Raw genomic sequence first — 144,179 nt, forward strand, 5'->3', positions numbered from 1 at the left:
AGAAGCAGAATGTTAGTACAAACCATAATGGTTGGATTCTAGAAGCAGAACGTTAGTACAAAACATAATGGTTGGATTCTAGGAACAGAACATTAGTACAAAGCATAATGCTTGGATTCTAGAAGCAGAACATTAGTACAAACCCTCTTTTCCTCTCCCCCTGGATCAAAGGGGCAGACAGGCCTCCATCCTCACTCACAGGCAACGATGTAAAACACATTCTTTTCTGATGAAGCCTTTGCTTGTTACACTCCTTGAGATCTATTTATACTGCCTTGGTCTACTCCAAAAAGCACTCTGTATGTCGGCCAGGCCCTTTAAATAGCACGTGTGTTTAGGTTGGGAACCGAGTAAGTCTGCAAATATGTCTGTATGTTTTCAACCGTCAGGGTTTTTATTTCTTCTTAAGTCAACTTATTGACATGGGAAACTGTGTGAATGTCCCTGCATGTGTACAGAATATGCATGTGAAACATTTAGTCAAGAATCAGAGAAGTTGTTAATAGTAGCAGTGCAGTTTCTTTCAGCAGGAAATCCAGACCGTTCAGAGACCACTGGATTGATAAATGTACATGACGGATTCATTGACCTGCTTTACAAGCTAGATACTTTTACCCTGAGTGTGTGTGCATGCGTGTGTGTGTGCGTGTGTGTGTGTCTGTCTTGCGTGGGCTCAGAATGTACTACACTAAATAAACAAGTTTGAGTCTACAGGTCCCAATTACACTATAATAAAAGTGCACACATAGACACAACACAACACACACACCTCATGTCCACAGAACTCACATTTCACGGGCACGTGCACGCCCTGAGTCCTCTGAAAGACCACGTGCATGCTCACTAATGACTGATTGCTTGTGCTTGTCCCTGAACAGATATGGGCATGTGAGTACAAGTCTCTGTGCTGCTTTCTAAGAAATGACATCATGCCAAATGAAGCTCATGTTTAGGATTAAAAAAGCCTGGCAAACCCAGTGATTTAGCTTAGTAATCTACCTTCCACAGTTTATCCACCATAATACCCCTTGGGTTTATCAGGCCTAGAACAAGCATATACAGTACATCTGGATTCTTTTCAAAATATTTGAATCTATGAATCGCTACAAAAGACATGAGAATTGATTTCAGTTACCGCACAGATTAGCAATGTATGTGACTGTTGATGTAAAGTCATATGTACATTGAGTGGCATGCACGTATCATGTAAACTGGCCTTGACATGGATAGTATGTGTAGTGTAAACTGGCCTCTGCATTGTATAGGCCTATAATAAGTGGCGTCAGCGATGATGTGTACAGTAGAGCATTAGTGGTGGTGGTGGTGTTGTGTGTGTGTGTGTGTGTGTGTGTGTGTGTGTGTGTGTGTGTGTGTGTGTGTGTGTGTGTGTGTGTGTGTGTGTGTGTGTGTGTGTGTGTGTGTGTGTGTGTGTGTGTGTGTGTGTGTGTGTGTGTAACACTAAAGGTGAACCATACTTTCCAGTTTTTGTAAATAACTTTGGTGCTTTTGGGGAATTTTTGTGGGGATTTTATGTGGGGAATTTTTTAACTCTTGCTACAAAACTCCAAACAGGTAACACCTGTAAAACATTACATTAATACGTAATACGTTCATAATACGTTCAAAACCTTTTATTCTGAATTCATTTGTTTGGAGACATCTTTCACTGCACAACCAAAAGACAAAGGTCCAGTCAAAGGTTAGGACACACCTACTCATTCAAGGGTTTTTCTTTATTGGCACTATTTTCTACATTGTATAATAATAGTGAAGACATCAAAACTATGAAATAACTCATATGGAATCATGTAGTAGTTAAACAAATCAAAATATATTTTATATTTGAGATTCTTCAAAGTAGCCACCCTTTGCCTTGATGACAGCTTTGCACACTTTTGGCATTCTCTCAACCAGCTTCATGAAGTAGTTACCTGGAATGCATTTCAATTAACAGGTGTGCCTTGTTAAAAGTTCATTTGTGGAATTTCTTTCCTTCTTAATGCGTTTAAGCGAATCAGTTGTGTTATCACAAGGTATGGGTGGTATACAGAAGATAGCCCTATTTGGTAAAATACCAAGTCCATATTATGACAAGAACAGCTCAAATAAGCAAAGAGAAACAACAGTCCATCATTACTTTAAGACATGAAGATCAATCAATCCGGAATATTTCAATGCTTCTTCAAGTGCAGTCACAAAAACTGCGCTATGATGAAACTGGCTCTCATGAGGACCGCCACTGGAAAGGAAGACCCAGAGTTAACTCTGCTGCAGAGGATAAGTTAGAGTTAACTGCACCTTAGATTGCAGCCCAAATAAATGCTTCACAGAGTTCAAGTAACATACACATCTCAACATCAACTGTTCAGAGAAGACTGCGTGAATCAGGCCTTCATGGTCGAATTGCAGTAATGAAACCACTACTAAAGGATACCAATAAGAAGAAGAGACTTGCTTGGGCCAAGAAACACGAGCAATGGACATTAGACCAGTGGAAATCTGTCCAAATGTGAGATTTTTGGTTCCAACCGCCGTATCTTTGTGAGACGCAGAGTAGGTGAACAGATGATCTCCGCATGTGTGGTTCCCACCATGAAGCATGGAGGAGGAGGTGTGATGGTGCTTTGCTAGTGACACTGTCTGTGATTTATTTAGAATTTAAGGCACACTTAACCAGCATGGCTACCACAGCATTCTGCAGCAATACACCATCCCATCTGGATTGCGCTTAGTGGGACTATCATTTGTTTTTCAACAGGACAATGACCCAAAACACACCTCCAGGCTGTGTAAGCGCTATTTGACCAAGAAGGAGAGTGATGAAGGAGATTCCTCATGAAGCTGGTTGAGAGAATGCCAAGGGTGTGCAAAGCTGTCATCAAGGTGGCTACTTTGAAGAATATAAAATATATTTTGATTTGTTTAACTACTACATGATTCCACACCTACTCATTCAATAAAAACCCTTGAATGAATAGGTGCGTCCAAACGTCTGACTGGTATTGTACGTTTACTGTGAAATACCATGAGAACATTGATTTAAGCACCAAAATCTTCTCTATGTAGTTGTTTTAACATTTAGTTCATCCAATAGAAGGAAAAAAAACTTTCAATGTAGCTACAGTACTGTAAATTACAGGACATGACTGTTTTCACATTAGGCAATACACTTGCACTATCCATGAAAATATACTGAACATCAAATTTTCTTAATTTCTATCCCATGTGATCAAGGCTGTGATCATTGAAGTCTTCTTTCATGACCACCGATGCAAAGAAATACATGTATTGTTCAGATATAACTACAACAGAATGTTACACATAACGTTTAGCAGGCACTATTTTGCGTCAAGCCTGTCTTGAGCAGTTGGCCATAGATTCTCATTGAAATCCCAGTCAATGTCCTCATTGTTCATGCACCTGGGGGAAAGCCTTTTGGCATGGTGAATCCAAGCCTGACACTCGTAGAAAAAAGGCTTCCAAAAGAGTTCTTCGGCTGTACCTATAGGATACCAGTTTTTGGTTCCAGGTAGAACCCTTTGCAGTTCCATGTAGAATTCTTTCCACAGAGGGTTCTACCTGGAACTTAAAGGGTTCTACCAAAAATTATTCTACCTGGAACCAAAAATATTTTCTGAAAGGGCTCTCCTATGGGACAGCCAAAGAACCCTTTTAGATAGAAAAAAATATGTTATCTAGAACCTAAGTGTATGTCTGGAGCTATGGATTGATGTCATTGCCTTTACCCATGGCTGGAGGAGGCGGCACACTTGTGGGGGTGATCATCATAAACCATCCACCTATATTGTAAATGTATTTGCAGTATTGTACTTACCGGTATGTATTGAAGTGATCCTGGGAGGCTCAGTTAGTAAGAGAATGAATCCAGCAATTTCCTTTTGGATACATGTTTACAGTATAGGAAATGTATTTGTTACACGATTCAGTACATATCTGATCTTGTCAATATCAGATTGTTTTACATTTACTGTGAAGTAAATTCATAATAGTCATCATTATATTACATGACAGTATATATATATATATATATATATATCATACTTGATATGTTTATGCGTTACAAACATACATTTTCATTATGTAGTTAATTAAAATCTGGAGGTTTACTAAATGGGTAGGTGATTATCAATTAAGAGCAGTCAGATTAAGTAATAGTAAAATTAATTGTATCAAATGAGAAGATAAATTATATGAAAAATGTGAGGATTGCAATGTAAAAGGAAATTACTTTATATGAACATGTATTTCAATGTGAAATATGTATTTCTAGATGAAAAGCTGATTTCGTTTGGTGAAAAAGCGACCGTATGATTTTGTGTGTTGTACTTAGTCAATTGAAAATGTGCTAATAGTTTTGAAACAACTGCCGTTTTGATGATCTGTTATGAGTTTTGTACTAAGTGTTGTGAACATGTATAATCTCTCCCATTCTCCCTTATTTATATAGCCTCTCCGGGTGATGATGGGCTCTGACCTGTTTGACCAGTCTTTATACACTACATAGCCAAAAGTATGTGGACTCCTGCTCGTCAAACATCTTATTCCAAAATCATGGCCATTCATATGGAGTTGGTCCCCCCTTGCTGCAATAACAGCCTCCACTCTTCTGGGAAGAGTTTCAAGCTCCTTGGTGTCCACATCACCAACAAACTATGATGAAATTAACACACCAAGACAGTTGTGAAGAGGGCAACATGTGGTCATATTACGGCAGTGCAGCCTCTCCACACTGGCTCCCTGTTAAGGCTGATTTCAAGGTTTTACTGCTAACCTACAAAGCATTACATTGGCTTGCTCCAACCTCTCTCTCCCATTTGGTCCTGCCGTACATACCTACACGTACGCTACGGTCACAAGACACAGGCCTCCTTACTGTCCCTAGAATTTTTAAGCAAACAGCTGGAGGCAGGGCTTTCTCCTATGGAGCTCAATTTGTATGGAATGGTCTGCCCGTCCATGTGAGAGACGCAGACTCGGTCTCAACCCTTAAGTCTTTATTGAAGACACATCTCTTCAGTAGGTCCTATGACTGAGTGTAGTCTGGCCCAGGGGTGTAAAGGTGAACGGAAAGGCAATGGAGCGACGAACCACCCTTGCTGTCTCTGCCTGGCCGTTTCCCTTCTCTCCACTAGGATTCTCTGCCTCTAACCCTTTTACAGGGGCTGAGTCACTGGCTTACTGGTGCTCTTCCATGCCGCCCCTAGGAGGGGTGCGTTACTTGAGTGGGTTGAGTCTCTGACGTGATCTTCCTGTCCAGGTTTGGCACCACCCTTGAGTTCGTGTCGTGGGGGAAATCTTCGTGGGCTATACTCAGCCTTGTCTCAGGGTAGTAAGTTGGTGGTTGAAGATATCCTTCTAGTGGTGTGGGGGCTGTGCTTTGACAACCACTGTGATTATTATTATTTGACCCTGCTGGTCATCTATGAACGTTTGAACATCTTGGCCATGTACTGTTATAATCTCCATCCGGCACAGCCAGAAGAGGACTGGCCACCCCTCAGAGCCTGGTTCCTCTCTAGGTTTCTTCCAAGGTTCCTGCCTTTCTAGGGAGTTTTTCCTAGCCACCGTGCTTCTACACATGTATTGCTTGCTGTTTGGGGTTTTAGGCTGGGTTTCTGTATGGCACTTTGTGACATCGGCTGGTGTAAAAAGGGTTTTATAAATCCATTTGATTGATTGAGAGTGCGTATGGTCCAGTACATCACTGGGGCCAAGCTTCTCGCCATCCAGGACCTATATACTAGGTGGTGTCAAAGGAAGGCCCCAAAATTTGTCAAAGACTCCAGTCACCCTAGTCATAGACTGTTCTCTCTGCTACCGCACGTCAAGCAGTACCGGAGCACCAAGTCTAGGTCCAAAAGGCTCCTTAACAGCTTCTACCTTCAAGCTAATAGGCTGCTGAACAATTAATCAGATGGCATCCCGGACTATTACATTGACTGACCACCCCCCTTTGTTTTTACACTGCTGCTACTCGCTGTTTATTATCTATGCATAGTCACTTTACCCATACCTACATGAACAAATTACCTCGACTAACCTGTAACCCTGCACACTGACTCAGTACAGGTAACCCCTGTACATAGCCTTGTTGTTATTTTACTGTGTTTTATAGATTATTTTTTTTCAGTTTATTTAGTAAACATTGGTTAAGGGCTTGTAAGGAAGCATTTCACTGTAAGGTCTACCTGATGTATTTGGTGCATGTGACAAATAACATTTGATTTGATTTCTCCACTAGATGTTGGAACATTGCTGCGGGGACTTGCTTCCATTCAGCCACAAGAGCATTAGTGAGGTGATGGTTTGATGTTGAGTGATTAGACCTGGCTCGCAGTCGGCATTCCAATTCATCCCAAAGGTGTTCGATGGAGTTGAGGTCAGGGCTTTGTGCAAGCCAGTCAAGTTCTTCCACATCAATCTTGACAAACAATTTCTTTATGGACCTTGTTTTTTGCACGGGGGCATTGTCATGCTGAAACAGGAAAGGGCCTTCCCCAAACTGTTGCCACAAAGTTGGAAGCACAAAATCATCTAGAATGTCATTGTATGCTGTATAGTTAAGATTTCCCTTTACTGGGACTAAGGGGCCCAAATCATGAAAAACAGCCCCAGACCATCATTCCTCCTCCACCAAACTTTACAGTTGGCACTGTGCATTCGGGCAGGTAGCATTCTCCTATCATCTGCCAAATCCAGATTAGTCCATCAGACTGCAAGATGGGGAAGAGTGATTCATCACTCCAGAGAATGCATTTCCACTGCTCCAGAGTCCAATGGTGGTGAGATTTACACCACTCCAGCCGACGCTTTTCATTGCGCAGTTCTTGTGCTGACGTGGCTTCCAGAGGCAGTTTGGAACTCAATAGTTGTAGGAGGACAGATGATTTTTACTTACTACCTGCTTCAGCACTCGGTGGTCTCGTTCTGTGAGTTTGTGTGGCCTACCACTTCACGGCTGAGTCATTGTTGCTCCGAGACATTTCCACTTCTCAATAACATCACTTACAGTTGACTGGGTCAGCTCTAGAGGGTAAAAATTTGACAAACTGACTTGTTGGAAAGGTGACATCCTATGACGGTGCCACGTTGAAAGTCACTGAGCTCTTCAGTAAGGCCATTCTGTCCACATACTTTCGTATATATAGTGTATAACCATGTTATGATGGCTCTGTTCTGTTTGACAACAGTCACTATACAACCATGTGATGATGGCTCTGTTCTGTTTGACAACAGTCACTATACAACCATGTTCTGATGGCTCTGTTCTGTTTGACAACAGTCACTATACAACCATGTGATGATTGCTCTGTTCTGTTTGACAACAGTCACTATACAACCATGTTATGATTGCTCTGTTCTGTTTGACAACAGTCACTATACAACCATGTTATGATGGCTCTGTTCTGTTTGACAACAGTCACTATACAACCATGTTATGATGGCTCTGTTCTGTTTGACAACAGTCACTATACAACCATGTTATGATGGCTCTGTTCTGTTTGACAACAGTCACTATACAACCATGTGATGATGGCTCTGTTCTGTTTGACAACAGTCACTATACAACCATGTGATGATGGCTCTGTTCTGTTTGACAACAGTCACTATACAACCATGTGATGATTGCTCTGTTCTGTTTGACAACAGTCACTATACAACCATGTTATGATGGCTCTGTTCTGTTTGACAACAGTCACTATACAACCATGTTATGATGGCTCTGTTCTGTTTGACAACAGTCACTATACAACCATGTGATGATGGCTCTGTTCTGTTTGACAACAGTCACTATACAACCATGTGATGATGGCTCTGTTCTGTTTGACAACAGTCACTATACAACCATGTGATGATGGCTCTGTTCTGTTTGACAACAGTAACTACTCCTCTTATGATGCCCCGCCCACTTGACCCAGTTCCTGATGGAAGGTGATTGTTTTCCTCCATTCACAAGGGAGGTGTGTGTGTGTGTGTGTGTGTGTGTGTGTGTGTGTGTGTGTGTGTGTGTGTGTGTGTGTGTGTGTGTGTGTGTGTGTGTGTGTGTGTGAGACAACTCTTTGTATGTCAGTCACTGGAGCAGATCCTCCAGGGTGACAGTCCAGGAGTCCCACGCATTTCCCATGCTCACTCACACCAAACAGTGACTACTCACCACCACTACTCTTTTTATTTCCCTCTCACTCTCTCCCTCTCGTACTCTCTCTCTCTCTCTCTCGTACTCTTACCTTCCACTCAGTCACCATCACACTATGAGTACATGTGCTTCCAGGCCCCTCCCCCTGACCTCATCCTCGTATGAGGACAATTATCAAATGAGGACATCATGTTTTGACAGGTTTTTTGGGGGTCACTGGCTTCGCCACGTTTGTCTGTGTTTTAATTTGCAGTGTCGACCTCCCACATGCACAAACACACACACCCCTCCGTACAAACATGCCACAGAAACCGGCGTTGCTTTAAGTCACTTCGGACAGTCGGCAAGCCCCTCGCCATGCACTGCTTCTTGGGACATCATGTCCCACGGTGGTCAAAGCCGTCACAGCAGGCCCAACGTGAGGGAGCTGAGAACGCTTGTATAGAACGCCTTATAAACAGGCTTCATTTACTCAACTCATGTGTTCCATGTTCCGGTGTGTTTACAATTATAAGACCTTATTCTCACAAAAGAGACACACACACACACAATGAATCTCAGTCATGTGATGAGTAACCGTGCCTGAGACCGACACTTGCTCTAGCTCCCTGACATCGATCCTGATTGAACTTTCGTAGAGGGTTTCTTCGGGTTATAAGAAGTTGAATTCACGTTTTGTGTGATTACACAATTACAACCGAAATTGTATGGTTGATCTGACCTCTTTGACCCAAAGGAGTGTACAGAGAAACCCTTATAAACTCCCAACAGCCCGGGCTGCATCCCAAATGACACTCTATGGGTCCTGGTCAAAAGTAGTGCACTATATAGGGAATAGGGTGCGGTTTGGGATGCACTTCTAGTTATGAAATGGTCAGAGGTGTAGCTTATAAAATCCTTTTGCTGCTGTGTGCCAGGGAAGCCAGCTCTGTGTTGACAGATGGGCAGCAATGCATTCCTCTGGCTGGGGCCCCTCTCAGCCCCTCTCTGCCCCTCCCCTAGCCAGCCTGAGCAGCTCAGGTTTGGGGAAGGTCTGGAGGTTAGGAGGTGGGTGGTGGTGGTGTGTTTGCATATAAATGTCGAATGTGTGCACTGGCCACAAGGCACGTACGTACCAGAAGCTTTCTGTGATCAGAGTTAGAACCTGTGACAATACTGTTAGAGTGTTGAGCTGAAGTCTTGGCATTTAGGTCAAATTAGTGGATTCGGCTATTTCAGCTACACCCGTTGCTAACAGGTGTATAAAATAAAGCACACAGCCATGCAATCTCCATAGACAAATATTGGCAGTAGAATGGCCCAACTGAAGAGCTCAGTGACTTTCAACATGGCACCGTCATAGGATGCCATCTTTCCAACAAGTCTGTTGATCAAATGTCTGCCCTGCTAGACCCGCTCCGATCAACTTTAAGTGATGTTATTGAGAAGTGTGAAACGTCTAGCAGCAACAACGGCGTTGCTGTGAAGTGGGAGGCCACACAAACTCACAGAACGTGACCACCGAGTGCTGAAGCACATAAAAATCGTCTGTCCTTGGATGCAACACTATCTACCAAGAGCCAAACTAACTTCGGAAACCACGTCAGCCCAATAACTGTTCGTCGGGAGCTTTACGAAATGGCTGAGCAGCCGCACACAAGCCTGAGAACACCATGCGCAATACCAAGTGTCGGTGTAAAGCTCACAGCATTTGGAATCTGGAGCAGTGGAAACATGTTCTCTTGAGTGAGGAATCACTCTTCACCACCTGGCAGTCCAACGGACAAATCTGGGTTTGGTGGATGCCAGGAGAATTCTACCTGCCTGAAAAAAAAATGGGAAAAGCGAGGAACCTTCCCATTTGCCATGATTAGTTGAGATAATAGATGGGCTGGACATGCCGGGAGATGTGTTTGGATAGGTCTGCCATGTAGCATGCATCTGTCTGTAACGTGAGCTGTTCAGTATGTGTTGATTGTCCTTTCTACCATGCCGTTTTTGAAAGATATAACGTTAGCCATCGAGAACTACAAAGGTTGTGCTACTTTTCTCCACAACATTGATGCCCTGAATTTAGCAGGCACTATCGACAGATCAGTTGGAAAAAGTGATGGTCTAATTTCTGCACACGCCACGGTCAGTGTGAACCTGGAGTGACACAACGCTGGCCAAACAAGATTTATTTAACCTTTATTTAACCAGATAGGCAAGTTGAGAACAAGTTCTCATTTGCAACTGTGACCAGATAAAGCATAGCAGTTTGACACATACAACAACACAGAGTTACACATGGAGTAAAACAAACATACAGTCGATAATACAGTAGAGAAACCTATATACAGCATGTACAAATGAGGTAGGATAAGAGAGGTAAAGGCAATAAATAGGCCATGGTGGCGAAGTAATTACAATATTAAACACTGGAATGGTAGGGTGTGCAGAAGATGAACGTGTGAGTATGTGCAATATGAAGCTACAAACAAAACAGAGTAAAATGGTTCCAGTCTGCCGTGAAGCATTCATCCATGTATGAGTTAGAGTCTGGCTACATTTTCAGATATTTTTCCAATTTTGTCAGAAAGTGATTTTTATTGCAAGTTAGAGCGTACTGTTAGTTAGCTATCGATTGTTAGCTTGCTGGCTCGCTAGCTAACATTACGTGTATGATCTGTGTAGAATTATTATTTGAATCAGAAATCCATTTGCATTGCTAGTTATAGCTTAATGTTAGCTAGCTTACATTTGTTTGAATACCCATACTAGCATACTGTATACTACATACTTAATGAGTATATACTATATACTATTAGTTCATTTTAGTATACTGTAAACGAACGGTATACTTTCAGTTGAGCGTACTAGAGCTTTGCCTGTCTACCGGAAGTTGATGTTGTTGCTATGCAACCTCTTGCTAGCTTGTTAGTATAACAAATGACTAGCTAAACATTTTACGATTTCGGTTGTGTTCGTAAATTCAATCTGGAGTGTCAGAGTGCGCTCTGGGCGTTCGTAAATCCAGAGCGTTGTCATATTGTCCGTTCATACATTTGGAGCGTTCAGACACTGGATGCTCTGGCCGAGCAGCAGGGTTGATCCGAGCATTTTTTATTTATTTCACCTTTATTTAACCAGGTAGGCTAGTTGAGAACAAGTTCTCATTTGCAACTGCGACCTGGCCAAGATAAAGCATAGCAATTTGACACATACAACAACACAGAGTTACACATGGAAAAAACAAAACATAGTCAATAATATAGTAGAGCAAAAGAAGATAAAAAGTATATTTAAAGTGAGTGCAAATGAGCTAAGATAAGGGAGTTAAGCCAATAAATAGGCCATGGTGGCGAAGTAATTACAATATAGCAATTAAACACTGGAATGGTAGATGTGCAGAAGATGAATGTGCAAGTAGAAATACTGGGGTGCAAAGGAGCATATAAATAAATAAATACTCTATGGGGATGAGGTAGGTAGATAGATGGGCTGTTTACAGATGGGCTATGTACAGTTGCAGTGATCTGTTCAATGGCAGTCAAGCACCCAAGCTAACTGGCTAACGTTGGCTAGCTACTTGAACTTCCAGACACAAATGAGACAGAGAACACCTCACTCTTAACATTTTACTCATCCTAGCAGAGCTGGTTAGGCTGTTTTCATGTGAATCCAGAGCGTTGGTGACTGTAACTGTGCTGCTGCTGTTCATTCATCAGTTATTCTGCATGAGAATGCGCTGAAACCGGGGTAGATAGCCAGAATGAACAATGTCCATTGAAATGCACAACGACTATACCACTTAGCTAAGAATGATGTGAATAATCAAGTCAATAAAACTTTGGGTAGTTAGTTAGATAGCAGAAAGTTAATACCGCCTGGAAAGTTTGATGTATTAGTTGCCAACTAATGTTAGGTAGCTAGCTAACATACCGGTACCCACTGCTGTAATGCTATGCGATTCGTAAGGTTAGCGCAGCTAACAAATTTTCAGCTAACATAACATGTAACGTAACTTATTTGAAAAGTCATTACTTTATTACATTGCTCAACATTTCCATAATTAGTTAAAGCAATGAATTTGTATCCGCTTTTGTCGGACTTCGGCTGCATATTTTCTGCCATTTTCTTCAAATCTGATAACGTTGTGAAGCCACACCCATTTTCAGAAGAATTGCATTATGGGCCCTAAAAGCCCTAAAAGCAAGGAAATAGTTTCCACTGCATGTATACTTTGCATTTTGGAGAATTTAGTATGATATCCGGGAACTTTTGGCATACTAACTATAGCCATACTATACTGCGTTTGACCTCTGTCATTGCCAATAAAGGGTATATAACAAAGTATTGAGATAAACTTTTGTTATTGACCAAATACTTATTTTCCACCATAATTTGCAAATAAATTCATTAAAAATCCTACAATGTAATTTTCTGGATTTTTTTTCTCATTTTGTCTGTCATAGTTGAAGTGTATCTATGATGGAAATTACAGGCCTCTCTCATCTTTTTAAGTGGGAGAACTTGCACAATTGGTGGCCGACTAAATACTTCTTTGCCCCACTGTAGCCTTGCTATTGTTATTTTACTGCTGCTGTTTAATTATGTTACTTTTCATTTTCAATTTTTTTACTAAACACTTTTTTATTTTATTAAAACTTCTTCAAGGATTGTTAGTTAAGGGCTTTGTAGTAAGTAAGCGTTTCACTGTATGGTCTACACCTGTTGTATTCAGCACATGTGACAAATACAATTTGATTTGATTTGTTCACCACATGGCCTCACGTAAATCCTGAAATAGATGGGTGGGGCTAAGGCTTAAGAGGGTGTGAACAATGCTGATTGGTTGTAGACAAAGACGAGCTCTCCAGTATGTGTACCAAAACATACAAGGGCCATTTTCTCAAAAGTGGGGTTACAAGTTTATCAACTTTCAAAGAAGAATTACTTTCCCATTGTTCTTCAACTGCAGTGTATGATCTACCATTTTCTAGCTTTGAGTCCAACCTTTATCCAATGTAAAAAACACTATTTCAAATTTTGCTACATAAGACTGGATCGAGGTGGTCGGTCACATATGTCAACTTACCCTCGTTCTCTCTCTTGCGGTTTTCCAGCAAAGGTTTTTGAAAAACATCCATCAGCTATAATAACCTTAAAGGGATAATTCTAAATTGTAATTATTTCGCCTTTATGGCCTATTTATTGCCTTACCTCCCTACTCTTCTACATTTGCACACACTGTACATAGATTTTTCTATGGTGTTATTGACTGTACGTTTATGTGTAACTCTGTGTTGTTGTTTTTTTCCCACTGCTTTGCTTTATCTTGGCCAAGTCTCAAGTGGAAATGAGAACTTGTTCTCAACTGGCCTACCTGGTTAAATAAAGGTGAAGTAAATAAAACACACTTTTTAAATGATCCACCCCAAACCACAAATTATTATAATTAACAGTGATAAACAGTGTTAAATAACACTAACATGTGAAAACAATATTTTTTTGTGAACAAATGTTTCATTCTGTACAGCACTTTGAGATATCAGCTGATGTACGAAGGGCTATATAAATACATTTGATTTGATGCTTCTGTTGTAATAACAAGATTGGTAGAAACGTGAAAATCTGTTGCAGCTCAAGTCTACTTCAAAACCCACAATGCAATGTTCTCTCTCTCCCTGGGCTGGCTGGCAAGCTAGCTAGAAAACATAGATACACACAATAATATCAAAGTGAATGTCAACACATGAAGAAGCTAGCTAGCTGTAAAAAGAGTCTCTCACCAAGTTGCAGTTCCTCTCTGCCCAGAGCGAGAGCAGCGTTAATTTGCATTCCCACAGAGATCATTTTAAGGAGATGGGAAACCCAATTAGAATCAGATTGTGTGACGATTTGCATAACAACGGCGTGACACAACATGCTAACGTGAATGCGATTGGTCAACTGTCAAGTTGGTCGGTGTTTTTCAATTTATTGTCCAATTGGATTCCTATCTCCTTTCTTTAATATCTCTGTTTCCCACAGACGGCGTATTGCGACATGGTACTTGAAGGAGAAATGGAGGTGAATCATTTGGTACAGTTTTACATCTAAACGATCCTTTCTCCCAGCAGGGGTGTTTCAGCAGCCCCTCATAGGACTACCTGCCATCACATCATCTGGCTCAGAGGATCTTCCTTTGGACATGAGGCCATTTCCCCGAACAATTTCATAAAATGTTATATTACATTCCGTCTTTATTGTTCATACAGTTAAGCCTATACTCGATTGAACTAGCCATGTTCATGCAACATGATGACATTGATAAAGTATGTTGTTGTCGTAGCTTTTTGCCAGGATGGATGGACTGCATATAAATCTTCACAACATCTCCAGAGTTAGATGGATGAAGTGAAAGGATGTTCATTCAGTCCAGTCAGTTGCAAATAACTGACAAGGGTATTTGGCACACCATCTCCCCTCATCTCCTCTCCCCTCATCACCTCTCCTTATCTCCTCACCTCTCCTCTCCCCTCATCACCTCTCCTTATCTCTTCACCTCTCCGCTCCCCTCATCTCCTCACCTCTCCACTCCCCTCATCCCCTCCTCACCTCTCCACTCTCCTCATCTCCTCCCTCATTACCTCTCCACATCTCTTCACCTCATCTCTTCACATCTCCATTCCCCTCATCTCCTCATCTCTTCACCTCTCATCTCTTCACCTCCCCTCATCTCTTCACCTCATCTCTTCTCCACTCCCCTCATCTCCTCACCTCTCCTCCCCTCATCACCTCTCCTCATCTCCTTCCCTCACATCTCCTCCACTCATCTTCTCACTTACCCACTTACCTCTCTACCCCTCCTTTCCTTTCATCTCTTTACTTACCTCTTCTCCTCTCCTCTCCTCTCCTCTCCTCTCCTCTCCTCTCCTCTCCTCTCCTCTCCTCTCCTCTCCTCTCCTCTCCTCTCCTCTCCTCTCCTCTCCTCTCCTCTCCTCTCCTCTCCTCTCCTCTCCTCTCCTCCTCAGTCTGATATTAATGAATGGTGTTCACTATGTGGGGCCTGGATATGTGAAGCCCAGAAAGCAACACTTGAGTGATGATTCTGTCTGTGCCAGTATCCTGCGCACATACACACACACACAAACGCCTGACCTGCTGTGAACACAGGGGCTTGCTGTATCAGATCAGGCCACTGTCACAGGAGCAATTAAACAGAGCACAGGCCCTCCTCTCATACTGTCACTGTCTATTAGATAGAGACAGGCCCTCCTCTCATACTGTCACTGTCTATTAGATAGAGACAGGCCCTCCTCTCATACTGTCTGTCTGTTAGATAGAGACAGGCCCTCCTCTCATACTGTCTGTCTGTTAGATAGAGACAGGCCCTCCTCTCATACTGTCTGTCTGTTAGATAGAGACAGGCCCTCCTCTCACACTGTCACTGTCTATTAGATAGAGACTGGCCCTCCTCTCATACTGTCACTGTCTATTAGATAGAGACAGGCCCTCCTCTCATACTGTCACTGTCTATTAGATAGAGACAGGCCCTCCTCTCATACTGTCACTGTCTATTAGATAGAGACAGGCCCTCCTCATACTGTCACTGTCTGTTAGATAGAGACAGGCCCTCCTCTCATACTGTCACTGTCTGTTAGATAGAGACATGGTAGGAGAGGAGGGAGGGAGGAGGGGAGGGGAGGGGAGGAAAGGACAGGTCGAAGAGATTAGACAGGAAGATGCATAGAGACAGAGAGACATGTACAGTGCCTTCGGAAAGTATTCACACCCCCTGACTTTAACAACATTTTGTTATGTTACAGCCTGACTCTAAAACAGATTTTTAAAAATCTACACACAATACCCCAAAATGATGAAGCAAAACCGGTTATTCAATTTTTTTTGCTAATTTATAAAAAATAAAAACGGAAATATCACATTTAGTATTAGGACCCTTTACTCAGTACTTTGTTGAAGCACGTTTGGCAACGATTACAGCATTGAGTCATCTTGGGTATGATGCTACAAGCTTGGCACATCTGTATATGGGGAGTTTCTCACATTCTTCTCTGCAGATCCTCTTAAGCTCAGTCAGGTTGGATGGGGAGCGTTGCTGCACAGCTATTTTCAGGTCTCTCAAGAGATGTTCGATCGGGTTCAAGTCCGGGCTCTGGCTGGGCCACTCAAGGACATTCAGAGACTTGTCCTGAAGTTACTCCTGCATTGTCTTGTCTGTGTGCTTAGAGTCTTTGTCCTGTTGGAAAGTGAACCTTCGCCCAGTCTGAGGTCCTGAGAGCTCTGGAGCAGGTTTCGATCAAGGATCTCCCTGTACTTTGCTCTGCTCTGCTCATCTTTGCCTCAATCCTGACTAGACCCCCATTCCCTGCCGCTGAAAAACTTCCCCACAGCATAATGCTGCCACCCCCATGCTTCACTATAGGGATGGTGTCAGGTTCCCTCCAGATGTGGCACTTGACATTCAGTTCAAAGAGTTCAATCTTGGTTTCATCAGACCAGATAATATTGTTTCTCATGGTCTGAGAGTCTTTAGGTGGCTTTTGGCAAACTACATGCAGGCTGTCATGTGCCTTTTACTGAGGAGTGGCTACCATCTGGCCACTCAACCATAAAGGGCTGATTGATGGAGTGCTGTAGAGATGGTTGTCCTTCTGGAAGGTTCTCCCATTTCCACAGAGGAACTCTAGAGCTCTGTCAGAGTGACCATCGGGATCTTGACCACTTCCCTGACCAAGGCCCTTCTCCCCCGATTGCTCAGTTTGGCCGGGCAGCCAGCTCTAGGAAGAGTCTCGGTGGTATCAAACTTCTTCCATTTAAGAATGATGGAGGCCACTGTGTTCTTGGGGACCTTCAATGCTGCAGAAACGCTTTTCTACCCTTCTACAGATCTGGCCCTCAACACAATGCTGTCTCGGAGATCTACGAACAATTCATTCGACCTCACGGCTTGGTTTTTACTCTGACATGGACAGTCAACGGTGGGACCTTATATAGACAGTTGTGTACCTTTCCAAATCATGCCCAATCAATTGAATTTACCACAGGTGGACTCAAGGATGATCAATGGAAACAGGATGCACCTGAGCTCAATTTCGAGTCTCATAACAAAGGGTCTGAATACTTATGTAAATAAGGTATTTCTGTTTTTATTTTAAAAACATTTACAAACATTTCAAAAAGACTTCGCTTTGTCATTATGGGGTATTGTGTTTAGATTGATACTTTTTTTTAGAAATCCATTTTAGGACAAAGCTGTATCGTAACAAAATGTGGAAAAAGTCAAGGGGTCTGAATACTTTCTAAAGGCATTGTATATAGAGAAACATATAGAGTTGGAGTGTCAGAGAGAGAACATTTCCCTGTGACCCTCCTCAGCCACCCCCCATAATACAATAGCCTTATGAAACCCTGCGATGTCAAAGGTGACTGCAGAGAAACACACACACACACACACACACACACACACACACACACACACACACACACACACACACACACACACACACACACACACACACACACACACACACACACTGTGTGGCAGGTACTGTACAGGAGCCTTCAATGATCCTGGGCAGGGCCCGGTTGAGTTGAGACCACAGAGGACAGAGAGGTGTTTACAGCTCTCAGGTTTATTAGTAGACCTTTTTATTTACCACTCTTAGCCATGGTTGACTGGTCACTGGCCCACAGGCCAGATTACACCACTGGGGTCAACTAGTCTATCTGAGAGTCTGAGAAAAACCCTTGAATGAGTAGGTGTGTCCAAACGTTTGACTGGTACTGTATATCTACTGCATATATATATATATACAGTGGGGAGAACAAGTATTTGATACACTGCCGATTTTGCAGGTTTTCCTACTTACAAAGCATGTAGAGGTCTGTAATTTTTATCATAGGTACACTTCAGCTGTGAGAGACGGAATCTGAAACAAAAATCCAGAAAATCACATTGTATGATTTTTAAGTATTTAATTTGCATTTTATTGCATGACATAAGTATTCTCTACAGGGAGAGCTTGAAATTGTAAGCCCCTTTGGTGCTGCCGTAGAGTTACATTAGAAGTGGCCTTCGATGAAGGCTTTATGTCACTGGCCACAGATAAAATTACGTCAAACTCTGACAGTGCCTTGCAAAAGTATTCACCCCCCTGGGCATTTTTCTATTTTTGTGCTTTGCAACCTGTAATTTAAATCAATTTTAATTTGGATTCCATGTAAATGGACACTAAATAGTCCAAATTGGTAAGTGAAATGAAATAAATAACTTGTTTACATTTTTTGGGACAAATTTTAAACGGAAAAGTGGTGTATTCACCCCCTTTGCTATGAAGCCCCTAAATAAGATTTGGTGCAACCAATTAAAGTCCACCTGTGTGCAATGTGTCACATGATCTGTCACATGATCTCAGTATATATACACCTCTTCTGAAAGGCCCCATAGTCTGTACCACTACTAAGCAAGGGGCACCACCACTAAGCAAGGGGCACCACCACTAAGCAAGGGGCACCACCACTAAGCAAGGGGAACCACCACTAAGCAAAAGGCACCACCACTAAGCAAGGGGAACCACCACTAAGCAAGGGGCACCACCACTAAGCAAGGGGCACCACCACTAAGCAAAGGGCACCACCACTAAGCAAAAGGCACCACCACTAAGCAAGTGGCACCACCACTAAGCAAAGGGCACCACCACTAAGCAAAAGGCACCACCACTAAGCAAGTGGCACCACCAATAAGCAAAGGGCACCACCACTAAGCAAGGGGCACCACCACTATGCAAGGGGCACCACCACTATGCAAGGGGCACCACCAAGCAAGCGGTACCATGAAGACCAAGGAGCTCTCTCAGTTCAGGGACAAAGTTGTGGAGTACAGATCAGGGTTAGATTATGAAAAATATCCGAAACTTTGAACATCCCACGGAGCACCATTAAATCCATTATTAAAAAATGGAAAGAATATGGCACCACAACAAACCTGCCAGGAGAGGGCCACCCACCAAAACGGGGGAACAGGCAAGGAGGGCATTAATCAGAGAGGCAATAAAGAGACCAAAGATGACCCTGAAGGAGCTGCAAAGCTCCACAGCGGAGATTTGAGTATCTGTCCATAGGACCACTTTAAGCCGTACACGCCACAAAGCTGGGCTTTAAGGAAGAGTGGTCAGAAAAAAGCCATTGCTTAAAGCAAAAAAATAAGCAAACAAGTTTGGTGTTCGCCAAAAGGCATGTGGGAGACTCCCCGAACATATGGAAGAAGGTACTCTGGTTAGATGAAACTAAAATGTAGGTTTTTGACCATCAAGGTAATCGCTATGTCTGGTGCAAACCCAACACCTCTCATCACCTCGAGAGCACCATCCCCACAGTGAAGCATGGTGGTGGCAGCATCATGCTGTGGGTATGTTTTTCATCGACAGGGACTGGGAAACTGGTAAGAATCCCTGGCCAGGGAGATTTGTATACTGTAGCTAAGAAAGTAATACTAAGTGTATGAATCCCTGAAGATCACTGACGTCATAATTCAACCATGATTCAACCAAGTTCCCAGTTGTCTTGAAAGTACCATTAATCCAGAGAATGCCAGACTTTGATGACAAAGTTTGATGACAACATTTTCCAAGAAGGACCGCCGCTCCACCTTCCTGTTCAAGTGAGCACAGCACAACAAGTCAAGTCCAAAAAGGTCTTGTATGTTACTGCATAAATTATGTAATATGCCAGGGAGATATGTATACTATAGCTAAGAATGTAATACTAAGTGTATGTTGTGTAGTAAGCTGTTAGTAGCCCATGTGCCTAAACCTAATAATTTGTTCCCTTTTCCACTCATAACTTAGCCTTCTGTTTCAGGCTAAGACTTAGCCTACTGTTTAGCCTGTTTTAGAAAACTGTCATCATTGAATATTGTAAGACCTGTCATTGTCTGCTTATATGCCCCCTTTATTTATCATACGGTTCTGACTTGGTGTACAGGGAGAATACAGTAAGAACGGCCCCAGTTCTGAATTCTGTCTCTGTACATTTCAAAGTGCTGAACAAATAGTTATATTGACTACGTCCGTCCTTGCTCTCTCATTAATGTCTTAATCTAAATTATGTATTGCCGCTCAACATCCCTTTATGCCATAGTTTTTACATGTCAATTGTCAGTAGAAACAACATTTACTATGCGTAAATTGTGCATTTCTAGGTTTTGCAGTAAAATCAATAGAGGAAGACAAGTGTTTCCAATGACATCGTCGGTGTGCATCGTGTGATTTCAACCAATTATGAGGAGGCATTGTCTATTAATTATGTACTTATTGATTGAAGATGTCATTGGAAACACTTATCTTCCTCTATCGTTTTTACTGCAAAACCTAGAAACGCGTAATTTTCTTATATGTTGATGTTGGGGTGGTGCTGGATGGATATGAAGTTGAAACATGTGGAAATGTCCCTTTAAGCCAAACTAAGCTAGCAGTGTTATTAAAAGTCTAACTGAAACATTCATTGAAAGTTGAGGAAGTTATTCAAAAACCTCCATGCAACCTAAAAATGAATGTTTCCAGAATAGGAAAAATTGTTCACATCCATTCTTAGAACGTTTAAAAAATGTTCCGTTTTACTGGTTTGGAAATGTACAGTAGCTTCGTTTCCAGAATCAATTAGAAACTAAAAACGTACATTCCCACAACTTCCAAGGAACCAAATGTGCTAGCTGGGTGCTCTCTTATAATTTAAAAAGTCCACAAAAAGTCCCACTGTAACTAACATCATTATTAACCTTTAGACGTATGTTACCATACCAATCGAGGGACTCTGGAAATTCCTTTCGTTTCTTTGCACCTTACTTGTGGAATAATCTTCAAAATTCGAAATGTATTTATTTTGGTGCCTCTAGGGCAATTCAGACTGCTGATTGAGGACCTTCTTACTGAAGAATGTGTTTCTTTTCTATGATCAGGTTTTGTATTTCTGCTTTGCATTTCATATCTGTATTTGATGCGTGTATCTTTGTAATTACAGGGATCATATGTAAAATAGACCTTTGGTCTCAACATGACTGCCTTTCAAAATAAACATTAAAATAAGACGTCAATTCAACGTCAACCAGTGTGGTGCCCAGTGGGATGAAATGCTTCCAAGGAAGTCGTCAGCGTCCCACAGGAACTCCAACGGCTGTGCCAGGGACCCGCTTCCCTCCTGGATGGTGCAAGTTGTTGACAATAGCTAGTGTGTGTGTGTGCATATGTGCGTGTACACACACGCTCAGAAACGTAGGTACACACAAGCACACACACACACACTTCTAGCCTATTTGCAAGTCTATTACCTCATCCCTTCATTGACTCTAGTTGAATCAAATCTAAATTAAATCAAATCAAATTTTATTTGTCACATACACATGGTTAGCAGATGTTAATGTGAGTGTAGCGAAATGCTTGTGCTTCTAGTTCCGACAATGCAGTAATAACCAACGAGTAATCTAACCTAACAATTCCACAACTAATACCTTATACACACAAGTGTAAAGGGATAAAGAATATGTACATAAAGATATATGAAGGAGTGATGGTAAAGAACGGCATAGGCAAGATGCAATAGATGGTATCGAGTACAGTATGAATATACATATGAGATGAGTAATGTAGGGTATGTGAACATTATATTAAGTGGCATTGTTTAAAGTGGCTAGTGATACATTTTTTACACCTATTTCCATTATTAAAGTGGCTGGAGTTTAGTCAGTATGTTGGCAGCAGCCACTCAATGTTAGTGGTGGCTGTTTAACAGTCTGATGGCCTTGAGATAGAAGCTGTTTTTCAGTCTCTCTGTCCCTGCTTTGATGCACCTGTACTGACCTCGCCTTCTGGATGATAGCGGGGTGAACAGGCAGTGGCTTGGGTAGTTGTTGTCCTTGATGATCTTTATGGCCTTCCTGTGACATCGGGTGGTGTAGGTGTCCTGGAGGGCAGGTAGTTTGCCCCCGGTGATGCGTTGTGCAGACCTCACTACCCCCTGGAGAGCCTTACGGTTGTGGGCGGAGCAGTTGCCGTACCAGGCGGTGATACAGCCCGCCAGGATGCTCTCGATTGTGCATCTGTAGAAGTTTGTGAGTGCTTTTGGTGACAAGCCAAATTTCTTCAGCCTCCTGAGGTTGAAGAGGCGCTGCTGCGCCTTCTTCACCACGCTGTCTGTGTGGGTGGACCAATTCAGTTTGTCCGTGATGTGTACGCAGAGGAACTTAAAACTTACTACCCTCTCCACTACTGTCCTGGTGATGTGGATAGCTCCCTTTCTGTTGTTTCCTGAAGTCCACAATCATCTCCTAGTTTTGTTGACGTTGAGTGTGAGGTTATTTTCCTGACACCACACTCCGAGGGCCCTCACCTCCTCCCTGTAGGCCGTCACGACGTTGTTGGTAATCAAGCCTACCACTGTAGTGTCGTCTGCAAACTTGATGATTGAGTTGGAGGCGTGCATTTGCACGCAGTCATGGGTGAACAGGGAGTACAGGAGAGGGCTCAGAACGCACCCTTGTGGGCCCCAGTGTTGAGGATCAGCGTGGTGGAGATGTTGTTACCTACCCTCACCACCTGGGGGCGGTCCGTTAGGAAGTCCAATACCCAGTTGCACAGGGCGGGGTCGAGACCCAGGGTCTCGAGCTTGATGACGAGTTTGGAGGGTACTATGGTGTTAAATGCTGAGCTGTAGTCGATGAACAGCATTCTCACATAGGTATTCCTCTTGTCCAGATGGGTTAGGGCAGTGTGCAGTGTGGTTGCGATTGCATCGTCTGTGGACCTATTGGGATGGTGAGCAAATTGGAGTGGGTCTAGGGTGTCAGGTAGGGTGGAGGGGATATGGTCCTTGACTAGTCTCTCAAAGCACTTCATGATGACGGAAGTGAGTGCTACGGGGCGGTAGTCGTTTAGCTCAGTTACCTTCACTTTCTTGGGAACAGGAACAATGGTGGCCCTCTTGAAGCATGTGGGGACAGCAGACTGGGATAAGGATTGATTGAATATGTCCGTAAACACACCAGCCAGCTGGTCTGCGCATGCTCTGAGGACACGGCTGGGGATGCCGTCTGGGCCTGCAGCCTTGCGAGGGTTAACACGTTTAAATATTTTACTCACATCGGCTGCAGTGAAGGAGAGTCCGCAGGTTTTGGTAGCAGGCTGTGTCAGTGGCACTGTATTGTCCTCAAAGCGAGCAAAGAAGTTATTTAGTTCGTCTGGGAGCAAGACATCCTGGTCCGCGACGGGGCTGGTTTTCATTTTGTAATCCGTGATTGACTGTAGTCCCTTTCACATACCTCTTGTGTCTGAGCCGTTGAATTATGTCTCTACTTTGTCTCTATACTGACGCTTATCTTGTTTGATTGCCTTGCGGAGGGAATAGATACACTGTTTGTATTCGGTCATGTGTCCGGTCACCTTGCCCTGGTTAAAAGCAGTGGTTCGCGATTTCAATTTCGAGCGAATGCTGCCATCAATCCACAGTTTCTGGTTTGGGAATGTTTTAATAGTTGCTGTAGGTACGACATTGCCGATGCACTTTCTAATGTACTAGCTCACCAAATCAGCGTATTCGTCAATGCTGTTGTTGGCTGCAGTGCGGAACATATCCCAATCCACGTGATAGAAGCAGTCTTGAAGTGTGGAATCAGATTGGTCGGACCAGCGTTGAACAGACCTGAGCGCGGGAGCTTCCTGTTTTAGTTTTTGTCTGTAGGCTGGAAGCAACAAAATGGAGTCGTGTTGAGCTTTTCCGAAAGGAGGGCGGGGGAAGGCCTTATATGCATCGCGGAAGTTAGAATAACAATGATCCAGGGTTTTACCAGTCCTGGTTGCACAATCGATATGCTGATAGAATTTAGGGAGTCTTGTTTTCAGATTAGCCTTGTTAAAATCCCCAGCTACAATGAATGCAGCCTCAGGATATGTGGTTTCCAGTTTACATTGAGTCAAATAAAGTTCGTTCAGGGCCATCGATGTGTCTGTTTGGGGGGGAATATATGCGGCTGTGATTATAATCGAAGAGAATTCTCTTGGTAGATAATGCGGTCAACATTTGATTGTGAGGAATTCCAAGTCAGGTGAACAGAAGGACTTGAGCATATCCGTAAACACACCAGCCATAAACACACCAGTATGTTGTTATGATCACACCACGTCTCGTTAATCATAAGGCATATGCCCCCGCCCCTCTTCTTACCAGAAAGATGCTTGTTTCTGACGGCGCGATGCGTGAAGAAACCAGCTGGCTGCACCGACTCCGTTAGCGTCTCTCGAGTGAGCCATGTTTCCGTGAAGCAAAGAACGTTACAGTCTATGATGTCTCTCTGGAAGGATACCCTTGCTCGCATTTCATCAACCTTGTTGTCAAGAGACTGGACATTGGCGAGTAGTATGCTAGGGAGTGGTGCGCGATGTGCCCGTCTCCGGAGCCTGACCAGAAGACCGCTTCATTTGCCCCTTTTACGGAGATGTTGTTTAGGTTCGCCGGCTGGGATCCGATCCATTGTCCTGGGTGGTGAGCAAAATACAGGATCCGCTTTGGGAAAGTCGTATTCCTGGTTGTAATGATATTGAGGTGACATTGCTCTTATATTCAGTAGTTCCTCCCGACTGTATGTAATGAAACCTAAGATTACCTGGTGTACCAATTTAAGAACTCACACCTACAAAAACAAAAACGCGAAGCAAAAAAAACAAAAAAACAAAACGCGAAGCGGGGCGGCCATCTCTGTCGGCGCAAGAGGCAAGGTAAATGGTCTGTTCCAGTCAGGCTGACAGCTGGCAGGCAGGCTGCAGGCAGAATTAGGCACTTACAGCTCTTGTGAAGCAGGGGACAACGAGCGGATAAGAGGCAATCCATAATTTTGATTAAGACATTAATGAGCGAGCTCAGACGGACGTAGTCAGTATAACTATTTGTTCAGCACTTTTAAAATGTACAGAGACAGAATTCAGAACATGGGCCGTTCTTACAGTATTCTCCCTGTACACCAAGTCAAAACCATAGAATGAATGAAGGGGACATATAAGCAGAAAATGAAATCTCTTACAATATTCGATGATGACATTTCTCTAAAACAGGGTATAGGCTACATATGCACTACCACTAAATCAGAACAGTAGGCTAAGTTGAAAGTGGAAAAGGGACCAAATGATTAGGTTGAGGTACATGGGCTACTAACAGTTTACTACACAACATACACTAAGTATTACTTTCTTAGCTATAGTATACATTCAATCCAAGATGGCATAGCAGTTCAGACGTCTTTTGTCCTCGTCTTGTCGTGTCCCGTATATATATATATATATATTTACAACTTATTTTACAACAAAAAATTTTTTTTTAATTTTCCATAAACTCATCTTCAAAACATCAAAACACTCTCCTGCAAACAATAGCATGGTATTCTACTACTCACCAATTTATATTTATAAAAAAGTATTATTTACCTCAAATCTGTAATCGTCCAAGAAGCTAGCAAGAAACTCCAAGAAGCTAGCCAGAAACTATTCAGGAGTTAGCCAGGAGCTAGCCAGAAGCTAATCCAGAAGCTAATCAGAAGCTAGGTCAGAAGCTAGTTAGCTTCTTTACTGGCAAATCGTTAGTATTCAGCTAACCACGGTTTGTGGTCATCAGCTATCCTTTAGCTCGAAAATCTATCGCCAGTTTTGTACGGCTCAGCGCGGCTCAGAACGGAACATACCGGACCAATTTTTCTCTCCATGTCCCTGGATTTCTACCGCTAACTCTGGATATTCATACCTGGATCTCACAGCAAGCTAGCTGCTATCCGTGTGACTATCGTCTTTCGTCGATTCCGGAGCAAACATCAATTATTCCGGAGCTAGCCAGCTGAAGAATTCCATCAATCACTCCTGGGCTGCAGTCACCTATCCGGACCCGTTTTACTGCCTACGCGGAGCCCCACCGGGCCTTCATAACTGGACATTATCTACCCGAAGGAGTTATCCGGCTGGCTCCTCTGTCGCGACGTTACCTGAACGCCCATCTGCGGCCTGTTAACCGTTAGCTGTCTTTTCAGCTGCTATCTGAATAGACAATCGGACAATTTATTTATTTATTTTTATTATTTATTTTTTTCTTCTTGGGCCTCTAACTATATCTATTGTTTTTATTTTTGTTGTTGTTGTGTGATTTGGATTAATCCCCTCTACCACACGGAACCCAACTAATCTACTGACGGAACGCAAGAGGTGGCTAATAACAGACATCCATCCTATGCTAGCTTGCTAACGATGGCCTGGCTAGCTGTCTAAATCGCCGTGTCCCCCAAACAACCTCTCCACTCACTGGACCCTTTTGATCACTCGACGAAGCATGCCTCTCCTTCATGTCAATATGCCTTGTCCATTGCTGCTCTGGTTAGTGTTTATTGGCTTATTTCACTGTAGAGCCTCTAGTCCTGCTCACTATACCTTATCCAACCTATTAGTTCCACCACCCACACATGCAATGACATCTCCTGGTTTCAATGATGTTTCTAGAGACAATATCTCTCTCTTCATCACTCAATACCTAGGTTTACCTCCACTGTATTCACATCCTACCATACCTTTGTCTGTACATTATACCGTGATGCTATTTTATCGCCCCCAGAAACCTCCTTTTACTCTCTGTTCCAGACGTTCTAGACGACCAATTCTTATTGCTTTTAGCCGCACCCTTATTCTACTCCTCCTCTGTTCCTCTGGTGATGTAGAGGTGAATCCAGGCACAGCAGTGCCTAGCTCCACTCCTATTCCTCAGGCGCTCTCTTTTGATGATTTCTGTAACCGTAATAGCCTTGGTTTCATGCATGTTAAAATTAGAAGCCTCCTCCCTAAGTTTGTTCTATTCACTGCTTTAGCACACTCTGCCAACCCGGATGTTCTAGATGTGTCTGAATCCTGGCTTAGGAAGACTACCAAGAATTCTGAAATTTTAATTCCAAACTACAACATTTTCAGACAAGATAGAACTGCCAAAGGGGGCGGTGTTGCAATCTACTGCAAAGATAGCCTGCCGAGTTCTGTCCGACTAACCAGGTCTGTACCCAAACAATTTGAACTTCTACTTTTAAAAATCCACCTCTCTAAAAATAAGTCTCTCACCGTTGCCGCCTGCTATAGACCACCCTCTGTCCCCAGCTGTGCTCTGGACAACATATGTGAACTGATTGCCCCCCATCTATCTTCAGAGCTCGTGCTGCTAGGCGACCTAAACTGGAACATGCTTAACACCCCAGCCATCCTACAATCTAAACTTGATGCCCTCAATCTCACACAAATGATCAATGAACCTACCAGGTACCTCCCCAAAGCCTTAAACACGGGCACCCTCATAGATATCATCCTAACCAACTTGCCCTCTAAATACACCTCTGCTGTCTTCAACCAAGATCTCAGCGATCACTGCCTCATTGCCTGCATCCGTAATGGGTCAGCGGTCCAACGACCTCCACTCATCACTGTAAAACGCTCCCTGAAACACTTCAGCAAGCAGGCCTTTCTAATCGACCTGGCCGGGGTATCCTGGAAGGATATTGATCTCATCCCGTCAGTAGAGGATGTCTGGATATTTAAAAAAATGCCTTCCTAACCATCTTAAATAAACATGCCCCATTCAAGAAATGTAGTACCAGGAACAGATATAGCCCTTGGTTCTCCCCAGACCTGACTGCCCTTAACCAACACAAAAACATCCTATGGCGTTCTGCATTAGCATCGAACAGCCCCCGTGATATGCAGCTGTTCAGGGAAGCTAGAAACCATTATACACAGGCAGTTAGAAAAGCCAAGGCTAGCTTTTTCAAGCAGAAATTTGCTTCCTGCAACGCTAACTCAAAAATGTTCTGGGACACTGTAAACTCCATGGAGAATAAGAACACCTCCTCCCAGCTGCCCACTGCACTGAAGATAGTGTGGAGTGTGGTGTCAGGAAAATAACCTCACACTCAACGTCAACAAAACTAAGGAGATGATTGTGGACTTCAGGAAACAGCAGAGGGAACACCCCCCTATCCACATCGATGGAACAGTAGTGGAGAGGGTAGCAAGTTTTAAGTTCCTCGGCATACACATCACAGACAAACTGAATTGGCCCACTCACACAGACAGCATCGTGAAGAAGGCGCAGCAGCGCCTCTTCAACCTCAGGAGGCTGAAGAAATTTGGCTTGTCACCAAAAGCACTCACAAACTTCTACAGATGCACAATCGAGAGCATCCTGGTGGGCTGTATCACCGCCTGGTACGGCAACTGCTCTGCCCTCAACTGTAAGGCTCTCCAGAGGGTAGTGAGGTCTGCACAACGCATCACCGGGGGCAAACTACCTGCCCTCCAGGACACCTACACCACCCGATGTTACAGGAAGGCCATAAAGATCATCAAGGACATCAACCACCCGAGCCACTGCCTGTTCACCCCGCTATCATCCAGAAGGCGAGGTCAGTACAGGTGCATCAAAGCTGGGACCGAGAGACTGAAAAACAGCTTCTATCTCAAGGCCATCAGACTGTTAAACAGCCACCACTAACATTGAGTGGCTGCTGCCAACACACTGACACTGACTCAACTCCAGCCACTTTAATAATGGGAATTGATGGGAAATGATGTAAATATATCACTAGCCACTTTAAACAATGCTACCTTATATAATGTTACTTACCCTACATTATTCATCTCATATGCATACGTATATACTGTACTCTATATCATCGACTGCATCCTTATGTAATACATGTATCACTAGCCACTTTAACTATGCCACTTTGTTTACATACTCATCTCATATGTATATACTGTACTCGATACCATCTACTGTATCTTGCCTATGCTGCTCTGTACCATCACTCATTCATATATCCTTATGTACATATTCTTTATCCCCTTACACTGTGTATGAGACAGTAGTTTAGGAATTGTTAGTTAGATTACTTGTTGGTTATTACTGCATTGTCGGAACTAGAAGCACAAGCATTTCACTACACTCGCATTAACATCTGCTAACCATGTGTATGTGACAAATAAAATTTGATTTGATTTGATTTGAGATAGGAAACACTGTCACCACTGATAAATCCACCATAATTGAGAATTTCAATAAGCATTTTTCTACGGCTGGCCATGCTTTCCACCTGGCTACTCCTACCCCGGTCAACAGCACTGCACCCCCCACAGCAACTCGCCCAAGCCTTCCCCATTTCTCCTTCTCCCAAATCCGTTCAGCTGATGTTCTGAAAGAGCTGCAAAATCTGGACCCCTACAAATCAGCCGGGCTAGACAATCTGGACCCTTTCTTTCTAAAATTATCTGCCGAAATTGTTGCCACCCCTATTAATAGCCTGTTCAACCTCTCTTGCGTGTCGTCTGGGATTCCCAAAGATTGGAAAGCAGCTACGGGGGACACTCTTGACCCAAACTGCTACAGACCTATATCTATCCTCCCATGCCTTTCTAAGGTCTTCGAAAGCCAAGTCAACAAACAGATTACCGACCATTTCGAATCTCACCATACCTTCTCTGCTATGCAATCTGGTTTCAGAGCTGGTCATGGGTGCACCTCAGCCACGCTCAAGGTCCTAAACAATATCTTAACCGCCATCGATAAGAAACATTACTGTGCAGCCATGTTCATTGATCTGGCCAAGGCTTTCGACTCTGTCAATCACCACATCCTCATCGGCTGACTCGACAGCCTTGGTTTCTCAAATGATTGCCTTGCCTGGTTCACCAACTACTTCTCTGATAGAGTTCAGTGTGTCAAATCGGAGGGTCTGCTGTCCGGACCTCTGGCAGTCTCTATGGGGGTGCCACAGGGTTCAATTCTTGGAACCGACTCTCTTCTCTGTATACATCAATGAGGTCGCTCTTGCTGCTGGTGAGTCTCTGATCCACCTCTACGCAGACGACACCATTCTGTATACTTCTGGCCCTTCTTTGGACACTGTGTTAACAACACTCCAGGCAAGCTTCAATGCCATACAACTCTCCTTCCGTGGCCTCCAATTGCTCTTAAATTCAAGTAAAACTAAATGCATGCTCTTCAACCGATCGCTACCCGCACCTGCCCGCCTGTCCAACATCACTACTTTGGACGGCTCTAACTTAGAATACGTGGACAACTACAAATACTTAGGTGTCTGGTTAGACTGTAAACTCTCCTTCCAGACCCATATCAAACATCTCCAATCCAAAGTTAAATCTAGAATCGGCTTCCTATTTCGCAACAAAGCATCCTTCACTCATGCTGCCAAACATACCCTTGTAAAACTGACCACAGATTACTGCACCTGTACATAGCCCACCTATATTTTAGCCCAAACAACTACCTCTTTCCCTACTGTATTTAATTTCATTTATTTATTTTACTCCTTTGCACCCCGTTATTTTTATTTCTACTTTGCACATTCTTCCATTGCAAATCTACCATTCCAGTGTTTTACGTGCTATATTGTATTTACTTTGCCACCATGGCCTTTTTTTGCCTTTACCTCCCTTATCTCACCTCATTTGCTCACATCGTATATAGACTTGTTGTTACTGTATTATTGACTGTATGTTTCTTTTACTCCATGTGTAACTCTGTGTCGTTGTATGTGTCGAACTGCTTTGCTTTATCTTGGCCAGGTCGCAATTGTAAATGAGAACTTGTTCTCAACTTGTCTACCTGGTTAAATAAAGGTGAAATAAAAAAATTAATTAAAAATACATATCTCCCTGGCATATTACATCATTCATGCAGCAGCATACAAGACCTTTTTGGACTCATCCTGTTGTGCTGTGCTCACTTGAACAGGAAGGTGGAGCGGCGGGCCTTCTTGGCAAATTTTGTCATCAAACTTTGTAATCAAAGTCTGGCATTCTCTGGATTAATGGTACTTTCAAGACAACTGGGAACTTGGTTGGTTGAATCATGGTTGAATTATGACGTCAGTGATCTTCACGTTGGAGCTCTAGAAAGAGGCCTGAGTTCCCGTCTTGGAATTGCGAGTTGGATGACCATTCAAAGTGTATTTTCTTAGTCTGAGCTAGAACATTGGTTCATATTCTTTGCTAGTTAGTGAGTTATTAGCCCAGTTATACAGCTAATTACAACTAGCTAATTTCTAGTCAACAATGGGGAAGTGGTCATTTCCAACAAGAGCACAAAATGTGTGCATTTCTATCCATCTTTGAAAAGCAAGTCAGGTAAAGAGCTTTTTATGTCTTCATTTTGTATGTATTATTTTCAATGTTCACCTAAAATGAGGACCTGAAGCAAGGATATGAATATTCATGATACCATTTGTGTCAATTGTGGGTGTAGCTGGTGCATGGAAGTCAGGCACAGGAAAGCAGAGATGAGTGGACAAAGCACTTTACTTAGGCAATCATAATACAGAATGCAACCGTGTCACAAAACAAATGCCCAAGGAACAAGTGAGGCAGCACAAAGTACAAAACCCAAGTACAAAGTACCGGCTGCCACAAAGCACGGACATAAAACAAAACCTGGCACAAACCAACTGGAAGTGTGCCAACCTTGACAAATAAACAATACCCCACACAGACACAGACATGGAGGGAACAGAGGGCAAAATACACATAGTAATGATGATGAGTTGTAAACCAGGTGTGCAGGAAAACAAAACAAATGGAAAATGAAAAGTGGAGCAGCGATGGCTAGAAGACCGGTGACGTCAACCGCCGAACGCCGCCCAAACAAGGAGAGGGACCAACTTCGGCAGAATTCATGACAATTTGAAAGGAAACACTTTGAAGTTTGTGAAAATGTGAAATGAATGTAGGAGAATATAACACATTAGACCTGGTAAAAGATAATAACATTTTTTTTTGTACCATCATCTTTGAAATGCAAGAGAAAAGCGAAAATGTATTATTCCAGCCCAGGCGCAATTTAGATGTTGGCCACTAGATGGCAGCAGTGTGTGTACAAAGTTTTAGACTGATCCAATGAACCATTGCATTTCTGTTCGAAATTTGGTACCAAGACTGCCCAAATGTGCCTAATTGGTTTATTAATAACTTTTCAAGTTCATAACAGTTATATTAAGAAGAATTTAAGCTTTCTGCCAATATCAGATATGTCTATGTCCTGGGAAATTTTCTTGTTACTTACAACCTCATGCTAATCACATTAGCCTACGTTAGCTCAACCGTCCCGCGGGGACCAACCGATCCTGTAGAGGTTAAAGGGGAAGTTTTGTATTTTGAGACAGTCTTGAATAAGCTAAGTAGCCAATAGGCAGAGCATAGCATAATTTGTCTGATTCTCAGTGATGATGGTATGGGAATAATAATGCATTTTATTTTGATTCTTGCATCAAACAGAACATTTTCAGCCACCCCCTTGTCTGAAGGACAAGTGGATAAACAGGTTAACTTCAAGCCCTGCATGTTTTTTAACAGAAGTCTCATGGAATGTGGCTATTGAACACCACACATTGGCTTCTACTGTAAGCTGAATAATAGAACAGCTATTTCCATGTTAAAATGTTATGGGACTCTTTTTGTCTCTATTGTTTTTGATGGTAGTCCACTCTGGTAGGCCTACATTATGATCAAATAGCTATCGTAGCCAGCTTGGCCACTGTTAAAACTGTAACTTAAAGCGGGTACAGCCTCAGTGTTTACAGTAAACGCGTGCGTGAAGTTGCACAGAACGCAAACTGTAATGTCGGATGTCGGATAAGACAAACCCAAACATACAAAGTTGGCAGTCATCTAATTATATACATAGACAGACAAAGTGTTTAGTATTAGGTATGAGGCAATCGGGAGAGGAGAGGGGAAGAGGGGAGAGGACTGGGGAAGAGGGGAGAGGAATGTAGAGGGGAAGAGAGGAGAGGAATGTAGAGGGAAAGAGAGGAGAGGAGGGGAAAGGAAAGGGAAGGAGAGGAAGGGGAGGAAAGGAAATGAGAGGAAAGGAAAGTAAAAGAAAGGAGAGGGAAGAGGAGAGGGGAGTAAAAGACAGGAAATGAGAGGAATGGAAAGGAAACGTTAGGGGAGAGGAGAGGAGTTGGGATGAAAGGAGAGGATAGGGGAGGAAAGAACAGGAGAGGAGAGGAGAGGAGAGGATATGTGAGGAGAGGAGAGGAGAAGAGAGGAGAGGAGAGGAGAGGAGAGGAGAGGAGAGGAGAGGAGAGGAGAGGAGAGGAGAGGAGAGGAGAGGAGAGGAGAGGAGAGGAGAGGCAGAATTGTATCATTGTAAACTCTCAGAGATCCAGCAGGTCAAAAGTTGTTCCCTGTGTCTTCTCCACTTCTCCTCTTCTCCCAAGACCTGATGCTTCTGGATAGGTATAAACCACATCTCCACCTAGAGGCCACTATATTTATTTCACCTATCAGCTCTGTGAAGAGCAGCAAGAAGTAACTTGTCTGAAATTAAACACGACCATTGTTCTCATCTGATGTGGCGTCTCTTTTCCGTCTGACGTTGTAATACGAGCTGTGTTTCAAGTTTCAACAACTGGAAAGATCCAAACAGCTCTTCTATTCAGACACGTAACTGCAGACGTCAGCCGGTCAGCGGGTTTCTATTGAGCTCTTCCTTCATCTGGTTTTTTAACAGTGTCAGTTTTTATGTGTTGTCTCCACTAAACACACAGGACATACCTTGTCTCACTAAACATTAGGACTGTGATAGGGGTTTGAGAGATGTATACTTTGTTACATTTCCAACCATACTAGAGTGCTTTTACCAAACACACTCAGCTCATGTTCAGTTCAGTTCTGATGGTTTATAATGGTGTGTGTATGTTGTACTTATGGAGAAATTCAAACAGCTCACAAGTAGTTCATCCCATGTTTTAAATTAGGCCTTGGAAAGCGTTGTCCTTCCACATGTCTATTGACATCTCGGTCTGTCCTCTTTCTCTGCTCTCTCTTTCTGGAGAGTGACACCAGACATCAGTGTAGACGTGTGTTGTAATGTACAACGACCACCAGATGGCGGAATCTCACCAATGACCAGAGCTATCCAACCATTTTCCAAGAGAACTTCTGTGCATTATAAATGGCAGCCAATTCCCTATCGTTCACTACATTTGATCAGAGCTCTATGGGCCCTGCTCAAAAGTAGTACACTATATAGGGAATAGTGTGTCATTTGGGACTCATACACAGGGTTGGCCTCGTCCTAGAGAGCTACTTGGTGTGTTAGAGAAGGTTTGGAGCAAAACCCTGCACATCCACAAATCAGCTGTGAGAGAGGTGAGTAGTGGAGAGGTGAGTAGTGGAGAGGTGAGTAGTGACTGGGATAGTGTAACTGCCAGGGGACAAGGATGACAGTGGACAGGGATGACAGGGGACATGGACAGTGTAACTGCCAGGGGACAGTGGACAGGAACAACACCAAGGAAACTGTACCAGCCTACACATAGTAGGGCTCAGGTCGGCATGGTAACTGAAACCTTATAGTACCAGTAGCAGAGCCATGGCTAGTAGATAAACCAGATAGCATCAGCCCATGCTCCTACACACGCACGCACACACGCACACACGCACACACACACACACACACACACACACACACACACACACACACACACACACACACACACACACACACACACACACACACACACACACACACACACACACACACACACACACACACACACACCTATGTTTCTACAGTTGGGTGGAACTGGAGTCAACCCTGCCACTGTCCTAGTCCCTGTGAACTAATGAATTAATTAAATCAATGAATGACTGAGCTGACTATATTAATCGCGAGCAGCATATCACCTTGCATACCACCACTGGCTTGCCTCTGAAGATAAGCAGGTTTGGTCCTGATCAGTCCCTGGAAGGAGCAGGGTTGGTCCTGTTCTGTCCCTGAATGGGAGCAGGGTTGGTCCTGATCAGTCCCTGGAAGGAGCAGGGTCGGTCCTGTTCTGTCCCTGGATGGGAGCAGGGTCGGTCCTGTTCATGTTCCTGGATGGGAGCAGGGTCGGTCCTGGTCGTCCCTGGATGGGAGCAGGGTCGGTCCTGGTCGTCCCTGGATGGGAGCAGGGTCGGTCCTGGTCGTCCCTGGATGGGAGCAGGGTCGGTCTTGTTCTGTCCCTGGATGGGAACAGGGCTGGTCCTGGTCGGTCCCTGGATGGGAGCAGTGTCAGTGTTGGTTGGTCCCAGGATGGGAACAGGGTTGGTCCTGGTCGGTTCCTGGATGGGAGCAGGGTCGGTCTTGTTCTGTCCCTGGATGGGAACAGGGCTGGTCCTGGTCGGTCCCTGGATGGGAGCAATGTCAGTGTTGGTTGGTCCCAGGATGGGAACAGGGTTGGTCCTGGTCAGTTCCTGGATGGGAGAACAGATGCTGCTGGAAGTGGTGTAGGGGGGCCAGTAGGAGGCACTCTTCCCACTGGTCTAAGGAGGTCTCAGGGCAGTAAAGGGGATATTGCCCTGTATAGGGTGCTGTCTTTGGGATGGGACATTAAACGGGTGTACTGACTCTCTGTTGTCATTAAAAATCCCATGGCACTTATTAAAAGTGGTATTTAAATCCAATATATTATTATTATTAATGAATAATGAAAGGTGAATGAGGCTTATCTGTAGACCTCAGTTATGACTCTGTGTGAGCCTAAGGGAGGGAGTCGGTCACTGTGCGCTTTTACATGATGAGTAATGTTGCTTGATACCTGAAGACTTGGTCCTGAAGATACCTGCTAGGCGTTTAGCTCAGTGGGCTAACACAGTCTTGTGGAGGGCTGGGGCAGACATTGTCATGTAAACACAATAAACACCCAATATGAACAACTTCTCACAAGAACAGAAACCAGGTGGAAGTGTAGAGGGCAGCACTGCAGAGAGAGAGGAAAAGAGAGAACGAGAGCGAGAGAGATCTCGAAGTAACAGTGAGGTTCAGATCTGATCAAGGCGAGATTAATCAAGCCGTAAAGCTCGATTACCAGCTGAAAATAGCAGCAGCTTATTTTAAAGAGATTGCTATGCAGCAGTGTGAACTGTGCAGCTTGGTGCTACCGAAGACACACACACAATCTCTCTCTGATGCTTTCTGATTAATCTTAAAGGGATAAATAACTGATTCAATCATTTGATTATCACATCTTGACCAATAAAGTATGTTCCAGAGTCAAGGCTTATGAAAGAAGATTCCCAGCTAGCACATAACGTTCTGAGAACCATATGTTTCTTAGAGCTTGGTGAGAGAGTGGTTGTTCTATGGTTATTTTGCCTTCAACCTTCCCACAACTCTCTGGTGCAGGATAGTTGTTTGGCTTTGGAACATTCTCAGCACATTTAAGGAACTTGACAAAAGACTGTTATTTTCCTGGTATTTCATTACTTTAACAGAACGTTTCCTAAAAGTTCAAACACGGTTACATTTCATTTACATTTTGGTAATGTTCTAGGAATGTTCTAAAACTGGTTTGACATTGGGAATGTTCACACGTTGTTCTGAGAACGTTAAGAAACAACCTTCTTCTTTGTGAATTTCAGTAATTCAGTATAACGTTTCCTACAGGTTTCCTCATTGTTCTACTTAGAGTCATGTTCTCAAATTGTTCCGAGAACGTTTAGAAAACGTTCTATAAAAAACACAAGAAAACTGGTGTCCTTTGACAGCTCTTTGGTCTTGGCCATAGTGGAGTTTGGTGTGTGACTGTTTGAGGTTGTGGACAGGTGTCTTTTATACTGATAACAAGTTCAAACAGGTGCCATTAATACAGGTAATGAGTGGAGGACAGAGGAGCCTCTTAAAAAAGAAGTTACAGGTCTGTGAGAGCCAGAAATCTTTCTTGTTTGTAGGTGACCAAATACTTATTTTCCACCTTAATTTGCAAATAAATTCATTAAAAATCCTACAATGTGATTTTCTGGATTTTTCTTCTCATTTTGTCTGTCATAGTTGAAGTGTACCTATGATGAACATTACAGGCCTCTCTCATCTATTTAAGTGGGAGAACTTGCACATTTGGTGGCTGACTAACTAGTTTTTTGCCCCACTGTATATAGGGCAGCAGGCTCTAATGTGCTAGTGATGGCTATTTAACAGTCTGACGGCCTTGAGATAGAAGCTGTTTTTCAGTCTCTCTGTCCCAGATTTGATGCACCTGTACTGACCTCACCCTCTGGATGATAGCTGGGTGAACAGGCAGTGGCTCGGGTGGTTGTTGTCCTTGATTATCTTTTTGGCCTTCCTGTGACATCGGGTGCTGTAGGTGTCCTGGAGGGCAGGTAGTTTGCTCCCGGTGATACGGTGGGCAGACTGCACCACCCTCTCGAGAACCCTGCCGTTGCGGGCTGTGCAGTTGCTGTTCCAGGCGGTGATACAGCCCAACAGGATGCTCTTAGTTGTGCATCTGTAAAAGTTTGTGAGGGTTTTAGTTGCATAAACAGTTAACCTATGCTAGCTGTCTTGTTGAAACATGTCCTCAGAACATTATTTTGTTACCTTCTAATAACCTAGAATTTCCGTTCTCAGAACATTAATGAAAACATTCAGGGAACCATAGTAAAACGTTCTCAGAACCTCCTCGCAACCTAAAACTGAACGTTCCCAGAACAGGCAAAATGTTCACTTCAGTTCTCAGAATGTTTAAAAAACGTTAAGTTTTACTTCAGGAAACGCATGACTTCGTTCCCACAACCAATAGGTAACTTCAAAGGAACCAAATGTGCTAGTTGAGTCAAGATTAGCCTCTTATCTTGCCTTTTTCTTGTGTTTAAATGTGTTTAATAAGCTTGTTTAATCATAGATGAATATCACACAGAAGCCTTGACTGACTAGATTTTTAAATGCAGGGAGTACTGAATGTATACAACACATCTAGTTTGAATTTTGTGCATTATTTACCTGCATGTGTAACTCCACCCATGAATTTCTCAACATCCTTATTTGGGCTGAGAACGTCTTGAACGCAGTGCCATTTCATCGAAAAGGCGTGAGATGGGTGTGGTTTACCCACACATATCCAATTAAACAACCAGTCATCTGTGGAAAGGGGCGAGGCCGCAGAGGGAAACCCTTGCAGTCTGTGGGTGGGAGTTGGAGGAGGGGGCGGGGTTATGAGTCGGAAGTGTCTCCCTACTGGCCCAGCTGTCATCGACAAGAAGAGACCATTCGTACCGGTTGACTTGGAAATGCAGAAAATTGAAAAAAGCTGTAATATGGCAACATCTAGGAACCATAAGGACATGACGACAATTTAGAGGTACATAATGCACGATATAGAATCAGTTTCAGAAATGTAATGTCGTACCAGAGAAATGCACTCAGGTTTATACCCGTGGTTTAGAATTGCACAAAAATTATGACGACAACGATTGGTGCTAAGCTATGACATTGAACACACAGGACACGAAACCGACGAGGTCGTTTAAAGATACACACACCATTTAATACCAATATCACCGCATATCCAGCCCGTGTATCGCTGTCGGTGGAATTTTCGGATACATTGTTTAATTTGTCATCGACATTGTTGCCTATCTGCTTCGATTGCTCGTTAGAACGGCTACAATGTATCTACTGTATTAGCTTGTCGGCTATTACCCTAGCCAAGCCGCTTGTATACGGGGAACTAGGCTACCCTAGATTCAGCATAGACAAGAAACGTCACCAGCATTTTCTTCTTTAACTGGTCGCGACGGAGGAGGTCATTGCAGAGAAAAATCTAGATATTCGGTAGGTGTTGGTGTATTTACCTTCATTATAACGCACGGGCATAGACACACACTACACTGCATATAGACCAACACTGATAATCGTAATGTGTTTGATTGACAGGGCACATGGAGCCCAATGCAGCAGCTGTTAGCTTGCTAGCCACCAAACGACCTTTGGGAAGAGAAACGTCAACTAATAGCGTAGCCAGTCTGCCTGGTGCTATGTGCTTATACCGCAGCTAACCTACGCAGGTTCACTCAGGTGTTTTCTGTTGTGGCCTGCTAGTGCTACTGCTATGCTAAGTCTGTTATTTTATCATGTAGCCTTGGCCTACTGTGGCTGAGCGAGTCAATGATTTAATCTCATTGTTACATCACTAGCAGTCTGCAGTTGCAGCAAAGTCACTGCAGTTGGCAAGGCTGGTGTTGTTTTGGATGGCCTGTAGGATCAAATTGTAGAATGATAGCCTTTGTATTTATGTCCCCCCATGTCTCCCCCCCCCTCCCTTGCCCCTTTCTCTCCCCCTCCCTTGCCCCGGTCCCTCCCCCTCCCTTGCCCCGGTCCCTCCCCCTCCCTTGCCCCGGTCCCTCCCCCTCCCTTGCCCCGGTCCCTCCCCCTCCCTTGCCCCTGTTTCCCCCCCCTCCCATGCCCTTGTTTCTCCCCCTCCCTTGCCCCTGTTTCTCCCCCCTCCCATGCCCCTGTTTCTCCCCCTCCCATGCCCCTGTTTCTCCCCCCCCCATGCCCCTGTTTCTCCCCCCCATGCCCCCGTTTCTCCCCCCATGCCCCTGTTTCTCCCCCCCATTCCCCTGCCCCTGTCCCCCCCCCCCTCCCATGCCCCTGCCCCCCCCCCCATGCCCCTGCCCCCCCCCTCCCATGCCCCTGTCCCCCCCCCCCCTCCCATGCCCCTGCCCCCCCTCCCATGCCCCTGTCCCCCCTCCCATGCCCCTGTTTCTCCCCCGTCCCATGCCCCTGTTTCTCCCGCCCTCCCTCTCGACCCTCGACCCTCTCTCTCCCTCCCTCGACCCTCTCTCTCCCTCGACCCTCCACCCCCCTCCCTCGACCCTCTCTCTCTCTCCCCCCTCCCTCGACCCTGTCTAGTCCGCTTCTCACCCGTCTCCCCCTTTTTACCTCACCCACTGTTTTCCCTACATCACCTTTCCCTCTCCTTTCTTCTCGCGCATGCCTTCACTCTTGTCCTCTCCCTCACCCCCTTTCTCCCTTCAATTCCTCCCTCTCTCCCGCACTCCTCTCCTTCCCTCCCCATGTTATACAGTAGGAAATAGGCCTAGAAGACATTGAGATAAGAAGAACAAAGTTGAGGAGGAAATATTGTCTTTACCCCGGGATTCATAAATGGACGACTACGGCTTCGGAGTCCTGGTGAAGAATAACGGCAGTGGCAACAAGTCTGCTTTCCCTGTGAGGATCCCCCCTCACCTCCAACCCCAGCCCCCCCACCTCAATCACCCTGCCAACCCCCCCAGCCCCCCTTCATTCGTCAACAGCACCTCGGCCACCAATGGAGGAGGTAGCGCATGGCTGTTCCCCTCCGTAACACCCCACAGTAACATGCAAGATGAGATCCTTGACTCCGACAAGTCCAAAGCCCTGGACCTCCAGGACCTGCAGGAGAAGGCCCAGCCGCAGGCCCTCTCCCCTGGGCAACAAGAGGCTGGAGGTGGCCTAGGGGAGCTGGATGGAATCCTACCTGAGGACGGCTCCCTGGAGAAGGGCTCGTTGGAGACCGGTGGGAAGGAGAAGCTTAGGGGTGGGATGGACTCTCCTCCGGTGTTGGGGGGGTTTGACTACCAGGATAGCCTGGGGATGGGGACATCCGGAGCCCAATCTACCACCACCTCCTCCTTGACCTCCTTCAACAACTGGTCCCCGACCATACCTTCCAACCCCTCCCCCGTTATCGGCGAGGACGTCGGGGGTGGGTTCTTTGGCCCGGCTGGTTCCAACGCTAACGGACCCCAGATGCTGTTCCAGAACTTCTCCCACCACGCGGGGCCCGGCTTCGGAGGGGCGGGGGGCAGCTTCTCCCCCCAAATCGGCCCGGTCTCCCAGCACCACCCTCCTCCCCACCACTACCACCCCCACAACCAGGGGGTCCCCCCTCAGCACCGTCGCTCTCCAGCCTCCCCCCACCCTCCCCAGCCCTCCTTCCCTCCTCACCCCCACCGCTCTGGAGCTTTCACCCAGCTGCCCCACCTGGCCCCGGCCCAGTCCAAGCCCCCCTCCCCTTGGGGCAGCTACCAGAGCCCTGCCCCCCCCACTTCCACCTCCTGGAGTCCCGGGGGAGGTGGGTACGGTGGCTGGGGAGGGTCACAGGGGGTTCGTGAGTACCGCAGGGGCCTCAATGGAGGGGTGACGGCCCTCAACTCCATCTCACCACTTAAGAAGTCTTTCCCCAACAATCAGGTACTGAACTAGCTAGATATACTGCACACTCCCATCTAACAACCTGCTACTGTTAGATATATATACTGCACACTCCCATCTAACAACCTGGTACTGAACTAGCTAGATATACTGCACACTCCCATCTAACAACCTGCTACTGTTAGATATATATACTGCACACTCCCATCTAATAACCTGGTACTGAACTAGCTAGATATACTGCACACTCCCATCTAACAACCTGCTACTGTTAGATATATATACTGCACACTCCCATCTAACAACCTGGTACTGAACTAGCTAGATATACTGCACACTCCCATCTAACAACCTGCTACTGTTAGATATATATACTGCACACTCCCATCTAATAACCTGGTACTGAACTAGCTAGATATACTGCACACTCCCATCTAACAACCTGCTACTGTTAGATATATATACTGCACACTCCCATCTAACAACCTGGTACTGAACTAGCTAGATATACTGCACACTCCCATCTAACAACCTGCTACTGTTAGATATATATACTGCACACTCCCATCTAATAACCTGGTACTGAACTAGCTAGATATACTGCACACTCCCATCTAACAACCTGCTACTGTTAGATATATATACTGCACACTCCCATCTAACAACCTGGTACTGAACTAGCTAGGTATACTGCACACTCCCCTCTAACAACCTGGTACTGAACTAGCTAGGTATACTGCACACTCCCATCTAATAACCTGGTACTGAACTAGCTAGATATACTGCACACTCCCATCTAACAACCTGCTACTGTTAGATATATATACTGCACACTCCCATCTAATAACCTGGTACTGAACTAGCTAGGTATACTGCACACTCCCATCTAACAACCTGGTACTGAACTAGCTAGGTATACTGCACACTCCCCTCTAACAACCTGGTACTGAACTAGCTAGGTATACTGCACACTCCCATCTAACAACCTGCTACTGTTAGATATATATACTGCACACTCCCATCTAACAACCTGGTACTGAACTAGCTAGGTATACTGCACACTCCCATCTAACAACCTGCTACTGTTAGATATATATACTGCACACTCCCATCTAACAACCTGGTACTGAACTAGCTAGATATACTGCACACTCCCATCTAATAACCTGGTACTGAACTAGCTAGGCATACTGCACACTCCCCTCTAACAACCTGGTACTGAACTAGCTAGGTATACTGCACACTCCCCTCTAACAACCTGGTACTGAACTAGCTAGATATACTGCACACTCCCATCTAACAACCTGCTACTGTTAGATATATATACTGCACACTCCCATCTAATAACCTGGTACTGAACTAGCTAGGTATACTGCACACTCCCATCTAACAACCTGGTACTGTTAGATATATATACTGCACACTCCCATCTAACAACCTGGTACTGAACTAGCTAGGTATACTGCACACTCCCCTCTAACAACCTGGTACTGAACTAGCTAGGTATACTGCACACTCCCATCTAATAACCTGGTACTGAACTAGCTAGGTATACTGCACACTCCCCTCTAACAACCTGGTACTGAACTAGCTAGGTATACTGCACACTCTCCTCTAACAACCTGGTACTGTTAGATATATATACTGCACACTCCCATCTAACAACCTGGTACTGAACTAGTTAGGTATACTGCACACTCCCATCTAACAACCTGCTACTGTTAGATATATATACTGCACACTCCCATCTAACAACCTGGTACTGAACTAGTTAGGTATACTGCACACTCCCATCTAACAACCTGGTACTGAACTAGTTAGGTATACTGCACACTCCCATCTAACAACCTGGTACTAAACTAGTTAGGTATACTGCACACTCCCATCTAACAACCTGGTACTAAACTAGTTAGGTATACTGCACACTCCCATCTAACAACCTGGTACTGAACTAGCTAGATATACTGCACACTCCCCTCTAACAACCTGGTACTGTTAGATGCACAGTTGAAGTCGGAAGTTTACATACTTAGGTTGGAGTCTTTAAAACTCGTTTTTTAACCACTCCACAAAACTATAGTTTTGACAAGTTGGTTAGGGCATCTACTTTGTGCATGACACAAGGATTTTTTCCAACAAATGTTTAGACCAATTTAATTCACTGTATCACAATTCCAGTGGGTCAGCAGTTTACATTAAGTTGACTGTACCTTTAAACAGCTTGGAAAATTCTAGAAAATTATGTCATGGCTTTAGAAGCTTCTGATAGGCTAATTGACATCATTTGAGTCAATTGGAGGTGTACCTGTGGATGTAGTTCAAGGCCTACTTTCAAACTCAGTGCCTCTTTGCTTGACCTCATGGGGAAATCAGCCAAGACCTCAGAAAGAGAATTGTAGACCTCCACAGGTCTGGTTCATCCTTGGGAGCAATTTCCAAATGACTGAAGTTACCACGTTAATCTGTACAAACAATAGTACGCAAGTATAAACACCGTGGGACCACGCAGCCGCCATACCGCTCAGGAAGGAGACGTGTTCTCCTAGAGATGAACATACTTTGGTGTGAAAAGTGCAAATCAATCCCAGAAGAACAGCAAAGGACCTTGTGAAGATTATGGAGGAAACTGGTAAAAAAGTATCTATATCCACAGTAAAACGAGTCCTATATCGGCATAACCTGAAAGGCTGCCCCACAAGGAAGAAGCCACTGCTCCAAATCCGCCATTAAAAAAATCAGACTATGGTTTGTAACTGGGGACATGGGGACAAAGATCATACTTTTTGGAGAAATGTCCTCTGTTCTGATGAAATAAAAATAGAACTGTTTAACCATAATGACCATCGTTATGTTTGGAGGAAAAATGGGGAGGCTTGCAAGCCGACGGTCACTATCCCAACCATGAAGCACGGGGGTGGCAGCAGCATGTAGTGGGGCTGCTTTGCTGCAGGAGGGACTGGTGCACTTCTCAAAATAGATGGCTACATGAGAAAGGAAAATAATGTGGATATACTGGAACAACATCTCAAGACATCAGTCAGGAAGTTAAAGCTTGGTCGCAAATGGGTCTTCCAAATGGACAATGACCTCAAGCATACTTCCAAAGTTGTGGCAAAATGGCTTAAGGACAACAAAGTCGAGGTATTGGTGTGGCCATCACAAAGCCCTGACCTCAATCCTATAGAAAATTTGTGGGCAGAACTGAAAAAGTGAGTGGGAGCAAGAAAGCTTACAAGCCTGACTCAGTTACACCAGCTCTGTTTGGAGGAATGGGCCAAAATTCACCCAACTTATTGTGGGAAGCTTGTCGAAGGCTACCTGAAACATTTGACCCAAGTTAAACAATTTAAAGGCAATGCTACCAGATACTAACTTGGTGTCTGTAAACTTCTGACCCACTGGGAATGTGATGACATAAATAAAGGCTGAAATAAAGAATTCTCTCTTACTAATTTTCAGACATTACACATTCTTAAAATAAAGTGGTGATCCTAACTGGCCTTAGACAGTGAATTTTTATTTTATTGTCAGGAATTGTGAGAAATTGATTTTAAATGTATTTGGGTAAGGTGATTAGTAACCTTCAGACTACAACTGTATATGACACACCTCATACCTGTTAAGACCGGATGTCCCAAAGGCCGCAGACTGATGAGTAGATTAACCATATTCATATAACAGCCTACAATGAACTCGTCAATGATTTTTCTTTCATTTCAATGTTTTGCCCAACTCCAGTGGTGCTTGGTTTAGTTGCTTATGATATATTTTATTCACGGCTGCAGTCCATAAAATTAACTCTCATGTGCTTCAATGGTAAAATCACATGGTACTGTACTACATAGGACAATATTATATAATATTGTCCTATCTTCCAGGTGCCCTCTCAGAAGTATCCTCGTAATAACTCTGGGTTCAACCAAAAGGCCTGGATGGAAGACAGCATGAGTCGCACTGACAACTTCCCTTTCCAGGTGAGAGAAGTGCTGAGAAAACTGTAGAGAGAATGTATTTATCCACCCTTATAGGACAATGAAAATGGACTTCAAACATGTTTCTATATTGTTAAAACCAACACTTGCAGCTTTGTAAAGGCATTTTTGATACAAGTGTCAGAGGCAAATTATATGTTCTGATATGCGCAATACAGTACACAAAGTAAATGAGAAGAGCAAATATGATCTAGTTACTAGTAAGTAGAGCATCTGATAACATCAATGACAATTAGGCCAACAACTTTTTTTCATGATGAAATTCACAGTAACTATGTATTGTTGTATATGTAGTCTTCTAGATCTGTGAATGTGGTGGTAAGCGTATGGCATGAGGAGGCCTAATCCGGTAATCAGTGTTCACCCAAAATAGCACCATACTCCCTGTTTTAGTGCACTACTTTAAACCAGAGCCTGGTCAAAGGTAGTGCACTATACAGGGAATTGGGTGCCATTTGGTACGGAAACTTCAGCCTTCTTCTTTTGTTTAGAGATGCAGCACGTTAAATACGTAAACCCCAGCCTCCTCCTGTTGTTAGAGATGCCACAACGCTTGTATGACAAATATTGACATACTGTCATCTCACTTCTGCAGGCGTTGGCCCTGTTTGAATACATAAAGAATGCCCTGTTTGAATACATAAAGAATGCCCTGTTTGAATACATAAAGAATGCCCTGTTTGAATACATAAAGAATGCCCTGTTTGAATACATAAAGAAGGCATACATCCTTTCTTCTTTGAGGTAAACACAGGTCTGACATGACCTGGATTGGCTAAAGCAGTAGGGTGTAAGTCTAGCTTTTCCAGTCACACACAGATTGGTGATTACTTCAAGGAAGGGATTATTTGAAAATCAGTCAGTGTCTGTCTACAGAGACTGGCATGTGACACAAAAGCTGTAGATGGCCTACATCTGGAGAGATCTCTGTAGAATCACAGAAATACATTTTGGTGGTAGTTTGTTCGATAAGCGTCACCACAGAACGTCTCCGTGAATGTTTAGGTCTAAAGTACCAGGACAACATAGTTCGCATCTATTAACAAAGCAAAACTGTGTCAAGGGTCTAGATTAGAACCTACCACGGGTTCTAGCGTCAGAATGGTTCTGTGTTCCTGTTCTTAGAAAACTGCAGGCTAATCATCGTGTTCCCTGTCTCTGTGTCTCTCAGCAGGAGAGAACCCGTTCCTTTGATGGCTTCAGCATGCACTCCCTGGAGAACAGTCTGATTGATATTATGAGGGCTGAACAGGATTCATTGAAAGGTGGGTTTCTCTGTTTCTCGCAGTATGAAAAAACACCCTGGGTCTGTATTCACAAAGCGTCTCAGAATGAGTGCTGTTCTTGAATGAGTTATTTTCTTTTAGGAAAATAATGAATATGATTATATGTACAAGGGGGACCTGATCCTAGTTGCTTTGAATATAGGTCCTGGTATTCTGTAATACTCCACGAACAATGAGGAAGTATGAGCTGAACATACAGTAATGGCATATTTTCAATTTAGAGACAGAAGATTGATTTCATGTAATTCTGACCGGTTGGTAAAATGTCTAGCTGCGCTAGTGCAGGATAGAGTTGAAACGGCTATACTCTGTCTAAACCTGCTCAATCACACACGCTTACCTGTTTAAGTACTGCTATGCTGACACTTTGATCCATGCTCCACTCTCCGTTCTCTCCACCACCATGAATTAAACATGTGGGTTACGTTTTGTCGCATACCATCTCTGAAGACATGTTTTATAAGCCAAGACCCAGACTGCTCTTCAGAAGGAGTTTGTCACTATGTTAATTTAGGCCAGTCCATCACTTATTTCCCCCCTCTGATCATGTATCGCTATCTGTTGGCTGTTAAGTCAGAGTTCTCTGGACGCTTTGATGGTTCTGCTGCTCATCTCAATTCTCATTCTCTTCAGTACATCACAGAACAGCTACAGTTGTTGAAATGTGGTGGCTATATGGAGTGAGAAGGCAAAATAATGTGCATATTCTAACTGACTTCGGTCTCTTCCTCTCCAGGTCGCTATGGTTTCTCTCACCAGGGCGGAGATGGGTCTTTGCCCATGAATGGTATGGAAATGTTATATTTTGCCTCAAGTACAATAAAGTTTATAGCTTAGTTCAGCCATACACAATACAGGTAGTCAATTGGATGCAAGTTGTTCATGGAGTGTACATTATTTTAGAACCCTGTGCTGCTAAGAGTTGGTATAAAGGTTGTTGTCTCTTGTTTTACATGCAGCTAGGAGCTATGGCAGACGACGAGGTAAAGCCAAACCCAAAATGTCTTCATGTTTTAGCCTAAGTCATGTCATTATTTGCAAAGCGGCCATTAAACAGTACATGCTGCCTGTCTGGTTTGGCCTCTCTGTGTCTAAAATGGGGGAAAAGGGTGCCATTTCAGATGCAACTTGTCCATGTTTACCTCTTAAATGCTGACTGTTCACTAGTCCCCGACTGAACCTGCAGAGGAAGACTTCAAGATCCCAGGGAGGATTTGAAATTAATATAATAATAAAAAAATCAAAATAAAATTGATTAATTCTATAAATACTATAAAGCATTTAAAAACGTCCATGTAGATTATGTGGCCTACTCCTCTGTGTTGCTTTATATACTTAACATGAAGTGTTGAAATGGATTTCCAGGTTGTCTTTATTGCAGTTGTGCTGACTGACCATCTCACACATTGCTTTATTAATAATGTTCAACACGTGTTTGTTGTTAAATCTGATCATATGTACAGCGCAACAGCAAAAAAGATGAGCTGACATGATTGTCGGGTGCCTGTTTCCTGCTGGGTTTTTATGACTTGGCTGTGGTGGCTTGTCACTAGACTTTACCAAAGCGCTTGCTGAAATCATGATTGGTTTCATGATCATGGTTCTCTTTTGTCTTCATCACAACGAAAAATTGCTTTATTTGAGTTCATTTGATTTCCATCAATGTACTGCAATTTTATTGCAGGTGTGTTTATTTGGGTACAATCTTACCCTTTTTTGACAACTGAGTCAAACAGAGCTGAGCCAAGCTCTACACAGCTGGCCTGGTTAAATCCAAGCTCTACAGAGCTGGCCTGGTTAAATCCAGGCTCTACAGAGCTGGCCTGGGTTAAATCCAGGCTCTACAGAGCTGGCCTGGGTTAAATCCAGGCTCTACAGAGCTGGCCTGGGTTAAATCCAAGCTCTACAGAGCTGGCCTGGGTTAAATCCAAGCTCTACAGAGCTGGCCTGGGTTAAATCCAAGCTCTACAGAGCTGGCCTGGGTTAAATCCAAGCTCTACAGAGCTGGCCTGGGTTAAATCCAAGCTCTACTGAGCTGGCCAAGCTCTACTGCGCTTACGTCTTCATCAGGGTGTCGGGGTTAGTACGGTTTGAGTTGGCAACATGGTGTGAAATAAGTCCAGGGTGTCGGGGTTACTACGGTTTGGGTTGGCAACATGGTGTGAAATAAGTCCAGGGTGTCGGGGTTAGTACGGTTTGGGTTGGCAACATGGTGTGAAATAAGTCCAGGGTGTCGGGGTTAGTACGGTTTGGGTTGGCAACATGGTGTGAAATAAGTCCAGGGTGTCGGGGTTACTACGGTTTGGGTTGGCAACATGGTGTGAAATAAGTCCAGGGTGTCGGGGTTACTACGGTTTGGGTTGGCAACATGGGGTGAAATAAGTCCAGGGTGTCGGGGTTAGTACGGTTTGGGTTGGCAACATGGTGTGAAATAAGTCCAGGGTGTCGGGGTTAGTACGGTTTGGGTTGGCAACATGGTGTGAAATAAGTCCAGGGTGTCGGGGTTAGTACGGTTTGGGTTGGCAACATGGTGTGAAATAAGTCCAGGGTGTCGGGGTTAGTACGGTTTGGGTTGGCAACATGGTGTGAAATAAGTCCAGGGTGTCGGGGTTAGTACGGTTTGGGTTGGCAACATGGTGTAAAATAAGTATCTCATCTCTTCCGATCTATCTCTCTGCCCTCCAGGTCACTCTAACCTGTTTCCCATGGAGGACGAGCGGTCCTTCGGAGAGGACGAGTCAGGTGACCAGGGACTTCCTGGTTTAGGATCCGCCCACTGTTTCCCGCACCTCAACGGAGAGCGAGTGGAGAGATACTCACGCAAGGTGTTTGTGGGAGGACTGCCCCCCGATATAGACGAAGGTATTGATCAATGAACAGAATAATACACCTTTTACAATGTAGTTCTGAGTTAAAGACGATGAGAGGTGTCTCTTCTATGTTAATGGGTCCCAGTGTGATGTCAGAGGCATGAAGGCTATGTGCTACAACTACAGGGTCCTGAAGAGCCTGTGTAGCTGACTATCTTTGACTCTTTCATTCTTAGATGAGATCACCGCCAGTTTCCGCCGGTTCGGTCACCTGTTTGTTGATTGGCCCCACAAGGCTGAGAGCAAGTCCTATTTCCCACCCAAAGGTGAGTCTGATATGGTCACATTGGCCAGGAAATACTCGGGGCCCTAGGAATGACGGGGAACACTTGGGGCCCTAGGAATGACGGGGACTAGATGGTCATGAGTATTGAGCTCTTTCTTTCCCTCTAGGTTATGCATTCTTACTGTTCCAAGACGAGAGCTCTGTCCAGGCTCTGATCGATGCCTGTATCGAGGAGGATGGCAAGCTCTACCTCTGTGTCTCCAGCCCCACCATCAAGGACAAGCCTGTGAGTGGAGCTTGACGTGTGTGTCTGTGTGACACATGAGCCAGTCTGTCTTGGTGGGAGTTGTCTGTCCTCCTTGTCAGTCTAGCACTGCTGGTAAATAGTTGTGAGATCTCCCCAGTCCAGTCACCCAGTTCAGCCCTGCCCTGTCCAGTCCACTCACCTAGTTCAGCCCTGCCCTGTCCAGTCCACTCACCTAGGTTAGCCCTGTCCAGTCCACTCACCTAGGTCAGCCCTGTCCAGTCCACTCACCTAGGTCAGCCCTGCCCAGTCCAGTCCACTCACCTAGTTCACATCTAGTTGTAGGGACATTGAAAGAGTTACAAACGTTATGAAATTTGTTATCATTTCCTAGATGTTATATGGGTGTTATCTGAATGTTGTCTGGCCGTTCCTCTAGGTCCAGATCCGTCCCTGGAACCTGAATGACAGTGACTTTGTGATGGACGGCTCTCAGCCTCTGGACCCCAGGAAGACCATCTTCGTAGGGGGGGTGCCACGTCCTCTGCGTGCAGGTACTGGACTGTGATTCTGTGTGTGTGTGTGAGAGAGACTCTGAGCTACAGTAATGCTTAGGCTTTAGCTCAGTAGGCTAACACTGTCTGGCAGACCCAGTCAGCCACATCATCAGCCTATATGTTAATGTTCCAGTGGAGCTGGCCATGATAATGGATCGTCTGTATGGAGGAGTGTGTTACGCTGGCATCGACACAGACCCTGAGCTGAAGTACCCTAAAGGAGCGGGCCGTGTGGCATTCTCCAATCAGCAGAGCTACATCGCTGCTATCAGCGCTCGATTCGTTCAGCTGCAGCACGGCGAGATCGACAAACGGGTGAGTCAGTCTGGTCTGTGGTAGTTTAGCGGAGCCACATACGCTGTGCATTTTGTCCAGGAGACAAACCATAGAGACCTCACATGAACAATAGCTTAGCTACAAAATGGAGCTGGGTCTGAGCTTTTCCCCTCTGGTTTCTCTCTTGTCCCATTCCATCTGGGTACGTTTCATCTCCTCTTTCCCCCTCTCCCCCAGGTGGAAGTGAAGCCATATGTGCTGGATGACCAGCTGTGTGATGAGTGCCAGGGGACACGCTGTGGGGGGAAGTTCGCTCCCTTCTTCTGCGCTAACGTCACCTGTCTCCAGTACTACTGCGAGTACTGCTGGGCCGCCATCCACTCCCGGGCCGGACGAGAGTTCCACAAGCCACTGGTCAAGGAGGGGGGAGACCGGCCCCGACACATATCCTTCAGGTGGAATTAGGGAGGGAGGGAGGGAGACGGGTTATGTTGTAGAAAATAAATGCACTTTTCTTTTTGCTGGTTCCTATTTAGTTTCAAAATGAAAAAAGAAACTTAAAAGCTTAATTTAATCTTTATTTTTTTTAATCAGACTTTCTTCTAAGACAAGTAAATGCTAAGAAGTAAAACGAAGTGAAAGAAATCCCGTTTTGAATTTAAGTTAAGGTGTGCATGAGTACTTGGATGCATTATTAGATATGAGAAGAAGTGTTTCTTCTGACTTGACTGTACTTTTTTTTCTCATTAGCTGGCGAAGCTGCTTACATTTGTTGTCAAGAGTAACATATATAAAATTTGAGTGAGCTATGTGCTGCACCTCAATCAGTATATTAACTAGGACAGTTGCGTTTTTAAAGGGTGCACTTATTTTGTTACTTTACGCATGCAGGATTAGATTTATAATTGTATCGTTAACCAAAGGTTGAGAGCAACTGGTCAGGTTAAAGTTCAATAGTCAAAGAAATCCGCTGCAGGAGGGCAGACAGACCGACAATTCCCTTCATCATAAATAAACTGTTCAGATTACAAACAGGATTATTTCAGAAAGATTATCCCCTCGGTATCGGGCCTGACATCGATAACTGGTGTTTCTAGATCATGGTTTCAATTGACTCTTTGTAGCCAAAATGGGCAAACCAAAGATTGGCCTAAAAAACAAGTGATCAAAGCCAGTTGATTATCTGAGGGGTTTAAGGACTATAAGACTTCAGGTTCAGGAGGACAGTAAGGCTAGTGCCGTTTTAAGTTGTGAAATTGAGGAGAGGGGAGAAACAGTCTTTGGAAAGACACTTTCAGCTCATAAAGACTACAGCCCTAGCTGTCTAGGCAGGGCTCCGGTATTGGCAGTAGTATTAGCTCACTTTATATTGTCAGGGATATTAGCACTGGACGCTAACATGCTAATGTTGTAGTACTAGTAGGAATGCACAGTACAGTGGTAGCTAGCTACAGTGTTCCCTGAGTGACATAGTATGCAGCCTGGTACTATGTGCTTTAGTGTTAACCATCTCCTCTGGCTATCATTGTCCAGCCAATTAACACAGAGAGGAGTTGGCTTAAGCACAGACAGACAGGACTACCAGGCTAGTCTCATGGTGATCTGGCACACTCTCTACCATGACTGAAGTGTAGAGGAAGTAGATCTGAGCTGTGGCGAATGGATTCGCTAGTGGATCTTAGCTGCGGAGGATGAATACGTTAGTAGTTGGACACTCTGAAGAACTTACTGTCACAGAGATAAAGATATTATTTTATACATGGCCTGCTGATTTTTGTACAGTGTTTTCTAGCTGATTATTTTGTCATGAACATATATAAATTTATTATGCACTACTTTTCTAAATATTTTTTTCAATAGTCATTTTAGGCACATTTTTCACAAGATGGGATAACTCCTTTTGCAATACCTCATTTTTTTCACTTGGTGAAAAATAATTTTGTACCTTTGTTACTAAGAGATCTGCATTTATGGTAAAACTTAATTTAAAAAATAAAAAATGAATGATATTAATATAATTTTCAATTTAGCTTTTTATATATTTAAGTGCTGGTAAATGTTAAATTGTCTGGTGTGATTGTGTAGAGAAAAGAAAAAGAGTTAGCCAATCATGTACAGACTTCTCTTTCATAATAATAAACCATAAGTACTGGATCTTAAGGCATGACAAGACCTTTCTAAACTTATTTTGATAGTCTTGAAACATATATATTCAGCTTGTAGTGGGTAAGGAAAATCTTGGGGAAATGTTTTGGCTTGGGTGGATGAGTGAACCCTTGTTCCCTTGTATCATCAGTGAATGATGACAGGTGTTCTAAAAACTATTTAGATTCTCATTCTGGAACTACCTGAAGGTTCTAGAACGTTCCAGTTATTCTAGGCATGCATGACGTAATACAGAATAACATGACTATTGACTAGTGTTAATGCAGAAAACTATTGTAATGCACTAGATCTCTCTCTGTTTTATTTTTGTATGAGTTAAGTTCTCTTTCAGATCACCTAATATCTATCCTCTCTTTCTCACCTAAAGTCTGCCTCCCTCACAGACAGACCTGCTGTACATGCAGGAGACCACATGAGTTTAGCCATGTAGAAGACACTTGTTCCTCAAGAGACTTGTTCACTCCACCCCTGTGATGTGGCATGCTTTGGGACATAGACTTGAATGTGATTCATGTTGCAAGTTAACTTTGAGCCCTTATGTGCAATACTTCTTCTTTCGTAAAACAGTTTCCCTCTTTCTGCAATGTAAATCATTTAAACCCATTTAAACCATGTTCAAACAGGATTGTTTTCTCAGTCTACTATTGTTCCTGCTGGTGTCTGCAAAGTCAAACAAAACAAGAGACTTTCTACTAATATATAACTGAATTTATTTTTAAACATTATTTTGTGCTTATTCAATTATTTTGCTACTACCATGCTACTGTGATTAAGAAAACATTGTATATACTAAGTTGATAATGTATTTAGCATTTGTTATATTTTCAATTGAAATGTAAAATTATCATTTGGATCAGATTTTTCTATTTTTTGGGGTTGATGTGTTGAACTTGTTGATGTCTAGGTTTTCTAATTGCTGTTTGTGTACCACATTCAGAGGAATAATGTCTGTTAGTATTACTTGATTGCGAAACATGTCAATAGTTTTTAATGGTATGTTGGGAAGGTTGTATTTATTGATATACCTTTTTTACTTGAGACATCATCTTGATTTTTATTATGGTCATTTCGCATTTATAAGTTCCAATTTGTATATTTCTCTTTCCCCCCCCCCGGTTATGTTATGTGGTAACAGATGTCAGTTTTTATAGTTGGTTTGTTAAACTGAAGTAAAAATCAAGATCTAAAGTCATATAATCATCTGCAGCCAACTATAACTGCATACAACATTTGAAGTATTTGTAATGTGAGATGTTGAAAGAATAAAACTCAGCTGTGAGGAGAAACAGTGGTTGAAGTCCATTTCTTGAGGAAAGCAAGGCATGTGTACTGCTAGGTTTGTACATGGAAGGGGAAAACACACAGGTTCTTTTTTCAGTACATTCCTTTTGAACCCTGCACCCAAATAAACTGACTCAAACACTCCAATTTCTCATTATGTTGCTAAAAGTAGACACAACTCCCCTCCGTGGAATTAAACCCATTTGGATTGGTATAAATATTGTTACAGCAATGATGGGCAGTGAGTAAGTGCACACTTCATGGAGAAGATTGTCCCTCCTCACAAGACCAGGCTTTCTACATTGTTTTGTTCCTCGTATTTGTGTGAACAGTGTTGTGACCCTTGTTAAATGCATTTGACTTGACTAGAAGGGTAGAGTATTGGACCATAACCGTTGAGTGCAGCTGTGTGTGACAGAGACCACGGGGGAGGTTTCTGACACATCTGGCCTGGTGAGCTGAACCAGGTCAGAACGGGCAAATTATAGACGTAGGCAGATTCAATCATCCAGCCCGGACCTTTGGCTCCTGATACCAACAACGACGGATACCCAGAGGGTTAAAAGTGGACTCAACATGCCACTGCAGTATGTACTATTACGTTTGTCAGAAAAAGAAAGCAACGCCATCTGCTGGCGAAGAGAAGCCATTGTAATGCAGCATGACATATCTTATTTACATAAATCAATTTGGCTGACAGTGGCAAATTGTACTGCTCTTCTTGTCAGTGAGTGACAGCACTAATGTTCACCAAATAAGTGATTAGCAGTTTAATTGAGAATTAAATAGTGCGTTGTTGCATCTCTAACTAGATCAATAGATTAATGTTTACAGACTGGGCACGTGCAGCTAATCCTAACTGCTCGAGGTAAGTAGGGCTCGAGACTGTCCGTTAACTAGTCAGCAGCATTTTTTTGAGAGACTAACTTTTGCTAGCTAACTTCAAATTATTGTTGATCAAATAAAATGCCAGGTGCTCAGTTCAAGGCTGTTTACGTGCCAAGTTTTGGATCTCAATCCTCACGATGTAGTCAAAAAGATGGACAGCAAACGAATGAGTACTTGATCGAGTTGTCCAGCTCACGGAGAAGACAAGATACATTGTCAACAAAAAAGATCAAATTAACGAAGTGTAACAGCAAGCCTGCACTGTCCAAGAAGAAACGAAAGGATGAGAGAAGGTCGATGCCTCCACCACGACCCGTGATAGAGAGAATGACAGCTGCCCGATGTCAAGGTGAAGGAGAGAGATCACAGAGACGGAGAAGTCCTCGCGTTGGCCAAATATGTAACTGCACTAAAATAACGTTATCCAGAATATTGTCAGAATAAGTAGTTAGCTATCAGCAGAATGTTGTCATGTGATGGTCTAGCTAGCTAACGTTAAGTTGGGTGCTATGTCACGGGTAGACTACCCAACTCAACCCTGTTAGAATTCTTTAAAAATCCATTAATCCATCGTAACTTCCTGGAAGTATTAACTGATTAGAATGAAAAAATATGAATATATGTGGGTCGTTCAGTTTACCTGTCCAATCATGTCTAACCAGTGCTAATTTCAAGGAAGCTACAAAGGAAGGAATCACTTTGAAATATTTTCAACGGGGCCGCAGTCTCGTTCCTTCCTTGTTCCTCTATGTCCGGTACAGGCACTCCTCAGAGCATGATGAATGAAGACCTCTTCTCCTTCTACCAGAGAGACGAGCACACGTCAACCAACCAACCTGTAAATCTGATGCTGTATTATAAATATGTCTGATTTATTTGTGTGGTTTGTGTCTGTTGCCTCCATTTCCTGGCAGTCTGGCAGCTGTTGAATTGCGTTACCTGTCACAGACCTACCCTTATTAAACTACTGTACTGTCTCTAACCTACAACGTTTTTATATGATGTTGATGTAGGCTTTGCCATAACTCTGTTACTTCCCTCTCCTCCCCAGCAGTGGGCAGCCAGACAGGCTGTGTTAAGGACCATCGGCAGGATGCTGCAGGAGAACAGAAGCATCAGAGAGAGACTGGTCTCCCTCAGCCATAGCAGTCAGGCTATACATTGAACTCAGTCTGAAGACTAGATTACAATCTGGGAATGATACATAGATTATGGAACTTCTCTTTCCCTCTCAAACTCAGGAATGGAATAGTTTGATTTGTTTCCCTTAAATGTTATGATTTTGTTTTAACCAAGTTTATGGACTACCTGGCAAATGTGCTGATTTGAGATGGAATGAAGATGAGGTTATTTATGTTACCTGAAGCTAAACCTGTACTGTACATCTTGAACAATCTGTTCCTATAGTTTCCTCTGGTTGAAGAAATAGACTATAAGTTGGTTTTGATGGGAAACACAGATTTTTACTGTTGTCAACTATTTTGACTGTTGTCATGGGGAACAAAGAGATCTGAATTAAAACAACTTCTTGAGGAGAAAGTGTTGTTAACTTCTGTTATGTCTGGTGAGCTATAACAGGTCAACCAACCCTCCTGGAGTGCTACTACTGGGTATGAAGGCTGTTGCACCAGCCCTTCTTCCTCATGGAGAACCTCACCTCTTTTTCCACTAGAGGGAAGTGTCTCTATTTGTGTGTGTGTGGGTGTGTTAGATACTGTACACTCAGCCACCTAAAGGTAGAATACACAGGTCAGCCACAGCTCAACTTTCTCAGTCAGAGGTTCTCAGTAGAGCCTGGGAGTGTCCAAAATGGCACCTTATTCTCTTTATAGTGCACTACTTATGAACAGAACCCGATGTGTTTCTGTTCCCTGCTCATTATTAGTGAATTAACAACCCACAGCCAACATGTGGTTCTGTTTCCTGCTCCTTAATAGTGAATTAACAACCCACAGCCAACATGTGGTTCTGCTTATCCTAACATCATTAGCTGTAGTATTTACAGGCCAGTTGTGTTGCCCTGTGTATCACAACACACTAAAGTCTGGCCTTGTACAGTATACACATGGAACACAACATACACACAGAAAAACATCCCTTAAAGGATCAGCTACATTGATCAACTGACACAGACATCTATCTAATCTAGAGTATTTGAAATGAGGTACAGTAAGTGTCTGATGAGACAGACAACATCTCCCTGATTCTACCTGTGATCAGACACGTTTCAACTGAGCGTACATCGTTTAACACAGGCTGAATGACATGGTACCTACTCACGTTAATTACATTCCCCTTCTCTGTCTCTTGGATACCATGAAGGTAGTTAAATAAAAAATACACTCACCGGCCAGTCTATTAGGTATGTCCATCTAGTACTGGGTCGGGTCCCCTTTTGCCTCCAGAACAGCTTATATTCTTTGGGGAATTCTACAATGTGTCAGAAATGTTCCAAAGGGATGTTGGTCCATGTTGACGCCACGCAGTAGCTGCAGATTGGACGGCGGTACACTCATGCTGTGAACAGCCCGTTCCCTCTCATCCAAAGCTGCTCTATAGGGTTGAGGTCTGTGGACTGCACAGGCTGATCAAGTAAACTGAACTTGCTATCATGTTCCGGGCAATGTTTTTCCACTCCTCAATTGTCCAGTGTTGGTGATGGCGTGCCCACTGGAGCTGTTTCTTCTTGTTTTCAGCTGATAGGAGTGGAACCCGGTGTGGTCGTCTGCTGCAATAGCTCATCCGTGACAAGGATGGACGAGTTCAGCATTCCGAGATGCCCTCCTGCACACCACTGTTGTACTGCCCTGTTATTTGTCTGTGGTCCGCCTGTTCGCTTGCACGATTTTTGCCATTCTCCTCGGACCTCTCTGATTAACAAGCTGTTTTCCCCCACAGGGTTGCCGCTGACTGCATGTTTTGTGTTTGTCACACCGTTATCGGTAAACCCTAGACCAGGGCTCTCCAATCCTGTTCCTGGAGAGCTTCTGTAGCTCTCCAAGAACAGGGTTGGAGAGCCTTGACCAAGACACAGTCGTGCGTGAAAAGCCCAGGCGGGCATCCGTTTCTGAGATAGTGGATACGACACGCCTGATACTAATGATCATACCACGCTCAAGTCACTTAGGTCACTTGTTTTGCCCATTCTAACGTTCAATCAAGCAGTACCTGAATGCCTTGACGCCTGTCTGCCTGCTTTATATAGCCAGCCACGGCTGCATGACTCTCTGTTTAGGAGCTATCCATTTTTTTGTGAGCAAGGTGATGTACCTAATAAACTGGCTAGTGAGTGTACATTAATAAACAACCACAATTATACAATTCAAGGGGCTTTATTGGCACGGGAAACATGTGTTAACATTGCCAAAGCAGGTGAGGTAGATATAGAGTGTTATAACGATGTACAAGTGGTTAAAGTACACAAGGGAAAATAAATAAGCATAAATATGGGTTGTATTTACAATGGTGTTTGTTCTTCACTGGTTGCCCTTTTCTTGTGGCAACAGGTCACAAATCCTGCTGCTGTGATGGCACACTGTGGAATTTCACTCAGTAGATATGGGAGTTCATCAAATTTGGATTTGTTTTCGAATTCTTTGTGGATCTGTGTAATCTGAGGGAAATATGTGTCTCTAATATGGTCATACATTGGGCAGGAGGTTAGCAAGTACAGCTCAGTTTCCACCTCATTTTGTGGGCAGTGAGCACATAGCCTGTCTTCTCTTGAGAGCCATGTCTGCCTACGGCAGCCTTTCTCAATAGCAAGGCTATGCTCACTGAGTCTGTACAAAGTCAAAGCTTTCCTTAAGTTTGGGTCAGTCACAGTGGTCAGGTATTCTGCCACTGTGTACTCTCTGTTTAGGGCCAAATAGCATTCTAGTTTGCTCTGTTTTTTTTTGTTCATTCTTTCCAATGTGTCAAGTAATTATCTTTTTGTTTTCTCATGATTTGTTTGGGTCTAATTGTGCTGCTGTCCTGGGGCTCTGTGGGGTGTGTTTGTGTTTGTGAACAGAGCCCCAGGACCAGCTTGCTTAGGGGACTCTTCTCCAGGTTCATCTCTCTGTAGGTGATGGCTTTGTTATGGAAGGTTTGGGAATAGTTACCTTTTAAGTGGTTGTATTTAACGGCTCTTTTCTGGATTTTGATAATTAGTGGGCATCGGCCTAATTCTGCTCTGCGTGCATTATTTGGTATTCTACGTTGTACACGGAGGATATTTTTGCAGAATTCTGTATGCAGAGTCTCAATTTGGTGTTTGTTCCATTTTGTGAAGTCTTGGTTGGTGAGTGGACCCCAGACCTCACAACCATAAAGGGCAATGGGCTCTATGACGGATTCAAGTATTTTTAGCCAGATCCTGTCAGGACCCGGTTTCGAACCTGGGTCTCCGGAGTGAGAAACAGTCACTTAACCAACTGAGCCACGAATAGTCAGCAGAACCCAGAAGATGAGGCAGACACAGCAGTACTTAAGACGGTGTATTTAATAAAGAAAAAAATCCTAAAATACAAAAAATGGCAAATCCAAAAGGTGGTAGGAAAAACACAAAAAGACCTCAAAAGAAACTCACCAAAAAATAAACAAAAACAAAAAACAGAATACCACAAGAACTTCACCCGGAATCGACAAGAGCACACAGAACACTAGGGCAGGGTGCTAACATACAAACACAGAGCACAGAACTGAGGGAAACAAAGGGTTTAAATACAATCAGGGGAAACGAGACACAGGTGCAAACAATAATGGGGATCAAGGGAAAAACACAGGGACAAAAAGCACAATGGGGACATCTACTGACAAAAACCCGGAACAACCCTGGCCAAATCCTGACAGATCCTAATTGGTATGTTGAATTTTATGTTCCTTTTGATAGCATAGAATGCCCTTCTTGCCTTGTCTCTCAGATCGTTCACAGCTTTGTGGAAGTTACCTGCGGCGCTGATGTTTAGGCCAAGGTATGTATCGTTTTTTGTGTGCTCTACGGCAATGGTGTCTTGATGGAATTTGTATTTGTGGTCCTGGCGACGACCTTTTTTGGAACACCGTTATTTTGGTCTTACTGAGATTTACTGTCAGAGCCCAGGTCTGACAGAATCTGTGCAAAAGATCTAGGTGCTTCTGTAGGCCCTCCTTGGTTGGTGACAGAAGCACCAGATCATCAGCAAACAGTATTTTCTAGTAGGGTGAGGCCGGGTGCTGCAGACTTTTCTAGTGCCTGCGCCAGTTCGTTGATATATGTTGAAGAGGGTGGGGCTTAAGATGCATCCCTGTCTCACCCCACGGCCCTGTGTGAAGAAATGTGTGTGTTTTTTGCCAATTTTTACCGCACACTTGATGTTTGTGTACATGGATTTTATAATGTCGTATGTTTTACCCCCAACACCACTTTCCATCAATTTGTATAGCAGACCCTCTTGCCAAAATGAGTCAAAGTATTTTTTGAAATCAGCTAAGCATGAAAAGACTTTGCCTTTGTTTTGGTTTGTTTGGTTGTCAATTAGGGTGTGCAGGGTGAATACATGGTCTGTTGTACGGTAATTTGGTAAAAAGCCCATTTGACATTTGCTCAGTACATTGTTTCCATTGAAGAAATGTACGAGTCTGCTGTTAATGATAATGCAGAGGATTTTCCCAAGGTTACTGTTGACGCATATCCCACGGGAGTTATTGGGGTCAAATTTGTCTCCACTTTTGTGGATTGGGGTGATCAGTCCTTGGTTCCTAATATTGGGGAAGATGACAGCACTAAGAATGATGTTAAAGAGCTTCAGTATAGCCAATTGGAATTTGTCGTCTGTATATTTTATAATTTATTGAGGATACCATCAACACACAGGCCTTTTTGGGTTGGAGGGATTTTATTTTGTCCTGTAGCTCATTCAAGGTAATTGGAGAATCCAGTGGGTTCTGGTAGTCTTTAATAGTTGATTCTAAGATCTGTATTTGATCATGTATATGTTTTTGCTCTTTATTCTTTGTTATAGAGCAAAAAAGATTGGAGAAGTGGTTTACCCATACATCTCCATTTTGGATAGATAATTCTTCGTGTTGTTGTTTGTTTAGTGTTTTCCAATTTTCCCAGAAGTGGTTAGAGTCTATGGATTCTTCAATTACATTGAGCTGATTTCTGACGTGCTGTTCCGTCTTTTTCCGTAGTGTATTTCTGTATTGTTTTAGTGATTCACCGTAGTGAAGGCGTAGACTCAGGTTTTCCGGGTCTCTATGTTTTTGGTTGGACAGGCTTCTCAATTTCTTTCTTAGATTTTTGCATTCTCCATCAAACCATTTGTCATTGTTGTTCATTTTCTTCGGTTTTCTATTTGAGATTTTTAGATTTGATAGGGAAGCTGAGAGGTCAAATATATAGGCTTTCAACCTGCATTCCTTCCATCTATAGCATTTCTTAATGTTACTTAGTTCCTTTGGCTTTGATGCCTCATGATTGAGTATTGCTCTGTTCAAGTAGACTGTGATTTTGCTGTGGTCTGATAAGGGTGTCAGTGGGCTGACTGTGAACGCTCTGAGAGACTCTGGGTTGAGGTCAGTGATAAAATAGTCTAAGGTACTACTGCCAAGAGATGAGCTATAGGTGTACCTACCATAGGAGTCCCCTCGAAGCCTACCATTGACTATGTACATACCCAGCATGCGACAGAGCTGCAGGAGATGTGACCTGTTTTTGTTGGTTATGTTGTCATAGTTGTGCCTAGGGGGGCATATGGGGGAGGGAATACAGTTGGTTTGCTGATGCAGTTAGGCCTAAATAACAGCAACCTTTGAAAAGGATACCCAGTTACAGGTGATATCTTGCACATACTAATTCTACGGAACTTAGGCTAGATGACATTGAGTGTAAGAAGAGTTGGAGAAGGATATGACACATCCCAAATGGCACCCTATTCCCTTTATAGTGCACTACTTTTGACCAGAGCCCTATGGAAAGTAGCTGTGGGAAGTAGGGTTGCTGAGGGTGCTGCACTCCTGTATGAGCAGACAAAAATATTACTCAACACTGCAGGGAGACCATTTTTTTTAGCACCCCCCCTAAACATATTTTCCTGCTGGGCTCCAGTCAAAAGTAGCACACTATGCAGGGACCAGTGGAGGCTGCTGAAGGGAGGATGGCTCATAATAATGGCTAGAAGCACAAGCATTTCGCTACACTCGCATTAACATCTGCTAACCATGTGTATGTGACAAATACATTTTTTTGATTTGATTTAGAATGAATCGAATGGAATGGCATCAAACCATGTGTTTGATATAATTGATACCATTCCACTATTACCACGAGCCCATCCTCCCCAATTAAGGTGCCACCAACCTCCTGTGGAAGGGAATAGGTTGTAGCAGGAAGCTTTTAGTGGTACAGTATGGCAACAACAATCACCAGTATATTTACTAAGAGTGTTAGGAGTACAGTGTTGTGGATAAAAACATTCTCAGGAGGTGATTAGGGTCTAAACAGCCCATTTCAGTGTAAGGTCTGAACAGATCTAATCAAGGCTGTGGTTTGAGACAGAGACTGGTGGTAGACCATGGCGGCTCTACCTTCCAACCACACAGCCCTTGCCTCAGCATTGGTCTTGTTGTTCACTGTATTGTTGATGTGGAGAGACCGTTTTCTGTATCACTCTATACTCTATTGAATGTTTACTCTATTGCTATGATTGTTCCTGACCCCACTCCCACCAGTGTTGTTTATATGGAGAGGCCTCTGGACACGAAGGAGGTTTCTGGGCTCTTAGGCTAGTCCCGAGAATGGAGTGTGTTGTGTTAAAAAACCATTAGGCATAGCCTGAGGGCCAGTCTGTTTGTGCTATAATGCCAACTCAATAAGCAATAGAGATGTCAAGAACACACACAGATCTGGGATCAGGATAGGAGAGACCCACCCTGTTAGATTGCAGTAGCATGCTAAGCTGAAAGAGCTGGTGAACACTATTCAACCTGATCGACCGCCAAACTCAACTACACTGAACAAAAATATAAACAAAACATGTAAAGTGTTGATCCCATGTTTCATGAGCTGAAATAAAATATCCCAGAAATTTTGTGCACAAATTTGTTTACATCCCTGTTAGTGAAAATGTCTCCTTTGCCAAGATAATCCACCAACCTGATAGGTGTGGCATATCAAGAAGATGATTAAACAGCATGCCACAGTTTTGAGGGAGAGTGCAATTGGAAAGCTGACTGCAGGAATGTCCACCAGAGCTGTTGCCAGATAATTTAATGTACATTTCTCTACCATAAGCCGCCGCCAACTTTGTTTTAGAGAATTTGGCAGTACGTCCAACCGGCCTCACAACCTCCGACCACGTGTAACCACGCAGCCCAGGACCTCTACATCTGGCTTCTTCGCCTGCGGGATTGTCTGGGACCAGCCACCCGGACAGCTGCTGAAACTGAAGCCATTTTGTGGGGGAAAACTCATTCTGATTGGCTGGGACTGGCTTCCCAGTGGGTGGGTCTGGCTCCCAAGTGGGTGGGTCTATGCCCTCCCAGGCCCACCCATGGCTGCGCCTCTGCCCACTCGTGCCATCCATAGATTATGGCCTAATGAATTTATTTCAATTGACTGATTTCCTTATTATGAGCTGTAACTCAGTAAAATAGTTGAAATTGTTGCATGTTGCATATTTTAGTTCAGTTCATATCGATGGTATTGGCTGTGTGTTGGTGTCAGGGTCCCAGTCCCAAAGCCTATTAGTGCTATTACTCACTTGGGTGATTTGGGGATTGAGGATGGGTGGAATTCATCACATCCTAAAGCCACACAAACACACAGTCTATGTAAGTGAGCCCTGATCCCAGCCCTGATTAGCCCCAGTGATGCTTACAGCAGGCCTCCTCTCTAAATGTCTCTGGTGATTAGCCCCAGTGATGCTTACAGCAGGCCTCCTCTCCAAGTGTCTCTGGTGATTAGCCCCAGTGATGCTTACAGCAGGCCTACTCTCTAAGTGTCTCTGGTGATTAGCCCCAGTGATGCTTACAGCAGGCCTCCTCTCCAAGTGTCTCTGGTGATTAGCCCCAGTGATGCTTACAGCAGGCCGCCTCTCTGAGTGTCTCTGGTGATTAGCCCCAGTGTTGCTTACAGCAGGCCTCCTCTCCAAGTGTCTCTGGTGATTAGCCCCAGTGATGCTTACAGCAGGCCGCCTCTCTAAGTGTCTCTGGTGATTAGCCCCAGTGATGCTTACAGCAGGCCTCCTCTCCAAGTGTCTCTGGTGATTAGCCCCAGTGATGCTTACAGCAGGCCGCCTCTCTGAGTGTCTCTGGTGATTAGCCCCAGTGTTGCTTACAGCAGGCCTCCTCTCCAAGTGTCTCTGGTGATTAGCCCCAGTGATGCTTACAGCAGGCCGCCTCTCTGAGTGTCTCTGGTGATTAGCCCCAGTGATGCTTACAGCAGGCCTCCTCTCTAAGTGTCTCTGGTGATTAGCCCCAGTGATGCTTACAGCAGGCCTCCTCTCTAAATGTCTCTGGTGATTAGCCCCAGTGATGCTTACAGCAGGCCTCCTCTCCAAGTGTCTCTGGTGATTAGCCCCACTGTTGCTTACAGCAGGCCTCCTCTCCAAGTGTCTCTGGTGATTAGCCCCAGTGTTGCTTACAGCAGGCCTCCTCTCCAAGTGTCTCTGGTGATTAGCCCCAGTGTTGCTTACAGCAGGCCTCCTCCCTGAGTGTCTCTGGTGATTAGCCCCAGTGTTGCTTACAGCAGGCCGCCTCTCTGAGTGTCTTTGGTGATTAGCCCCAGTGATGCTTACAGCAGGCCTCCTCTCCAAGTGTCTCTGGTGATTAGCCCCAGTGTTGCTTACAGCAGGCCGCCTCTCTGAGTGTCTTTGGTGATTAGCCCCAGTGATGCTTACAGCAGGCCTACTCCCTGAGCGTCTCTGGTATTTAAGGTTATGGTCAACAATTAGATTTTCTTTCGTGTCTATTTTTCTTTCCAGTCTGACACCAAGACTACGTCTTATTGAGATCATGTTCTGTTGTCAGAACATGCAAGTACCTCCGGTCCAACCCATCTTCCACTACCTTTCTGCAAAACATTTTTTATTGAACCTTTATTTAACGAGGCAAGTCAGTTAAGAACAAATTCTTATTTACAATGACGACCTACCCCGGCCAAACCCTAACCCGCACAATGCTGGGCCAATTGTGTGCCACCCTATGGGACTCCCAATCACAGCCGGTTGTGATACAGCCTGGAATCAAACCAAGGTCTGTAGTGACGCTTCCAGCACTGAAATGCAGTGCCTTAGAATGCTACCCCACTCGGGAGATTAATATAGAACTTTTTTATGCTAATTTGACCTTATTCATTATGTTTGATGAGGGCTTTATTGAAATGAACTGGTTTGAAAACATGTGCATCCCCAAAGGTGTGTTTTTCCCTTCAAGTCTACTCAGGCACCTTAGAGAGCGAGGGAGGGAGAAAGGGTGCATCCCAAATGGCCTATATCCTCTATAGAGTGGACCCTATGGGCCCTGGTCAAAAGTAGTGGAGAAGACGCGTTACGCCAGGATTAACTGAGCTGTGTTGCTGTATTTAGAGAAACAGGAAAAACACAAACTGTCATTACTTGTGTCCCAACTCAACCCTATACTCAACCCTGTGTCCCAACTCAATGGTCCCCTATAAGGGGATGCATCCTCTCTGTCATTACTTTTGCTGGAGAACACACTGCATAGTGAATAGCATACATTCTCTGCAGATCTTCTCACACATACTGTATACATGTAGGGTACTTCTACCATACTGTATATGCTAATGACATGCTTCAAACTGGTTGATTAAGGAGATGGAAGAGGTATTGAGTTATTTTAGTCTGATGGACAATTAAATCTTGTCAAGGTGTTATGTCATGAGGTGTGTGTGTGTGTGTGTGTGTGTGTGTGCGTGCGTGTGTGTGTGTGTGTGTGTGTGTGTGTGTGTGTGTGTGTGTGTGTGTGTGTGTGTGTGTGTGTGTGTGTGTGTGTGTGTGTGTGTGTGTGTGTGTGTGTGTGTGTTGGTTTGATTTTGCTAGTCTGACTGAAGATAAATTATATTTTGGATGTTACCATAGGCTATTTGACATTTAAACTGCCAGAATTTGCAAAAAGATCAGACGCACTCAATATTTTAAAAGCAGAGCTGTTGTCCTTTAAATGTTGTGTCTTTAGAATTGGTTAAAAACATTTTTTTTAATAACATACCATACAAATCAGCTGTTTTCCTGAAATTGGATCTGTTTTTGTAGCTTGGTCAGGTTTTAGTCTTTTTTTGTTGCTTGGTCAGGTTTTAGTCTTTTTTTGTTGCTTGGTCAGGTTTTAGGAGTTGTTGACTGCCCTGTAAAGCTATAATACAGTAAGTCTGAGGGAGTTAGTGTCACGTTCTGACCTTTATTTCTTTTGTTGTGTCATTATTAAAGTATGGTCAGGGCGTGAGTTGGGGTGGGCAGTCTATGTTTGTTTTTCTATGATTTGGGTATTTCTATGTTTCGGCCTAGTTTGGTTCTCAATCAGAGGCAGGTGTCATTAGTTGTCTCTGATTGAGAATTATACTTAGGTAGCCTGGGTTTCACTGTGTGTTTGTGGGTGATTGTTCCTGTCTCTGCACTAGATAGGACTGTTTCACATGTCTTGTTTTTGTATTCAGTTGTTCATGTGTACATTTACGTATTAAAAGGAACCATGGACACTTACCACGCCGCATATTGGTCCTCTGATCCTTTTCGCCTCTCCTCTTCGGAAGAAGAGGAGGAAATCTCTTACAGTTAGAAACAACAACCCAATACAAGCTGTCACGTTCTGACCTTCGTTCCTTTGTTTTGTCTTTTGTTTTAGTATGGTGAGGGCGTGAGTTGGGTGTGTTGTCTATGTTAGTTTGTCTATGATTTTCTATTTCTGTGTTTGGCCTGGTATGGTTCTCAATCAGAGGCAGCTGTCAATCGTTGTCCCTGATTGAGAACCATATTTAGGTAGCCTGTTTTCCATTGTTTTTTTGTGGGTGGTTATTTTCAGTCTTTGTGTGTCTGCACCAGACAGAACTGTTTCGGTTGTTTCTTTGTTTTGTTTGTTAGTCAGTGTTCAGTTTTTTAATAAACTAAAATGGACACTTGCTGCGCATTGGTCCTCACCTTCTTCCCAAGACAGTTATTACACAAGCATGACTTTATACTGGGCAACCATAATGTCCTGCATTGTCCAAACACTATAATTTCTCTGACATGCTTACAAGTAATCCTATTTTTACCTCCTTAATGAGGTCTGATTGTGTTGACAGTGCTGAGCCAGAGTTGTGGTTCCAGCTGTTTTAGGGCCCCTGGGGTTATATTGATGAGTTGGAGTAGTAAGCAAACAGTGGGAAAATGTACCAGCAAAACTAAACCCACTATAAATTCTTCCCTGGAAAGTGGTTACAATTCAGACATTTATTGTGATTAGGAACCAGTGGTCACTGCAATTTGGTCATTTAGAATCAAGGGGACCAAAGGACAAGAACATGGATGTTTAATGTAGACACAGACCCACACGTCTTATGTACTCGACTGTACTGTGAGAGCATTTTAAACTGTGTGTTTATTCACTGTGCTCTAGAAAGAAAATTGCCTTTAGGGAGTGGTGGAGGTTATGTTATAACAATATCAAATGGCACCCTATTCCCTACATAGTGCACTACTTTTGACCAGAGCGCTGTGTAGGGAATAGGGTGCCATTTGATAATGCAAGCCCTGTGTGCCCTAAATTAACCAGAAAGCACTGGCTTTCCCAGTTCATTTCTACTTAGGAAATAACTATTTTCACTGTTGTTTTTATAATTAAATCCTAGATCTAAACTATACTTATAATTAAATCAAAATGTGGTTTAAGTTAACTTGAAGTTTATTTTGACTTTTGTCATCAAACCCTTTTCTGTGGACGCAGTTTGACAGGTACCGAATAAAAAATTAGGCTAAGATTATATTGTCCGTTGAAGTCTGGAAAATATCCTTCCAGACACAGTGAGAGAGACAGTGTGGGTCAGTCTGTTTAGAATAGGTTGTTCAACTCAGTGATTTGCCTGTTTTAACCTGTCTCCAGACCTGTTATTACTAAGAGGTCTCTGAAACAGTCAGAACACCATGTACTTTCAGAAGAGACTCTTCTAACTATTAACCCTCCTTAGGGTTGACAGCTGTAATAAGGGTTGTCTTGGTTACCAGTCTGTAGACATCAGTCTTCCAGTAGCTTCGGCCTGTAGCTACCTTCTGGTTTTCCTCAAGGATTCTAATCCATAGCTCAGACACACTGGTAGGATTGTCAAATATATGACAAGAGTACTTAGCACCTCTGAACAGAGTGTCGGCAGTCAATCTTGTTTGTGTTCACACAGCCAAGACCTTGAAGTCGTCAGCCTCTCAAGCATGTTAAAAAAACTCCAAACCAGAAGGTGGCAGGAGAGTTGCACTAACTCTAGAATAAGAGACAACCTATTGTGACCTCAGTCTAGCTTCTGGGGTAGATTAGACCAGGGTCTATCCTGAAGCAATTAGGATCAAATATTGTTGAGCAGAAAACACCATTCAAACAGAATTGCATTGTTAAAGAGGAGACCGAGAAAAGCTGCTAGTCTACGCCCCATAGCCATTCCTTCCCCCTGGTCTCTACGTCTAGGAAACCATGTATTTTAGTTTCCTAATGGCTAAAGATACCCCAGCTTAACTCAGAAATGCGGAACCAACAGGAGGCTCTGTGTGTGTGTGTGTGTGTGTGTGTGTGTGTGTGTGTGTGTGTGTGTGTGTGTGTGTGTGTGTGTGTGTGTGTGTGTGTGTGTGTGTGTGTGTGTGTGTGTGTGTGTGTGTGTGTGTGTGTGTGTGTGTGTGTGTGTGTGTGTGTGTGTGTGTGTGTGTGTGGCAGTGCTACTTGTATGATATCTAATCAATGGGACTGAGGGTTGTAGTGGTCTGGAGCTCAAAGCTCACGCTGGACTCCTGGCACACTGACCTTTAGGTGGACAACCAGAGAGACCAGAGAGATGTGAACACATTTCCTTACGGCTGGCCGTCTGTCTATCTGTAGAGTCAGGGAGGAGGGGACAGTGTCTACCCCCAATCAGAGAGACCCCTGCTGGGCTTGGTGTGGCCACTCTGCCCCCTTAATTAACCAGGGATAGGAATCAGAGGAGAGGAGAGGAAAGAGGAGAGAAGAAGGGAAGAGAGGAGAGGAGATGACTAATGGGTGGAATCTAAGGATGTCAACATCAGTGAACTTTTCTTGTGCTCTGATATAAACCTAACGCTCTTCTCTCTCCTTCACTGCCTTTCCAGCTAATTGCCTCTTCTCATTAAACTACTATAATTATCTTGGAGGCATGAATACGCTTCCTCTTATTCCTCCTGACCCAGCTAAACTATGACACACACACCTACACAAACACACACGTACACAAACACAGATCACAGTGGGAAACCGCAGGGATGAGAGACCCTTAATTGATTTGCATGTGTTTCCATGAGGCTGTGGCTGGTGTTGCTGTAAACACACGCACACGCACACACACACACACACACACACACACACACACACACACACACACACACACACACACACACACACACACACACACACAGGCATTATTTAAGTGCCTCCAGTGTGTCTGGGCTGTGCTCTGTAATCAGTTGAGGATTAGTGTGGTGGTGTCAGCCCCTCCCCCCCTCTACGTCATTAGGCCTTTATGAATCTGTGTGTGTGTGCGTGCGTGCGTGCGTGCGTGCGTGTGTGCGTGCGTGCGTGTGTGTGTGTGTTTGTTTGTTTGTGTGTGTGTGTGTGTTTGTTTGTGCATGCGTGCATGCGTGCTTGTGTGTGTGTGTGTGTGAGCGCGGCCACGCATCATTTCTATGTTTTCCTGATAATGCTTTTGTTTGAATAGCATCCATGATCTCTACAGGACAGAGATGCTTTGTCTTGGAAGATGATATTTATTATTATTATTACTATTATTATTCTGTACTGGTATATCTACTGTTTCTTCATATGCACAGCCCTACAGGTACTTTATACAGTCACACACACCCTAACCTGACAGCGCTGCTCAGTCTAAGTGATGATAGACTGAGGCAAATGTGAGCGGGCGCCACACACCTCAGGAAGGCAGTAATTTACCTTCATTACCCTTATAAAAATACTGCTCAAAGGAGACGGATTCCACACGCCTAATTACAAGGTGTTAATTACAACAATGTAATGACAGTCATTTACTAACCTGCAATCGGGCAAGTAATGCACTGCAGAGGGAATAGGGTGCCATTTGGGACCCTGGTTGACTGACATAATTTTTATTGATTACCAATGTGATTGACTACCAAAGTGATGTTTAAGGTCATAGCGAGTTTCAACATGAGTAGAGAGACTCAGGGCTCCACAGAGCCAGAGATGTGTCCTTTGACTGTGTTGAAGTGGTAACACAACACTTAAGTTGTTTCTCTGATCCACTTTTATCTTCCTGCCAGCGACCGACGCCCAGAGACAAGTTATGATGACACATAGTCCTATACACACACACATTAAGCTAATAGCAGAGAGGGAGGTACAGTAGTAGGACAGGGGCTCAAGCTCTAATATATCACTACAATCAGCTCCATATCAGCAGCACTGGACTTGTCTGCAAGTGAGATAGCACAGGGCTGACCCTGGCAAAAACACTCCCATGATTGAAATCGGGCGTGGTCTGTGGATCTGTCTCCGTCCTTACGTTCGTACGTACAAGCTGAAACGAGTCAACTTCGACTCCTCCTTATGGCAGCTTTCTGTCATTGTTTCTGGCGGGTTCATTACATAACAGCACAGGCTTTCAGCCCCCCATGGATGCTGTGCATCATTTTCGTGATGTCAGCCAACCTGCTGTCTATTTACTGCACTGAAAGAGTATTTTTTATTTTCACTTCTAAGGCAATGGGCTATTTTTCATCATTGATTCATGTCCTTCATTTGTTGAATGTAGCATATTATTTATTATATTAATTCTTAAAATATAAATAATATCATTAATTATGGGAAAATGGGGTTAGGCAGGCCTAATCTACATATTTGGAGGAATAGCCTTCATTGAGGGAATGAAGCATGAACTAGTTATTAGATATTTTCCCTCCACATCCTCCTTCTCACGCAGTTAACGGTAAATTAGCCGTTTTTACCCGGCCTAGTGTTTACGCGGAGTGGAGTGTGTCTCGAGGGTCTCTTTAACCTCAAGACCCCCCAGGACCACACCCAAATCCCCCAAACTCACAGGCCAATCACAAGTCTCCTTCCGCCTCTCCAATTTTTTCAGGGTTTTAATTGGTTGAAAGTCCCAGTACTTTAAACAAGCGTTCTCATGAGTTTAGAGTAGACACAGACTTCAGAGCTTGATAAATTGTTGTTGACTCCGCGGAAAACAGTTGAGATGCGCATGTTGTTGTTTACTTGAAGCATGGATTCTCCAGTAGATTCGAAAGATGGCTTTTCAACCTATGAGGACACTCATCCACGGAGGCAGTTGAAGGAGCGCAAAACACCTTTATCACCTTTACCTTTCAGTGTGGAAGCGATCATGTTGGACAGGACTCATAGCGAAGGAGGGAGACGCGGCAGCGGTACGATAATCTCTCCCCTGGGGAATTACTCTATATCGGTGTCCAGACAGCCGTCTCGTCCAGAATACTTTATTCACAATTTTGCCCCGTCTTCTTCGCCAGTTAAATCAGAGACGTCGGAACCAGGGGACTGTGCGTCATGGATATCACCGCGGTGCAGGTTGTCTCCAGCGCTCAGTAAGTGCTCAACCTTATACTGTAGAAGAGTTATTGAATAGCCTACGGCCTGGTATATTTTTGTCCCATGCTGATCTATTGGGAAGTATCCGTTATTTATGTTTTCTACTCTATTTTAAAGTTGTAGCCTATGTGGAAATAAGATCACTTTGAAATAGAATTGGAAAAGTCTTAGTGTGCAGTAGTTTTATACCATTTCATCTACAGATCAATATCATTCAATATACTGCATATCATCAGGGGAGAAGGCATAATTCATGTATTTGTGTATGTACAGTAAGTATACAGAACATTAGGAACACATTCCTAATATTGAGTTGCACCCCCTTGTTTTGCCCCACTCAGAACAGCCACAATTCGTCAGGCCATGGACTCTACAAGGTATAGAAGCGTTCCACAGGGATGCTGGCCCATGTTGACAGCAATGCTTTTGTGTTGGCTGGATGTCATTTGGGTGGTGGACCATTCTTGATCACACAGGAAAATGTTGAGCATGAAAAACTAGCAGCATTGCAGTTCTTGGCACAAGCCAGTGCACCTGGCACCTACTACCACACCCTGTTCAATGACACTTACATATTTTGTCTTTCCCTTTCACCCTCTGAATATCACACATACCCAACCATGTCCCAATTGTCTCCAGGCTTAAACATCCTTCTTTAAACATGTCTCCTCCCCTTCATCTACACTGATTTGAAGTGGATTTAACAAGTGACATCAATAAGTGATCATAGCTTTCAGCTCGTCAGTCTATGTCATGGAAAGAGCAGGTGTTCTTAATGTTTGTACACTCAGTGTATTTTGATTAATGTTCTCTTTTTGTATATTAATGACATGTTCAGGCTATTGGGTGTTGACAAATACCACAAACACTCATTACGCCTTTACTGAGACATCCCTCTCTCCCTCCCTCTTTCCCTCCCTCCCTCCCTCTTTCCCTCCCCCCCTCACTCCCCCCCTCCCTCCCTCCCCCCTCCCTCCCCCCCCCTCCCTCCCCCCCCCCTCCCTCCCTCCCCCCCTCACTCCCCCCCCTCCCTCCCCCCTCACTCCCCCTCACTCCCCCCCCTCCCTCCCTCCCCCCCTCCCCCCCTCCCCCTCCCTCCCTCCCCCCCTCCCCCCTCCCTCCCTCCCCCCCCCCTCCCTCCCTCCCTCCCCCCTCACTCCCCCCTCCCTCCCTCCCTCCCCCCCCTCACTCCCCCCCCTCACTCCCCCCCCTCCCCCCCCCCCCCCCCCCCCTCCCTCCCTCCCCCCCCCCCCCCCCTCCCCCCCCCCCCCCCCCCCCCCCCCCCCCCCCCCCCCCCCCCCCCCTCCCTCCCTCCCCCCCCCCACCCCCCTCCCTCCCTCCCTCCCCCCCCCCCCCCCCCCCTCCCTCCCTCCCTCCCCCCTCCTCCCCCCCTCCCTCCCTCCCTCCCCCCTCCTCCCCCCCCTCCCTCCCTCCCCCCTCACTCCCCCCCCCCTCCCTCCCCCCCCCCCCCCCTCCCTCCCTCCCTCCCCCCCCCTCCCTCCCTCCCTCCCCCCCCTCACCCCCCCCCCCCCCTCCCTCCAGACCAGGTCAATCCCTCCTTGAGGAAACACAAGACCAACAGGAAGCCCCGGACCCCATTCACCACCTCCCAGCTCCTGTCCCTGGAGAGGAAGTTCCATCATAAACAGTACCTGTCCATCGCTGAGCGGGCTGAGTTCTCCTCCTCCCTGTCCCTCTCAGAGACCCAGGTCAAGATCTGGTTCCAGAACCGACGGGCTAAAGCCAAGAGACTGCAGGAGGCAGATGTGGAAAAACTCAAGATTTCCGCTGCAGGTGTTGGATCCAAGCCGGGGTTCTATCCCCCGGGGTTCTCCTCGCTGCCGTTCCCCCTTTGTGTCAGTCTGGAGGGTCTGGGTGGGGGGGTCTCAGGGGTGTGCGGAGGACAGGGGTACCCCTTCAGACGTACCACTCTGTTAACAACAGTACCACATCTGGGGGTGTACACCTCACCTGTAGGGTACGGACTCCTCCACCTGTCTTGAGATGTGTGTGTGCGTGCGTGCGTGCGACGAACCTTACAACAAGATATTAAATCGTACCCTAACTCTCAGGGGTGCTTTGAATATAGTGTGCTGGACTTACTTTGATATATTCAAGAGGAAGTGTACATTGTTATATGGTATCTTGTGTTCCCTGGTTTGTTACGGAAGTGACTAGCGCATCAGAACACCCATAGTACAAGGATCATTGCAGGGTAATTGTTCATTTATTATATAGCCCTGACCTCCTGACCTGTGCTGTATTTGCCAAAGCTAGTTGGATCGTTCCCGAAGGATATTGATCTGGTTCTCCCGTTTGTCTGATCACTCCGTAAATGCCAGATTATCTCTATAACAGTATTATTGATGTCTCTGTTCCTGTCTTTGGGAAAGGTTATTTTTATTCTTTCATATTTGTGATATACATATAGGACAACATTTATTGAATAAATGTAATATAAGTAAGCAGTAAGAGTCAAAGGGGTGTGCTATATGGCCAATATTCCTTGGTTTAGGGTCATTCTTAAGCACGATGCAACACAGAGTGCCTGGACACAGCCCTTAGTTGTGGTATATTGGCCATATATCACAAATCCCTGAGGTTCCTTATTGCTTTTATAAACTGGTTACCAATGTAATTAGTTAAAATAAATGTAAAAAGCAGTAAAAATAAATATTTTGTCATACACATGGTTTAATGTCTGATATACCACGGCTGTCAGCCAATCAGGATTCAGGGCTCGAACCACCCAGTTTACAATATATATTTTATGAAGTGTATCTACAAGTGTAAATAGTTTGTGGTCTGATGTTGAATATAAATATTGTTATTTGCTGAGTATCTAGTCTTTTTATTTGTTGTCACCTTATCTTCTTATAGTTACAGTATGTATTTTAGTCATGATTATGCTTCTACGTCTGGTAAATACAAAGAATGAATTGCTTAAATTCGACAGAATTTCATATGCAAGTGGATTGTTTAATCATGTATCGATGTGATTGTTTGATCCGACCTTTAACTTTGTACATGGAGCTTTAAAACGTGTAGTATAGGCTAATTCACCTTGGATTCTGAGTCCGGACACAGTGGACGGATAAGAAAAACATTTTAATACCACGTGTAGACAAAGTCTGAAAATGTGGGCACAATCAGAATATGGACGAGATCAGAACAAAGGACGCATGTCAGGGCCAGGTGTAAATTAGGCTTAAGCTTTAGTGGGGGAGGTAGATTTAACCAGCTAGGTTAGCTAATAGCTATATATATTAAACCAGTTAGGTGAACTAATAGCTATATATATTAAACCAGTTAGGTGAACTAATAGCTATATATATGTTAAACTATAATATTATATTATACTGTAATAATGTTTGGGAACTTTGAAGTCGCCCCCCCCCACCCCCTCAGGCTGACCGTTTTAGAAGAAATGAGCCATGTCATTACACGAGGAACCATAACACATTAGACCAATCATCTGGTATTTAACCCCTAATCCCTTTAATGTCCTTAAACTGAAGAATGTGTAGCTAAATGCTCAGGGTCTTACTGAACCGCCCTGGGTTGTGTTCGTAAATGCAAACCGTAGAGAAATGCTTTGCAACAGAAAACAAACCTTTCTTATTGGAAAAGTTCAGGTAGTCCCTCCCTGTTTCAGTCTGTTGACTTCCATTTGTTGCCAAGTGAATACGACCCAGGTTATTGCTAAAGCAGTATGAATATCTTCGGAAGCCTGTTGCCAGATCTGCATGTGCCTTAACTGCAGTCTGACTAGAGGTAAAAACAGATCTGGGGTCAGGTTGTGTGTTTGAGTCTGTGTGTGTGTGGGGTCAACTGGGTGGCAAGGTAAAGTGGTGCTTTTATCCTGGGACTCATATTTTCATCGCCCAATTGACTTTAAACACATAATTATATTCACAAGAAAATTGCACATTTTCTGCAAATAACACTTCTCACATTGACTTGATTGTTGGCATGTGTTCCATATCTCCTCGCAGCACAGAGACTCAGCTCTATGCATTGAGTTTGACTGTGTCCATCCACAAACTGTAGACCTTTCATTAACTCTCTCTCTCGCTCTTCCTGAACTCTGTAACTGTGCTAAATGCCGAGCTCTATTTCAATCAAGCCCATTTCTAGTTGCGCTTATCCTATGATTCTGAGTCCAATGCTGTGTGAAATGATGTGTGTGTTTAGTGATAAGGAGTTGAGGGATATTATATGAGTGGGTTGATTCTCATTTCCTTACTTAGCAGTCTACTGGCACACACACACACACACATTCTCATTCCCACTGTATGGTACACTGAGTAACTGATAGAACTGGAATATATAGTGAAACTATGTTTTGTTTGAAAATAATTTGCCTTATTCGACAAGACGTGAGAACGTACATTTCTGTCTACATTTGGTGTCCTGCAGTATTACCAACATCCACTAGATGTAGAAATGTCCCCTTTTTGAAGTTGGTTCAGCACAGTAAGTCCCCAACTAGGCTCTCTCTGTATGTCTTCCTGTACAAGCTCATCTCCCTTGTCAGTTATCTTTGAAATGAAATTGAAGACCTCATTTTAGTGTGTGTGTGTGTGTGTGTGTGTGTGTGTGTGTGTGTGTGTGTGTATATATGTGTGTGTATATTTATGTGTATATATATGTATATGCATATATATGTATATGTGTGTGTGTGTGCGTCATCAGAAAGATGCCAGGGGCAATGGACCATGTGATTCAGCTCAGCTAGCACAGTCACAGCTGACTGACATAGTCTGACATGTCACACACATACACAGTCTCTGTCCTGTGCTACCACAACCCAGTAGACCATGCCCAGACAGATCCCCTCGATAGATGAGACCAACAGCCTCTGGATATAGGGGTATGTACATAGGGTATAGAGGCGTGTACATAGGGTATAGGGGTGTATACATAGGGTATAGGGGTGTATACAAAGGCTATAGGGGTGTATACAAAGGCTATAGGGGTGTATGCGTAGGGGATAGGGGTGTATACATTGGATATAGGGGCGTGTATGTAGGGTACAGGGGCGTGTACGTAGAGTATCGGGGTGTTTCCGTACGGTATAGGGCGTGTACGTAGGGTACAGGGGCGTGTGTACATGGGGTATAGGGGCATGTACATAGGGTATAGGGTGTCATTTGGGACACATCCTCTGCTTTCTAGTCATGCTGGAGAATACAGACCTGGTTTTCTGCTTCAAAATCCTCTGACTGACATCAAATCGGTTTCAAAATCCTCAAATGGAGAGTAGGACCAGGGACCTCATAAAGCAGTGCGGAGGATTCCCATATGTACAAAAATATTCTGATTTATAACACAGTGCGCACGCACGTCTCACGACGGTTTCTCTTTATAAATCACAATCAACTCGAAATTTGGTGCACGTGAGCGAACGTCTTGTCGCACCATTTTAACGCCCATAAATAGGCAGTGAAACGCCCTCAATTAATATTTATCCATACTGGCCTGCATATTTTGAGGTTTCTGTGTTTTATATTATAGCCATTACCATATATATGATTGAATATTATCTGCTGTTGGCTTGTGTGGATGTATGTATGTGTTATGCAACATAGCTGACTTGAAACATTGTTAACAGTCTCAGGGCCATGGGCCTTTCTCATGATGGAAAAACACAGAGTAGCATGAAGACAGGAACTGTTCAATGAGTTGGGGGGAGGCGCATTCAGAGCGGGGTGTCTTGTTAGATAACAGGAGCCATGTGCGAGATAACGGTATTGAGCATGAGCGCATGGATGTTCTTCATAGCAACAGTTACAGTGCCTTGCGAAAGTATTCGGACCCCTTGAACTTTGCGACATTTTTCCACATTTCAGGTTTCAAACATAAAGATATAAAATTTATATCATGAAGTGGAACGACATTTATTGGATATTTCAAACTTTTTTAACAAATCAAAAATGGAAAAATTGGGCATGCAAAATTATTCAGCCCCTTTACTTTCAGTGCAGCAAACTCTTTCCAGAAGTTCAGTGAGGATCTCTGAATGATCCAATGTTGACCTAAATGACTAATGATGAAAAATACAATCCACCTGTGTGTAATCAAGTCTCCGTATAAATGCAGCTGCACTGTGATAGTCTCAGAGGTCCGTTAAAAGCGCAGAGAGCATCATGAAGAACAAGGAACACACCAGGCAGGTCCGAGATACTGTTGTGAAGAAGTTTAAAGCCGGATTTGGATACAAAAAGATTTCCCAAGCTATAAACATCCCAAGGAGCACTGTGCAAGCGATAATATTGAAATGGAAGGAGTTTCAGTCCACTGCAAATCTACCAAGACCTGGCCGTCCCTCTAAACTTTCAGCTCATACAAGGAGAAGACTGATCAGAGATGCAGCCAAGAGGCCCATGATCACTCTGGATGAACTGCAGAGATCTACAGCTGAGGTGGGAGACTCTGTCCATAGGACAACAATCAGTCGTATATTGCACAAATCTGGCCTTTATGGAAGAGTGGCAAGAAGAAAGCCATTTCTTAAAGATATCCATAAAAAGTGTTGTTTAAAGTTTGCCACAAGCCACCTGGGAGACACACCAAACATGTGGAAGAAGGTGCTCTGGTCAGATTAAACTTTTTGGCAACAATGCAAAACGTAATGTTTGGCGTAAAAGCAACACAGCTCATCACCCTGACCACACCATCCCCACTGTCAAACATGGTGGTGGCAGCATCATGGTTTGGGCCTGCTTTTCTTCAGCAGGGACAGGGAAGATGGTTAAAATTGATGGGAAGATGGATGGAGCCAAATACAGGACCATTCTGGAAGAAAACCTGATGGAGTCTTCAAAAGACCTGAGAGTGGGACGGAGATTTGTCTTCCAACAAGACAATGATCCTAAACATAAAGCAAAATCTACAATGGAATGGTTCAAAAATAAACATATCCTGGTGTTAGAATGGCCAAGTCAAAGTCCAGACCTGAATCCAATCAAGAATCTGTGGAAAGAACTGAAAACTGCTGTTCACAAATGCTCTCCATCCATCCTCACTGAGCTTGAGCTGTTTTGCAAGGAGGAATGGGAAAAAATTTCAGTCTCTCGATGTGCAAAACTGATAGAGACATACCCCGAGCGACTTACAGCTGTAATCGCAGCAAAAGGTGGCGATACAAAGTATTAACTTAAGGGGGCTGAATAATTTTGCACGCCCAATTTTTCAGTTTCTGATTTGCTAAAAAAGTTTGAAATATCCAATAAATGTCGTTCCACTTCATGATTGTGTCCCACTTGTTGTTGATTCTTCACAAAAAAAATACAGTTTTATATCTTTATGTTTGAAGCCTGAAATGTGGCAAAAGGTCGCAAAGTTCAAGGGGGCCGAATACTTTCGCAAGGCACTGTACATCTATCAACAGAAGCGCCAAGAGGCGGGGACCCGCCTGAGCGCCTGCAATAGGCTGAGCAAGTTTAAACCACGCCCAGTCCCTACTCTGACAGGCCGGCTCAGAAGCCGGAACTACTACTGTCATCAGGGTATATTATAATATCTTTGTCAGGAACAAGTCAGTTCTCTGTTTTGCCCTGCAAGGTGGGACAGAGAGCCCGTATATACGAAAATTGCATTTACCACTTATTGCTTCGCTAATGAAAAAAATACATAGTATACAATCGGCGACTCATTGTCATATTTATCCTGATACCAGATTCGAATTGACGCAATACTAACAATATCCCGCCAGAAAGGCTAAAGAAATTTCACCCAGTGTGAGATGGAAGTTGTTGGAGCAAGAAAACATTTGTTTGGTGGACACAGTGTGGGCATTACAAATACCTAAAAGGCGAGTGGCAGCATGTGCGGACGCTGTGAATGCTGCTGTCTCAGAAGGTCGGACCCTCAGAAATAAGAACGACCTGGCCCGACATAAGTGCAGGCTAAAAGGCGCATAGGCTTACAAAGACCAAGTGTTTGTGCCACGGGCGGGGGAAAAGGGGGCACCGGAGTTCAACCCTCTTGATGAGCGACTTATCGTTATAAGGGATTCCCTCCAGTGTGGAGTAGTGACGTGGACACGGACATGCAATACGCACCAGATATTCCAGGTATGTAATTAGTATTCCCTCGTTTGAAAATAGTAAACCCAATGCATTCAAGTTGTTTAAGCATTTACAAACAATTGACATTGTCTATTGTTTTTAGTCGCTGAGTTTTCCAGCGGGGTCGGTGGTGCTGCAGTTGCGCAGGCGCTGAGTGCGCCCAGCCCCGGCGTCTCCACTGCACCTCATGCATCACAACCCTCCAGCGGCCATGTCCTCACAGATGCAGTCCTGCAAACGCAAAGAGACACCATCGACGCTATTAACGAGGTTGCCAAGGAGTTGAAGTGGTACTGGCACGGCTTGGTTTCTGCGGGTGTTTCTCTATAATGCTGGGCCCACTACAGCACAGAGATCCAAGAGAACAACTCTTGGTAATTGGAACCGGCTCATAAGCCACTCATCATCGCCCAGTAAATCTAGCTGGTCTCTGAAAAGTCTCGCTCTCCGAATTCTCCCATTTGTCAAGTCTTCCAACAGAGCCAAAGCAACCATTGCGCGTCATTACGTATTATAATTTCATGCCTTTTTATACCCACACGTTTGATTGTAAAAGCTACCCAATTGCGTAACACCTTCAGGTGTGGTAATTACCCTGATTGTAACTAACAGTGGCAGGGCCATTATCACATTGACAGTTCTGCGCAACGAACATGTGATAACAATATATGAAACTGTGCGCTCGTATCTGCCCGACTGAGGCATCGAAAACTGCATCAGTTTAAACGTCATTTGTCGTACTGTTCACCTTATTATTTATGAGAATACATTTCATAACATGCAAGTATTGTTTAATAATTACAGATCCAAATAAATATGATTCCCGATTAAACTGTACAACATATTTGAGGGGTTCTTTTGCAAAAACCGATATCTACGTTTGTTTTAACCTACATTTTTGTGTTATTTTTGTGTGCACTCCAGGTAACTATTCATCTCTAATACGTGAGGTAATATTTCGATTTATTTTACACAATGGTATCAATTTCAAAGCGTTTCTCGAAATTCATCCTTCCATCGGAGTCGCAGTTTCTCATTTCGCAAGGTCATGTGCGTACGTATGGGTCAAAGTGTCCGTGGAGGACCGCACATTCTACCGTCAAGTTAGTTTTTTTTTTATAATTCTAAATTCCAAAGTTTGTTTAGAAAGTGGTGTAAGCCTTTTGTGCCTATGCAACGTTTATAAATGAGGCCCCAGACCACATTATGTACTAAAAAGACATACGCACATCCAGTTAATGACGGACATACTCAGCAGGCGAAAGAAAGGCCCAAAATCCACTTAAGGAGAGTAGGGCCGGAATACATAGATGCCAAGTATAGAGCATCACACAAATCCCACGATTGGACAGTATATAGGGTATGAAGACATAAATATCCAACACGCTTAACTGTGATGTGGTGAGGGAGAACCCAGGAGCAGAGAAGAGAACCAGATTAGGACATATTTAAATACTAAATACATAGTATGTGACTTTTTATACTTGTTCACATTTATGATATAATCTGTTAGTCTTCAACTCGTTGTCATGGTTCCCCCTGTCACCAGAGGACAGCAAAGACTGCCCTAGGGAGTATAAGGACACAGGTGTTTTCAGTTACTAATCATGATTTCCCTTTTAGAGTGTTGTCTTTTCTGTTATCCTTCGCAGAAGCTTGATTTGTTTGCTGTGTGAGTTCGAGTCTGAGTGAATTCGAGTCTGTGGTTGTTGTCACAGTTTTAGTACCATTCTGTGTAACATTTTCCAGTAATGGAAACCCACAGACTTTATGATAATCCCAGTTTTATTTTACCACATATCTGAACAATGAACTGCAGTCGATGCCTCTTGTTTCTTTCTAGAATGTGCAAGACAGGGTTGTCAATCACCAGTCGATTGAGGGAATAGCATGAATGAATGTAATTTACTGTCTTTGTATTTTACAATGCAATATAGAGACTGTGTTGCACATTCACTAGCCTGGTGGAACCAGTCTGATCATTGCATTCACCACAACAAAGCACCTGAACTGGCTCTTCTAGCTGTGAAAATTCCCCAGTCTGAATTAATCCCTACCCTCCTAATCTGTGTGATTGATGTGCGGCTCCGTGTGAAATCAGGAGCCAAGCAGAGAGATTCCATTGAATACAAGAAGAAATAGCACATATTTTAAGATCAATCTACACAAGGGAGCTCAGTATAGCTGCATGATGAAATGGGACATAAAAGGAAATGGATGAGAAGAGGCAGAGGCATAATCCCCAAATGGGGCACAGGGGCACGTGCCCCTTCAGATTTGTCCTGCTTCAAAAATATATATTTGTTGTTTCTGTATAATACTACTAGCCACCTATAGTAATTGTATAAGGCTGGTTTTAGCTAGCCCAGATAGGTTTCTGATCTCCCAACCTCATAACTAGATACAAAGAAGCCATTTCAGGCTAACAAACAAGTTAGTATCTAGCTTGTCTAACAATCTTAGCTGACATGCCTGTTGGCAAGGTTGATAGACTATACAAAAGCAAGCAATAACTAAATGTACTGAATAAAACTCACATTCCTTTATGTTCTTTTACCCAGATTTTATCAGAGATGCAGAGAAGCATTTTTAATTTCGTAAAAAAATAACCACCTGTCAGGAGGATACAAACAGCTCATGAGGTATGCTTAGATATGCAGATGAATATACAGTACCAGTCAAATGTTTGGACAAACCTACTCATTCAAGGGTTTTTCTTTATTTTTTTTTACTATTTTCTACATTGTAGAATAATAGTGAAGACATCAAAACTATGAAATAACACATGGAATCATGTAATAACCCAAAAAGTTGTTAAACAAATCAGTGTTATATTAGAGGTTCTTCAAAGCCACCCTTTGCCTTGTTGACAGCTTTGCACACTCTTGGCATGCTCTCAACCAGCTTCACGAGGTTGTCACCTGGATTGTATTTCAATTAACAGGTGTGTCTTGTTAAAAGTTTATTTGTGGATTTTTCTTCCTTAATGCATTTGAGCCAATCAGTTTTGTTGAGACAAGGTAGGGGTGGTATACAGAAGATCGCCCTATTTGGTTAAAGACCAAGTCCATATTATAGCAAGAACAGCTCAAATAAGAGAAATGACAGTCCATTACTTTAAGACATGAAGGTCAGTCAATCTAGAACATTTCAAGAACTTTAAGTGTTTCTTCAAGTGCAGTTGCAAAAACCAAGCGCTATGATGAAACTGTCTCTCATGAGGACTGCCACAGGAAAGGAAGACCCAGAGTGACCTCTGCTGCAAAGGATGAGTTCATTACAGTTAACTGCAGCTCAGATTGCAACACAAATAACTACTTCACAGAGTTCAAGTAACAGACACATCTCAACATCAACTGTTCAGAGGAGACTGCGTGAATCAGGCCTTCATGGTCGAATTGCTGCAAAGAAATCACTACTAAAGGACACCAATAAGAAGAAGATACTTGCTTGGGCCAAGAAACACGAGCAATGGACATTAGACCAGTGGAAATCTGTCCTTTGGTTTGATGAGTCCAAATTTGAGATTTGGGGTTCCAACTGCCATGGCTTTGTGAGATGCAGAGTAGGTGAACGGATGATCTCCGCATGTGTGGTTCCCACCGTGAAGCATGGAGGAGGAGGTGTGATGGTGTGGGGGTGCTTTGCTGGTGACACTTATAGTGATTTATTTAGAATTCATGGCACACTTAACCAGCATGGCTACCACAGCATTCTGCAGTGATATACCATCCCATCTGGTTTGCGCTTAGTGGGACTATCGTTTGTTTTTCAACAGGAACAAAAACATCTTCAGGCTGTGTAGGGGCTATTTGATCAAGAATGAGAGTGATGGAGTGCTGTATCAGATGACCTGGCCTCCACAATCACCTGACCTCAACCCAATTGAAATGGTTTGGGATGAGTTGGACTGTAAAGTGAAGGAAAAGCAGCCAATAAGTGCTCAGCATATGTGGGAACTCCTTCAATACTGTTGGAAAAGCAATCTTCATGAAGGTGGCAACTTTGAAGAATCTAAAACCTCAAATATATTTTGATTTGTAAAATTTAGGGGGGTTACTACATGATTCCATATGTGTTATTTAATAGTTTTTATGTCTTCACTATTATTCTACGATGTAGAAAATAGTAAAAAATAAAGACAAACCCTTAAAGGAGTAGGTGTGTCAACTTTTGACTGGTACTGTACATATTATTATTATTATAATTAAGTATAATGATTATGGCTCAAGATAGCATTAAAAAAACTGTTTCAGGTATTTGAAAAATAACACATTTTTCCAACTTAAAACTTTTTTGGCTAGGGGGCAGTATTCAGAAGTTTGGATGAATGAGGTGCCCAAAGTAAACTGCCTTTTATTCAGACCCAGAAGCTAGGATATGTAGTATTGGATAGAAAACACTCTAAAGTTTCCAAAACCGTTAAAATAATGTCTGTGAGTATAATAGAACTGATACCAGGCGAAAACCCGAGGAGAATCCATCCAGAATTTTTCTTTTGGAGGTGACACCATTTAAAATGCCTTTCTATGGGGAAATCAATAGAATACCTCACAGATTGCAATTCCTAGGGCTTCCAGTAGATGTCAACAGTCTCTAGAAAGAGTTTCAGGCTTGTTTTTGGAAAAATACTAGAATTTGTAGTTTTTCTAAGTGGGTCCCATTTTGGCTGTAGTGTTATCACGCAAGTGGATGAGAGCGCACACTTCGTTATTTATCTCCGGTAATGAACATACTATTCTCCATCTTAAATGTTATTGTTTATTTACATATTAGGGTACCCAAGGATTGATTAGAAACGTTGTTTGACTTGTTTGGATGAAGTTTATTGGTAACATTTGGAATTTATTTTGTATGCATTTTGAACGAGGGAAACTGGTGGATTATTGAATGAAGCGTGTCAACTAAACTGACTTTTTGGGACATAAAGAAGGATTTTTTTTGAACAAAATGACCAATTGTGATGTAGCTGGGACCCTTTGGATTGCAAACTGAAGATCTTCAAAGGTAAGTGATTTAATTTATCGCTATTTCTGACTTTCGTGATGCCTCTGCTTGGTAGGAAAATGTTTTTAATGCTTTTGTACGCGGGCGCTGTCCTCAGATAATCACATGGTATGCTTTCGCCGTAAAGCCTTTTTGAAATCTGACAAAGTGGATTAACCAGAAGTTAAGCTTTTAAGCAATGTATAACTGATCATCCCTAAAGCCAACACCTCATTTGTCCGCCTTTCATTCCAGTTCTCTGCTGCCTGTGACTGGAACGAATTGCAGAAATCGCTGAAGTTGGAGACTTTTATCTCCCTCACCAACTTCAAACATCTGCTATCTGAGCAGCTAACCGATCGCTGCAGCTGTACATAGTCTTATCGGTAAATAGCCCACCCAATTTTACCTACCTCATCCCCATACTGTTTTGATTTATTTACTTTTCTGCTCTTTTGCACACCAATATCTCTACCTGTACATGACCATCTGATCATTTATCACTCCAGTGTTAATCTGCAAAATTGTAATTATTTGCCTACCTCCTCATGCCTTTTGCACACAATGTATATAGACTCTTTTTTTTCTACTGTGTTATTGACTTGTTTATTGTTTACTCCATGTGTAACTCTGTGTTGTCTGTTCACACTGCTATGCTTTATCTTGGCCAGGTTGCAGAGTTGCAAATGAGAACTTGTTCTCAACTAGGCTACCTGGTTAAATAAAGTTAAAATAAAAAATAAATAAATAACACTTGTATTTTCATGAATGTTTAATATTAAAAATGTTGTATTTTGAATTTCGCGCTCTGCAATATCACCGGATGTTGTCGAGGCCGGGCGCTAGTAGTACGCCTTTCCCAATTAAGGACAGGGGGAATAGCCCACCTCCAGACCACCCCCTACGTAGAGGTATTCGACCCATACCCCATATACTTCAATAGAAGCTAGCCAGAAGCTAGCCAGAAGCCAGAAGAGTTAATTCAGTTATGTTGTGTGACCTGTGAGTGTGTTAGTGAGTTGGAATAAACTTTGAAACTCCCTTAATTCTAGGTCGGGAAGCTACCTCCACTCATCACTGTCAAAAGTGCCCTGAAACACTTCAGCGAGCAGGCCTTTCTAATCGACCTGGCCCAGGTATCCTGGAAGGATATTGACCTCATCCCGTCAGTAGAGGATGCCTGGTTATTTAAAAAAAAATGCCTTCCTCACCATCTTAAATAAGCATGCCCCATTCAAGAAATTTAGAACCAGAAAGAGATATAGCCCTTGGCTCTCTCCAAACCTGACTGCCCTTAACCAACACAAAAACATCCTATGGCGTTCTGCATTAGCATCGAACAGCCCCCATGATATGCAACTTTTCAGGGAAGTCAGAAACCAATATACACAGACAGAAAAGCCAAGGCTAGCTTTTTCAAGCAGAAATTTGCTTCCTGCAACACAAACTCAAAATAGTTCTGGGACACTGTAAAGTCCATGGAGAATAAGAACACCTCCACCCAGCTTCCCACTGCACTGAGGATAGGAAACTCTGTCACCACCTATAAAGGCACTATAAATGATAATTTCAATAAGCAGTTTTCCACGGCTGGCCATGCTTTTCACCTGGCTACCCCTACTCCGGTCAACTGCACTGTACCCCCCACAGCAACTCGCCCAAGCCTTCCCCATTTCTCCTTCTCCCAAATCCAGTCATCTGATATTCTGAAAGAGTGGCAAAATCTGGACCCCTACAAATCAGCCGGGCTAGACAATCTGGACCCTTTCTTTCTAAAATGATCTGCCGAAATGGTTGCAACCCCTATTACTAGCCTGTTCAACCTGTCTTTCATGTCGTCTGAGATTCCCAAAGATTGGAAAGCAGCTGCGGTCATCCCCCTCTTCAAAGGGGGGGGACACTCTTGACCCAAACTTCTACAGACCTATATCTATCCTACCCTGCCTTTCTAAGGTCTTCGAAAGCCTAGTCAACAAACAGATTACCGACCATTTCGAATCCCACCGCACCTTCTCCGCTATGCAGTCTGGTTTCAGAGCTGGTCATGGGTACACCTCAGCCACGCTCAAGGTCATAAACAACATCATAACCGCCATCGATAAGAGACACTACTGTGCAGCCATATTCATTCAATGACCTGGCCAAGGCTTTCGACCCTGTCAATCACCACATCCTCATTGGCAGACTCGATAGCCTTGGTTTCTCAAATGATTGCCTCGCCTGGTTCACCAACTACTTCTCTGATAGAGTTCAGTGTGTCAAATCGGAGGGCCTGTTGTCCGGGCCTCTGGCAGTCTCTATGGGGGTGCCACAGGATTCAATTCTCGGGCCGACTCTCAAAAGTAAAACTAAATGCATGCTCTTCAACCGATTGCTGCCTGCACCTTCCCACCGGTCCAGCATCACTACCCTGGACGCTTCTGACATATGAATATGTGGACAACTACAAATACCTAGTTGTCTGGTTAGACTGTAAACTCTCCTTCCAGACTCACATCAAACATCTCCAATCCAAAGTTAAATCTAGAATTGGCTTCCTATTTTGCAACAAAGCATCCTTCACTCATGCTTCCAAACGTAACCTCGTAAAACTGAGCATGCTACCGATCCTCGACTTCGGCGATGTCATTTACAAAATAGCCTCCAATAACCCTACTCAATAAATTGGATGCAGTCTATCACAGTGCCATCCGTTTTGTCACCAAAGCCCCATATACTACCCACCACTGCGACCTGTACGCTCTCGTTGGCTGGCCCTCGCTTCATACTCGTCGCCAAACCCACTGGCTCCAGGTCATCTACAAGATCCTGCTGGGTAAAGTCCCCCCTTATCTCAGCTCGCTGGTCACAATAGCAGCACCCACCTGTAGCACGTGCTCCAGCAGGTATATCTCTCTAGTCACCCCCAAAACCAATTCTTCCATTGGCCGCCTATCCTTCCAGTTATCTGCTGCCAATGACTGGAACGAACTACAAAAATCTCTGTAACTGGAAACACTTATCTCCCTCACTAGCTTTTAAGCACCAACTGTCAGAGCAGCTCACAGATTACTACACCTGTACATAGCCCACCTATATTTTAGCCCAAACAACTACCTCTTTCCCTACTGTATTTATTTATTTTGCTCCTTTGCATTATTTATATCACTACTTTGCACATTCTTCCACTGCAAATCTACCATTCCAGTGTTTTACTTGCTATATTGTATTTACTTCGCCACCATGGCCTTTCTTTTGACTTTACCTCCCTTATCTCACCTCATTTTCTCACATCGTATATAGACTTATTTTTCAACTATATTATTGACTGTATGTTTGTTTTACTCCATGTGTAACTCTGTGTTGTTGTATGTGTCGAACTGCTTTGCTTTATCTTAGCCAGGTCGCAATTGTAAATGAGAACTTGTTCTCAACTTGCCTACCTGGTTAAATAAAGGTGAAATAAAATAAATAAATAAATTTGGTCGGAAAGAAGTGGAGAGTCTGTGTTCTTTTAAGTGCTGTCATTAGGGTAGAAACTTTGATCTGTTTCTTCAAAGCTGCTACAGTGAACCGGTTTGTGTGTGTGTGTGTGTGTGTGTGTGTGTGTGTGTGTGTGTGTGTGTGTGTGTGTGTGTTTTTGCGTGTGTTTGCGTGCATGTGTGTTTCCATGTGTGTGTGAACAGGTGTGTGTGAACAGGTGTGTTTCATAGAACAATCCATGCTTTATTCTTTATACTGGCAGCTAGAGATTTGGGTTCTGATACCAGCCGTGTCTCCAGATGTACTATACCTCTCTCTCTTAAGGATCTCTACAAATCGGTGTCCCACCCTCGGGACGGTTGAACTAATGTGATTAGCATGACGTTGTAAGTTACAAGAACATTTCCCAGGACATAGACATGTCTGATATTGGCAGAATTCTTAAATTCTTGTTAATCTAACTACACTGTCCAATTTACAGTAGCTATTACAGTGAAATAATACCATGCTATTGTTTGAGGAGAGTACACAGTTATGAACTTGAAAAGTTATTAATAAACCAATTAGGCACATTTGGGCAGTCTTGATACAACATTTTGAACAGTGCAAATGCAATGGTTTATTGGATCAGTCTAAAACTTAGCACATACACTGCTGTCATCTAGTGGCCAACATCTAAATTGCAACTGGGCTGGAATAATACATTATGGCCTTTCTCATAGATAATGGTACAATTTTGTTTTTTAAATGCATGTTTAGATTTGGGTATGTCATTTTAGGCAAATATTGAAAATCCTTAAACTGCAGTTGGCCCAGAACAGAGCAGCATGTCTTGCTCTTCATTGTAATCAGAGGGCTGATATAAATACTATGCTGCCAGTCTCTCTTGGTTAAGAGTTGAGGAGAGACTGACTGCATCACTTCTTATTTTTATAAGAAACATAGTCAACATACATACAGCTCTGACAAACACACACTTACCCCACCAGACATGCCACCAGGGGTCTTTTCACAGTCCCCAAATCCAGAACAGATTTAAGAAAGCGTACAGTATTATATAGAGTCATTATTGCATGGAACTCATTTCCATCTCATATTGCTCAAGTGAACAGCAAACCTGGTTTCAAAAAACAGATAAAGCAACACCTCACAGCACAAAGCCTCTCCCCTATTTGACCTAGATAGTTTGTGTGTATGTATTGATATGTAGGCTACTTGTGCCTTTTGTAAAAAATAAAATAATAATTGATGCAGTTCTGTCCTTGAGCTGTTGTCTATTAATGTTCTGTATTATATCATGTTTCATGTGGACCCCAGGAAGAGTAGCTGCTGCTTTTGCAACAGCTAATGGGGATCCTAATAAAATATCCCAAAATCTTGTCAATATCAGATTTTCTTTTACTTACTGTAAAGTAAAATCATAACAGTCATCACAGTAGTACATTCAAGTTTATATCATCATTTGTGTTTCTACTTTACAGACATACATTTTCTTTATGCAGTTCTCACATGTAATAGACAAACCAGTTTAAATGTCAAATCTATAGGTTAACCAAACATTTACGTGATCATCAATTAATAAGAGCAATTTTACATTTTTTTTTTACAAAGAAGATAATATAAAAAGTAATGTGAGGATTTTATTGTCAAAGGCAATTGCTTAATATGAACATGTATTTCAATGTGAAATATGCATTTCTAGATTAAACACTGATTAGGTTTGGTGAAAAAGTGACTATGATTTTGTGTGTTGTTCTCAGCCAATTTGAAAATGTACTTTGCCTTTTTAATGATCTGTTTTGAGTGTTGTACAAAGAGTTGTGAACATGTACCATATACTTTCAATCAAAGAGCAGTATGTGCCAGTTTTAGCAGTCTGTTCTAGCTGCCTGTTAAAGCTGACAGACAGACACAGCTGGGACTATGACAGATATTGTCAAATTATTTTCAGATAGATGCATTTATAGACATCCCTTCATCAGTATTTTTCTCTCTCTCCATTAGGTTGCCTCTGTGACCTGCATCTGTCCAAGTGCATCTGGAAATAATTAGTTATCTCCCTAAATAACACTGAATAGTCATTTTCTGAAAGGTTGAATACGTCTTTATTATTCAGTTAGACTTATTGAAGAATAAACATAAGTAGGAGGATACTCCTCTGTGAGGTTTGTAAAATATTCTGGAAGAATGCCTAATTCACATGTTTATATCAATAAAAACAGGTGAAGATTGAGTAGAGATTACCGGATTTGCTCACATTTTCCAGACCGGACCGGATTCCAATAACAGAACTAAATGCGCATGCAGGGGGGATTAACCAAACGACAATCGTCTCATGTGGCGTCATCTTGTAATGGTCATTGTGACGTCAAAGCACTGGTGAGAAACCTCTTGGTGCTTTTAGTGTTGCGGAGACGGGGAGAGAGAATAGACGGGACTCCGTTGAGGGCAGCGCTGCGCAAACTAAGTGATTTTCGGGTGCAACATCACAAACGGGTCACGGGGGTTAAGCCTAATCAACTGTCAAATCAAATGATCATTATGCCCCTTCAACAGTCGTTATTTATCTGATGGTCTGAAGTCAAGACCGAGGTCGGAGTTCGCCTACAATTACCCTTTTTTGGTGTTCTTCTTCCTTTGGCATTGATGGCGCTGTAGCATAGGTTATTTCCCCCAGCTTTACAGAGAGTGAACATAACTCAATCCCGGAAAAACAAGTTCTCATTCAAATTGATTCATTATATATTTTCCCAAAGGAATGTACTTTTGGAGAAGCATGCTGTTCTTGGAAATCTCGAGGTTTGCCTTGTCCTGAGTAGATTGGTGAGTAACTGCTTATTTGGAGCTGGCTGGATGTTAGATAATTGATCTAGTTGTAACCCACATTAATTTTCACAAAGCATCCTAGGTATGTAAAAACATACACTGGGAAACTAGAATAGAATTTAATCAAATTGAAAATGATTCTATAGACTAGAATACAACAGAATTTAATAGAAGAGAATATGACTTCATTGGCTAGTCAGAGAAATCTGATGCCACAGCACCTGCTTGTACATTCTATGGTGTTTGTAAGTCGCTCTGGATAAGAGCGTCTGCTAAATGACTTAAATGTAAATGTAAATGTGTTAAATCATCAGGGCACCCTGGATATGCATGTGAAAACACCATGAGAAGCAATTTAACCTCTATCAGGGAACCCTGGAAAGGTATTTAAAAGAGGCAGAGTAACACAAGCAACACAACATGATTGTTATTCAAAATACTGTAACTATTAAACAGACTAACTGTCATTAAAGAAAAATAGACAATCTGGTTCTGTATTGAGAACCACTATGTGTATGCTCACACTGTTCATGATTTGACGCTGATGAGGCTACGTTGTCTCCTCTTTTCCTCTCCAGTGTTGATGGTAGGGAGAGAGACCTCGGTCTGACTGAGACCAGTGTTGATGGTAGGGAGAGAGACCTCGGTCTGACTGAGACCAGTGTTGATGGTAAGGAGAGAGACCTCGGTCAGACTGAGAACAGTGTTGATGGTAGGGAGAGAGACCTCGGTCAGACTGAGACCAGTGTTGATGGTAGGGAGAGAGACCTCGGTCAGACTGAGACCAGTGTTGATGGTAGGGAGAGAGACCTCGGTCAGCCTGAGACCAGTGTTGATGGTAAGGAGAGAGACCTCGGTCAGACTGAGACCAGTGTTGATGGTAGGGAGAGAGACCTCGGTCTGACTGAGACCAGTGTTGATGGTAAGGAGAGAGACCTCGGTCAGACTGAGAACAGTGTTGATGGTAGGGAGAGAGACCTCGGTCAGACTGAGACCAGTGTTGATGGTAGGGAGAGAGACCTCGGTCAGACTGAGACCAGTGTTGATGGTAGGGAGAGAGACCTCGGTCAGACTGAGACCAGTGTTGATGGTAGGGAGAGAGACCTCGGTCAGACTGAGACCAGTGTTGATGGTAGGGAGAGAGACCTCGGGTAGCCTGAGACCTGTGTTGATGGTAAGGATAGAGACCTCGGTCAGACTGAGACCTGTGTTGATGGTAGGGAGAGAGACCTCGGTCAGACTGAGACCAGTGTTGATGGTAAGGAGAGAGACCTCGGTCTGCATGTGACCCATCTACCTGTCTGTCTGTCCACAGATCACATCGGATACAGAAGACAGAAGGACTCCTCTCACCCTGTACCGAGGCTGCAATAGGAGATCTAAAACCTCTACTATCCCTGTGTGAATATGTACAACCATCCACCTCTCCAGGACAAAGGATGTCAGAACTGATACAGAGTCTGGAACAATGCCAACCCCAGAGAGAGGCTGTCTGGAATGTCTTTTACCTTGTTGTTTTTTGTTATCACGGGACACAAGCAAACAAACAAGAAGATGTTATCAGATATGTTTGTTTGGATGAAAGGGAGAAACCCCGAGGGCTTTCCTTCTGACCAGGCTCTTCTCTACACTATGAGCTGATTGACCCGCCTCCACCCCCCCACACACACAAATCGTCCCTCCCCACCACCACCTCCCTCCCACCGACGATGGATCTTACGAATGGCACCACGGTCATCACAGACAGAGACTTATTGGATGACTCCTCAACCCGCATCCTGACTGGCTGTTTCCTCTCGCTGCTCATCCTCTCCACGTTACTTGGCAACATCCTTGTGTGTGCCGCCGTCACCAAGTGCCGTCACCTGCGTTCCAAAGTCACCAACTTCTTTGTGATCTCGTTGGCCGTCTCCGACCTCCTGGTCGCTGTCCTGGTGATGCCGTGGAAGGCCGTGACGGAGGTCGCAGGGTTCTGGCCGTTTGGCTCGTTCTGCGACACTTGGGTGGCGTTCGACATCATGTGCTCCACGGCATCCATCTTGAACCTGTGTGTGATCAGTGTGGACCGTTACTGGGCAATATCCAGCCCGTTCCGGTATGAGAGGAACATGACTCCTAAAGTGGCATTTGTGATGATCAGCGTGGCCTGGACGCTCTCCGTCCTCATCTCCTTCATCCCCGTCCAGCTTAGCTGGCACAAAGCCCAGACCTTTACCTCTACCTCCATCACTACCTCCACAACCCCACCCTACAGCCTCCAGCCCGCCCCAGACTCCTCTAACCCTGTTGGGGATAACAACACACATCAGGCGCCCCGGGACTGGGACAACTGTCACTTCAGCCTGAACCGGACCTACGCCATCTCTACCTCTCTGATCAGCTTCTATATCCCAGTGATCATCATGGTGGTCACCTACACCCAGATCTACCGCATCGCCCACCGTCAGATCAGATGCATCTCCACCCTAGAACGAGCCGCAGAGAGCGCCAAGAACCGACACAACAGCATGGGAGAAGGCGGCGGAGAATCCAGCATCTCCGAATCGGAGAGCTCATTCAAGATGACGTTCAAACGGGAGACAAAGGTCCTGAAGACGCTGACTCTGATCGTGGGCGTGTTCGTGTGCTGCTGGCTGCCCTTCTTCATCCTGAACTGCATGGTGCCGTTCTGTGAGCCGTCGCCCCGCGGTGCCGCGGCCTCCTTCACCTGTATCAGCCCCACTATGTTCGATGTGTTTGTGTGGTTCGGGTGGGCCAACTCTTCCATCAACCCCATCATATATGCCTTCAACCCAGACTTCCGCAAAGCATTCTCTATCCTCCTGGGCTGCCACAGATTCTGTCCCGGAGATCACGGCATGGGCGCGTTCAGTCTCAATAAGAAGTGAGCTCAGAGCCTCAGAATTCCCAGCGGTAGTAATAAAAAACATGCATGGAAAACATCTGCTGAGGCACTGGTCTCAGAAGAGGACCTACAGTACCAGCTGTCATGAACGTCGGAGAACTATAGCATGCCATCGTCTGGTGCATTGTATCGCCATAAGCAAGCAGAGTAAGCACTACAACCTTGGTGTAAAAGGTTTGTTGTTGTCATTGAGGGTGCCGCCACCTTGTGCAGTGTCACTGGGCATAACATACAGTATGATCTGAAATGGCACTGCAATAAGAGTCGAGTGACCCTTTGCAGTGTCCCTGACTGTGCAGTGAGTGCAGTACATTTAGTGACACATTGTCTCTGTGGAGTCGATACTACAGTGAGTCAGGGCCCCAGACTCTGACCCAGTGATGCTTTATTGTGAATTTTACAGAATGTTAAAAAGAGGTCACTTTATTACAAACGTTTTGAGATACAGTACTTCAAGAAAATATATTATTCTTTACAATGTGTTCTCTTGCAAACAGTAACTTTGATTGTGTTTTTGTTAAAGTCCATTCCAATACTGCCATTGTTTTAATTGATGGGGAACACAAAATGACGGTTAACTGAATAATCTTTCTAATGATGGTAATGAAATTCAGAAAGCTTAAGGCTATTTCATAACAAACATCAATTTAATTTGGACCGCCCTTTTAAATCTCTCTCCAAAGTGTTTTACCTTATTAATGAGCTACTCATCTTGCATTGTGTCTGTGGCTTTTCCAAAGCAATGCCAGGTGTCCCAACAAGCCCTCATAGTCTCACTGCAGAATGAGACGTTCAGCCACGTTCTCCAAACGTCAAATTTCAAAGAGTTTTTGCTTTGTATCATTCCATTTCTCCAAACGTCAACTTTCGAAGTTAAGGGTTAAGTTTAAGCACTCATTCTGAATGGTTAAGGAAAGGATTAAGGTTTGGGAAAGAGTTCAAACGTTAAGTTTAGGCACTCATTCTGAATGGTTAAGGTTTGGGATAGGGTTCAAACATTAAGTTTAGACACTAACATGCTGACCAGAACGCTCGAGCCATCGCACGCATGTTGATTTTTTCCCCCCACACCAGACGCGATCAGGACATGCAGGTTGAAATATCAAAACAAACTCTGAACCAACTATATTAATTTGGGAACAGGTCGAAAAGCATTAAACATTTATGGCAATTTAGCTAGCTAGCTTGCTGTTGCTAGTGAATTTGTCCTGGTATATAATCATTAAGGATGGGTATCGTTAAGATTTTAACAGTATTACTACTCTTAGCGATACTGCTTATTGATCTGGTACTTTAACGGTATTCTTATCGGTTATTTTTGTTATTTTTTACGGAGAGAAAAAAACTAAACAAATTAAGAACAAAATTAACATTGCCTTATTTTCTGAAATGTAAAATAAATATAATGAACAATTATTTTCAGCAAAGGAAACAGCAATGTTTTTTATATATTTTTTAAATATATATTTTTTACATTTTACCCCGTTTTCTCCCCAATTTCGTGGTATCCAATTGTTTTTAGTAGCTACTATCTTGTCTCATCACTACAACTCCCGTACGGGAGAAACGAAGGTTGAAAGTCATGCGTCCTCTAATACCCAACCAAGCCGCACTGCTTCTTAACACAGGGCCATTCAACCCGGAAGCCAGCACACCAATGTGTCTGAGGAAACACCGTGCACCTGGCAACCTTGGTTAGCGCGCACTGCGCCCGGCCCGCCACAGGAGTCGCTGGTGCGCGATGAGACAAGGACATCCCTACCGGCCAACCCCTCCCTAACCCGGACGACGCTAGGCCAATTGTGCGTAGCCCCACGGACCTCCCGGTCGCGGCCGGTTACGACAGAGCCTGGGCGCGAACCCAGAGTCTCTGGTGGTACAGCTGGCGCAGCAGTACAGCACCTTAAAACCACTTAACCACCCAGGAGGCCCAGAAACAGCAATGTTTGAACAAATCGCTATTATAGACTCTAATATTGTGATGATGGAAATGTAAAACAAATTAAATAAATAATATTTTCCTGCAAAAGATAAGTCAGTGGTATAGAACAACACGGGTGGGGCCTGCAGGTAGGCTGCAGAAGATAAGTCAGTGGTATAGAACAACACGGGTGGGGCCTGCAGGTAGGCTGCAGAAGATAAGTCAGTGGTATAGAACAACACGGGTGGGGCCTGCAGGTAGGCTGCAGAAGATAAGACAGTGGTATAGAACAACACGGGTGGGGCCTGCAGGTAGGCTGCAGAAGATAAGTCAGTGGTATAGAACAACACGGGTGGGGCCTGCAGGTAGGCTGTAAAAGATAAGACAGTGGTATAGAACAACACGGGTGGGGCCTGCAGGTAGGCTGCAGACAATAAGACAGTGGTATAGAACAACACGGGTGGGGCCTGCAGGTAGGCTGTAACAGATAAGACAGTGGTATAGAACAACACAGGTGGGGCCTGCAGGTAGGCTGTAAAAGATAAGACAGTGGTATAGAACAACACGGGTGGGGCCTGCAGGTAGGCTGCAGAAGATAAGACAGTGGTATAGAACAACACGGGTGGGGCCTGCAGGTAGGCTGTAAAAGATAAGACAGTGGTATAGAACAACACGGGTGGGGCCTGCAGGTAGGCTGTAAAAGATAAGACAGTGGTATAGAACAACACGGGTGGGGCCTGCAGGTAGGCTGTAAAAGATAAGACAGTGGTATAGAACAACATGGGTGGGGCCTGCAGGTAGGCTGTAAAAGATAAGACAGTGGTATAGAACAACACGGGTGGGGCCTGCAGGTAGGCTGTAAAAGATAAGACAGTGGTATAGAACAACACGGGTGGGGCCTGCAGGTAGGCTGTAAAAGATAAGACAGTGGTATAGAACAACACGGGTGGGGCCTGCAGGTAGGCTGTAAAAGATAAGACAGTGATATAGAACAACACGGGTGGGGCCTGCAGGTAGGCTGTAAAAGATAAGACAGTGGTATAGAACAACACGGGTGGGGCCTGCAGGTAGGCTGTAAAAGATAAGACAGTGGTATAGAACAACACGGGTGGGGCCTGCAGGTAGGCTGCAGAAAATAAGACAGTGGTATAGAACAACACGGGTGGGGCCTGCAGGTAGGCTGCAGAAGATAAGACAGTGGTATAGAACAACACGGGTGGGGCCTGCAGGTAGGCTGCAGAAGATAAGTCAGTGGTATAGAACAACACGGGTGGGGCCTGCAGGTAGGCTGTAAAAGATAAGACAGTGGTATAGAACAACACGGGTGGGGCCTGCAGGTAGAATGCAGAAAATAAGACAGTGGTATAGAACATCACGGGTGGGGCCTGCAGGTAGGCTGCAGAAGATAAGACAGTGGTATAGAACAACACGGGTGGGGCCTGCAGGTAGGCTGTAAAAGATAAGACAGTGGTATAGAACAACACGGGGGGGGCCTGCAGGTAGGCTGTAAAAGATAAGACAGTGGTATAGAACAACACAGGTGGGGCCTGCAGGTAGGCTGTAAAAGATAAGACAGTGGTATAGAACAACACGGGTGGGGCCTGCAGGTAGGCTGTAAAAGATAAGACAGTGGTATAGAACAACACAGGTGGGGCCTGCAGGTAGGCTGTAAAAGATAAGACAGTGGTATAGAACAACACGGGTGGGGTCTGCAGGTAGGCTGCAGAAGATAAGACAGTGGTATAGAACAACACGGGTGGGGCCTGCAGGTAGGCTGCAGAAGATAAGACAGTGGTATAGAACAACACGGGTGGGGCCTGCATTTAGGCTGCAGAAGATAAGACAGTGGTATAGAACAACACGGGTGGGGCCTGCAGGTAGGCTGCAGAAGATAAGACAGTGGTATAGAACAACACAGGGTGGGGCCTGCAGGTAGGCTGCAGAAGATAAGACAGTGGTATAGAACAACACAGGGGGGGCCTGCAGGTAGGCTGCAGAAGATAAGACAGTGGTATAGAACAACACAGGGTGGGGCCTGCAGGTAGGCTGTAAAAGATAAGACAGTGGTATAGAACAACACGGGTGGGGCCTGCAGGTAGGCTGCAGAAGATAAGACAGTGGTATAGAACAACACGGGTGGGGCCTGCAGGTAGGCTGCAAAAGGACTAAGGAAGGACTAGTTCTTAGCAGTTCTTCTGGAGAAAGATCAACATATTTGCCTTCTCTGGCAGAAGTCGGGACCTCTCCTGGCTTATTGTGTTCCCTGCAGTCGAAAATACCCTCTCGCTAGGGGTGGAAGAGGCTTGAGCACAGAGGTAGCTTGTTGCAATGTTTGTGAGGAGAGGCAGAATAGCTCTCTTCTCCCACCCCCAAATCACAGGATCTTCAGCCATGGGGATGGGAGGCAGGCCTTTGTAGAGCTCCACCTCCAGTCTTCAGCCATGGGGATGGGAGGCAGGCCTTTGTAGAGCTCCACCTCCAGTCTTCAGCCATGGGGATGGAAGGCAGGCCTTTGTAGAGCTCCACCTCCAGTCTTCAGCCATGGGGATGGGAGGCAGGCCTTTGTAGAGCTCCACCTCCAGTCTTCAGCCATGGGGATGGAAGGCAGGCCTTTGTAGAGCTCCACCTCCAGTCTTCAGCCATGGGGATGGGAGGCAGGCCTTTGTAGAGCTCGACCTCCAGGTCAACACTCTCGCTGAGGGTGAGGGACGAGGTGTCCTGTTGGATTGTCAATTCCTGTCCTCCTCTGAGAACAGCTCCACCAAGGCACACCTTGTTTCGTACAATGGAGGGACTGTCTCCTCCATTTCCTCTCCTTCTCCTTCAGACTCCTCCTCTTGTTGCTGGTGCTCTGTGTCTGTCTGCTCTGGCTCCCCTGGCGTTGCTCCTGTCACATTGGCCTCAACAGTCATCTTCCTCAACCTGTCCCAGATGGCGTCACTCAACGACCTCCCTTTAAATTTGGGGTCCATTGCTGTGGCCTCATGCAGGAAGGGTTGAATGTCCTCATCCTGACAGCACTCTGAGAGGTTCTCCCAGACCTTCTCTTTGATGTTGGCCACAAACGTTGTATCTTCATGCTTCACAGTGAAGTGCTCTTCCAGTTTGTGGAGGATGGATATGATCTGTCCACAGGGGGCATTCTATTCACATGACACACACAGTGTGGATGTATAGAGGATTCTCATGAGCTGGACAAACTCCTCTGCCTTATGGAAGTCCTCATCCTTCAGAAGGTCCAGGTTGGCCTTGGTCAGAGCAAGTTCCATCTGGTCTTGAAATCAAGGTTGAGTGAGTGTTGCAGAAGGCCTGAAACAACAAAAAACAAAATACATTTAATTACCGCAAACTTGAACATTGAATTAAATTGTTAAATGTGGGAATTTCTAAATAATACTTTAATAGATTGAACTGGCTTCTTACCAAGGAGCTGCTGCTTTTCCTTCAAGACTGTTTTGGACATCGAGGATCTCTTGAACCACACAACCAGCTCTGATTGGGGCTGGATATCGAGGATCTCTTGAATCACACGACCACTGCTCTGATTTGGGCTGGACATCGAGGATCTCTTGAACCACACAACCAGCTCTGATTGGGGCTGGATATCGAGGATCTCTTGAATCACACGACCACTGCTCTGATTTGGGCTGCCCATTTATCAATGGAAGTCATTTAGAAGATTTTCTGTGCTGCCAGATGCAATGTGTGTGCAAGCATCCTATTTTAGCCTCTTGATGGCAACATCAAAATTGTCAGCATTATCAACAGTCACAGCTACAATCTTGCTCGGCGCTATCTTAAACTCTTCCAGAATGTCTGAGATCTCCTCTGCCACTACTTTGCCAGTTTGTGATTTGTACAATGCCCTGGTGTGGAGGACCTTCTGTTGTACACTGCCCTGGTGTGGAGGACCTTCTGTTGTACACTGCCCTGGTGTGGAGGACCTTCTGTTGTACACTGCCCTGGTGTGGAGGACCTTCTGTTTTACACTGCCCTGGTGTGGAGGACCTTCTGTTGTACACTGCCCTGGTGTGGAGGACCTTCTGTTGTACACTGCCCTGGTGTGGAGGACCTTCTGTTGTACACTGCCCTGGTGTGGACAACCTTCTGTTTTACACGGCCCTGGTGTGGGGGACCTTCTGTTTTACACTGCCCTGGTGTGGACGACCTTCTGTTGTACACCTCCCTGGTGTGGACGAACTTCTGTTGTACACTGCCCTGGTGTGGAGGACCTTCTGTTGTACACTGCCCTGGTGTGGAGGACCTTCTGTTTTACACTGCCCTGGTGTGGAGGACCTTCTGTTGTAAACTGCCCTGGTTTGGAGGACCGTCTGTTTTACACTGCCCTGGTGTGGAGGAGTTTCTGTTTTACACTGCCCTGGTGTGGAGGACCTGTTTTACACTGCCCTGGTGTGGAGGAGTTTCTGTTTTACACTGCCCTGGTGTGGAGGACCTGTTGTACACTGCCCTGGTGTGGAGGACCTTCTGTTTTACACTGCCCTGGTGTGGAGGACCTGTTTTACACTGCCCTGGTGTGGAGGACCTGTTTTACACTGCCCTGGTGTGGAGGACCTTCTGTTTTACACTGCCCTGGTGTGGAGGACCTTCTGTTTTACACTGCCCTGGTGTGGAGGACCTGTTTTACACTGCCCTGGTGTGGAGGACCTTCTGTTTTACACTGCCCTGGTGTGGAGGACCTTCTGTTGTACACTGCCCTGGTGTGGAGGACCTTCTGTTTTACACTGCCCTGGTGTGGAGGACCTTCTGTTTTACACTGCCCTGGTGTGGAGGACCTTCTGTTGTACACTGCCCTGGTGTGGAGGACCTTCTGTTTTACACTGCCCTGGTGTGGAGGACCTTCTGTTTTACACTGCCCTGGTGTGGAGGACCTTCTGTTTTACACTGCCCTGGTGTGGAGGACCTTCTGTTGTACACTGCCCTGGTGTGGAGGAGTTTCTGTTTTACACTGCCCTGTCTTGTGTAGTGCACTGGAACAGTGAGATAGTGGTCCTGGCAGAGGCTGGTCCACCTGTCTGATGTGATGGCCAGCTTTGGCACATCCTTCAGCTCAGTGATCACAGCTCAGTGATCACTATTTGGGGTTGAGGGCCTTGCTCCTCTCCCTACATTAAAAACAGAGTTTGTGTTGAATTATCATTATTGAATTATTGTGTTGTGCATTGTATTGTGGAGTGATGGGACTAACATACAACCCTTTTATACTACTGTATCCTAAACATGAATACAACTCAATATATACTGACAGACTGTTACCTAAAGCACTTGGACTCCACTGTTGCAAAGGGGTGTAGGCCTTTCACTATGAACTTGATCACGGCTAGGTGTCACTCATTCACCCTCTCCTTAGTCATGCTCCCACTAGCTGCTAGCGTGAAGGGGCTTGGGCTTGTCTTTGGCTTGGACCAGAGGTATTAGAGGGAGGAGTGGGTTGGTTCATTGTAGCTGCAACTTTACCAAAAAAGTTGCAAGATCTTTAAATGGGGGATTGAATTTCTGAACGCACCCATAGCTAAACAATCAGCTGGCTAATGGTTCCTTTTGATCATGAACCCATGTTCGCATAATTTAGTTAACTCTGTGTGTGGGATCTAGGCTGCTAGCATACATACCTAACGTAGACCCGGCAATGAGAGATGAACTACGAGCTGGGCAGTCAAACTGTTTCTCTGCCTGTATATGATGCACTTTCCATAGATGTTTGGACAGATTGCTCGTGTTTCCGCCCTTACAAGAAAAAGTCTTGTTGCACTTGTGGCAACGAGCATTGTCAGCATCGACTCTGGTGAAGTGTAACAAACACTTTTAAACATTTTGTTCTCTCCTCCATCGTCACTAATTAAGAGCAGGGTCTTTCGTGTGTGTGTGTGTGTGTGTGTGTGTGTGTGTGTGTGTGTGTGTGTGTGTGTGTGTGTGTGTGTGTGCTGTAGCATGAGAGATCTCACTTCTGGATTGGGAATAGAAAAAATGCATCATAGACGGATGTCTTCATTTTCTTGCAAATTAGAAACGGTTGGTGAGAAAATGTACAAGATAACGTTTATGTAGCAATACTAAATAGGAAATGTATTTTCTCCAGTACCGAAAGCAGAACCGATAACGTCAGAGTTTATCAATACTACGGTCTTTCATAATTTAGCCCCAGGGACCGTTTAATGCCAGGTTTTGGTACCCATCCCTAATAATCATTGTTGCTAATTGATCTAAAATGCACAAGGTCCTTTACTCCGACAATTCATCCACAGATAAAAGGGTAAACCCAGTTAGTTTCTAGTAATCTATCCTACTTCAGACTTCTTCTTCTTCTTTGGACTTTACATGGCAGTTGGCAACCAACTTTAAGGTGCATTACCACCACCAACTGGACGAGAGTGTGGACCTCAGTTCATCTTTCAATCACCCACGTGGGTATATGTTCCTAAAAACCAATGAGGAGATGACATGTGGGTATATGCTCCTAAAAACAAATGAGGACATGACACGTGGGTATATGCTCCTAAAAACCAATGAGGAGATGGGAGAGGCGGAACTTGCAGCGCATCAAGCGTCACGAATAGAATCAAGTTCTATTTTAGCGCCTGGCTACAGAGACGCTCGTTGACGCGCACAAACAGTGTGGATGAAATCATTGAATAATGTGTGTAAAGATATTCTGCAACGCTCGCACAAGCGGTGTGGTCAGCATGTCATTCTGAATGGTTAAGGTTGAGGGTTAAATTTTGGGATCGGTTTCAAACATTAAGTTTAGGCACTCATTCTGAACGGTTAAGGGTTAAGGTTTGGAATATGGTAATTTTATTTGATTTTTTAAGTCTTCACAACTGGGATAAACAAGCAACCTTCTAATCCAGAGTCATGAGTCATGGGATTACAGCCATCTGCCACCCCAGTCCACAACACTCTAGAAAAACCCAAGCCTTCTTGATTGTAATAGCCACCCCAGTCCACAACACTCTAGAAAAACCCAAGCCGTCTTGATTGTAATAGCCACCCCAGTCCACAACACTCTAGAAAAACCCAAGCCCACTTGATTGTAATAGCCACCACAGTCCACAACACCTTAGAAAAACCCAAGCCTTCTTGATGGTAATAGTGCTCACTGTTGCCCCTAGTGGTCGGTTTTGAAGGCATTTCTCGACGTCCTCAGGACATGGGTAGACGTCCAGTTTCTACGTAAATCTTGAACGACCTGCCTAGGTGGCCAGCTATTGCATAGTCATTTTAGGAATTTTTGAAAAACTTTTGTGTCATGTCTGAATTTCTTATAACAAGATTCCCTTCATTAACTAGAGGTGAAACACATTTTTAAAAACTACCGTGTGATTGTCATGAAACCGACATGGAGCCGAGAGTTGGAGTCTTCCTCCCAAATGACACCCTATTCCCTATACTGTATATAAGTGACACCCTATTCCCTATACTGTATAGTGCATTACTTTTGACCACGGCCAATGGAGCTATAGTCAAAAGTAGTGCACTATAATAGGGAATAGGATGCCATTTTTTATTACCTCACTAAAACCAATAGTTGTTATCTGGACTGGAAGCATCTCATTGTAAATTCTATAACAGCTATGTGTCTGTGTGCCAGTAGACAACTATTCTTTCTGAATAAATATTATAGATGGGTTTTCATCATAGGGCCTCTATCTGCGGTATATGTATTATTGCTCAGGACTATCCCTGATCCACACTGAATAGAAGTTCAGTGAAGTAGCTTTGTCCAAAGGGCAGGAGCCTAGATGTAACACCTCGAGGGCAGGAGCCTAGATGTACCACCTCGAGGGCAGGAGTCTAGATGTAACACCTCGAGGGCAGGAGCCTAGATGTAACACCTCGAGGGCAGGAGCCTAGATGTAACACCTCGAGGGCAGGAGCCTAGATGTACCACCTCGAGGGCAGGAGTCTAGATGTACCACCTCGAGGGCAGGAGCCTAAATGTACCACCTCGAGGACAGGAGTCTAGATGTACCACCTTGAGGGCAGGAGCCTAAATGTACCACCTCGAGGGCAGGAGTCTAGATGTACCACCTCGAGGGCAGGAGCCTAAATGTACCACCTCGAGGACAGGAGCCTAAATGTACCACCTCGAGGGCAGGATCCTAGATGTACCACCTCGAGGGCAGGATCCTAGATGTACCACCTCGAGGGCAGGAGCCTAGATGTACCACCTCGAGGGCAGGAGCCTAGATGTACCACCTCGAAGGCAGGAGCCTAAATGTACCACCTCGAGGACAGGAGCCTAAATGTACCACCTCGAGGGCAGGAGCCTAAATGTACCACCTCGAGGACAGGAGCCTAAATGTACCACCTCGAGGACAGGAGCCTAAATGTACCACCTCGAGGGCAGGAGCCTAAATGTACCACCTCGAGGACAGGGCGCTAGTCTTTTGCAGGGCCTTACCCCCAATCCGTCATCTCCAGCAATAGTGAATAGTGTGGATCACTGAATAAGAGTTCAAAGCAATAGTCACCGGAACGACATTCACTTTGGATTACAGGTTAGTCACTCTGAAGTTAATGTCATACCTCCAATGTTATTTAATCTGACGAGAGGAGCTCTCTGTTTCACGGCTAAAGCTTCCCTCATACTGTACTGTAGACCGTACACACACACATACACACACACAGCCACACACACAACACACACACAGCGGAGCACAGTTCAGCAGTGGGATGACAGAGCTGTGTTCTGATGTAGGCTCAGTACTGCCCTTGCCTCAGTGTCAGCAGAATGTCCTGAAGCGTGCTGGGGGCAATATTAGAGGGACACAGCAAGGGGACAGCAATTAATGTGATTGACATCATTCAGAGTGATGGCTGGTGCCCTGAACTGAACTAGTGAGTGAGGGAGGGATGGAGGAAGGGAGGGAGGGAGGAAGGAGGGAGGAAGGAGGGAGGCAGACAGGGTGGGAGAGATATATTGATGATGAGAGATACACGCTCTCGCTCTCGTCAGTCCTTTCAATATACTGACCCAGAACCCTATAATACTTCTGTTGAGTGAGTTTTTAGCCCCGTTAATACCTTTGTTCTTGGCACAATCAGAATGTGGACAAGATCAGGATGCAAGGAAGACAGGTGAACCTGAATAAGTTCTATTCTTTAAGAATCAATGGTTGTACATAATTAATTTAAAAGTAAAAAAAAAAATGATTTAGTAACTGCAGATTGCCCCTTTAAAAGACGTGGATTTTCTATTACAATCATTCACCCCAGTAACTCACACCTCTCCACTTACTCCCTCTTATGTCAAAGCTCTACCGCGTGATCCCAAGGGGTAAGTGCCAATTCACACCCTATTCCCTGTATAGTGCCGAGCTTTTGACCTATGGTTATACCATATACAGTGCCTCCTCATCAATCTACACACAATACCCCATAATTAAAAATCAAAAACTGGTTTATAGAAATCTTTGCAAATTGATTTAAAAAAATAAAAAACAGAAATACCTTATTTACGTAAGCATTCAGACCCTTTGCTATGAGACTCGAAATTGAGATCAGGTGTTTCCATTGATTATCCTTGAGATGTTTCTAGAACTTGATTGGACTCTACCTCTGGTAAATTCTATTGATTGGACATGATTTGTAAAGTCACATAACTGTCTATATAAGGTCCCACAGTTGACAGTGCACGTCAGAGCAAAGACCAAGCCATGAGGTTGAAGGATTTCTCCGAAGAGCTCCGAGACAGGATTGTGTCAAGGCACAAATCTGGGGAAGGGTACCAAAACATTTCTGCAGCATTGAAGATCCTAAAGAACACAGTGGCCCCAATCATTCTGTCATACCTTGTCTAGTTAAATAAAGGTTAAATAAAAAAGATATAAAATGACTGTGTTGGTGTGATCCAAATGGGCAGATCAGGTTTGCAATGAATAAACTTCTACCAGACCCCTCTCACCCGCAGAGGAGAGGAGGAAACTGGTGTGGGGGTTTTGACACCTCATGCCCTGTCGTAAATTTAAGTAGAAGAGGATTCTCTTTTCCCCTCCAGTATTCGCGAAAGGAATGTACATTGTTAACAGACTGTTTCTTGTCAGAAAACGAATGTCATATTGGTTTTTATTTTGTGATGTCATTAAAAATGGTATAAAGCAAATACTGTAACTTGGAAAGTATATCCCTTTAATCTGTCAAGTTTCCATCCAATACATTGTGCATATAATATAAAACATGAAGAAAGTATTTTTGTTAAGATAGGAAGGTGATTTTAGGAGGTATAAGAGAATATATCCCTATAAACTGTTTATAGTAAGTAGCCACTCCCCGAGTGAGGTGTGTCAGACTGACGGAACCGTCCCCTTCAGACAGAGTGCTAAAAAGGTTTGGTAACGAAATTAAAATTAGACCAGGAAACGTGAGGCTACACGTTTGAAATGGTTGGAACTTTGAACCTCAACACAGGCCGCGGTTTGTGTGCAAAGTATATGATTACCGTGAGAATAGCTTTAAAATGTATCCACGATAAGTGTCCATTTTTCAAATCAAATCAAAATGTATTTGTCACATGCGCCGAACACAACAGGTGTAAACCTTACAGTGAAATGCTTACTTACAGGCTCTAACCAATGATGCCAAAAAGGTGTGTGTGTGTGTGTGTGTGTGTGTGTGTGTGTGTGTGTGTGTGTGTGTGTGTGTGTGTGTGTGTGTGTGTGTGTGTGTGTGTGTGGGTAAGTAGAGAAATAAAACAACAGTAGAAAGACATTTGAAAAAAGAGTAGCAAGGCTCCATACAGACACCTGTTAGTCAGGCTTATTGAGGTAGTATGTACATGTGGGTATGGTTAAAGTCACTATGCATATATGATGAACAGAGAGTAGCAGAAGCATAAAAAGACGGGTTGGCGGGTGATGGGACACAATGCAGATAGCCCGGTTAGCCAATGTGCGGGAGCACTGGTTGGTCGGGCCAATTGAGGTAGTATGTACATGAATGTATAGTTAAAGTGACTATACATATAAGATAAACAGAGAGTAGCAGCAGCGTAAAAGAGGGGTTGGGGGGGGCACACAATGCAAATAGTCCGGGTAGCCTGTTCAGGAGTCTTATGGCTAGGGGTAAAAACTGTTGAGAAGCCTTTTTGTCCTAGACTTGGCACTCCGGTACCGCTTGCCATGCGGTCGTAGAGAGAACAGTCTATGACCGAACAATTTTTAGGGCCTTCCTCTGACACCGCCTGGTGTAGAGGTCCTGGATGGCAGGCAGCTTTGCCCCAGTGATTTAATGGGCCGTACGAACTACCCTCTGAAGTGCCTTGCGGTCGGAGGCCGAGCAATTGTCGTACCAGGCAGTGATGCAACCGGTCAGGATGCTCTCGATGTTGCAGCTGTGGAACCTTTTGAGGAACTCAGGACCCATTTAGTTTCCTGAGGGGGAATAGGCTCCACTACAGCCCCGTCGATGAGAATGGGGACGTGCTCGGTGCTCCTTTTCCTGTAGTCCACAATCATCTCCTTAGTCTTGGTTACATTGAGGGATAGGTGGTTATTCTGGCACCACCCGGCCAGGTCTCTGACCTCCACCCTATCGGCTGTCTTGTCGTTGTCGGTGATCAGGCCTACCACTGTTGAGTCGTGTCTAGCCATGCAGTCGTGGGTGAACAAGGAGTACAGGAGGGGACTGAGCACACGCCCCTGGGGAGCTCCAGTGTTGAGGATCAGCATGGCAGATGTGTTGCTACCTACCCTCACCACCTGGGGGCCGCCTGTCAGGAAGTGCAGAGGGAGGTGTTTAGTCCCAGGATCCTTAGCTTAGTGATGAGCTTTGAGGGCACTATGGTGTTGAACACCGAGCTGTAGTCAATGAACAGCACTCTCACATAGGTGTTCCTTTTGTCCAGGTGGGAAAGGGCAGTGTGGAGTGCAATAGAGATTGCATCATCTGTGGATCTGTTTGGGCGGTATGCAAATTGGAGTGGGTCTAGGGTTTCGGGGATAATGGTGTTGATGTGAGCCATTACCAGCCTTTCAAAGCACTTCGTCGCTACGGACGTGAGTGCTACGGGTCTGTAGTCATTTAGGCAGGTTGCCTTTGTGTTCTTGGGCACAGGGACTATGGTGGTATAATTGAAGCATGTTGGTATTACAGACTCAATCAGGGACATGTTGAAAATGTCAGTGAAGACACCTGGCAGTTGGTCAGCACATGCCCGGAGCACACGTCCTGGTAATCCGTCTGGCCCCGCAGCCTTGTGTATGTTGACCTGTTTAAAGGTCTTACTCACGTCGGCTACGGAGAGCGTGATCACACAGTCGTCCGGAACAGCTGATGCTCTCATGCATCGCCTCAGTGTTGCTTTCCTCGAAGCGAGCACAGAAGTGATTTAGCTCGTCTGGTAGACTCCTGTCACTGGGCAGCTTGCGGCTGTGCTTCCCTTTGTAGTCTGTAATAGTTTGCAAGCCCTGCCACATCCGATGAGCGTCAGAGCCGGAGTAGTGTGATTCAATCTTAGTCCTGTATTGACGCTTTGCCTGTTTGATGGTTCGTCGCAGGGCATAGCGGGATTTCTTGTAAGCTTCCGGGTTAGAGACCCGCACCTTGAAGCGGCAGCTCTACCCTTTAGCTCAGTGCGAATGTTGCATGTAATTCATGGCTTCTGGTTGGGGTATGTACGTACAGTCATTGTGGGGACGACGACCTCAATGAACTTATTGATAAAGCCAGTGAATGATGTGGTGTATTCCTCAATGTCATTGGAAGAATCCCGGAACATGTTCCAGTCTGTGATAGCAAAGCAGTCCTGTGGTTTAGCATCTGCTTCATCTACCATTTTTTTATAGACCGAGTCACTGGTGCTTCCTGCTTTCATTTTTGCTTGTAAGCAGGAATCAGGAGGATAGAGTTGTGGTTGGATTTACCAAATGGAGGGTGAGGGAGAGCTTTGTACGCGTCTCTGTGTGTGGATTACAGGTGATCTAGAATTTGTTCCCTCTGGTTGCACATTTAACATGTTGATAGAGATTTGGTAGAACTGATTTAAATTTCCCTGCATTTAAGTCTCCGGCCACTAGGAGCGCCGCCTCTGGGTGAGTGGTTTCCTGTTTGCTTATTTCCTTATACAGCTGACTGAGTGTGGTCTTGTCCTGATATCCAGAAGCTCTTTGTCTAATCCTAGGTGAGTGATCACTGTCCTGATATCCAGAAGCTCTTTGTCTAATCCGAGGTGAGTGATCACTGTCCTGATATCCAGAAGCTCTTTGTCTAATCCGAGGTGAGTGATTGCTGTCCTGATATCCAGAAGCTCTTTGTCTAATCCGAGGTGAGTGATCTTTTCTGCCATAAGATACGGGTGCAGAAACATTATGTACAAAATAATTTACAACTATCGCGAAAAAAAACACATAATAGCACAATTGGTTAGGAGACCGTAAAACGGCGGCCAACTCCTCCGGCGCCATCTTGAATCAATAAGATAAGTGTCCCTTTCTCCCCCCATCTTCAGTTTCTGTGTAACAAGTTCCATATGAAACCCCGATGGTCACTCTGCTCCAGAGTTCCTCTGTGGGGATGGGATAACCTTCCAGAAGGACAACCATCTCTGCAGAACTCCACCAATTAAGCCTTTATGGTAGAGTGGCCAGACAGAAGCCATTCCTCAGTAAAAGGCACATGACAGCTCGCTTGGAGTTTGCCAAAAGGCACCTTAAGACTCAAACAAGTTTCTCTGGTCAGATGAAATTAAGATTGAACTTATTTGGCCTGAATGCCAAGTGTCACATCTGGAGGAAATGTGGAACCATCCCTACGGTGGATCATGGGGGTGGCAGCATCATGCTGTGGGGAAGTTTTTCAGCGGAAGGGACTGTGAGACTAGTTAGGTGGAGGGAAAGATGAATGGAGAAAAGTACAGAGAGATCCTTGATGAAAACCTGCTCCAGAGCGCTCTGGACCTCAGACGAAAGTTCTCCTTCCAACAGTACAACGACCCTAAGCACACAGCCAAGTCAACGCAGGAGTGGCTTCGGGACAAGTCTCTGAATGTCCTTGAGTGGCCCAGCCAGAGCCCGAACTTGAACCCAATCAAACATCTCTGGAGAGACGTGAAAATAGCTGTGCAGCAACGCTCCCCATCCAACCTGATAGAGCTTGAAAGGATCTGCAGAGGAGAATGGGAGAAACTCCCGAAATACAGGTGTGCCAATATTATAGCGTCATACCCAAGAAGACTTGAGGCTGTAATCGCTGCCAAAGGTGCTGCAAGTACTGAGTAAAGGGTCTGAATACTTATGGAAATTTTACATTTCAGTTTTTTATAAATTAGCAATAATGTCTAAAAACCTGTTTTGCTTTGTCATTATGGGTATTGTGTGTAAATTGATGAGGGGAAAAAAATATTTAATCCATTTTGTAATGTAAGAAAATGTGGAAAAAGTCAAGGTGTCTGAATACTTTCCAACATGCAGCAAATGTAACGATTTCACTGAGTTGGAGTACATATGAGGAAATCAGTCACTTGAAATGAATGTATTCGGCCCTAATAATGGATTTCACATGAATGAGCAAGGGCACAGTCATGGGTGGGCCTGGGAGGGCATAGGCCTACCCACTGGGGAGCCAGGCCCACCAGCCAGCCAATCAGCCAGCCAATCAGAATGAGTTTTTCCCCACAAAAGGGCTCTTTTTACAGACATAAATAGTCCTCAGTTTCATCAGTTGTCCAGGTGGCTGGTCTCAGATGATCCCGCAGATGAAGAAGACGGATGTTGAGATCCTGGGCTGCGTGGTTACACATGGTCCGCGGGTGTGAGGCTGGTTGGATGTACTGCCAAATGCTGTAAAATGACGTTGGAGGCAGATTATAGTAGAGGAAATGAACATTCAATTCTCTGGCAACAGCTCTGGTGGACATTCCTGCAGTTAGCATGCCAATTACACACTCCCTCAAAACTTGAGACATCTGTGGCATTGTGTTGTGTGAAAAAACTGCACATTTTAGAGTGGCATTGTATTGTCCCCAGCACAAGGTGCACCTGTGCAATGATCCTGCTGTTTAATCAGCTTGTTGCTATGCCACATCTGTCAGGTGGATAGATTATCTAGGCAAGGAAACACTTTTACTAACAGGGGCATTAATCATTTTGTGCACACTTTTTTTGAGAAATAAGCTTTTGTGCAATTAAAATAAATAATCATAAATATAATGGATTTTAAACATTTATGTACATATAAGTGTCTAATTATTGACTGAAAGCTTAAATTCTTGTTACTTTAACTGCACTGTCCGATCTACAGTAGCTATTACAGTGAAAACATGCCATGTGATTGTTTGAGGACGGCGCCCCACATCAAAATATTTTTCCACCGGCACAGGTTTCATAAATTCACAAATAACGATTAAATATTCAATTACTTTTTGAAAATATTCCTCTGATTTGTCATCCAAAGGGTCCCAGCTATAACATGTAGTGTCGTTTGGTTAGATAAAATCCTTCTTTATATCCCAAAAGGTCTGCTTAGTCGGCGCCATTGATTTGAGTAATCCACTCGTTCAACGTGCAGAGAAAGGAATCCGAAAATCTACCCCTAAACTTTGTTTCAACAAGACAAAATACGTTTCTATATACTCCTCCTCCTCCCTAAAATGTAATCAAACGATAATATTTATTCCGGAAAGAAGTACGTTCAATAGGAAACCAATTTTAGCAGATGCGTAATGTCTTCATGGCGCTCGCAAAACACAAATTTCCAAGACTGTGTCCCTCTACTAAATCTGATATTTCTTATTAGTTTTTGAAGTTACAAGCCTGAACATAGACTGCTGACACCCTGTGGGTGCCATAGGAATTGCATCCAGGGAGCTAATTTTCAATATGACCTTTCTCTTGCAAGGAGGGTCTCTCAAAAAACAATTCTGGTAGGTTTTTCTTTGGATTTTCTCCTACCATATCTATTGTGTTATATTCTCCTACATTATTTGAACATTTCTACAAACATCAAATTCTTTCTTTTCTTTCCAATGTTACCAATTTATATGCATCAGGCTTCAGGGCCTGAGCAACAGGCAGTTTACTTTGTGCACGTCATTCAGACAGGAAGTGGAGAAAAAAGGGGCTTAGCCCTAAGATGTTTCAAAGAAGGATTTTTTTAAGCCTTGAGAAATTGAGGCATGGATTGTGTGCCATTCAGAGGGTGAAAGGTCAAGAAAAAAGATTTATGCCTTTGAACGAGGTTTGGTAGTTGTTACCAGGTGCACTGGTTTGTGTCAAGAACAACAGTTTCCCGTGTGTATCAAGAATGGTCCACCACCCAAAGAACACAACTTGATACCACTGTGGGAAGCATTGGATTCAACATGTGCCAGCATCCCTGTTGACGGAGGAGGAGTCATAACGCAATTAAAGAGTTATCATTAATCAGTGTTCCTCTTGATTAAATATGTATTATTCACCATGGAGACAAAGCCATTAGAACTGCCTAGGAACTAATGCATTTTTAATGGCTACCAGGACAATAAGATAGCGGTAATGGAGAGGCAGAGATGAAGTGGACTGGAGTGTTCACACACACACACACACACAGATTTAGCCTGGATGTGGAGGGACGCTGCTGTCATGTTGATTGATCGCTGGAAAATAGAAGCTGAATGTTTATATCTGGATCTGATATCCAAGGGAAAGATTTGAGTTGATTATTTTTAGATTACTTTACCCTTTGTCTTCTCTCTCTGAAGAGAGGGCGGGAGGGAGTGACTCACAGTATGGACAGAAAAAAGTAAGAGACATGGAGGAGAGAGAGAAAAAAGAGATAGAGGAAAAGAGAAAGAGAGAGTGAGGCAGAGAAACAGAGAGAGAGAAAGAGGGGCAGAGGAACAGAGAGAGAGAGAGAGAGGGAAAGAGAGAGAGAGAAAGAGGAACAGAGAGAGAGAGAGACAGACAGACAGAGAGAGGAACAGAGAGAGAGCGAGAGAGAGTGACAAACAGAGAGAGAGAGAAAGAGGGGCAGAGGAACAGAGAGAGAGAGAGAGAGAGAGAGAGAGAGGGAAAGAGAGAGAGAAAGAGGAACAGAGAGAGAGAGAGACAGACAGACAGAGAGAGGAACAGAGAGAGAGAGTGAGAGAGAGAGGGAGAGAGAGAGAGAGTGAGAGAGAGAGGGAAAGAGAGAGAGAAAGAGGAACAGAAAGAGAGAGAGAGAGAGGGAGAGAGGTGGAAGAAGACAGAGATGGAGAGACATAGACAGAGACGCTCACCAACCAGGAAATCACAAAATGGGACAAACACCAAATTGAGACTCTGCAAAAACATCTTCCATGTACAACGTAAAACACCAAATAATGGAGGCAGAGCAGAATTATGACGATACCCACTAATTATCAAAATTCAGAAAGGAGACGTTCAATTCTACAACCACCTAAAAGGAAACTGTTCTCAAACCTTCCATAACAAAGCCCTCACCTACAGTACAGAGCAATAAACCTAATAGTCAACCTAAGAGTCAAGCTAGGCTGTTCACAAACACAAACACACCCCACAGAGCCTCAGGACAGAAACACAATTAGACCCAACGAAATAATGTGAAAATGAAAGATAATTACTTTACATATTGCAAAGAACTAACCACAAAACTGAGCAAACTAGAATGCTATTTGTCCCTAAACAGAGAGTACACAGTGTCAGAATACCTGACCACAGTGACTGACCCAAACTTAAAGAAAGCTTTGACTATGTACAGACTCAGTGAGCACAGCCTTGCTATCGAGAAAGGCCGCCGTAGGCAGACCTGGCTCTCAAGAGAAGACAGGCTATGTGCTCACTGCTCACAAAATGAGGTGGAAACTGAGCTGCACTTCCTAACCTCCTGTCCAATGTATGACCATATTAGAGACACATATTTCCCTCAGATTACACAGATCCACAAAGAATTCTAAAACAAACCCAATTTTGATAAACTCCCATATCTACTAGGTGAAATTCCACAGTGTGTCATAACAGCAGCAAGATTTGTGACCTGTTACCACAAGAAAAGGGCAACCAGTGAAGAACAAACACCATTGTAAATACAACCCATATTTATCTGTCTATTTCAAACTATTTGCACATTGTCACAGCATTGTACATAGCCAGTATTATAAACAGGGTGGTTTGAGCCCTGAATGCTGATTGGCTGAAAGCCATGCTATATCAGACCGTGTACCACAGGTATGACAAAACATGTATGTTTACTTCTCTAATTACGTTGGTAATCAGTTTATAATAGCAATAAGGCACATCGGGGGTTTGTGATATATGGCCAATATACCACGGCTAAGGGCTGTGTCCAGGCACTCCTTGTGCCTCCTCACCACCTCGTGCCTTATTGCTTAAATATAAAAGTCACAATTATTTTAAACTTGTTAGTGTAATGTTTACTTTTCATTTCTGATTGTTTATTTTACTTTTGTTTATTATCTATTCCACTTGACAATAAAGCCCTTTGATTTTAAATTAATTTAAATTGAGAGAAGAGGGAGAGGTGGAATGAGAGAGGGGGACAGAGGGAACGAGAGAGTGGCAATGGTAGAGGTGGAAGGAGAGAGGGGGACAGAGGTAGAGGTGGAAGGAAAGAGAGGGGGACAGAGGTAGAGGTGGAAGGAGAGAGGGGGACAGAGGTAGAGGTGGAAGGAAAGAGAGGGGGGTAGAGGTGGAAGGAGAGAGGGGGACAGAGGTAGAGGTGGAAGGAAAGAGGGGGAAAGAGGGAATGAGAGAGTGGTAGAGGTGGAAGGAGAGAGGGGGACATAGGTAGAGGTGGAAGGAGAGAGTGTGGCAGAGGTAGAGGTGGAAGGAGAGAGGGGGACAGAGGGAATGAGAGAGTGGTAGAGGTGGAAGGAGAGAGGGGGACATAGGTAGAGGTGGAAAGAGAGAGTGTGGCAGAGGTAGAGGTGGAAGGAGAGAGGGGGACAGAGGTAGATGTGGAAAGAGAGAGGGGGACAGATGTAGATGTGGAAGGAGAGAGGGGGACAGAGGTAGAGGTGGAAGGAGAGAGGGGGACAGAGGTAGAGGTGGAAGGAGAGAGGGGGACAGAGGTAGATGTGGGAGGAGAGAGGGGGACAGAGGTAGAGGTGGAAGGAGAGAGGGGGACAGAGGTAGATGTGGAAGGAGAGAGGGGGACAGAGGAAGATGTGGAAGGAGAGAGGGGGACAGAGGTAGATGTGGAAGGAGAGAGGGGGACAGAGGTAGATGTGGAAGGAGAGAGGGGGACAGAGGTAGAGGTGGAAGGAGAGAGGGGGACAGAGGTAGATGTGGAAGGAGAGAGGGGGACAGAGGTAGATGTGGAAGGAGAGAGGGGGACAGAGGTAGATGTGGAAGGAGAGAGGGGGACAGAGGTAGATGTGGAAGGAGAGAGGGGGACAGAGGTAGAGGTGGAAGGAGAGAGGGGGACAGAGGGAGATGTGGAAAGAGAGAGGGGGACAGAGGGAGAGGTGGAAGGAGAGAGGGGGGCAGAGGTAGAGGTGGAAGGAGAGAGGGGGACAGAGGGAGATGTGGAAGGAGAGAGGGGGACAGAGTGAGAGGTGGAAGGAGAGAGGGGGACAGAGGGAGAGGTGGAAGGAAAGAGAGGGGGACAGAGGTAGAGGTGGAAGGAGAGAGGGGGAAAGAGGTAGAGTTGGAAGGAGAGAGGGGGAAAGAGGGAATGAGAGAGTGGTAGAGGTGGAAGGAGAGAGGGGGACATAGGTAGATGTGGAAGGAGAGAGGGGGACAGAGGGAGAGGTGGAAGGAGAGAGGGGGCAGAGGTAGAGGTGGAAGGAAAGAGGGGGACAGAGGGAGAGGTGGAAGGAGAGAGGGGGGCAGAGGTAGAGGTGGAAGGAAAGAGAGGGGGGCATAGGTAGATGTGGAAGGAGAGAGGGGGACAGAGGTAGAGGTGGAAGGAGAGAGGGGGAAAGAGGTAGATGTGGAAGGAGAGAGGGGGACAGAGGGAGATGTGGAAGGAGAGAGGGGGACAGAGGGAGAGGTGGAAGGAGAGAGGGGGACAGAGGGAGATGTGGAAGGAGAGAGGGGGACAGAGGGAGATGTGGAAGGAGAGAGGGGGACAGAGGTAGAGGTGGAAGGAGAGAGGGGGACAGAGGTAGATGTGGAAGGAGAGAGGGGGACAGAGGGAGATGTGGAAGGAGAGAGGGGGACAGAGGGAGAGGTGGAAGGAGAGAGGGGGCAGAGGTAGAGGTGGAAGGAAAGAGAGGGGGACAGAGGTAGAGGTGGAAGGAGAGAGGGGGAAAGAGGTAGAGTTGGAAGGAGAGAGGGGGAAAGAGGGAATGAGAGAGTGGTAGAGGTGGAAGGAGAGAGGGGGACATAGGTAGAGGTGGAAGGAGAGAGTGTGGTAGAGGTAGAGGTGGAAGGAGAGAGGGGGACAGAGGGAATGAGAGAGTGGTAGAGGTGGAAGGAGAGAGGGGGACATAGGTAGAGGTGGAAAGAGAGAGTGTGGCAGAGGTAGAGGTGGAAGGAGAGAGGGGGACAGAGGTAGAGGTGGAAGGAGAGAGGGGGACAGAGGTAGATGTGGAAGGAGAGAGGGGGACAGAGGTAGATGTGGAAGGAGAGAGGGGGACAGAGGTAGAGGTGGAAGGGGAGAGGGGGACAGAGGTAGATGTGGAAGGAGAGAGGGGGACAGAGGTAGAGGTGGAAGGAGAGAGGGGGACAGAGGTAGATGTGGAAGGAGGGAGGGGGACAGAGGTAGATGTGGAAGGAGAGAGGGGGACAGAGGTAGATGTGGAAGGAGAGAGGGGGACAGAGGTAGATGTGGAAGGAGAGAGGGGGACAGAGGTAGATGTGGAAAGAGAGAGGGGGACAGAGGTAGAGGTGGAAGGAGAGAGGGGGACAGAGGTAGAGGTGGAAGGAGAGAGGGGGACAGAGGGAATGAGAGAGTGGTAGAGGTGGAAGGAGAGAGGGGGACATAGGTAGAGGTGGAAAGAGAGAGTGTGGCAGAGGTAGAGGTGGAAGGAGAGAGGGGGACAGAGGTAGAGGTGGAAGGAGAGAGGGGGACAGAGGTAGATGTGGAAGGAGAGAGGGGGACAGAGGTAGAGGTGGAAGGAGAGAGGGGGACAGAGGGAATGAGAGAGTGGTAGAGGTGGAAGGAGAGAGGGGGACATAGGTAGAGGTGGAAAGAGAGAGTGTGGCAGAGGTAGAGGTGGAAGGAGAGAGGGGGACAGAGGTAGAGGTGGAAGGAGAGAGGGGGACAGAGGTAGATGTGGAAGGAGAGAGGGGGACAGAGGGAGATGTGGAAGGAGAGAGGGGGACAGAGGGAGAGGTGGAAGGAGAGAGGGGGGCAGAGGTAGAGGTGGAAGGAAAGAGAGGGGGACAGAGGTAGAGGTGGAAGGAGAGAGGGGGAAAGAGGTAGAGTTGGAAGGAGAGAGGGGGAAAGAGGGAATGAGAGAGTGGTAGAGGTGGAAGGAGAGAGAGGGGGACATAGGTAGAGGTGGAAGGAGAGAGTGTGGTAGAGGTAGAGGTGGAAGGAGAGAGGGGGACAGAGGGAATGAGAGAGTGGTAGAGGTGGAAGGAGAGAGGGGGACATAGGTAGAGGTGGAAAGAGAGAGTGTGGCAGAGGTAGAGGTGGAAGGAGAGAGGGGGACAGAGGTAGAGGTGGAAGGAGAGAGGGGGACAGAGGTAGATGTGGAAGGAGAGAGGGGGACAGAGGTAGATGTGGAAGGAGAGAGGGGGACAGAGGTAGAGGTGGAAGGGGAGAGGGGGACAGAGGTAGATGTGGAAGGAGAGAGGGGAACAGAGGTAGAGGTGGAAGGAGAGAGGGGGACAGAGGTAGATGTGGAAGGAGGGAGGGGGACAGAGGTAGATGTGGAAGGAGAGAGGGGGACAGAGGTAGATGTGGAAGGAGAGAGGGGGACAGAGGTAGATGTGGAAGGAGAGAGGGGGACAGAGGTAGATGTGGAAAGAGAGGGGGGACAGAGGTAGAGGTGGAAGGAGAGAGGGGGACAGAGGTAGAGGTGGAAGGAGAGAGGGGGACAGAGGGAATGAGAGAGTGGTAGAGGTGGAAGGAGAGAGGGGGACATAGGTAGAGGTGGAAAGAGAGAGTGTGGCAGAGGTAGAGGTGGAAGGAGAGAGGGGGACAGAGGTAGAGGTGGAAGGAGAGAGGGGGACAGAGGTAGATGTGGAAGGAGAGAGGGGGACAGAGGGAATGAGAGAGTGGTAGAGGTGGAAGGAGAGAGGGGGACAGAGGGAATGAGAGAGTGGTAGAGGTGGAAGGAGAGAGGGGGACATAGGTAGAGGTGGAAAGAGAGAGTGTGGCAGAGGTAGAGGTGGAAGGAGAGAGGGGGACAGAGGTAGAGGTGGAAGGAGAGAGGGGGACAGAGGGAATGAGAGAGTGGGAGAGGTGGAAGGAGAGAGGGGGACATAGGTAGAGGTGGAAAGAGAGAGTGTGGCAGAGGTAGAGGTGGAAGGAGAGAGGGGGACAGAGGTAGAGGTGGAAGGAGAGAGGGGGACAGAGGTAGATGTGGAAGGAGAGAGGGGGACAGAGGTAGAGGTGGAAGGAGAGAGGGGGACAGAGGTAGAGGTGGAAGGAGAGAGGGGGACAGAGGTAGATGTGGAAGGAGGGAGGGGGACAGAGGTAGATGTGGAAGGAGAGAGGGGGACAGAGGTAGATGTGGAAGGAGAGAGGGGGACAGAGGTAGATGTGGAAGGAGAGAGGGGGACAGAGGTAGATGTGGAAGGAGAGAGGGGGACAGAGGTAGATGTGGAAAGAGAGAGGGGGACAGAGGTAGAGGTGGAAGGAGAGAGGGGGACAGAGGTAGAGGTGGAAGGAGAGAGGGGGACAGAGGTAGATGTGGAAGGAGAGAGGGGGACAGAGGTAGATGTGGAAGGAGAGAGGGGGACAGAGGTAGATGTGAAAGGAGAGAGGGGGACAGAGGTAGAGGTGGAAGGAGAGAGGGGGCAGAGGTAGAGGTGGAAGGAGAGAGGGGGACAGAGGTAGAGGTGGAAGGAGAGAGGGGGACAGAGGTAGATGTGGAAGGAGAGAGGGGTCGACAGAGGGAGAGGTGGAAGGAGAGAGGGGGACAGAGGTAGAGGTGGAAGGAAAGAGAGGGGGACAGAGGTAGAGGTGGAAGGAGAGAGGGGGACAGAGGTAGAAGTGGAAGGAGAGAGGGGGAAAGAGGGAATGAGAGAGTGGTAGAGGTGGAAGGAGAGAGGGGGACAGAGGTAGAGGTGGAAGGAGAGAGGGGGACAGAGGTAGATGTGGAAGGAGAGAGGGGTCGACAGAGGGAGAGGTGGAAGGAGAGAGGGGGACAGAGGTAGAGGTGGAAGGAGAGAGGGGACAGAGGTAGATGTGGAAGGAGAGAGGGGGACAGAGGTAGATGTGGAAGGAGAGAGGGGGACAGAGGTAGATGTGAAAGGAGAGAGGGGGACAGAGGTAGAGGTGGAAGGAGAGAGGGGGCAGAGGTAGAGGTGGAAGGAGAGAGGGGGACAGAGGTAGAGGTGGAAGGAGAGAGGGGGACAGAGGTAGATGTGGAAGGAGAGAGGGGTCGACAGAGGGAGAGGTGGAAGGAGAGAGGGGGACAGAGGTAGAGGTGGAAGGAAAGAGAGGGGGACAGAGGTAGAGGTGGAAGGAGAGAGGGGGACAGAGGTAGAAGTGGAAGGAGAGAGGGGGAAAGAGGGAATGAGAGAGTGGTAGAGGTGGAAGGAGAGAGGGAGACATAGGTAGAGGTGGAAGGAGAGAGTGTGGCAGAGGTAGAGGTGGAATGAGAGAGGGGGACAGAGGGAATGAGAGAGTGGTAGAGGTGGAAGGAGAGAGGGGGACATAGGTAGAGGTGGAAGGAGAGAGTGTGGCAGAGGTAGAGGTGGAAGCAGAGAGGGGGACAGAGGTAGAGGTGGAAGGAGAGAGGGGGACAGAGGTAGATGTGGAAGGAGAGAGGGGGACAGAGGGAGAGGTGGAAGGAGGGAGGGAGACAGAGGTAGATGTGGAAGGAGAGAGGGGGACAGAGGGAGATGTGGAAGGAGAGAGGGGGACAGAGGGAGAGGTGGAAGGAGGGAGGGGATAGGGAATGAGAGAGAGAGAGAGAGAGAGAGAGGCCTTTTTGCAACACAGCAGCAGGCCTCCCAGCAGAAATCAGAGCCGCCGGCAAACTTCCCTATATCTGTGACACAACTGGCAACCTATTCCCTATATAGTGCGCTACTTCCCTATGCACATAAGTAGCGCATAGGGAATAGGTTGCCATTTGAGACAAGACCCTATGCTGTGCCCAGGCACATTATGTATCTCTAGTCTTCTCCCTCGTTTTCTCTACTTCCTAATTTTCACTCTCTCCTTCCCCACTTTTTCTTCTTCCATTCTCTCTCTCTCTCTCTCTCTCTCTCTCTCTCTCTCTCTCGTTCCATTCTCTCTCTCTCTCTCGTTCCTCTCTCTCTCTCTCTCTCTCTCTCTCGTTCCTCTCTCTCTCTCTCTCGTTCCTCTCTCTCTCTCTCTCTCTCACACTCTCTCTCTCGTTCCATTCTCCCTCTCTCTCTCTCTCTCTTTCTCTCTCTCGTTCCATTCTCTCTCTCTCTCGTTCCCCTCTCTCTCTCTCTCTCGTTCCTCTCTCTCTCATTCTTCTCTCTCTCTCTCTCTCTTGTTCCATTCTCTCTCTCTCTTGTTCCTCTCTCTCTCTCTCGTTCCTCTATCTCTCTCTCTCGTTCCTCTCTCTCTCTCTCTCTCGTTCCATTCTCTCTCTCTCTCGTTCCTCTCTCTCTCTCTCTCGCTCTTCTCCTGAACTCTACTAACGTTCTTTTCTCCATCTCTATATCTCTCTTTCTTCCCTCTGTATTTCTAACAATTCAATTCAGTTCAAGGGGCTTTATTGGCATGGGAAACATGTGTTAACATTGCCAAAGCAAGTGAGGTAGATAATATATGAAGTGAATATATATTTCTCCTTTCTCCTGGTTTGATGCAGGAGAAACATTTTTGAGCAGGCAGGCAGAGAGAGAGAGAGCTTGAGAGAGAGAGCTCGAGAGAGAGAGAGAGCTCGAGAGAGAGAGAGAGAGCTCGAGAGAGAGAGTGCATTGTAGATTCTTATGTTATGTTTGGTGCTGTTATGAAACATGCAGCGCTGTGATTAACACTGTTTTCAAAGGACTCGGACATGCAAATTATCTGACCTGTCTTTTTCCTTTCTCTCCTCTCAGTCTCTCTTCCAGTTTCTCTATCAGTCTCTCTATCAGTCTCTCTTCCAGTTTCGCTATCAGTCTCTCTATCAGCCTCTCTATCGGTCTCTCTATCAGTCTCTCTATCAGTCTCTCTATCAGCCTCTCTACCAGCCTCTCTACCAGCCTCTCTACCAGCCTCTCTACCAGCCTCTCTACCAGCCTCTCTATCAGCCTCTCTATCAGTCTCTCTACCAGTCTCTCTATCAGTCTCTCTACCAGCCTCTCTACCAGCCTCTCTACCAGCCTCTCTACCAGCCTCTCTACCAGCCTCTCTACCAGCCTCTCTACCAGCCTCTCTACCAGCCTCTCTATCAGTCTCTCTACCAGCCTCTCTATCAGCCTCTCTATCAGCCTGTCTATCAGCCTCTCTATCAGCTTCCTTATCAGTCTCTACCAGCCTCTCTACCAGTCTCTCTATCACTGTCTCTATACCAGCCTCTCTATCAGCCTCTATATCAGCCTCTCTATCAGTCTCTCTATCACTATCAGCCTCTCTATAACTGTCTCTATCAGTCTGTCTATCAGCCTCTCTATCAGTCTCTCTACCAGTCTCTCTATCAGCCTCTCTACCAGTCTCTATCAGCCTCTCTATCACTGTCTCTATCAGCCTCTCTATCAGCCTCTCTACCAGTCTCTATCAGCCTCTCTATCACCGTCTCTATCAGTCTCTCTATCACTGTCTCTATCAGTCTGTCTATCAGCCTCTCTATCAGTCTCTCTACCAGCCTCTCTACCAGCCTCTCTATCAGCCTCTCTATCAGCCTGTCTATCAGCCTCTCTATCAGTCTCTCTATCACTATCAGCCTCTCTATAACTGTCTCTATCAGTCTGTCTATCAGCCTCTCTATCAGTCTCTCTACCAGTCTCTCTACCAGTCTCTCTATCAGCCTCTCTACCAGTCTCTCTATCAGCCTGTCTATCAGTCTGTCTATCAGTCTCTCTACCAGCCTCTCTATCACCGTCTCTATCAGTCTCTCTATCACTGTCTCTATCAGTCTGTCTATCAGCCTCTCTATCAGTCTGTCTATCAGCCTCTCTATCAGCCTCTCTATCAGCCTGTCTATCAGTCTCTCTATCAGCCTCTCTATCAGTCTGTCTATCAGCCTCTCTATCAGCCTCTCTATCAGCCTGTCTATCAGTCTCTCTATCAGCCTCTCTATCAGTCTGTCTATCAGCCTCTCTATCAGCCTCTCTATCAGCCTCTCTATCACTGTCTCCATCAGCCTCTCCATCAGCCTCTCCACCAGCCTCTCTATCACTGTCTCTATCAGTTGCTTTGCTCAGTGGCAGAACCACAGATTTATTACCTTGTCAGCTCAGGGATTCGATCCAGCAACCTTCCGGTTACTGGCCCAACGCTCTAACCACTAGGATGCCCACACACCCTTGGTGTCCTAGGAAGTTTGTGAGGATCCTCTCCGAGGAACTTAAAACGTTCCACCTTCTCCTCTACTGTCCCGTCGATGTGGATAGGGGGGGGGGGGTCCCTCTGCTGCTTCCTGAAGTCCATGATCATCTCCTTTGTTTTGTTGACGTTGAGTGAGAGGTTATTTTCCTGACACCACACTCCGAGGGCTCTCACCTCCTCCCTGTAGGCCATCTCATCGTTGTTGTTAATCAAGTCTACCACTGTAGTGTCGTCTGCAAACTTGATGATTGAGTTGCAGGTGTGCATGGCCACTCAGTCATGGGTGAACAGGGAGTACAGGAGAGGGCTGAGAACGCACCCTTGTGGGGCAGTGTTGAGAATCAGCGGGGTGGAGATGTTGTTTCCTACCCTCACCACATGGGGGCGGCCCTTCAGAAAGTCGAGGACCCAGTTGCACAGGGCAGGGTTGAGACCCAGGGTCTCAAGCTTAATGATGAGTTTGGAGGGAACTATGGTGTTGAAAGCTGAGCTGTAGTCAATGAACAGCATTCCTACATAGGTATTCCTCTTGTCCAGATGGGATAGGGCAGTGTGATGGCGATGCATCATCTGTGGACCTATTGGGGCGGTAAGCAAATTGATGTGGGTCTAGGCTATCAGGTAGGGTGGAGATGATATTATCCTTGACTAGTCTCTCAAAGCACTTCATGATGACTGAAGTGAGTGCTAGTCATTTAGTTCAGTTACCTTAGCTTTCTTGGGAACAGGAACAATGGCGGCCATCTTGAAGCATATGGGGACAGCAGACTGGGATAGGGATTGACTGAATATGTCTGTAAACACACCAGCCAGCTGGTCTTCTCATGCTCTGAGGACGCGGCTGGGGATGCCGTCTGGGCCGGCAGCCTTGCGAGGGTTAACACGTTTAAATGTTTTACTCACATTGGCCACGTCGAAGGAGAGTCTTTGGTAGCGGGCCGTGTCGGTGGCACTGTATTGTCCTCATAGTGCGCAAAGAAGTTGTTTAGTTTGTCTGGGAACGAGACGGCTGGTTTTCTTTTTGTAATCTGTGGTTGTCTAAAGACCTTGCCACAAACGTCTCATGTCTCGAATCTGATTGGTCAGACCGGCTTTGGATAGACCTTAGCACAGGCGCTACCCTATGGAGAGCATCCGGTCAGGCTGTATCACCGCCTGGTACGGGCTGTATCGCCGCCTGGAATGGGCTGTATCACCGCCTGGTACGGCAACTGCAACGCCTGCAACCACAAGGCTCTCCAGAGGGTAGTGAGGTCTGCACAACGCATCACCGGGGGCAAACTACCTGCCCGCCAGGACACCTACAGTACCTAATGTCATAGGAAGGCCAAAAAGATCATCAAGGACAACAACCACCCGAGCCACTGCCTGTTCACCCCGCTACCATCCAGAAGGCGAGGTCAGTACAGGTGCATCAAAGCTGGGACTGAGAGACTGAAAAACAGCTTTATCTCAAGGCCATCAGACTGTTAAACAGCCATTACTAACATTAAGTGGCTGCTACCAACATACAGACTCAAATCTCTAGCCACTTTAATAAATTGATTTAACAATGGTATCACTAGTGACTTTAATAATGCCACTTTAATAATGTTTACATATCCTACATTACTCATCTCATATGTTTATACTGTGTTTTATACCATCTTTCCTATTCCGCATGGCCATCGTGCTTCCATATATTTATATGTAAATATTCTTATACACACAATGTAAGGGGATGGACTAAGGTAGTCGTGGTGAATTTGTTAGATTACTTGTTAGATATTACTGCACTGTCAGACTAGAAGCACAAGCATTTCGCTTCACTTGCTTTAACATCTGCTAACCATGTGTATGTGACAAATGAAATTGGATTTGATTTGATTTCTGCCTGCCCAGCTAGCATCTGACCCAACTGTGTGTGTGGCTGCATACATTCCTCTAGCCCTCTACCCAAAGTCTAGCAACATGTATATCCTCTTCCTCTAGCCCTCTACCCAAAGTCTAGCAACATGTATATCCTCTTCCTCTAGCCCTCTACCCAAAGTCTAGCAACATGTATATCCTCTTCCTCTAGCCCTCTACCCAAAGTCTAGCAACATGTATATCCTCTTCCTCTAGCCCTCTACCCAAAGTCTAGCAACATGTATATCCTCTTCCTCTAGCCCTCTACCCAAAGTCTAGCAACATGTATATCCTCTTCCTCTAGCCCTCTACCCAAAGTCTAGCAACATGTATATCCTTTTCCTCTAGCCCTCTACCCAAAGTCTAGCAACATGTATATCCTCTTCCTCTAGCCCTCTACCCAAAGTCTGGCAACATGTATATCCTCTTCCTCTAGCCCTCTACCCAAAGTCTGGCAACATGTATATCCTCTTCCTCTAGCCCTCAACCCAAAGTCTAGCAACATGTATATCCTCTTCCTCTAGCCCTCTACCCAAAGTCTAGCAACATGTATATCCTCTTCCTCTAGCCCTCTACCCAAAGTCTAGCAACATGTATATCCTCTTCCTCTAGCCCTCTACCCAAAGTCTAGCAACATGTATATCCTCTTCCTCTAGCCCTCTACCCAAAGTCTAGCAACATGTATATCCTCTTCCTCTAGCCCTCTACCCAAAGTCTAGCAACATGTATATCCTCTTCCTCTAGCCCTCTACCCAAAGTCTAGCAACATGTATATCCTCTTCCTCTAGCCCTCTACCCAAAGTCTGGCAACATGTATATCCTCTTCCTCTAGCCCTCTACCCAAAGTCTAGCAACATGTATATCCTCTTCCTCTAGCCCTCTACCCAAAGTCTAGCAACATGTATATCCTCTTCCTCTAGCCCTCTACCCAAAGTCTAGCAACATGTATATCCTCTTCCTCTAGCCCTCTACCCAAAGTCTAGCAACATGTATATCCTCTTCCTCTAGCCCTCTACCCAAAGTCTAGCAACATGTATATCCTCTTCCTCTAGCCCTCTACCCAAAGTCTAGCAACATGTATATCCTCTTCCTCTAGCCCTCTACCCAAAGTCTAGCAACATGTATATCCTCTTCCTCTAGCCCTCTACCCAAAGTCTAGCAACATGTATATCCTCTTCCTCTAGCCCTCTACCCAAAGTCTAGCAACATGTATATCCTCTTCCTCTAGCCCTCTACCCAAAGTCTAGCAACATGTATATCCTCTTCCTCTAGCCCTCTACCCAAAGTCTAGCAACATGTATATCCTCTTCCTCTAGCCCTCTACCCAAAGTCTAGCAACATGTATATCCTCTTCCTCTAGCCCTCTACCCAAAGTCTAGCAACATGTATATCCTCTTCCTCTAGCCCTCTACCCAAAGTCTAGCAACATGTATATCCTCTTCCTCTAGCCCTCTACCCAAAGTCTGGCAACATGTATATCCTCTTCCTCTAGCCCTCTACCCAAAGTCTGGCAACATGTATATCCTCTTCCTCTAGCCCTCTACCCAAAGTCTAGCAACATGTATATCCTCTTCCTCTAGCCCTCAACCCAAAGTCTAGCAACATGTATATCCTCTTCCTCTTGCCCTCTACCCAAAGTCTAGCAACATGTATATCCTCTTCCTCTAGCCCTCAACCCAAAGTCTAGCAACATGTATATCCTCTTCCTCTTGCCCTCTACCCAAAGTCTAGCAACATGTATATCCTCTTCCTCTAGCCCTCAACCCAAAGTCTAGCAACATGTATATCCTCTTCCTCTAGCCCTCTACCCAAAGTCTGGCAACATGTATATCCTCTTCCTCTTGCCCTCAACCCAAAGTCTAGCAACATGTATATCCTCTTCCTCTAGCCCTCTACCCAAAGTCTGGCAACATGTATATCCTCTTCCTCTAGCCCTCTACCCAAAGTCTAGCAACATGTATATCCTCTTCCTCTAGCCCTCTACCCAAAGTCTGGCAACATGTATATCCTCTTCCTCTAGCCCTCTACCCAAAGTCTAGCAACATGTATATCCTCTTCCTCTTGCCCTCTATCCATCTCTAACTCAGTATCTCTAACTCAGTATTCAGTCTGTAATTAAAATGTGTAATTATATTTTTAACTTGTTTTGTTTTAATCGTGTCAGGAAATACAAGAAGCATCCAGTCTATACACTCCCAGTCCCAGTCCCACTCCCAGTCCCACTCCCAGTCCCACTCCCAGTCCCAGTCCCACTCCCAGTCCCACTCCCAGTCCCACTCCCAGTCCCAGTCCCACTCCCACTCCCAGTCCCACTCCCAGTCCCAGTCCCAGTCCCACTCCCAGTCCCACTCCCAGTCCCACTCCCAGTCCCAGTCCCACTCCCACTCCCACTCCCAGTCCCACTCCCAGTCCCACTCCCAGTCCCACTCCCAGTCCCACTCCCAGTCCCAGTCCCACTCCCACTCCCACTCCCAGTCCCACTCCCACTCCCAGTCCCAGTTCCCTCTCCTCTTCTCCTCCTCCTCTCCTCCTCCTCTCCAGAAGTATGGATGCCATCTAATTTATCCATGTTGTGGATGAGGAAGGGGATTGGGACAGCTGCCAGCTGCCTGCACACTAGTTATCAACAGGGAAACAAGATGGGGAAGCTAGAACAGGGAATCTCAAAAGTCCTTCCTCAATTCCTATTGTCTTGTCCTCTCCTTCACTGTCTCTCCTTCTCTGTCTCTAAAGGGGCAAGTGAGGGGACAATTGGAGAGAGGAACCGAAGAAGGTTTACCCTGAAACAAGGACATAGAACACAGTGAGGTACGGAGCGATGCCATGATAGTTGGAGGTGGGTGAAGGCTAGCTTATAGGGAACACCAGGGTGGCTGGTGAGGGGAGGTGGGTGAAGGCTAGCTTATAGGGAACACCAGGGTGGCTGGTGAGGGGAGGTGGGTGAAGGCTCGCTTATAGGGAACACCAGGGTGGCTGGTGAGGGGAGGTGGGTGAAGGCTAGCTTATAGGGACCACCAGGGTGGCTGGTGAGGGGAGGAGGGTGAAGGCTAGCTAAATAGAGACCACCAGGGTGGCTGGTGAGGGGAGGTGGGTGAAGGCTAGCTAAATAGAGACCACCAGGGTGGCTGGTGAGGAGAGGTGGGTGAAGGCTAGCTTATAGGGACCACCAGGGTGGCTGGTGAGGGGAGGTGGGTGAAGGCTAGCTTATAGGGAACACCAGGGTGGCTGGTGAGGGGAGGTGGGTGAAGGCTAGCTTATAGGGAACACCAGGGTGGCTGGTGAGGGGAGGTGGGTGAAGGCTAGCTTATAGGGACCACCAGGGTGGTGAGGGGAGGTGGGTGAAGGCTAGCTTATAGGGAACACCAGGGTGGCTGGTGAGGGGAGGTGGGTGAAGACTAGCTTATAGGGAACACCAGGGTGGCTGGTGAGGGGAGGTTGGTGAAGGCTAGCTTATAGGGATCACCAGGGTGGCTGGTGAGGGGAGGTGGGTGAAGGCTAGCTTATAGGGACCACCAGGGTGGCTGGTGAGGGGAGGGGGGTGAAGGCTAGCTTATAGGGACCACCAGGGTGGCTGGTGAGGGGAGGTGGGTGAAGGCTAGCTAAATAGAGACCACCAGGGTGGCTGGTGAGGGGAGGGGGGTGAAGGCTAGCTTATAGGGACCACCAGGGTGGCTGGTGAGGGGAGGTGGGTGAAGGCTAGCTAAATAGAGACCACCAGGGTGGCTGGTGAGGGGAGGGGGTGAAGGCTAGCTTATAGGGACCACCAGGGTGGCTGGTGAGGGGAGGTGGGTGAAGGCTAGCTTATAGGGACCACCAGGGTGGCTGGTGAGGGGAGGGGGTGAAGGCTAGCTTATAGGGACCACCAGGGTGGCTGGTGAGGGGAGGGGGTGAAGGCTAGCTTATAGGGACCACCAGGGTGGCTGGTGAGGGGAGGTGGGTGAAGGCTAGCTAAATAGAGACCACCAGGGTGGCTGGTGAGGAGAGGTGGGTGAAGGCTAGCTTATAGGGACCACCAGGGTGGCTGGTGAGGGGAGGGGGGTGAAGGCTAGCTTATAGGGACCACCAGGGTGGCTGGTGAGGGGAGGTGGGTGAAGGCTAGCTTATAGGGACCACCAGGGTGGCTGGTGAGGGGAGGTGGGTGAAGGCTAGCTTATAGGGACCACCAGGGTGGCTGGTGAGGGGAGGTGGGTGAAGGCTAGCTTATAGGGACCACCAGGGGGGAACATCTTGTTATCACTGTCATTTACGGTCAGTATAAAGTGATATAAAATACACTGGGTTTTGGAGTATAGGACAGTGGAGAGGAAGGAGGCTACTGTAGCTGGGACCGTGAGGACACAGGCATTCCCCCTGAGACTGGTTCATGTTGATACAAGGGAACATCTGGTCTGGGGCACCTTGTGGCATGAATCATCGCTGTCATTCACAGTTAGCATAATGAGATGAATGAATAAATAAAGATCAAGACAGAGAGAGAGGCTGAGAGAAAGTGAGAGAGACAGAGAGATAGATAGAGAGACAGGAAGAGAGAGAGAGGCTGAGAAATAGAGAGATTGAGGGGGAGAGATAAACAGAGAGACAGGAAGAGAGAGAGAGGCTGAGAGAAAGTGAGAGAGACAGAGAGATAGACAGAGAGACAGGAAGAGAAAAAGAGGATGAGAGAAAGTGAGAGAGACAGAGAGATAGACAGAGAGACAGGAAGAGAGAGAGAGGCTGAGAAAAAGTGAGAGAGACAGAGAGATAGACAGAGAAACAGGAAGAGAGAGAGAGGCTGAGAAATAGAGAGATTGAGGGGGAGAGATAGGAAGAGAGAGAGAGGCTGAGAGAAAGTGAGAGAGACAGAGAGATAGACAGAGAAACAGGAAGAGAGAGAGAGGCTGAGAAATAGAGAGATTGAGGGGGAGAGATAGACAGAGAGATAGGAAGAGAGAGAGAGGCTGAGAGAAAGTGAGAGAGACAGAGAGATAGACAGAGAGACAGGAAGAGAGAGAGAGGCTGAGAAAAAGTGAGAGAGACAGAGAGATAGACAGAGAGACAGGAAGAGAGAGAGAGGCTGAGAGAAAGTGAGAGAGACAGAGAGATAGACAGAGAGACAGGAAGAGAGAGAGAGGCTGAGAGAAAGTGAGAGAGACAGAGAGATAGACAGAGAGACAGGAAGAGAGAGAGAGGCTGAGAAATAGAGAGATTGAGGGGGGAGATAGACAGAGAGACAGGAAGAGAGAGAGAGGCTGAGGAGGAGAGATAGACAGAGAGACAGGAAGAGAGAGAGAGGCTGAGGAGGAGAGATAGACAGAGAGACAGGAAGAGAGAGAGAGATTGAGGAGGAGAGATAGACAGAGAGACAGGAAGAGAGAGAGAGGCTGAGGAGGAGAGATAGACAGAGAGACAGGAAGAGAGAGAGAGGCTGAGGAGGAGAGATAGACAGAGAGACAGGAAGAGAGAGAGAGGCTGAGGAGGAGAGATAGACAGAGAGACAGGAAGAGAGAGAGAGGCTGAGGAGGAGAGATAGACAGAGAGACAGGAAGAGAGAGAGAGGCTGAGGAGGAGAGATAGACAGAGAGACAGGAAGAGAGAGAGAGAGGCTGAGGAGGAGAGATAGACAGAGAGACAGGAAGAGAGAGAGAGAGGCTGAGGAGGAGAGATAGACAGAGAGACAGGAAGAGAGAGAGAGGCTGCTGAGGAGGAGAGATAGACAGAGAGACAGGAAGAGAGAGAGAGAGGCTGAGGAGGAGAGATAGACAGAGAGACAGGAAGAGAGAGAGAGGCTGAGGAGGAGAGATAGACAGAGAGACAGGAAGAGAGAGAGAGAGGCTGAGGAGGAGAGATAGACAGAGAGACAGGAAGAGAGAGAGAGAGGCTGAGGAGGAGAGATAGACAGAGAGACAGGAAGAGAGAGAGAGAGGCTGAGGAGGAGAGATAGACAGAGAGACAGGAAGAGAGAGAGAGGCTGAGGAGGAGAGATAGACAGAGAGACAGGAACAGAGAGAGAGGCTGAGGAGGAGAGATAGACAGAGAGACAGGAAGAGAGAGAGAGAGGCTGAGGAGGAGAGATAGACAGAGAGACAGGAAGAGAGAGAGAGGCTGAGGAGGAGAGATAGACAGAGAGACAGGAAGAGAGAGAGAGGCTGAGGAGGAGAGATAGACAGAGAGACAGGAAGAGAGAGAGAGAGGCTGAGGAGGAGAGATAGACAGAGAGACAGGAAGAGAGAGAGAGGCTGAGGAGGAGAGATAGACAGAGAGACAGGAACAGAGAGAGAGGCTGAGGAGGAGAGATAGACAGAGAGACAGGAAGAGAGAGAGAGTCTGAGGAGGAGAGATAGACAGAGAGACAGGAACAGAGAGAGAGGCTGAGGAGGAGAGATAGACAGAGAGACAGGAAGAGAGAGAGAGAGGCTGAGGAGGAGAGATAGACAGAGAGACAGGAAGAGAGAGAGAGGCTGAGGAGGAGAGATAGACAGAGAGACAGGAAGAGAGAGAGAGGCTGAGGAGGAGAGATAGACAGAGAGACAGGAACAGAGAGAGGCTGAGGAGGAGAGAGACAGAGAGACAGGAAGAGAGAGAGAGGCTGAGGAGGAGAGATAGACAGAGAGACAGGAAGAGAGAGAGAGGCTGAGGAGGAGAGATAGACAGAGAGACAGGAAGAGAGAGAGAGGCTGAGGAGGAGAGATAGACAGAGAGACAGGAAGAGAGAGAGAGGCTGAGGAGGAGAGATAGACAGAGAGACAGGAACAGAGAGAGAGGCTGAGGAGGAGAGATAGACAGAGAGACAGGAAGAGAGAGAGAGGCTGAGGAGGAGAGATAGACAGAGAGACAGGAAGAGAGAGAGAGAGGCTGAGGAGGAGAGATAGACAGAGAGACAGGAAGAGAGAGAGAGAGCTGAGGAGGAGAGATAGACAGAGAGACAGGAAGAGAGAGAGAGGCTGAGGAGGAGAGATAGACAGAGAGACAGGAAGAGAGAGAGAGAGGCTGAGGAGGAGAGATAGACAGAGAGACAGGAACAGAGAGAGAGGCTGAGGAGGAGAGAGACAGAGAGACAGGAACAGAGAGAGAGGCTGAGGAGGAGAGATAGACAGAGAGACAGGAAGAGAGCGGGTTAAGGCAATAAATGGAGTCAGCTTTACAAAAATGGGCTGGTAATAGAAATACTGATACATTGATTCAAGCTGTGTGTTTGTGTGTGTGTCAAAAGTCTCCAAACACAATCCCTGTTCCCACACTCTGTCTCAGCTAGGTCTCTCTCTCGTCTCTCTCTCTTTTCAACTGTGCAGAGGCTTACTATGATTGTGAGTACACACACACACACTGGGTTGTAGTCAAAAGAAGTGCACTACGTAGGGAATATGGTGCCATTTGGGATGTAGTCAATATGTAGCAGAGGAGGTTAAAAGGTTATTAAAGTTGGACATTACTTTTTGTTTAGTTTTGTAAAAACTCTGCTTTAAGGGACAGGCCAGTGTCAACTGAATTAGAAATTCACATGTATATATTACTCTGGAGAGACGGCAGACGAGTGGCTATTTGTAGTTCAGCAGAGAGAGAGAGAGACTCTACAGGAATCCCTGACCGTCTGGATGGGAGAGGTTCAGCAATCATCTCTCAAATCAAATCAAATCAGATTTTATTTGTCACATACACATGGTTAGCAGATGTTAATGCGAGTGTAGCGAAATGCTTGTGCTTCTAGTTCCGACAATGCAGTAATAACCAACAAGTAATCTAACTAACAATTCCTAAACTACTGTATTATACACAGTGTAAGGGGATAAAGAATATGTACATAAGGATATATGAATGAGTGATGGTACAGAGCAGCATAGGCAAGATACAGTAGATGGTATTGAGTACAGTATATACATATGAGATGAGTATGTAAACAAAGTGGCATAGTTAAAGTGGCTAGTGATACATGTATTACATAAGGATGCAGTCGATGATATAGAGTACAGTATATACGTATGCATATGAGATGAATAATGTAGGGTAAGTAACATTATATAAGGTAGCATTGTTTAAAGTGGCTAGTGATATATTTACAACATTTCCCATCAATTCGCATTATTAAAGTGGCTGGAGTTGAGTCAGTGTCAGTGTGTTGGCAGCAGCCACTCAATGTTAGTGGTGGCTGTTTAACAGTCTGATGGCCTTGAGATAGAAGCTGTTTTTCAGTCTCTCGGTCCCAGCTTTGATGCACCTGTACTGACCTCGGCTTCTGGATGATAGCGGGGTGAACAGGCAGTGGCTCGGGTGGTTGATGTCCTTGATGATCTTTATGGCCTTCCTGTAACATCGGGTGGTGTAGGTGTCCTGGAGGGCAGGTAGTTTGCCCCCGGTGATGCGTTGTGCAGACCTCACTACCCTCTGGAGAGCCTTACAGTTGAGGGCAGAGCAGTTGCCGTACCAGGCGGTGATACAGCTCGCCAGGATGCTCTCGATTGTGCATCTGTAGAAGTTTGTGAGTGCTTTTGGTGACAAGCCGAATTTCTTCAGCCTCCTGAGGTTGAAGAGGCGCTGCTGCGCCTTCTTCACGATGCTGTCTGTGTGAGTGGACCAATTCAGTTTGTCTGTGATGTGACAGTCTCATGTCAGAATTAGACATTCATCCATGTTTCATCCATGTTTCTCAAAACATTTCAAAATCTTTGGCTACTTCTCTGTATCGTTCCAAGGTTAAGTTTGGGCCAAATCACCTTTGTATCACTGGATTGGAACATGCAACCTTTGGAATCAGAGGCAGATGCTTAGGCCCTTCCGCATTTCAAACCCAAAACCTACTTGAAGGTAACAGCGCTCACGGTTGCCCCCAGTGGCCAGTTTCCTAGTCTCAGACAGACAGACAGACAGACAGACAGACAGACACCACCTCCAGAGTAATATACATGTTACGGTGAGTTGCTAATTCAGTTGACACTGGCCTGTCCCTTGGAGCAGAGTTTGAACAAAACCAAACAAAAATCATGTCCAACCTTAAAGGTAGGATGTTATATAAATGATTAGGACGACCCAAACCCTGATCTCTTTGCCTAAAAAAGCCTCAGTATGATGTGTTTCTGCATCTTCAAGGATGCTTCCATCATATACAGAAGAGGACATGTCATTTCATGTTCTGTCACATCTCACATCTCATTCTGTCTTCGTAATGTCTTCAACCTTTTAACCTCCTCTGCTATGTATTGTTTGCGTCCCAAATAGCACCCTGTTCCCTATGTAGTCTTCTACTTTTGACCATAGTCCATTGGTAGGGCACTATAGGGAATAACAGGGTGCCATTTGGGGCTGATCCATGTCATTTTATCTTGTCTGGATGTTGTACAGCATGTGTGTGCTCTACTGTGCGTAATTGACTTTGGGACAATATAGATCTATTGAATTGAATCGCATAGAATTGAATCGCATAGATTCAATCCATGATCGAGACCAGACATGTTTTTCCATGATCCCACTGCTAGAGCGTGTGTGTGTGTGTGTGTGTGTGTGTGTGTGTGTGTGTGTGTGTGTGTGTGTGTGTGTGTGTGTGTGTGTGTGTGTTCACAATCATAGTGAGCCTCTGCAGTGTTGAAAAGGATCCTACCTCCTACAGAAATCTCTCAGTCTGGTGAGTTTTATCTTAATGACGAGTGCCACCCTCTAGTGTTTCAGCCCGAGACAGAATACTCTTCATCCTAACCTTTCATCCCAACACACAGACACACACAAAGATGAAGACAGCCTCCATCTGAAGAAACCTACACTGTAGCAGTTACAGACCCATACAGCTATGGAGCCTCCACCCTACTAAACTACAATGTAGCAGTTACAGACCCATACAACTATGGAGCCTCCACCCTACTAAACTACAATGTAGCAGTTACAGACCCATACAGCTATGGAGCCTCCATCTGAAGAAACCTACACAGTAGCAGTTACAGACCCATACAGCTATGGAGCCTCCACCCTACTAAACTACACTGTAGCAGTAACAGATCCATACAGCTATGGAGCCTCCACCCTACTAAACTATAATGTAGCAGTTACAGACCCATACAGCTATGGAGCCTCCATCTGAAGAAACCTACACTGTAGCAGTTACAGACCCATACAGCTATGGAGCCTCCATCTGAAGAAACCTACACTGTAGCAGTTACAGACCCATACAGCTATGGAGCCTACACCCTACTAAACTACAATGTAGCAGTTACAGACCCATACAGCTATGGAGCCTCCATCTGAAGAAACCTACACTGTAGCAGTTACAGATCCATACATCTATGGAGCCTCCACCCTACTAAACTACAATGTAGCAGTTACAGACCCATACAGCTATGGAGCCTCCACCCTACTAAACTACAATGTAGCAGTTACAGACCCATACAGCTATGGAGAAACCAAAATAAACTGTAGATGATGCATGTGATCTGCACAACATACCAATACCATATATACCTTTGTGTGCCTCCTGGTCAGTATACCTGCAGACTCAGACACACAGCAGTGAGCAGTTCAGTCATCTGCACCCAATGCAGCTATTGCCTTTAACATATTCTTACCTCTTTGTCTACTGATATCCATTGAATTGTGTACATTTTGTTTTAGAAATAATTTTCAAATGGAGAAAGTGTCAAACAACACTGCCATTTGTACAAATATGAAAAGATAGATGGTATCCTCATAAAACAACATATATTTAGATCCTACAAGGGAGAAACCTTTATTGAGGAGATCTTTACATTTTTCTGTTAAGTGCCTACAAATGCTGTCATCTCAAATTCAAATCCAAATGTTTCAGTTGGGCAGTTAGGTTCCTGCAAGAACCCCCACCAACTAACAGGGTTCCTCGATGAAGCCCACCTACTATGGGTGTTTTGGAATAACCTTTTGTTGGTATTTTTCAGTGCCAAGAACACTAAGGTTCTTCAATGAACTTTTAGGATCTTCGAAGAACCCTTGTTGAATCCCTAATTTTTAGAGTGGGGTCAATATGAGTCAATGAGGGTCGAAGATTATACTGTAGACAAGCCTGTCTCTGGGACAAAATGAGTTAACAGCCAGTCAAATATATCAGCAATTTCTTCCCCCTTAATTATTGTCATACAATGTATAGTCTCGGGGATATTGAATGACAATCCTGGGTAGTAAGGTCGAAACATTTCTTGTTTTCATTCTCTTCTTCTGATCAGGGACTGAGCAGACCTGGGAGATCAGGTGAGGTGAAGAAGAGCTTTCCTTTTTCTTCTCAAGTTTGCTGTGTTCCATTTTTCTAAATATGTTTGCTGTGTCAACCTATCAAGAGTGCTGTGTGATCAATTATTGAAGTGTGGAAAAAACGCAGGCAGTTGAAGTGTACGTATGATGAAAATTACAGGCCTCTCTCAGCACAATTGGTGGCTGACTAAATACTTTTTTGCCCCACTGTAGTCTCTTTTTTTGTTGTTGAATTTTACCCCTTTTTCGTGGTATCCAATTGTTTTAGTAGCTACTATCTTGTCTCATCGCTATAACTCCCGTACGGGCTCGGGAGAGACAAAGGTTGAAAGTCATGCTTCCTCTGATACACAACCAAGCTGCACTGCTTCTTAACACAGCGCCATCCAACCCGGAAGCCAGCCGCACCAATGTGACGGAGCAAACACTGTGCACCTGGCAACCTTGGTTAGCGCGCACTGCACCCGGCCTGCCACAGGAGTCGCTGGTGCGCAATGAGACAAGGATTTCCCTACCGGCCAAACCCTCCCTATCCCGGACAACGCAACGCTTGTGCGTCGCCCCACTGACCTCCCGGTCGCAGCCCGTTACGACAGAGCCTGGGCGCGAACCCAGAGTCTCTGGTGGCGCAGCTGGCGCTGCAGTACAGCGCCCTTAACCACTGCGCCACCCGGGAGGCCACCACTGTAGTCTCAATGGATGTAAAGATGGGAGAGGTCTGTCCATAATAAAAAGATGCTCTGCTCTTTTGACACCACACTCCAAAAAGCAAGTCCTGCAGTCTGTAGTTTTGTCTTATCTTGATTATTGTCCAGTTGTGTGGTCAAGTGCTGCAAGGAAAGACCTAGTTAATAATATTTTGGGTCTCTATTCTATTTTGTACATAGAGTGACGTAGGTTGATTCTTGTAGTTCTGTCTTCTGACTGGTTGGTGAAGGTTGGAGGCGGGTCCTGACCGAGCCTGTGCAGGAGCCTTATTGGTGCCCCGTGAAGTCGTCCCATCCTGGCTCCTGCCCAGTAGAAAGGGGAGTGGAGTGTGTGTGTGTGTGTGTGTGTGTGTGTGTGTGTGTGTGTGTGTGTGTGTGTGTTTATGCAAGAAGATGTTTGTGTGTCCCATTATGGCCAGGTGTGTGTGTGTTCGTGTGATGGAATGTCCGTGTGTGACCCGGAGTTGTGAGATAAGGGAGCAAATGGGGTCGTGAAATAACATAGCTGAGGGGGGTAGTTTATTGCTGGGTATGTTTGTGTCGGGGGACAGTGAGATCGGAGATCAGAGGGGTCTTGAAACACAGAGAGCTGAGGGGGGTAGTTTATTGCTGGGTATGTTTGTGTCGGGGGACAGTGAGACCGGAGATCAGAGGGGTCTTGAAACACAGAGAGCTGAGGGGGGTAGTTTATTGCTGGGTATGTGTGTGTCAGGGGACAGTGAGATCGGAGATCAGAGGGGTCTTGAAACACAGAGAGCTGAGGGGGGTAGTTTATTGCTGGGTATGTTTGTGTTGAGGGACAGTGAGACCGGAGATCAGAGGGGTCTTGAAACACAGAGAGCTGAGGGGGGTAGTTTATTGCTGGGTATGTGTGTGTCAGGGGACAGTGAGACCGGAGATCAGAGGGGTCTTGAAACACAGAGAGCTGAGGGGGGTAGTTTATTGCTGGGTATGTTTGTGTTGAGGGACAGTGAGACCGGAGATCAGAGGGGTCTTGAAACACAGAGAGCTGAGGGGGGTAGTTTATTGCTGGGTATGTGTGTGTCAGGGGACAGTGAGACCGGAGATCAGAGGGGTCTTGAAACACAGAGAGCTGAGGGGGGTAGTTTATTGCTGGGTATGTGTGTGTCAGGGGACAGTGAGACCGGAGATCAGAGGGGTCTTGAAACACAGAGAGCTGAGGGGGGTAGTTTATTGCTGGGTATGTTTGTGTCAGGGGACAGTGAGACCGGAGATCAGAGGGGTCTTGAAACACAGAGAGCTGAGACAACAGAGCTGAGGGGGGTAGTTTATTGCTGGGTATGTGTCCTGGGGGACAGTTTTAGCAGGGGTACAAGAAATGACTTGAGTCAGGCAGATCAGCTTAGTGCTGTATAATATATGAGCCATGTGTATGAATATTTATATAACAAATCCCCCTCTTCACGTCTACTAGACGTGAACAATAGAACCAAAACATGAAGCAACCAATCAATTTGGTAGGAACCAAAAAATTGTAGTCCCCCTCTTCACGTCTACTAAGACGTGAAGACTATAGCAGAAAGGAGAAAGAGGATATAACGAAAACAAGAAGCCCCCTTGTATGGAGCTATGCGAGGTAAATAAGCAAGGACCAAAAGGAGTCCACCCCAAGTGCTACACCTGGAGTGGCCAAGAGGGATAGACAGGATGAGGGGTTCCTCAAAAGATGGAAACGCCTCATCGGGGTCATCAGCCGCTAAAAGGGGGTACATGTGGGTCTGATCACTGGGCAGTGGGGTGATGGCAGTGGTAATAAATCTAGTGGCCAATGTGCGGGCACAGGGAATGCAACAACAGCCGCAAAGGGCTAGGATAGCTACAAAAACAGCAATGGACACTAGGATAGAGGAGATCAGTGTTTTATATTTACCAAAAGCATCCATCCAGGAATCCCACATAGATTCTGTCTATTCTGTCTGGCAACCCTAGATTTGGCCTCAAGCTGTTCAGACAGACCAGTGAGTGCATCACGGAAGTAATTCACAAAACGCTGTTGATTATAGTAGATATAATTCATCCTTGCAGTCTGTCTTGCATCCACTATGGCTGGACCTATAATAGGTAGTAAGAGTCCATCATTCCTACCCAGGGCCTGAAACTCATGAGGAACCCCCACTAGCAATCCCAACAGGTTAGTGTGTATGTCAACTACATCCTCCGTCCATGGAGCACCACGTCTATGTCTCCCATGGGATGGAATGTTTTCAGGTCCCCTGGATACAGAACCCAACAGCTGCTCAGCAGTAACATCAACAATGGTCAGTGGAATTATCAAACTGGTCAGAGCACACGTACCTTGCCAGTCTCCTCTAAGAATGGGTCTCAGCACTCTTTTGGGTCCACAGATCCACCACACATCAGCCAGACCACTAGTTTGGTTTAGGCCTGTAACCGGCCAAGTGGAATTAATGGTTATGTTACTACTGCAATCAGCTTCAGGCAATCTCCCATAATCAATGCCATTAACTGTACCCGTGATGCAACTGTAATTGCCCCCATATGCCTTAACACCCCAAGGGGCCCGATGAGGAGGTACTGTAGGAAACACAAGGCTCAAAGAGGAACAGAGAGTTGAATTGTGCTGAACCTGGTAAAAACCTCAGAATACACAGCCACCCCTCTCCTTCTCCTATAGCAAATGGGTGCGTAGCCAGAACAGGTCTAGCATGACCAATGTTTCATGTAACTCATGCAGTCCTTTCTTTTTCAGGGTCTTAGCTGTACACCTCATATAAGACAGCCACAAATTGTCCCTACCATCAACACCAGTCTGAATGGGATTTTTAACACAGTGGTGGCAGGTTCGGTCCAGGGGTGGTAGAGGAGTGTGTCTGGCCCTGGTTCGTCTGGGACCTCTGGTTTTGGCAGCACCTTAATAGAAAACACACCCATCGTGTCTGTCCCGGTCCTTTGTGGTCCGAGGGTGTAAATGCCTGCATCAGAGAGCTTAATAATTTTGATGGTTAGTAGGATTTCATCACCTTTACAGAGTTCAACAGTGCTCCCAGGTTTTCCCCATATCATGGAAAACCTATCCACCTTTGTGGAATCCCCTATGCTATAAGGATACCCTCTTCTCCAAGCTGTGTTATTTGGGATGTAAGCACAAACATGGTCCCGATAATCACGCATACTTCTCCCTTTTCAGCCATTAACAAATCTAATGCAATTCTATTCTGCCAAGCCATCCAGGCTGGTTGCTTCAGTCTGTTCTGCAAAACCTTTAATAGCATCTCTGGTATAATTGTTAAAGCGCTGTTGATTATAATAAATATAATTAATCCAGTCCACGTCCGTGGAACTCCAATGTTATCAATGTATACTTTGTCCTTCCATACTGAGTGAGTGGATTCATATAGCCCCCTCTCTCCAAATGAGCTATGACCTGTGTCCACGATCAATATGGGAACCTGCACCGATGTATCCCATAATGGCTCAGTGTCCTAGACTGCCATGTAGTTAGAGACTCCATTCTGGTCTACATAAAACTCCATTGAGAGATCCTTCCCAACCTCTACTCTAACTTCCAGTCTACCCAGATCTAGGGATCTCTTATGCTTATTTTGGAACAAAATCCTCATCGTCTAAACCATGGGTCAAATTACCACTCTCCGCATACTCAAGTAGGACGTGCTGTATCAGGAATATGTCACCCACGATAAGACAGCTCAGACAAACAGCTTCCATGTGAAGCCCCACCCTCTCCGAGAACTCATCACTTAGCAAGAGCCAGACACATCTTCACTTCTATGAACAACAACAGTGAGGAAAGGACAGGTAGGGTATTTTTCATTCGAGAGATGGCCCCCAGAATTCTATTAATTCCAGTTCTCCTCTCGAACTCTGTTATTGTTCGACAGTGTCAAATGTGCCTTACCCTCCCGCAGTGCGATATGAATCCGGGTAGCTCTTTCAGCTAGCTGTCACCAGGAGTCTTTGGTATGGTCCCCCCAACAGGCCTCAGGGACTGGATTGAGTGACTTCATCTGTAATTCACCTGTAGTGTATAAAATCTTGGACATAGAGGTTAACAAACAGTTTCTCATTTGTTCTGATTGTTAGCTAATATTTTTTTATTTTTTTTATTATCCCGTAGGTCACATCCTATTCTAGAACACAATTTACCCATCCCCCCTTTGTTACCTGGCTCTGCCCAGACCTCAGAAGACAGTCACGATAAGATCAATAGGTCATAAAATAAAAATTCACTTGTATAATTAAAACTCATAAACTAAAAACTCATAAAGTTCCGTATTGTGAGCGTGCCTCTCTAAAATACCTTTGCACTAAAACAAATAGTCCTAACAATGGTTTTAGGTGTATATACTTGCAGACCTGTTTTAATTTGGTCGTTTATGGCCTCATTCTCCCCAAGATTATAATCCCAGGAAACATCTAAAATTGAGACACCTAAACATCAATATTCCCAGAAGAACACAACACTCCTAACTAGCATTCACTATGCTAATTCCGATTCATAAACTCAAAAGTGAACTATAAACTAAACCTAATGATGATTCCCCTTTAACTCAAATCATTAATCATACGTTTTAAACAACGTCAATGTATATAATTACTTAAATGAACATGCTATCCTTAGATACAATTAACCGATAACGTTATTGTATTACTTCTTCCCCTCTGCCGCAAATGTCGTACATTTCTCAGTGTAAGAAATCCTAATCCCAGATATTTAATAAAAATATAAATGCGTTTTTTCCTTGGCTCCTTCAACTCACATACTTTAGATAACTTCCATCCGTCCCGGTATGAAGAATCCTACTTAAACACACCAGAACTAATGCTTAATTAAGTTGAATCAACTCCTAGAATAACCAGTCTCATAGGAATCAAACAAGTAGGTATATGGACTTTTTTATCACCTTCTGAAAAGTGACTCAAAACAATAATGCACGCATTTTCCTTCTAAAAGACACGAACAATTTTCTCCGTTACCCCCAGTCCGTGGCGACAACAGTACCTCGCGAGTGATGTCATCAACAAGCGCTCAACCTTGGCTCAATCCGTAACGACTTTCAATGAATTGTAAATAATTGTTGTTCGATAAACCAAACCTAATTTATCACATCTGTTCAAATCCTGAATTATAATTTACCACCCCAACCAATATCTCTTAATTCGCTAATTTTATAAAAACATTTCGATGGGCATAAATCGTAATTGTCTCTTCGTTTTTATTTAGAATTCATTTTGATTTGAGTAACTGTCTCGTCTTTGACTTAGCATTTTAATTAAGACTCTATTCCCAATACGTTATTTACTTGTTTTAATTAAAACTCATACCAGCATATGTGAGCGTACACCTTTAAAATACCTTGTCACTGGGAACAGGGAAATCCTCTTAACACAAACTTGTTCTACTACAACGACACCCAATAATTCTGATAATCCCTTCACATCGTTTGTTTTAAATCTCTTGATGTTTCATGTTTTTATTCGTGTTTCTCCAAATTTTCTCCCCAAAATACTCCTTAAATACCCAGCCATTAGACACACACACACCTGTGATAAATGTATACTGTCCCTTTAACATAAAAACTCAGCCTGCAGTCCATTCTGCAGGCCTTTCATTGTTCCCCATAATGAAAACAGATTCTAATGTTAGTATACCTTAACCTCCTGTTTAATTTCAATGGTGATATCTGAACAATCAAACCAAAATCAATAACCGGGAAGTACTTGTGTATATTAATTAAAAGAACAAAATAAATCTACCTTTTTTCTCAGCACTTGGTTAGAACACCACTCCCTTCTTTCATCGACCACATTTAGTTTTTTTTAGCTATGATTTAGGTTTTTCCGCTATGGCGGAGACTACTGGGTAGACTGCGTCCCACTGTAAGCAATTTGCAGGATCACAAACAAGGGCCCAGATGTTCCTAGCCTTGCCCAAGGAGAGAGAGATGTCCCTTTAACTGGGCGAGGTTCCTTTTTCAGGGGAGGTGGAGTTTGATGCTCCATCACCTGAGTCAGGAGTGTCTCCATTTGGTACCAAATTTAGACTGTTCAAATCAGCTCTGACTTCAGTCAGTGTTCTGGAAGGAGTTGGGGCTGGGTGCAATGTGTAAGGTGGTGCCAAGGTGCGCCTGATTTACTTTTGACCTGGACTGAGTGTGAAGTAACCTCCTTCACTTCGTACGGTCCAGTCCACCTGGGTTCCAGCCACTTTCTCTTGTGGACTTTAACCCTCACCCAGTCACCAACTTTTACCTTCAATGGTGGCGTGTCTCCTGGCAGCTCCCCCTCCTGGACCTTGTGAACCTGGGTAGAGAGTGCTGCAGAGAGAACCGTCAGTTTTTTCACATAATCAGACATTACAATTTGTTGTACATCAAGAGCGGGCATATGACCTCCCTCCCTTGGTGGACCAGGCATGACTCTACCAGTCATTATCTCATGAGGAGAGAGATGGGTGCCTGCTCCTGGTGAGGCTCTCATGGCCATGAACGCCAGAGGCAGGGCTTCAACCCATGTCAACTTCGAACCTGCACATGCTTTAGCTATCTTAGCTTTCAGCGTTTGGTTTGGCGTTCTACCAGACATTGAGACTGGGGCCTGTACACAGATCCAAATCTGTGGGTTATGCCAAATCTTTCTTCTTCCTGTCTCAGGTGTTTGTTACTGTCAGATCTGATTACACCGTTTATGTATTCAGTGTTATTCCCCAACAAACGTTCTCTCTGACTTAAGCCAAATAACCACGATATGCCACTGAACCTAATGTTATATTTTAATGTCCAATGGTCACATCCTCCCCGATCACTGTCTCGTGGAACGCCAAACTTACATTTACTACATCTACTTGACCTCAACTCTTACACAATGTAAGTCCTCTACAAGACCTATTCGATAGTACACAACGTATCAATAGGACATTTTACATGCAGTAATCTAACCACTCCTCTACAAGACCTATTCGATAGTACACAACGTATCAATAGGACATTTTACATGCAGAATCAATCTAACCGCACCTCTACAAGACCTATTCGATAGTACACAACATATCAATAGAACATTTTATATGCAGATTCGGTTCATCTATTAATGCAAGATATCTTTTAACCATGCCTTAATTTTTAAAAGAAATTTAACAGCAATTCATACTCACGCCCAGTACTACTGATCAAAATTTGGCAATTGACTAAAATACAATATGCAGATTTTTGATTTAACAGGCTCTGCTTACCTTTTATGTTGAGCTCTGTGATCAGTTTCCTGAGGCAAGTTGAATGGCCGATGTCTCCTGGCGACAGGTCACTCTTCCGTCTGGTTTGCACCCAATGATTTGTCTCCCCTCACATCAACTTGTCATAGATCGAATTTAGATGTTTAAACCATCCTGTGCTACCAAGTTTTGTTGATGATTAGCTACCGGAGAGAGAGACCAAATCAAGACGCTGGACAGAGTGGAATCAAGTATAGCAAAAAGGCAGTTTATTATGTAAAAGATATCTTGTCCTCTAATTAAGCGTGCACGGACCTAGTCATATGGCTCAGAAGGAGGCAGCTGACAAGGATCCCTAAACAGAGTGTGCAACAGATTTTGTACATAGAATGACGTAGGTTGATTCTTGTAGTTCTGTCTTCTGACTGGTTGGTGAAGGTTGGAGGCGGGTCCTGACCGAGCCTGTGCAGGAGCCTTATTGGTGCCCCGTGAAGTCGTTCCATCCTGGCTCCTGCCCAGTAGAAAGGGGAGTGGAGTGTGTGTGTGTGTGTGTTTATGCAAGAAGATGTTTGTGTGTCCCATTATGGCCAGGTGTGTGTGTGTTCGTGTGATGGAATGTCCGTGTGTGACCCGGAGTCGTGAGATAAGGGAGCAAATGGGGTCGTGAAATAACATAGCTGAGGGGGGTAGTTTATTGCTGGGTATGTGTGTGTCAGGGGACAGTGAGATCGGAGATCAGAGGGGTCTTGAAACACAGAGAGCTGAGGGGGGTAGTTTATTGCTGG

General features: G+C 45.0%; 3 protein-coding genes and 1 long non-coding RNA gene across 13 annotated transcripts; all 4 read left to right on the forward strand.

The window, feature by feature from the left end:
- Nucleotides 1-38,190: 38,190 nt before the first annotated feature.
- LOC135526674 (cytoplasmic polyadenylation element-binding protein 4-like) lies at nt 38,191-54,064 on the forward strand. Of its 9 annotated transcripts, none has more exons than XM_064955217.1 (12): nt 38,191-38,321; nt 39,875-41,200; nt 45,040-45,135; nt 46,325-46,418; nt 47,176-47,226; nt 47,399-47,422; nt 49,125-49,301; nt 49,486-49,575; nt 49,703-49,821; nt 50,219-50,333; nt 50,470-50,651; nt 50,850-54,064. In XM_064955217.1, the coding sequence occupies exons 2-12, from the start codon at nt 40,130-40,132 to the stop codon at nt 51,075-51,077; spliced, it is 2,247 nt and encodes a 748-aa protein (XP_064811289.1). In that variant the 5' UTR covers nt 38,191-38,321; nt 39,875-40,129; the 3' UTR covers nt 51,078-54,064. The 9 variants fall into 9 exon arrangements, with proteins under 9 accessions (XP_064811289.1, XP_064811295.1, XP_064811291.1 ...); XM_064955223.1 differs by having other exon boundaries at nt 46,328-46,418; XM_064955219.1 differs by having other exon boundaries at nt 40,050-41,200.
- A 962-nt stretch (nt 54,065-55,026) lies between these two features.
- Nucleotides 55,027-56,439, forward strand: LOC135527129 (uncharacterized). The gene is made up of 3 exons (XR_010453410.1): nt 55,027-55,347; nt 55,709-55,785; nt 55,999-56,439. It is a non-coding gene; the product is annotated as an uncharacterized LOC135527129 (long non-coding RNA).
- Nucleotides 56,440-71,287: 14,848 nt separating this feature from the next.
- LOC135527130 (homeobox protein MSX-2-like) lies at nt 71,288-74,548 on the forward strand. Of its 2 annotated transcripts, XM_064955776.1 has the most exons (3): nt 71,288-71,536; nt 71,639-71,713; nt 73,260-74,548. In XM_064955776.1, the coding sequence occupies exons 1-3, from the start codon at nt 71,374-71,376 to the stop codon at nt 73,718-73,720; spliced, it is 699 nt and encodes a 232-aa protein (XP_064811848.1). In that variant the 5' UTR covers nt 71,288-71,373; the 3' UTR covers nt 73,721-74,548. The 2 variants fall into 2 exon arrangements, with proteins under 2 accessions (XP_064811848.1, XP_064811847.1); XM_064955775.1 differs by having other exon boundaries at nt 71,288-71,713.
- Nucleotides 74,549-90,658: 16,110 nt separating this feature from the next.
- LOC135527131 (D(1) dopamine receptor-like) lies at nt 90,659-95,894 on the forward strand. The gene is made up of 2 exons (XM_064955777.1): nt 90,659-91,060; nt 92,379-95,894. The coding sequence occupies exon 2, from the start codon at nt 92,773-92,775 to the stop codon at nt 93,949-93,951; it is 1,179 nt and encodes a 392-aa protein (XP_064811849.1). The 5' UTR covers nt 90,659-91,060; nt 92,379-92,772; the 3' UTR covers nt 93,952-95,894.
- Nucleotides 95,895-144,179: the final 48,285 nt, after the last annotated feature.

The sequence above is a fragment of the Oncorhynchus masou genome, chromosome 32 (genome assembly GCF_036934945.1).
Source record: "Oncorhynchus masou masou isolate Uvic2021 chromosome 32, UVic_Omas_1.1, whole genome shotgun sequence".
NCBI lineage: Eukaryota > Metazoa > Chordata > Actinopteri > Salmoniformes > Salmonidae > Oncorhynchus > Oncorhynchus masou.

What these genes read in the sequence shown, in the direction of transcription:
- LOC135526674 (XM_064955217.1), top strand. Translation starts at nt 40,130, where the DNA reads ATGGACGACTACGGCTTCGGAGTCCTGGTGAAGAATAACGGCAGTGGC. An exon ending in TGAACAGGATTCATTGAAAG is followed by an intron (nt 46,419 to 47,175) that starts GTGGGTTTCTCT and finishes CTTCCTCTCCAG; the next exon opens with GTCGCTATGGTTTCTCTCAC. An exon ending in GCCCCCCGATATAGACGAAG is followed by an intron (nt 49,302 to 49,485) that starts GTATTGATCAAT and finishes TTTCATTCTTAG; the next exon opens with ATGAGATCACCGCCAGTTTC.
- LOC135527131 (XM_064955777.1), top strand. Translation starts at nt 92,773, where the DNA reads ATGGATCTTACGAATGGCACCACGGTCATCACAGACAGAGACTTATTG.
- LOC135527130 (XM_064955775.1), top strand. Translation starts at nt 71,374, where the DNA reads ATGGATTCTCCAGTAGATTCGAAAGATGGCTTTTCAACCTATGAGGAC. An exon ending in CAGGTTGTCTCCAGCGCTCA is followed by an intron (nt 71,714 to 73,259) that starts GTAAGTGCTCAA and finishes CCCTCCCTCCAG; the next exon opens with ACCAGGTCAATCCCTCCTTG.